The sequence below is a fragment of the Carica papaya genome, chromosome 4, assembly GCF_054855325.1.
Source record: "Carica papaya isolate Zhongbai chromosome 4, ASM5485532v1, whole genome shotgun sequence".
In the NCBI taxonomy this organism is placed as follows: domain Eukaryota; kingdom Viridiplantae; phylum Streptophyta; class Magnoliopsida; order Brassicales; family Caricaceae; genus Carica; species Carica papaya.
Window position 1 is genome coordinate 6,581,410 of NC_142312.1, and position 144,179 is coordinate 6,725,588.

The 144,179-nt window shown below is 34.0% G+C and overlaps 11 protein-coding genes and 1 long non-coding RNA gene across 28 annotated transcripts; 6 read left to right on the plus strand and 6 right to left on the minus strand.

Moving 5' to 3' along the window:
* The first annotated feature begins 2,883 nt into the window (after nt 1-2,883).
* Nucleotides 2,884-6,286, plus strand: LOC110817532 (scarecrow-like protein 22). Of its 2 annotated transcripts, none has more exons than XM_022046121.2 (2): nt 2,884-3,319; nt 3,480-6,286. In XM_022046121.2, exons 1-2 carry the CDS (start codon nt 3,286-3,288, stop codon nt 5,873-5,875), a joined length of 2,430 nt encoding a protein of 809 aa, XP_021901813.1. In that variant the 5' UTR covers nt 2,884-3,285; the 3' UTR covers nt 5,876-6,286. The 2 variants fall into 2 exon arrangements, with proteins under 2 accessions (XP_021901813.1, XP_021901814.1); XM_022046122.2 differs by having other exon boundaries at nt 3,494-6,286.
* A 14,023-nt stretch (nt 6,287-20,309) lies between these two features.
* LOC110817575 (uncharacterized) lies at nt 20,310-25,816 on the plus strand. 2 transcript variants are annotated; one of them, XM_022046177.2, is made up of 6 exons: nt 20,315-20,752; nt 21,654-22,656; nt 22,963-23,319; nt 23,478-24,577; nt 24,723-25,274; nt 25,386-25,816. In XM_022046177.2, exon 1 carries the CDS (start codon nt 20,552-20,554, stop codon nt 20,726-20,728), a length of 177 nt encoding a protein of 58 aa, XP_021901869.1. In that variant the 5' UTR covers nt 20,315-20,551; the 3' UTR covers nt 20,729-20,752; nt 21,654-22,656; nt 22,963-23,319; nt 23,478-24,577; nt 24,723-25,274; nt 25,386-25,816. The 2 variants fall into 2 exon arrangements, with proteins under 2 accessions (XP_088073746.1, XP_021901869.1); XM_088217620.1 differs by lacking the exon at nt 21,654-22,656 and having other exon boundaries at nt 20,310-20,752.
* Nucleotides 22,841-25,236, minus strand: LOC110817574 (uncharacterized). Its single transcript, XM_022046176.2, has one exon. It carries the CDS (start codon nt 25,234-25,236, stop codon nt 22,975-22,977), a length of 2,262 nt encoding a protein of 753 aa, XP_021901868.1. The 3' UTR covers nt 22,841-22,974.
* A 947-nt stretch (nt 25,817-26,763) lies between the features above and the next one.
* Nucleotides 26,764-37,803, plus strand: LOC110817519 (uncharacterized). Of its 3 annotated transcripts, none has more exons than XR_015818358.1 (15): nt 26,764-27,042; nt 27,267-27,441; nt 27,560-27,611; nt 27,694-27,733; nt 29,156-29,209; nt 29,384-29,481; nt 29,576-29,641; nt 29,754-29,896; nt 30,699-30,759; nt 30,876-30,937; nt 34,114-34,218; nt 34,994-35,069; nt 36,621-36,733; nt 37,302-37,399; nt 37,486-37,501. XR_015818358.1 is itself a non-coding variant. In XM_022046103.2 (15 exons), the coding sequence occupies exons 1-15, from the start codon at nt 26,955-26,957 to the stop codon at nt 37,589-37,591; spliced, it is 1,299 nt and encodes a 432-aa protein (XP_021901795.1). In that variant the 5' UTR covers nt 26,766-26,954; the 3' UTR covers nt 37,592-37,803. The 3 variants fall into 3 exon arrangements, 2 of the variants coding, with proteins under 2 accessions (XP_021901795.1, XP_021901796.1); XM_022046103.2 differs by having other exon boundaries at nt 26,766-27,042; nt 37,340-37,399; nt 37,486-37,803; XM_022046104.2 differs by having other exon boundaries at nt 26,767-27,042; nt 29,387-29,481; nt 37,340-37,399; nt 37,486-37,803.
* Nucleotides 37,804-38,764: 961 nt separating this feature from the next.
* LOC110817474 (leukocyte receptor cluster-like protein) lies at nt 38,765-40,009 on the plus strand. The gene is made up of 2 exons (XM_022046015.2): nt 38,765-38,984; nt 39,201-40,009. Exon 2 carries the CDS (start codon nt 39,223-39,225, stop codon nt 39,886-39,888), a length of 666 nt encoding a protein of 221 aa, XP_021901707.1. The 5' UTR covers nt 38,765-38,984; nt 39,201-39,222; the 3' UTR covers nt 39,889-40,009.
* A 3,009-nt stretch (nt 40,010-43,018) lies between these two features.
* LOC110817524 (23.6 kDa heat shock protein, mitochondrial-like) lies at nt 43,019-43,764 on the minus strand. Its single transcript, XM_022046111.2, has 2 exons — nt 43,614-43,764; nt 43,019-43,545 (listed from the first exon to the last, which is right to left on the minus strand). Exons 1-2 carry the CDS (start codon nt 43,762-43,764, stop codon nt 43,292-43,294), a joined length of 405 nt encoding a protein of 134 aa, XP_021901803.1. The 3' UTR covers nt 43,019-43,291.
* Nucleotides 43,765-44,133: 369 nt separating this feature from the next.
* LOC110817523 (vesicle-associated protein 1-2-like) lies at nt 44,134-50,834 on the minus strand. Of its 2 annotated transcripts, XM_022046110.2 has the most exons (9): nt 50,540-50,834; nt 50,341-50,411; nt 49,902-49,983; nt 49,660-49,775; nt 49,410-49,574; nt 49,256-49,303; nt 48,982-49,017; nt 45,907-45,984; nt 44,134-44,610 (listed from the first exon to the last, which is right to left on the minus strand). In XM_022046110.2, exons 1-9 carry the CDS (start codon nt 50,589-50,591, stop codon nt 44,503-44,505), a joined length of 756 nt encoding a protein of 251 aa, XP_021901802.1. In that variant the 5' UTR covers nt 50,592-50,834; the 3' UTR covers nt 44,134-44,502. The 2 variants fall into 2 exon arrangements, with proteins under 2 accessions (XP_021901802.1, XP_021901801.1); XM_022046109.2 differs by lacking the exon at nt 48,982-49,017 and having other exon boundaries at nt 50,540-50,823.
* A 4,591-nt stretch (nt 50,835-55,425) lies between these two features.
* HINT4 (histidine triad nucleotide-binding 4) lies at nt 55,426-79,277 on the minus strand. Of its 8 annotated transcripts, none has more exons than XM_088217626.1 (6): nt 79,119-79,277; nt 78,893-78,939; nt 68,327-68,403; nt 68,120-68,186; nt 60,299-60,351; nt 55,426-55,669 (listed from the first exon to the last, which is right to left on the minus strand). In XM_088217626.1, the coding sequence occupies exons 1-5, from the start codon at nt 79,191-79,193 to the stop codon at nt 60,318-60,320; spliced, it is 300 nt and encodes a 99-aa protein (XP_088073752.1). In that variant the 5' UTR covers nt 79,194-79,277; the 3' UTR covers nt 55,426-55,669; nt 60,299-60,317. The 8 variants fall into 8 exon arrangements, 7 of the variants coding, with proteins under 7 accessions (XP_088073752.1, XP_088073751.1, XP_088073749.1 ...); XM_088217625.1 differs by having other exon boundaries at nt 55,426-55,699; XR_015818359.1 differs by lacking the exon at nt 55,426-55,669 and adding an exon at nt 61,640-61,761 and having other exon boundaries at nt 58,662-60,351.
* On the minus strand, nt 56,259-58,028 carry LOC148266231 (Eukaryotic aspartyl protease family protein). Its single transcript, XM_088217622.1, has one exon. It carries the CDS (start codon nt 57,940-57,942, stop codon nt 56,482-56,484), a length of 1,461 nt encoding a protein of 486 aa, XP_088073748.1. The 5' UTR covers nt 57,943-58,028; the 3' UTR covers nt 56,259-56,481.
* Nucleotides 79,278-79,528: 251 nt separating the features above from the next.
* PRMT7 (protein arginine methyltransferase 7) lies at nt 79,529-87,121 on the plus strand. Of its 4 annotated transcripts, XM_022046190.2 has the most exons (14): nt 79,530-79,993; nt 80,475-80,709; nt 81,137-81,262; nt 82,263-82,427; nt 82,509-82,627; nt 82,709-82,779; nt 82,873-83,144; nt 84,091-84,327; nt 84,453-84,526; nt 85,435-85,528; nt 85,612-85,761; nt 85,894-85,968; nt 86,372-86,468; nt 86,591-87,121. In XM_022046190.2, the coding sequence occupies exons 1-14, from the start codon at nt 79,659-79,661 to the stop codon at nt 86,749-86,751; spliced, it is 2,211 nt and encodes a 736-aa protein (XP_021901882.1). In that variant the 5' UTR covers nt 79,530-79,658; the 3' UTR covers nt 86,752-87,121. The 4 variants fall into 4 exon arrangements, 2 of the variants coding, with proteins under 2 accessions (XP_088073747.1, XP_021901882.1); XR_002540216.2 differs by lacking the exon at nt 86,591-87,121 and having other exon boundaries at nt 79,529-79,993; nt 85,880-85,968; nt 86,372-86,446; XR_002540217.2 differs by lacking the exon at nt 86,591-87,121 and having other exon boundaries at nt 79,529-79,993; nt 85,880-85,968; nt 86,342-86,398.
* Nucleotides 87,122-88,631: 1,510 nt separating this feature from the next.
* On the minus strand, nt 88,632-115,469 carry OWL1 (DNAJ heat shock N-terminal domain-containing protein). Of its 2 annotated transcripts, XM_088217628.1 has the most exons (13): nt 115,184-115,467; nt 114,570-114,856; nt 114,094-114,291; nt 113,900-114,014; nt 112,497-112,583; nt 103,783-103,871; nt 98,930-99,014; nt 94,500-94,553; nt 92,137-92,217; nt 90,615-90,692; nt 89,846-90,085; nt 88,995-89,102; nt 88,632-88,906 (listed from the first exon to the last, which is right to left on the minus strand). In XM_088217628.1, exons 1-13 carry the CDS (start codon nt 115,325-115,327, stop codon nt 88,850-88,852), a joined length of 1,623 nt encoding a protein of 540 aa, XP_088073754.1. In that variant the 5' UTR covers nt 115,328-115,467; the 3' UTR covers nt 88,632-88,849. The 2 variants fall into 2 exon arrangements, with proteins under 2 accessions (XP_088073754.1, XP_088073755.1); XM_088217629.1 differs by lacking the exon at nt 94,500-94,553 and having other exon boundaries at nt 115,184-115,469.
* Nucleotides 115,470-129,667: 14,198 nt separating this feature from the next.
* Nucleotides 129,668-134,084, plus strand: LOC110817610 (uncharacterized). The gene is made up of 3 exons (XR_002540220.2): nt 129,668-133,526; nt 133,684-133,770; nt 133,854-134,084. It is a non-coding gene; the product is annotated as an uncharacterized LOC110817610 (long non-coding RNA).
* Nucleotides 134,085-144,179: the final 10,095 nt, after the last annotated feature.

Sequence of the window (144,179 nt, forward strand, 5' to 3'; positions counted from 1 at the left end):
TTCATCAAGTTTTTGCTTTTTGGCCCAACCTAACTTCTCTATTCATGACAAGTACAGAAATATCTTCTCCAATTATTAGTTTTTCAATATTTTTAGCTTTTTTTTTTTTTTTTTTTTTTTCAATTTGGAAAAATCAAATATATATACACACACACATGCATATTGGGGGGGGGGGGGGGGGGGGGTAATTGATAAAAGCCAAACCCTCTTCCATAATTTGAACACCCATCATGCTGTAAACATTATTGAGAAACTCTCGATGAAAAACAAAAAGAAAAAAGAAAAAGAAAAAGAAAATAATGATTTCAAATGATGGTACAATATTTAAGGTGTTAATTGAAGTTATTACAATTCTTACTCTTTTATTCTTGGTTTCCAATTAATACATTTTTGCACACTTATTATTATTATTTTTAATAAAAAAATAAAAACTCGAATTAGTTTGAGATTATTGGTTTTGTGGATCCCCCCATATATTCATTTCATCAATTACCAAAAGAAAGTCCAATCAAAAGGTTTTTAAATTTGTGTTAACATTATTGCCAACAATGAGGTGCCAGTTGACCTACTTTCACCACTACCATTTACATTTCACAATCTGCTTACTTAATTACTAATTTTTTTTATTTTTTATTTTTTACCATGATTCCCATTACTATAGATATGGGTAAAACTTTGTTAATTGATAAATTTAATTACACAATTTGTAAAAAAAAAAAAAAAATTAATAAAAGAATAACCATCAAATTTATATTCTTAATATGTAACAATAATAATCTTCATATTATTATTATTAAATTATTATAATTTAAAAATAATTGTTATTTATATATTCAATTAAAATTAAAAATTAAAAATTTATAATCACTTATATTGAATTACCATCAATACCTCATTAAACCATACTTAATATGCACTCACATCTATTATATTACTTTTGCCAAAATTAAGTATAAATATTCTTCTTAAATTCTTGATTTTTTTTTTTAGAAAAAAAAAATATTTCTCATAAAACGGGTGTTATTCACATATTATAATATGTGTGGACTTCTAACTTATTTGATCTAATGTGAACTCCAAATATATTTCTCAACTGATAAATTATAAGGGTACATTTGATGAATTAAATGAATAAAGTATTTATTTTTCAAACATTTTTTTTTTCCATAGAAGAGCCATAAAGGTAATCAGAATATTATACGATCTATTGAATTTATCTTTTCTTTTTTTTCTATATGCATCTTGTGTTGAACAAATTCTAAAAATTCTCAATTAATTAAATTATATATATATTAATTTATTTTACATATGAAATTATTATTATTTATTTTTTAACAAATATATTAATTCAAAAACTTTGTATGACACTCTAACTTTACAATTACTTCATATTATTTATACTTAAAAGAATTGTTAATTCTTATGTTGATTATCTAGTTAATTTAGCTCATGAATGTTTCATTGTCCCTTAACATCAACTTTCTTTATGACATTTGGACAAGTTACAAGAATAGTAGTCTTACTAAAGTTTGACACGTACATTTTTATTAAGAATGATAATTATTTACATAATCTATTTAGATTTATAGTTAAAATATAATCTTGCTGTAATGCACAGAACTTCAATTATTAATAGATTCATAAAATTTTAATATAAACAAATTGAATTTGTTTTATTTAAACATGTTTAGACACATTTTATTAGTCAAATATGTTAGATGGATTACATTTTTATTATGAATTGTTAACATATTTAATTCATCAAATGTACATACATAATCATATGTATAAACATGTGTGCACATGTATTATATACAAAATAAATAATGATATACACACTAAGTTAATTTTAGTTTTGGATTGATTTAATTCATTTGATATGTTATAGATAAATAGATTAATTAGATTTAAAAAAAATAATTTGTATGTGAGTTGAGAAATAATTTATTTTAAACTACACATTTTTTTTTTTGAGACAAACAACAAAATACAACTAATCATGAGTAAAAAAGTGAGAACCAAGAAGGAAAAAATCTTAAGAGTTACAAATTCTCATCCGCCCCTTTAGCTAGAGAATGAATCGACCAATTACAATTTCTAAAAAAACTAATAAAAGAAAACAATGGTTTAAGATGTAGAAGAGATTATTATGTTACTAAAAAACTAATATACATATTATATATTAAGTAAGATGTATTTTAGAGAGTGGGTGGCTCCATTTAGTATCCTTGTGGTTAAAAGAAATTGAAACACAGATTGTTTAAGTTGTGGGGTGTGATGGATGGATGGATGGTAAGTCAAAGCTTGGTATTGGTTGGTTTCGTTTGCTTGGTTATAAAAGCCTGCTGAATGGACCTCCACTCAGCCCTTCAAATCAACTCATTTATTTACCCCACTGTAAAAAAACCAACTTGAGCAAACACATGATTTTCTCCGTTTCACTCCTCCTCCTTTTATACTTTTTTGCAGACCACACTACCAATTATTTCACATATGGGGATGCCCCATTTCATTTCCAACTTCCGAGTTTCCATTTTTAAAATCCCATCGTATGTCCCTGTTAGAATACATAATTGGGTTATGTATTTATGTTCTTGTAATGTGATAATCGGTGGTGCAAATCTCTTCTTTCTTTGGGGGTGATGTGTAATTTTGGTTTGTTTGTTTCATTGGGTGCCCTGTGTAAAAAAGAATGAAGGGGCGCTCACTGAACTTGTAAATTAAGGTAATGAAAGACAGTACAGTATACCGCTATAGAGGGTGACAGTTACCCAGTAGACAGGGAGAAAGGGAGGGAGGGGGGGGGGGGGGGGTTAAAAATGGGTTGCAGGGAGAAAATAAATTATAAAACAAAAAGCTAAAAAAAATAGAGAATGGGAAAAAAAAAATAGAGAGAAAGAGATAGGGACACGAGAGAGAGAGAGAGAGAGAGAGAGAGAGAGAGAGAGAGAGCACTTTATTACCTTTTTTATGATGCACGCATCCATGGCAGAACAGAGAAGGGTACAGAATTCTGCTACGACACAAGGGTAGAAGAAGAACAAGAAGAAGAAGAACAAGGGAAAGAGAAAGATAAAGATAAAGAGAAGAGAAGAAAGTAAGTCCGGAGAGGTAAGATGGAGTTGGAATGGAGTTTTCTGGGCAGAGGATTAGAGTAGATAACATGGAAGAGCTTAAGAGAGGGAGAACAAGGGTGGTTGAAAGGAGCTAGTTTCCTTTTTCTGGTCTCTGTTGAAATGGGTCTCTCTTCTCTTTGAGCAAGAGAGAGACTGGGTCATTCATGGCATGCAAAGGGCGACGTTGGGTCTAAAATCATCAGGTAACGAAGAAGGAAACCCAACTCCGCCTCTTATTTTCCAAATCTGAGAAATACCCAGTTGTGCTTACACATCCCCGGCCTCTACACTGTGTCTGAATCTGATCTTTTCTTTTTAAGAAGGCAAATTTGCGTTCTCCCTCTCTCACTCTTCTTTTGGCAGGGATGCCCTTTCAGTTGCAGGGTACTAAGGGGGCACTTGAACTAGCTGGTTTGGCTTCGATTTGTGCCCAAGATAACTGGAAAGCAAAGCTCCACCACCATCAACAAGAAGTCAATAGCTTTTCAAGCAGCAACAACACCGAACCAACCTCTGTTCTTCATATGAGAAGAAGCCCGAGTCCACCCACATCGGCTTCCACTCTCTCCTCCTCCTTCAACGGTGCATCCGCCGCCGGAAATTCCGCTGACAACACCATCGCTACTCCTACAACGGCCGCCGCCTCCCACATCGACAAGAAAGAAGAATGGGCAAACGAGCTGCAACCCATCCCCAGCGGCCTAGAAATCGTCGCCGGGACTGAAAGATGCGGCCTCGGAATGGAAGACTGGGAGACCATGTGGCCGGAATCCGCCGCATCCCCGAGCCAAGAACATTCCCTTCTTAGATGGATCGCCGGAGATATCGACGACGGCTCTTTTGGGCTAAAACAGCTTCTGCAGAGTGGGAGTACTAATAATGGTAACAACAATACTTGTCTGGATTTTGACGGCAATGCTGGGTTGGGGATTGTTGATCAAGGCCCTGGGTTGGAGCCAATCAATAATCTGATTGCGAACGCCGGACCTAGTTTGGGTGCTTTTCCTGGTTCTGGCTTTAACGGGAATGGGAAGATTGGTTCAATTACAACTCCGCAGCCACCGCCAGCAGCAACAAGCGGAGCTTCTTCGGGTGTGGGTGTTAATGCCAATCACAAGGTTGGTAGTGCTACCGCCGCCGCAAACTTTAATATACAAAGCCCGGTTTTCAATTCTCCGGCGAACAATCTTGGTCTGCCAGTTTCTTTGCCTCCTTGTTTGATTTATCAGTCCCAGCAACAGCAGTTTGTTGAAGCTCCGGAGGAAAAGCCACAGATTCTCAACCCCCAGGTGTTGATGAGTCAACACCATCAGCAGACTCAAAATCCAAACTTTATCTTGCCATTCTCTTATGGGCAGCAAGAACAGCACCTCCTTCATCCCCAACTCAAGCGCCATAACTCTGGTGGGTTAGACAGCTCTTCTCATCAGATCCCCAAGCTCCCATTCTCTGATCCTGGGCACGAGTTGTTGTTAAGAAAGCAGCAGCAGCAGCATGTGGGTATGGGGATGGGTCTGGGGTTTTCTCCTCAAGGTATGCAGTTTTTTCCACAGCATGTTCATCAGCAGAAGCCATTGATGGTGGCAAAGCAGAAGATGTTGGGGCCTGGGGAGGAAATGACTCAAAATCAACACCACCACCAGTTGCAGCAGCAGCAACATGCTTTGCTCGACCAGCTCTATAAGGCAGCAGAGCTGGTAGGGACTGGGAATTTCTCACACGCGCAAGGGATATTGGCGCGGCTCAATCACCAGCTGTCTCCTGTAGGTAAGCCCCTCCAAAGGGCTGCTTTCTACTTCAAGGAGGCTCTGCAATTGCTCCTCCTCATGAACAACCCAGTCACCTCCCCTCCGCCCAGGAGCCCCACCCCATTTGATGTTATCTTCAAAATGGGTGCTTACAAAGTCTTCTCTGATGTATCTCCGCTTATTCAGTTTGTCAATTTTACTTGCAATCAGGCTCTCCTTGAAGCACTTGAAGATGCTGATCGAATTCACATTGTTGATTTTGATATTGGCTTTGGTGCTCAATGGGCTTCCTTTATGCAGGAGCTTCCAATAAGGAGTAGAGGCTCTCCCTTATTGAGAATCACTGCCTTTGCTTCTCCTTCAACGCACCATCCAGTTGAGCTTGCTCTTATGCGTGATAATCTAACTCAATTTGCTAACGAGATTGGTGTCAGCTTTGAGCTTGAAGTGATTAACATCGATTCTTTAGAACAAACGTCGTACTCTCTGCCCATTTTCCGGTCAAATGAGAGTGAAGCATTTGCTGTGAATTTTCCCATTTGGTCTTCTTCCAATCAACCCTCCGCATTACCTTCCCTCCTCCGCTTTGTGAAGCAGCTTTCACCAAAGATTTTGGTGTCTTTGGATCGAGGGTGTGATAGGAATGACCTCCCTTTCCCACAGCACATTATTCACGCCCTTCATTCGTATATAAGCCTATTTGAGTCATTGGATGCTTTGAATGTTACTTCTGATGCTGTGAACAAGATTGAGAGGTTCCTTCTCCAGCCCAGGATTGAAAATACTGTGCTGGGCCGTCTTCGTGCCCCTGAAAAAATGCCTGTTTGGAAGACCTTGTTTGCCTCGGCTGGCTTCACTCCAGTAACATTCAGTAACTTTGCCGAAACTCAGGCAGAATGTGTGGTGAAGAGAAGTCAAGTTAGGGGGTTTCATATAGAGAAGCGTCATGCCTCACTTGCGCTATGTTGGCAGCGAAGGGAGCTGATCTCAGCTTCAGCCTGGAGATGCTGAGAGCCCACAATTTGACAAGCAGGGAGGTTGGTTTTTGACAAGCAACTCACAACCAATTGAGAGAGGTTCGAAACTGCTCTGCTTTGATGTCATGTCAATAAATATTGTAGTGTGTTACTGTTGATGGCACCTCTTTTACTACTGAATCCTTGTGCATCTTCTCACTTGTGAGTCTCCGCTGCTTGTTTATCTAGTCTAGATGAGTAATATTGCCAGGAGAAGAACACATCTAACTGGAAAGTCTACTAGAGTCTTATTTGTTTTGGACATGGATATGGTTATTATGATATTTTGATGTTCTTTTTAATCGTGAGGGCATTTTCTTCTGGTTAAGCTCATGGTCTATTTGTTGTATACTTGACAACAAATGTGAAGTCAAAATAGAAATGGAACTCGCCAGCACTTTAATTCGTTTTGTGGGTTATTTGGATGGAATTCACATTGTATGCTGATCCTAGTGATATACGGATACTAACTCGTATAGCATTCTCATGTTAGATCTGGTTCCATGTGTTGGTGGCAGCTCCTTTTTTTTATCCAGCAACCAATGTGCAATTCATCAAGTTTGAAAGATCACCCAGTTAGCCTAGCTGTAGCCTCTAATTCTTCATGTAGGAGACTTGGGATTCCTTGCCTTGATAAATTCAAGTCTACTTAGCTTCTCAATTGTTACCATGAGTTTTTCGTTGTGCTAAGCATTGTTTGTATAAGAGGATGCTAAGAGATGAGAGTTTGCAAGAGAAGCAAGGAATCGAGGAAGAAAAGATATGTTCGAGTTGGATTGCCTTTATCAACTTGACTAGAATATACCATACTGGTTTGGTGTTCACATATTATAGGATAACAACAAACGACAATATCTTTTGCGAAACTGTTGTCTTATCAAACAAATGCTACGTCCTATGAATCTTTCTTCTTGACCCTTAACTACCTAGAAGATAGAATAGTTTAGCTCCTCAGTTTTATGATTGCTTGGTTGAATTAGCATCCGGAAGCTGACATCTGTTTAATAATTTTTGAAGGTGCCAACTTTTCTGTTCTCCCATAATACTCACATTTTACTTAAAAGCAAATATAATTAGAAAGTGTACGGGTGATATCCCCTTGATACCTGTTAATAATATACTCTACACTTTTTTTTTGCACCAAAGAAAAAAAAAAATGGAAAGTGAAATTTGGAGTCAACTTGGAGAGATTATGCATTAATGTTAGTTGAGATTGATAGCATAGATTTTTTGTACTTCTTCCCTCTATCTAGGTGCTCCATCGGAATGGTTCTTGCTAACAACTTGAGACCATCTTGATTGAGAACTTGAGTGGTATAACCTTGTTTCATTAAAATCACAATATTGACTTGACCACATGCTGTGATGAAGATTTTTCGATATGAAACTAGTCCTTGTTTGCTCAGTACTCATTGTGGACTTGCCCAAGTCTTATGCTCCTCTAGTAAAAGCTTTTAAATAGGATGTTACTTGATATGGTTCTGTTAAACTGGTTTCAGCATACCCACACTGTCATAGGGTTGGGTTAACTTTTCCTCATCTCGGATAACTGGTCAGTAGCTTATAGCTTTTTGCAGCTTCCAAACTCGGACAGATACATGCACACACGTGCTGAAATATCCATGTAATTCTGCTGTTTGGGTGAGCAATTTGCTCATTTGAGGGCTGTTTTTGGACTCATGGAGCAAAGGTGAGCTTCAATCCAGTGAATCAAACAGGGTTGGTGGCATTTTTGCATTTTCTTTCTTGTACTGTAAGTTCTGTTAATGTTCTTGTTGCATATCAGACAATGGCATGCAACCCAAAATGGGATTAAAAAAAATACATGAAGGTGCATGATGACTAATGAGGAGGCAGAATTTGGACGTTACATGGAAACTGAATTATTTTCTGCTTGTTTAGGAAATGATTTTTTTTTTTTTTTGGGTATTATTTTATTAATTTATATGATGAAAATGAAGTTTCTCTTGATGACTGGTTGAATGCAAATGAATCTAGAATCTGACCATTCCAATGCTACTCTGTATCATCTGCAAATGCTGTTTTGTGCTGGAGAATGTTATGCAGTGTGTTGTCAAATACAAAGTAAATCAATAGTGGATGATTCTTGGTTGCTAAATACCCTGAATGAAAATCAGAGACGGTTGTGAATTTTGCTCTGTTCTTGCAAACAGGGTTTACATATGGAATCAAACTGTACTTGTCGTAGTCATAATTTTAGTATATGTATATATATATATATATATGTATATGGGTATATACGTTTACCATACATGCATATCTTTATCTCAGCCTTTGTTAATATTAATTTTAACAGAAAATTTATCAACTTTTTTTTTATTAAAAGCTTTGGCAATGAGTTATATACTCTGCAAGTTTAATAATAATACTAATAATGAGTTAATTTTGGATAAGTCAGGGGAGAGGAAGCATTGCTTGCTCCAGAGAAATAATCAAAAACTTGCAAGCAACACTTAGCATGAAGATCAAGTGCACAGCTAAATCAACTTTTGATTTAATTAAACCCTTGATTAAGCTGACTTTAACTCATAATTAAGCAAAAATTATGAAGAAAAACTTGTCGTGTGCTGCAACCTTGGAAGACAACAAACGCCATAAGCCACCTAACAAACACATTACTCGATGTATATATATGAATTACTTTCCAAAGTCTCTTTAGCGATGAATCAATCATTAGACCTACAATAACATGGCTGTGTTGAAATTTGTCTCCACAAAATAATAATAATAATAATTAATTTTCTTTTCTCCTTTTGCATGCATTACACCAAACACGTAACGAGTCATTCTCTTCTCTCTTCTGTTTTTTTAATACACACATTACGTTGTATTTCTTTTAATTATTATTTTAATCCTTAGAGGTTTATAAAATTATCATGTAAAAACAAATGTTTGTATTATATAAGTACATTGAATTTGCCATTCTTTTATTTTATTTTTTTTGAATTCTTTGATTAGCTATTGGACATCTAGTAATCAACTCACATGGGTCATGTTTGATTGAGTTATATTTGTATTATTTAATTTAATTTAATTTGTATATTAATACATACATACTTGTGATTAGGTTATGTGAGAGCAAAGATAGTGTACATGTCAATGAATGAAATTATTTATATGTGAGAGACATATAAAGAAAACTCCTTCCCAAGTATAAAATTCACGAGAGAACATGCCTGATTACCAACAGCGACAAAGATTAAATATCACAGCTTGTGTGTTTATAAATATAATAATAATTTTTTTTTTTTTTTTTTTTATAAAAGAAAAAAAAAAAACACACAAAAGCGTCGGTTTCGTTGAACATAAAAATCCTTACAAACAACCTCGATTATTGGGAGAGGTTCAGTTCTTAATTGCTTAAAATATGTGTGTATTATTTTTGAGTTAAAAGGTAGATTATAAATCAATAATCCACCAACCACTTTTTTTTTATTATTTTTTTTAATTATTATTATAATCAATAAACAAATAACTCTCAGGCTGTTTAATTTACTCCCATGGATTTTCTAAAGATCACTACACCTGAAATAAATTATAGAATTTAGTGGCCTATTTAGGATTTGCTAAATAAATTTTAAAAGTAAATCAAATCTATTCATAATAATAATAATAATAATAATAATATTTTCAGTAATAATTAAAAGTAATTGAATGAAACACTATTAAAAACTTTGTTTTTTTTTTTAAAAAAAAAAAGAATACAAATGGAGATAGGATGCAATATAGTTGATTTCTTAAAAGATTTTCTTATTTGAACCAAATCAAGTTCTGTGTAACAGAGAAGAGAAGTTAATACCTCTCTATATCTTTCATCTTCTTATTTATACACTGTGTATTTAGTAATTTGTGTCTCAATATGAATAATTAGTGTAATGGAATTGAATTTCCTAAAATCTATAACCTCTGTTAAGAAGAACCATCTTATTTGAGTTTGAATCAATATATTATAATGACTTACCATCTCACCCGAGGATACTTTATACAACATGAAAGCTATTGTCTTTCCTAAAAAAAAAAAAAAAAAAAAATAAGAGAAAAAAAGAAAACCTCTATTACAATGTATTAGATGCAAAATCCTACAACTTTAATTCGTTTGATCCAAACATCACCATTATAAAAAGTAAATTGATAGAGAAGATATAATTACTAACAATAAGGATATAATTAGTTTTGATTTCTGGGAATTGATTAAGAAGTTCTTTAGAAAAACATTGCTTAAGTAGTCCAACATAAAATTAAGGTTGACCTCTTCTATTTATACATATATATATATATATATGCATAATTCTTTTACGTCTCAAAACGAAAAAAAAAAAAAAAAAGGTTTGACCTACATATATATATATATATATATATATATATATATATATATGCACAAACAAATTGTTTCAGGCTGGCAAAGGAGTTGACTCGTGCTAGAGAAATATTCATGCATCCCGCTACATAGTTGACAATTAAACATTTTCCCTACGTCCAATAATGAAGGTAGGACCGGTCCGTCCATGAAAACTGATGTTTAAGTCTAACAGATGATGCGAGTTATTCTCTTTTGTTTGAATGTATATTATATATATACATATATTACACGCTATACAAATATATATTTACGATATAAATATCATTATCTAATGAAACAACGTAAAAGGAAAAAAAAAAAGAAAAAAAAGACAAATCATTGAAAGAGAAATTTTCGAGCATTCAAAGATTTCCAGTCTCTTGTTAGAAAGAATTCCTGAAACCCAGTTCGTCACCTTGCAAGCTTTTGTAATTCCTTCATAACAATAGAATTATATATATATATATCATATTGAAATAATTTTCTATATACATTATGCATTAAGTGCCAAACTAATTGGATCAATTCTCAAAGTTTTGACCGTAATCTTCTAAAAATTTAATCGATATAAATTAATAACACATTTAATTGTTTAAATGAGAATCAAATATCCAATCCATTCGTGGCCTCTTCAAGTGGGTCCAAATTGATAGTAAAAACACAAGCAGAAAAAACAGATCGGACAATATATCCTTGATCAGATTAAGTAATGATTAATATAATTATATAGCTTCCAGAATCATAATCTAGTATTAGCAAAACTAATTAATATGTTTTTTTTTTTTTTATATATATAATAAACTCCATAATATACGAGAAAGAGTGAGAGATTTTGTGGGGGGAAAGGAGTTAAATTAGCAGTACAGGTCTTTTTGCGAGATCTAAATTATACATCTTTCTCGAGAAAGTATATCAATAAAAGTAGCTTTTTCATGCATACACAAGTGGTGAAAGCGCTTTTGTCATCGAGAAGCCTCCCCAGGAGTGAGGAATCGATATTTTAGCTTTAATTTATATTTGTATTTATATAGATCATATACATGTACATGCTCTCATCCAAATGTCAGTCAACCAGCTAGCTTTTCCCTCTCCCTTGATCAATCATGCTGGTTGGTGGGTCATCACCAAATTTAACATCACTTGCCAACTTATATCTTGAGTCATTATACAATGATGTATATATATATAAATTTGACTGGAAGCATACATATACCCCATATATAAAGTAAAAACATTGCCAAGAATATATTAGGAAAGATGGTGATTAACTTGCGCAAAATGGTGTAGCTAGTTGGAGAACATGTGTGTATATATATATATATATATATTACATATGTATGTTGTATTTTCTTCAAGTGACTCAAAATTAACAATTTAGTACGTTTTAAATAGATTTGCTTAAAAAAAATACACTACTACTTAAAATATTAGTTTATGCGATATTTAATCTACTAAAAATAAATTATCACAATTTAAGATAGACCAAGAGTCTAATTAATTAGTTAAAAGACAAATCCTATTTGACTACAAAATTAACGAATAAAATTATAGATACCAGATTTGTATTGTTGAAACATCTCTCTCCAACATGTCTTACTCTTGATGCATTTCTCATTAATCTTCAATTACAGATGCACTTTTCACCCAAATTTGGTATTCTCTTACAAGATTTCTCTCTAAATTAAAAAAAAAAAAAGAGATTCGTTTATCTTGAACAAAATTTGATTGCTAATTCTTAAACTTGTAATTATTTTATATATGCTCAAATATTTTATAATTAAAACATTGTAGTTTACCTTTATACCAATGATTTTTTTTTATTATGATTATTTTTCTTACATACTCTGTATGGTAGAATTTTTTTTTTTTTTTTTAATGTTGATGAAGATTTGTTTCTATTATTTTTTCATTTCTAATTGCTCTTCTTTACTCAACAACTTGTAAAATATTAGTTAATTCTACAATTATAATTTGTAAGAGATCTTTAAAATTTTTTAAGTAGTGAAATCTGTTACTCAAATTTTTTAGATAAATTTACAAGAATTTTTTCAACAATTTTATTATTTAAAAACTCTTCACCAAACAATCTGATTACGTTAACAATTGTCATGAGCTTGTTAACATACTATTTGATTCCTTTTGATTGATTCATTTTGTGAACATCAAATTCCCTCTTTAGGTTCAAAACATGCATCGACCTGATTTGATCATTACCTAAATACTTAATTTTAAGTGAATTTCATATATATTTTGGAATTTCACAAAACATGATACTAGTAAAAATTATTTCAGGAACGAAAAATACATACAAATTTTTATTTTGAACTTCTTGGATTTTTCTTTATATGGCTATTTAATTAAGTTGCAATTGGATGAGGTGACAGTAATAAAATTTTACCATCATCTTTAACCACACTCTACAAATCAAAGAATTGTGGATATGTTTGCATTTTCACAGCTGATAATTGATAATTTTTTTCTTTATGAAAATAGGAAGTGAAGGCAAAAGAAAAATATTTGAAAATATATTTAATGTAAGAAATTTATATATTTTTTTAAATATATTTTTGACGCATACTCATTATCAAGAAAGATTCTGATACCATTTATTGGAATTTTTTTTTGAAGTGAAGAAAACTTGAATTTTTATTAACTCAAAATTAATAATTCTTTAAATAAGTTTACAAGTAAAGTACCTCAATTTTTTTTTTTAAAATGATGAATTAACTACATGATATTTAATAATTTAAAAATAAATTATTACATGGAACAAATCTAATTGAAAATTTTTTTTCACCCGTTGTTATCATTATTTTCGATCAGACGAATATCAAAGGCTCAAATGAAAGAATAATAAAGTACGCTATATATCTATTGAAAAAAGAGAAAATAATTATAATATGTTGGTAAGAATATAAAGTTTTTGAATTCGATAAAGTAAATTCAGATCAAAATAATCAATAAAATGTGTAAGTTTGAAACAAATATATGGAATTAAGATCATAACTTCAAAAGACTTAAAAACACAACCTTTTGCTGATCTTTTTCATAGATTCGGCCACTATATATATACATATGCATATATCCAATATTCCCTTCACTATTTTTGTTTTTCATTGCCTTTTTTTTTTTTTTTCTTCTTCTTCTTTTTAATGACATGTTAGCAAGCGTAAAAAGAACGCAGTTTTTTTTATGCATAACCCAAAAAGCAAGCACTCAATATATGCAAGTTAAAAGATCAAATTAATAAAATGACGTAGATACATACATATATATATATATATATAATTAGCCAAGAAGAGTTGATGTCTGTCTCATTTTCTCATTTGGGTCCCATGGTTGAGGGACCAGTTTCTTTTCCTCTGCACCATAAAACTCAGTGGAGCTCTTACTCGGACAAACTTGATCCATGACCTCTAAATTAATTTTGTTATATATATATATATATATATATATCTTTTTATGGGTCTTGCTAGCAGTAGTCACTTTCCCGCCCCGATTTCATCACCACAGAAACATGTATATATATATTGAGACGTCCAAAACGACAACGTTTTTCAAATTAACGCATTACAATCAAGTCCGTCCAAACCGAAGAATGCTTAATTTTTTTTTCCAATATTCCGAAAATAATGTAGTCTCAAGTGAAGTAACTATGAATTAACTGAATGTTTAAAACTATAGGACCTTATAATAAGCAAGTTACAGTCATGTATATATATATATATATACATGTATATATAGTGAAACCTTCATATTACAGGCTATGATTTTTTTCAGTTGTTGCAGATAAGAAAGTTGAGAATTTTTATTTTTTTTTCGTTTAGGGGATAACAAGAGGCTACCTATCTCTTCTGTTATCGAGTGTTGCACAAAAGGATAACTTGTAAAAGTAGATGATGATCACAACTTTCGGCTGATGATGGACGTGCGTTTGTGGACGTATAATATATATACACACACATATATATATTCACTATTGTTATATGCATATCCTTTTCAACTAGAGAAAAAACTGACGAGGACACAAGTAACCAATCCAAGCCAATCATGAAATCACCTGGGACTAATCACCAACTTTATAATTTTGTGTTTATTTACATAGTTATAAATTATATATATGTATATATAAACAAGAAGATATCACTTCCCATGATGTTGAAATTGCTCTGTTTATTTTATTTTATTTTATTTCTCTCTTTTGCTCAATCTTTATGAATTCTTAATTGGATGCTTCATAATTGGATTTTTGTGTTAATTAAGCTCTAAAATTCGGATCATTTTAATATAATTGGACCAAGGCCTATTACATATTATATATTACCATAAATATATATTTTTTACATTCCTATTATCTTAATTTATTTCTATTTAAAGTAAAAATTAACGCGAATAAATAAAGATATGTATATATATATGTTAGTTAGTATTAATAAAGTATTACAAACTAATAGTTGATTTAGAGAAGAACAAGCCAAGATTTAAATGCCCTTACTGAAGAACACGTTTAGTACTAGTAGAGTGATTACAAGTGGGAGCATAACGAAATTGCCAAAGTTTGTTAATGAAATTCTAAGGTATCTGGATATGGACTGACAATATAGTTTTAAGATCTTAAAAAGGAAGATTGGAGAGCTTTATAAACAAAGGGCTAAATTTGTTTCTCTAACAAAGAGGAAGCTGCATCTTGGACAACAAAATATATAAATATTGCATTTTGATGTTTAAGGGTTACAAGAAAATTTTACCTATTACATTATTTGATTGATCTTCATAATTACTTTTATTATATTACATTACATTTACTTTTAAATAATTTTTTTATTTCATAAAGAAGTTCGAATAAGGATGATGAATAGAACACATTACTTGTTAATTTGTCTTTACCCACTCTATTAGATGGAGAAAGACCTTAGTAGAACTTTAATCACTTTGATCCCTAAGGTGGCGAGACTCACGCCTATCAAGGATTTTTGCTCCTATAAGCCTGCTCAATGTCTCTTATAAAATTATTACTAAAATTATTGCCAACAAGCTTAAGAGTATTATGTCTAGTATGATCAATAAGACTCAAGCAAGCTTTGTCGAAGGCCGTAGCATATCATATAATATCATTATGGCTTAGGAAGTCATTCGCTCGATGAGGTGTAAGAAAGGCAAGGTCAGTTAGATGATTATCAAAGTGGAGCTTGAAAAAACCTATGATAGACTCAGTTGAGATTTCATTGAGGATACCCTTCGGGACATTGGCTTCTCATATGCTCTTACTCAAGTTATCATGCATTGCATCTGTTCTGGCTCAATGCAGCTCTTGTGGAACGGAGAATCCATTAAGAGTTTGTTCCCTCGAGAGATATTCGCCAGTGCGATCTCTTTTCGTCTTCCACCTTTGTGTTGTGTATGGAGTGTCTATCCCAATATATTGATTAGTTGGTCAGCAGTGAGGCTTTGCGCATTGTCTCTCTGAGTAAGAGAGGCCCCAAGTTATTGCATCTTTTCTTTGCGGATGATTTTATTCTCTTTAGTGAGACTTCAAATAGTCAGGTGCAGGTTATCAAGACGGTGCTCGTAGAGTTCTGCGAGAGTTATGGGCATAAAATCAGCATGTCTAAAACCCGTATCTTCTTCTCTCATAACATCGCTGATAGTGACGCTCACCATATTAGCTTGACCTTTGGGTTTCAGGTTTCCAAGAATCTAGGTAATTACCTAAGCGTCCCTCTTTTTCACGACAGGGTAACCAAGGACACCTACAGGTATATTTTGGAGAATGTGCGGGAGAAGCTATTTGGTTGGAAAACTAATAGCTTGTGTAACGCCCAAAACGTGGGCATTTTTGTAATTTCCTCATTTATTATTTATTTACCCTAAAAAATAAATAAATAAAAAAAAGCAGTGTGGTGGCGCAGAGAACGGGAGAAGAAGAAGGAAGCAAAGTCGCGAGCGGGAAGAGATGGGTTTTCGTGATTTTTGGAGAATCTTCAGTGCGGGGATGCTGATCTAAACAGCTTCGCTCCACTATAAAGAGCGAAACTCGAAACAGAGAAAGGAGAAATCCCTGAGGCCAAAGGGGCGTAGAGAGAGGGAGGAGGCCGAGAAGAGAGAGAGAGCTCATCTTCTCCATGGATTCTTCGCAAGATACTCAGAAAAATCCCCTCAAATTGTTCTTCTCATTCTTTATTTTCCTTCTACTCGCAGAACCAATTACTGGCCTCTACTTATTGACATAAGCACAAATATCACCCATCTCTGTGTTTTCTTCAGCGCGACTCCAAGCAGCTCAGGCCATCTCTATCACAGAAGAAGCCCTCTCTCTTCTGTCCTTAATTTCCGAGCGGCAATCATATACATTGCAGCTTATCATCACCGAGACCCAACCTTCACCGCACAGTTGATCGGAGCCGAGTCACCAAAACACGAACCTCACCGGAGAGCCGCCGCACCTGAGAGCACTGCCGCCGGTAAGCTTCGGTTTTCCGTAATTTTTTGACCCCCCGAGGGCCCTAGGGTTGTTTTATCGCAAGGACCGATGCAAGTGTGGCCGAAAATGGCCAAATCGAGGCGAATCGCCGCCGCTTGCGGCGGCGCTGTCGCCGGAGCACGGCGGAGCCGCCGTGCCGGAATTGCGATATTGGCCAAAAAGGGGCCCTGGGCCTAATTTGGGATTTTTTGGAACACATGCAGGTACCAGTAGTGCGTTTCAGTTCCCCGGAAAAAATTCAGGAAAAATTAGGGACAGCCTGTAGGCACACTGTGAAGCCGTGTTCGGACTCCAAAACGAGTAAGGACCCCTCATCCTATTTTCTATTACGGTATTAAAGTTCAATAAATGATAAAACGGTATTTCATGAATCAACAGATGTGTGAAATAGTTTAAGGTCGCTAATGGAGCCCGAGTCTGGTGTGTTTGTCTGTTAGCTGTTGTTTGGCCTATTTTACGGCTTTAAATGCAGTATGAGGTCTGATGTTTTCATTTCATAGTTTCATGTGCATGTATTACTGTTTTATTGATTATAGGTTGAATGACTAAGAACCCGATGTTGTATGTTGTCTTGTTTGGCATAAATTACTAGTTTGCTTGTTTGTGTGTGAATTGATGATGCTGACTGAGGAAAAGGGGAATGAGAGGTTATGTAAATTGATAATTGTATACTGTGGTCAGCCTGACTAGATATCTTGGGAGATGGTGGACGGACCGGGTCCGTAGGGAACCCTACTGGGATTGTGGTCTCTTATACCGGACGAGGTATGGAGACCTTATGTGTTTTGGCGCCCATACCGGACGGGGTATAGGGACAACCCGTTTCACCCTCATACCGGACATGGTATTGAGGTTTATAGTTTTGGCGCCCATACTGGACGGGGTATGGGGACGACCCTGGAATCTGATTACAAATGTTAAGGGTTCACGGGTAGCGGGACCCCTATGGATCCCCATGGATACTAGTAGGCTGGTAAATGAGGAAAAATATGTTGTGTAATGATTGAATTGCAAAAGGTGTGATAAGTATTATGTTATACAGCTCATATGATTTCATGATAATTATAATGTTACTGCTTTCGTATATTGTTTTATGAATTTCACCGAGGTAAGTGGATAGTAAAGGTTTTTATGTTAATAAACGAGTTTATTGTAAATTATGCTCCATTGGTCTTTTTGTGTTTTCTACCCACCTTTACCTCCGTGACGGTGAGATAGTGTGATGTCTTTACTGGGCTGGTGTAGCTCATTCCTTATTTAATCATTTCAGATCAGGAAGACATTGTTCCCGAGCCCGTTCCGCAGGAAGACGGCGAAGGGGACGCCTGAAGACTCCGTAATTATATTTATAGCTTTTATTTTCGAGTCTCTCTTTTAGTTAGTTTGTTCTTTTATACTTTGAGCACGTTTTTGGTTTTAGTGTAAGGGATGTTAATCAAATTTTTATTCCGCTTCCGCATGTGACCTTTTTAATACACATAATTCATTTCAAGGCTACGGGGGCCGTTACAGCTTGTCCATGGCTGGTCGCCTAACTTTAGCCAAATGTCCTTATGGCTATCCTTGCCTACATTATGCAGACCGCTACCCTCCTCAGTTCATTCTGTGATCAGATCGATCGGCTCGTGCAGGATTTCATATGGGGCTCATCTAGTGGTGCGAGAAAATTGAGCCTTATCAGCTAAAATAATATGTGCCGGCTTACCACTCATGGGGGAGGTGGTATTCTGAGTCTCGAAACCCTCAATAAAGCTTTTCTCATGAAGTGAGTTTTAATATTATCACAAAACTATAACTCCTTTGGGTCAAAATCCTATGTCATAAGTATAAGTGAGATTTTTATTATAAGGCAATCAACAACTTAGGTTTCTGCTCTCATATATGGAGGAAGTTAAATGGTCCCTGGGAGGATCTGCAGTATGGGTTGGCTTGATACGTCGGTGATGGCATTGTAGTGAGATTTTGGGACGATAACTGACTGAGAGGATGTGCAGTATCGATGACACCCACGGGTCCCAAAAAGTTAAGGATCTGGTGATTCCGTATGGTCAATAGGATTGGAACCATTTGTAGAGCATGCTCCTGACTAGGGTACTCCTGTAGCTAGTTGCTGTCAGTGTCCCACATGATGGTATCGAGGCAGATGTACAGTATTGGGGACTCTCGCTGGATGATAAGTTTTCTGTTAAATCCGCTTACAATATGATTTCTGACATCTTTTCTCTTTTTACAGATAATAGGTGGAATTTAGCGTGGAAGTGGCTATGTGCACAATGTATTCACCATTTTCTTTGGCTGGTCTGCAAAAAGGATTGCTTACTAGCAAGAAACGGGTCCGTAGACACGTGACAGATGATCCAATTTATACTGTATATGGGCTAGGCATTGAGGACATGAACAATATTTTGAGGGAGTGTTATCAGGCGAAGGGCCTTTTAGCGAAAGATTATTCCACAAACCGTTGTCCACAAATTTTTCAGCACGTCATTCGATGATTGGGTTTGCGCTAACCTGCATAACAAGCATAGTTGATGCTTTTCTTTATAAGATTGGAAGATTGTGTTTGACATCACTTGCTGGTTACTTTGGAAACAACGAAATGCTTTCATATTCGATGGGAGTCCTCTTAGTTTGGAGGAATTGAGACATGAGGTGTTCAGAATGACTGAGTACACTTTTCAAGCCTTTAATTTCAGGTCTACCATCTCTGGCTGTCACATTCAGAAGCAGGAGAAGATCATCAGTTGGACACTGCCTCCCTAGAATTGGATCAAGATCAACACGGATGAGGCCCTTCGTGAAAGTAGTGGCATGGCCTGTGCTGGTACACTAGGTAGGGATAACAATGGTTAGTGGCTTGGGAGACAACTCAGGAATATTGGTGTTTGCTCCATCCTCCAGGCGGAACTGTGTGGGACCTTGGATGACCTCGATTTAGCTCAAAACCTGGGCTCGCACCATATTATCTTGGAGATGGATAATACTTTTATCATCTAGGTTCTTAATAAAGTTCTCAACAATGATGTGATCCCGGTTAACGTGAATTCTAATATCATCTTGGCTATTAAGATTTGACTCATAAAAGATTGGACTATTAAGATATAATATGTCTATCGGGAAGGAAATTGGTATGTGGATTATTTGGTAAATCAGGTTTTTGACTGGCCATTTGGACCACATTCCCTACAACAATTTCATTTGAAAATTTTGAACATCATTAAAAAGGATTTCGTCGAGGTCTCCTGACTTAAAATGTGTAACATCTAGACGTGCTTTTTTTTTTCGTTTTTTTCTGTGTTTGTTTCTCCATTTGTATATATAAAAAAAAGAAATACTCGTATATGAGTGAGAAAAAAATATTTATTACGAATATGATATAGATATGGAAAACAAGTACTAAAATATATGGATAGTGAACAGAGTGATTTTCTCAAAATATAGGTTATAAGATGGATATTGAGTGATAGTTCTATAAAATTATGTAATTAAATTTAAAATAATTTTGCCTATGAGACAAATATGAATAGAAGTTTTTTCTCTCTGAGCCCGGTTCGAGAGGATGCACCCCACTCCATAGACGAACCGTGGCAATCACCAGGCACGAAACTGAAAGTATGGATGTTTTTGAAAATTAAATTGAAAGAATGGGTTTTGTTGAAAAAACAAAATTTTTAAGCTTGGGCAACACGGCGATTCCTACATACAAAGAGGCTCAGTGGAGTACACCAAAGTCAAAACCTCTGTTCGTCGCTCCTATTAAATACGAAATTTTGATTAGTTTTCAATAGCATCAGATTTGATTTTGTTCCGACAAAAAAACAAACGCACCAATGGGTATACTCAGAAGCGGATTCTCATTCACGGTGGGCACAATCTTTGGCGTTTACCTTGCTCAGAACTACAACGTCCCCAACATCAGGAAGCTAGCGAACAGCGGTCTCGTGATAGCCAAGCACATCGAAGAAAACTATCGCAAGCCCAAGAAGAGGGACGATGATTTTGATTAGCTGCTGCGCTTATTTGATTTTCAGGTCCCGTTTATGTACTTTCCTCATGATTTGTTTGTTCGATTGGTGTACTTCACTTTGGAGATCTTAATGAGAAACTTTAGCAATTAGTTTTGGACATTTTTCCGACTCTTGATTTGTTTCTCTTGTATATGTATGTATGTGTTGTTTAAATTCGCGTTTGTTGTTTGGAAAACTACGCAGAAAAGAAATTTAATGGAAACATTGTTTATAGCTGTGATTCCGGAGGAGCATTCATATTGGTCTTAAGTAATGCCTTTCTCTACATCCTTATTGATGTCTTCAAAGGAAAACTCTAAATTGAAGCTACTATTTTCAGTACTAAGGCTGTTGAATCGATAATCGATAAAGCGCAATTACCTTCCCTGCCAAGTAGTTTTGATTTCATCTCGTGCTTCTTTCATTGAGCTCTGTTTTTAGATTTACGCGAATTTAAACAGTCGACTCGAAATCATAAGGTAGGTGTATCTGTAGGTATGTCATGTTCAATCTTGGTTAATACCTAGACTTTGGTGAAAAGAGCTAATCTGGGCTGAAAAGTTTCCTTTTTTAACCAAACATGATGAGAATAAAGCTGATAACCCCAACTCTGATTGGATTAGTACCGAATTTCTGATGCAACTGAAACTACTTAAATATAGGAGGGGAGTAATGCATGTAAGTTTGTCAATCCCGTTACTGATAAATGAATATTAGCATATTTTCATATAATTTTGGATGGATATACTTAACTGTGCACTAGCAAATTCGAGATTACAACTATAACATTGCAGATGAATCCTCTCTAGTTGCTAATGAAGTGATAGATGATGTTAAAAGATCTAAGGGAAATGCCCGAAACTTTATTATTTTTAACTACACTTACAAGTTTGCAATTTACTCTGACATTTCTGATGAATCTCAGGATTCCAGGCTTGGCACACATGGTTCTTGGCGTGTCCCTTTACCAATTTTACAAAAAGATCGGGAACTGTTTATTTGGACTTCGATTTTTCTTGTTTTCCTTCTCTATTTTGAGGATCTTCTATCCTCTACAAGTAATGTACTATTTTCTTCTCTCTTTACAATAATTTTTCTTTTGTATCCAAAAACAGAAGTGTGAAATTAAGCAGTTATTTGCTGGAAATCTATAAATTTGGAATCAAAAGAAGATTCTCTCCAATATCTGACACTAGGATGGATGACAGCAAATTTGGTTTATTTTATTTTCTAGAGGTAGACAAACCTGATTTATTTATTTTGTGATGCTCTATCTCACACTTGGTTAACTTGATCATAAGAATTACATGTTTCTAGTTTAGTGTTATAGTTCATTAGTTGTTTGGTGTGCTTAGCTTAAAGCCTTTGATTTCTGATGCTAGGAGTGTGATGGCACTCTTAGTTTATATATTTTCTAGTGCTCTGACCTCACACTTGGTTTTCTGGATCATAAAAATTGTGTTCCTAATGTTATATGAATTCATTATTAATTTGGTTTGCTTGGTTTAAAGGCTTTGAATTTCCTGATTGTCAATCTCGAAAAGCTCCTTGATTGCCTGAACCCTTGTTATGGAGCTCAGTTATAATGGCGCATCAACCAAGAAAAAAGAAAAGAAAATTCCGTGCTTACTGCTTAATATCATTAATGTTTCCTTCCTTGGATATCATCAGGAGCCATTACTTAATTACCATCTCTCATTATCAAGATATAAATGCGTTGGCACTCCCAGATTTGACGAGATTTCCCGAAAACTGTATGCTTTATTTGCAATATTACACACTTTTCCCTAAAAAATATTGTGTTTTAAAATTCAATTGAACTTCACTTTCTGACATAACTCCATGGAATAACATGTATACTGATTACTCACTTTTGAAGTGTGCCAAGTGATGGAGAATCTGCTATGAGTTTGGCTACTTAGTATCAGGTATAAGGCCTCTCTATCATGTCATTGCTTCTGTCTTATCATAGTTGTTTTGCCTGCCACCTCTTCATGTTTTTCATATATGTTTGGTTGAATTGATTTGGTGGCATATAACAGATTTTCCTGTTCTATGATATGTCTATTTATAGTTTCTGAATGAGACGTTATTCTTTATGCAATAATAGAATTAATTGAAAAACTACACTAGAAAAGCTGAAACTATTTTCTACAAGCTTCATGCTAGATTTGTTTTACAAAATTCTCTTGGTCGTGTACAACATAAACTGCTTCTCTTTTTCTCGGTTTCAGGGTTGTCAAAATTTACTCTACACTTAGGCACAAGTCACTTATACCAGATGAGAACATATCACTCTTTGATGGTAAACTATAGGACTGAGGGTTCTCCAGCTTATATGACAAACGCCACTGATCAATGCAGGCCATCTGATCAGGATCCAACTTGGGAAATGTCTTCTGCTCTAAAATTTTCAGAATCTTATCAGTTTCACCCAGATGGAAAGCTGCATGTCTTACACTTTCTTCCCTCTCTTCAATGGAGGTGGTCAAACACTTGTTGTATATAACTCTCTGTAGATTACTCAAACAAGCGCTGATAATATGAGACATCATGATAACAAGTCCTTCAAACAAGCTTTTACTCATCTGGTAATTTCTGCTTTCTTCATTTAGCAAAAGAGTTTTACTTATTCTATACATGGAGTTTGCAGCCAGTACCTTAATGGGCCATTTTGAAGCGCTTTCTTTCCAACATCCATTTACAGTTGGCCTATTGAATTCTAAAAGCCTATTCTTTGCATTGTCAGCAAGCTCTTCGAGTGTGTCCTTTGGACTTCTCCTTTGGAGGGCCAGTTTGTGGAGGTCAACATCAAGCCATTTGTGATAGAGATCGACTCCCAGCCACACAAAATCTGCAGTCCTTGTGATGTTTCTCAATTTTCTTCCAGTGTCCAAGTTCTTCTCAACAAGTCTGATATACGTGAGTCCTTCATTGACACCAAGTAGTAACTGCTTCTTCAAGTAGGGGTTGATGTCTGGAAGGGCAACTGCAATGCTTGTGAGCGTCACCACAGGGAGAGCCCAGCAATTTGGTGGTTCTTCAGAATCTAGGGAGGGAACCTCATCACTGTCAAATTCCTTAATTCCTTGGAATCCGTTTGAAAAAGCTGCTTTTTCCAGTAGTTTTATGAGATGTTTTGGCTGTTTCCTTTTCCCCATCCTTATTCGGTGATCTGTAGCATCTCGGTTGTTCTTCATCATCAACTCAACCAGTTGATCTTCACCTTCAAGATGCAAAACAAAACGACCGAGATCCAACTTTGTGCTAGTAGATGACTCTGAACCGGATTCATTGTTCATAATGCTGTTTTGGGGTATGAATTTCTTGAGCTGTTTGCAAAAGTCAAAGCATACCAAGATCTGGGCTATCATGCATATTGAAATGCACGTGATCAACTTGCTTACTATCACGATTCCAGACTGGATAGCAATACACAAGTCCAGAATTAGATTTTTGGTTTCATGGACAAGTTTCCTGCAATGACGATTTTGGATTCGTAAACCTAATGACTTCTCTTTCATTTCAACCAGGCTCTGGATCCAGTAGTGTTCTACTTTGAGTTTTACTTTGCGGATTTGTTTCCCTCTACTTGCACACCTGAAATTTATGGCTAGCAGCCATCGAAGTGCTGGAGCTATGGTACCCACTACTACTGCAATTGTCTGTATAATAAGAACTACTGTAGTTGACCACTTGTAATCAGATTCACCGATACAAAATTTGAATGAATCACGCACCAAGTAAGATCTAAGCATGGCTTCTGCTAAAGTTATGGCAGCCAGGAGGCTGAATGCACCTGAGGCAATGCATGTCACCGAACGTCCCATAACAAACTGAGGGCTGCTGGTATGAGCCATCATACAATATTCCATTAGGTTTTTTTTGAGTTTCTCAAGTGCTATGGTGTCTGTTTCGCTTAAGCTTTCTTTCTGGGCTATTTCATGTTTTTTCTTGTACTTCTTCTCTAGATAATGCTTTGTAGTTGGAACAGGTAAAGCGGAAAAACTGAGGATCAAAAGCATCACAAGCATGATAAACATGATAAAAGCGTGTTCTTTCCAGAAAATGTAAATGACTCCAGTTCCTAATTGAATGCCAACATTGACGACAACGGTAATAACAAGTATTCCCAGAGCTATAATGTTTGAGAAAAGTTCTGTATTCTCCATGATACCAAGAGAAGGCATGGAATTACCCATTATTGTGCAGATAAAAACAGAGCTGCTTAGTTTTGCCAGTTGATCCTGGCAGCGAGGCATGGAGGTATTCAGATCCACTGAGAGCTTGATTGCGACTCCAATTAAAGTCAGAGAAACGGAATTAAGAGAGAAGAACTTACAAGGAAACCAGAGCTTCCTATGGTGGAAGCAATGGATGACGTCTGCGCCCATTGCCGCTGCACAGGTCAGAGACGCTGCTGCTACGTAGATGCCAATCCATGGCATAGGCTCACTGAATTTCGTGTCATCAAGATTTCCATTGATGTTGCAGCCAATCCTACCCATCCCGTGACTCAATTCTTCCTGGAAGATACTTTGTAAAGGTGAAGGGTTTTGCTTGATTGTCTCCTAAAATTATCTATTTGATCACTTTTTGTTTCTGGTTGAACTCCAAACGCTGTCGTCATCATTGACTTTGAACTATCTTTCTTCAGGCTGTTGCCAAAGTACCGTTTTGACACGAGCTTGGATTGAAGTTAAATGGATGCGAACCACTTTTGGTATTTGTGGAAAGGATAAGATTGGTTTTTTAAGCTCGTAAGGAGCAGTTAATAGGGTTTTGTTGTCTAGTGACAGAGGTCAAGGCAAGGCATTATTGAAGTTTAGACCACATCGTGTCCGTGGTCCACCTTGATGTTTTGTGAGTTTATTTAGTTCAATAGTCCAAATAGTGGGGATGATAATTTTATTCAAAACCAATGGAGACGCAGCAAGGAATCTCCCAGTATTGGGGAACGTCATCATTGCAGACAATGAGGGGAAAAGGAGTTCTCATCCCATTCGGTCCCTCCTGATTATCTACTTTAAATATTTGGGGGGAGTTTGTTTATGTTATTATTTTAAAAAATAAAAATATATAATGGTATGATTTGAGTATAGAAACTAGGGGAGTGCAATCCAAGTTTTTCTGGAATCTTATTTGTAGTACAATGGTTGACCCAAAGATATCCTCATTCATGCCTTCAAAACCCCAAAAAAAAAAAAAAAAGGAAAAGAAAAATGATAATGGAATAAGACTCAAAACCCTTTCCAGCTTAATTAAATCCTTCCAAGTCCGAAGTTCATCCTTCGCTGTCCCGGCAATGACCTAAAACATATCATAAGCTACAAACCACAACTTACACAACGCAGCGACATAAGAAGTATTTGGTTACATGTCTCCTCCCACCTTCTTGCACAAGCAATACCAATTCACCAGTATCTTTCCCCTCATTTTAAGCTTTAGTAATAGTAAATATGCATTTTCTGCTTGCAGTTGATCATGATTCTTAATTAAGAACACTGATTTTAGCATGCTCAATAACTCTTCATATTATTAAGATTTCGTGTGATCTCCACATATAACTCCTCCTTCTTCTAACCCTCACATAAAACTTCTTTAACGTATATATTTTTAGAACTAGTTATAACATAAATATTCGAGAATTTAGCTCCCAGTTTTCATCCTTCCATCCAACCGTGTAAACAAAAACCAATATTTTCCAGTCTCTAGTTTTTCATTTTACTCATTCCTGAAACTTGTTTAATACCCATTTGCGTGAAACCTGTTTATAACATTCAAAAAATATTAAATAATAGGAAGAAATTTATGACTGACTATTTCTAAATATTTTTTTTTTAACTTTGTACTAAATGGAAAAAATTGTGTTTTGAAATTATTTTTTAATGTCAGTCCATTAATTTTTATCATTTTGAGAAAAATCAATTTTGAACTTATTTTATGAGAATTTAAAGACCTTTTTTTTTTAAAAAAAAAATGAAAATTGAATTATAATGTAAACCATAATTTATAATCCTAATTGCGTACTCCCCACTAATTTTTATGACGAGGAATCTCCGCCTTGCTAAAAGTAAACCTAATTTCCAAATTAAGTTTCAGAAACAAATTCCTTAATCAAAAAGAAAAGTTTCAGGAACAGAGGTCATTCTCTCTCGCAGCCATTGACATATGGTGTCTAGTTTCCGTGAACTGGACTAGCAAGTGAAGCTGGGAGAAAGGAGGGATGGGAACGAGAACCAATTTTTATAAGAATTCCTCGCTTTGTTACAGAAAAGATGTCAGTCTCTCATCTGTGCTTCAAAACCTGAGAGGTACCTTTTCTATTTCTCGCAGCCTTTTGCAGTTTTCACCTGTTTGGCGTCTGATAAAATTTAGTAAACAAAAAGCGAAATCAACGGATATGATTCTTTTTTTCTCACAGAAAAAAACTTATTTCAGACAAGTATTAGTTTTCCTTTCTTCGGTTTATCGGTAGCCAAACGGAGAATTGCAGTTTTCTTGTTGTCTTTGAAGCGTTTCTATACTTTCTTTATAGCGTACAACATTGCCACTGGAAATGCTCCTCCAGCCGAGCAACAACCACCTCCTGCTGCCGAGCATCAGCCCAGCCCAAAACGACGCCGCGTGTCCAAACCACCGGCAAACGGCAGCCATGTAATGGAAGAGGATGATGGGCCTATGTCCCATCAAGATTATATCAACAAAAGAAGGCAACTAGTCCAGTTTATTTAATTTTAGTTATTGCAAATGCTACTTTGATTTGATCAATACGTTTTACTTACAATTTGATCTTAATATCTAGTGGTTTAATATGCTTTCTATGAGCAGAAAAGAATTGAGTTCGTCTCAGGCGTATGAGGAATTACCTGTTGATGTTTTGGTAAACTACAATTTGTTATTTATGTCCAAATTTAGATTCCAATATGCCGTCATCTCAGATAGTTGATTTCTATTTGTTGCAGGAAGCCCCCACTGCGGGTATAAAGTTAGTAGGTTATGAAAGTAAGTTCCACTTTGACTTCATCTATGTTTGTGTTATATCCTTCACTTTTTGACATGTAGTTCCACATAATTGAGTGCAGTTTGGATTATTCGTTTCAGCACGTTAAGATATTGATAATTAACTCTGTTTAGGACAACCTTGAATTTGACAATGATGCAGAACAGGATAAGCCGGATTCTCAACATCATAAGTTGCAGGTTTTTCTCAATAATATAGGAAAGAAAACTTGGACAGCAGGCATATAGATTTTCCGAGATTCATCAGGATTAACTTCAGCTTAGATTTTTTCATTATTATCTGCTTTATTTCCTAATTCTACCATTACAAATTTGCTGTTCTGCATTTTCCTTTTAGTATTAGAAGTATATTACAGCAGGTCTTTAGTTTCCTTATAGGATATTAGTATTAGGTCTCTAGTTTCCTTGTTACATTAGGAATTGGTGGTTTCTACTTTTAGGAAGAGTAAGTATTCTCCAGAAAGCAGTCTGTTCTAATCAGAGCATTAATAATCTTCTAGAGATTTTTCTTTATTTTTCCTAGAAAGTTTCTTGGTCTTGAAACAAAGTATGGCAAGTAGCTCAGTTCTGTGTTAGATTATATTTTTTGGGCTAAATAAAGTGAAAAATTGTTCCTCAAAAAATAAAATAAAATAAAACAAAGCAAGTGAATATGATAATTTTGGACTCTTGGTGCAAAAATGTTGTTGAAGCCAAAATTTTATTCTGTTCGGATGTAAGTTTTCTTTGTTTCTCTCAGTTCTTTCTATAATGTTAATAGCTCTTCCCTTTTATGTGTGCTTCATGTGCTTGTGTAGCTCAGAATACAATTATTAATTATGTCTGCACTATGAGATGGCTTGAAGGGTTTGAACTAGTTATTTTTATCATTAAAGTCTATGGGTGTGTCCTGTAAACTTGGAGATCTTTATTTCTATTTCTTCACGCAGTTTCAGGAGTAAGGAGCATTTGTTGCATTGGAAAGGTTCTATTTTGCAGGTCTATTGGTCCTTTTGTTGGAGAGAAATGCGAGAATTTTTAAAGTCTAATTTTCTTAATTATTTTAGAGAGAAGATATTTGTTGCCTCTCTTTGGGCAAAGATAACAGCTTCTTTAGGACATTATGCTGTTTATCCTACAAAAGGATTTGGATGTGATTTTGTGCTGACACAATCTGCATTCCTTATTTTTTTCTGTTTTTGTTCTCTTTTTCTTTTTGGAGGATAGGTTATCCTCCTTTGCCTGTAACTTCTCTATCTTCTTCTAATTAAAGTCTTCTTTTATTTTTTTGAGATAAATTAAAGTCTTCTTTTGTAAAACAAAAAAAAAGAAAACTCTGTTACTATAAGCTTTCACAAATATATGTTTGCTTTTTCAGTAAATTTTTGCTCACTGTAATATTTCATGATCACAATTAAATCTCAGGTGATCGAAGCGCTTCTTCAGAAAGTAAAGAAGAGGAGGATTCTCTAGATTATGGTGTGTTTTCGAATCTGTTTTGTCATAATAATAATAACAATTATTTTTTAAAGTCAGCTTTTGGTCTTTTGTTTGGAAGATTAATAACCATTTAATTGGTAAGTTGAGGAGTATTAGTTGCAGATGTGGCCAGCTTCTAGACTGATTTGCTTAATTTGCATCTTTTTGGTTCAGCAGAGCAAGTTAAGAGTAGGGATGAGCAACGTTTCCCTGTTCCAGGAGAACCTGTTTGTGTAATTTGTGGTAAATATGGAGAATATATTTGCAATGAGGTTGTACATGGGAGCTACATATTCAAAGTTTGATCATTTTATACCTACTTTCCATTTGCCTAATACCTTGCATATGATGCATGTTCTTTGATAGACTGATGATGATATCTGCAGCCTGGACTGCAAAGCTGAGCTTTTGAAAAGTCTTGAACCCACCAAGGTGCTTTTGCAGTTTGTATAGCATGGACAACATCCTTTTTTTTACCCCCTTTTTTTAGAGTTGTTCTCTATGTTTTATGGCTTTCTTATCCTTTCATGTTGTGAGTTTCCAGCCCCCCTTGGGAAAGCTTCATTCAGATACCGCTTCCTCTGGACTCAAGCGCGCCTTACCAATGTCTGAACTTGATGAGGACACTTGTAATTATAACAGCCATTATTTGTCCTTGGAAGGATCTAGTCTTTGTAGTTATAAATGGTACATTTCTTATCAAGTATCTTCTCTGTTGATTGTTATATGCACATGGACTATTCCTTTACGAGCTCATATTCGGATAGCCATAGAAATTTTTTCTTTTTCCCTTCAATTGTGCAAAAATGAGAAGAAAGAATAAAAACTAGGTGAGGGGAGATTAAAGTAATGGCTGGACATTATCTTCAATCTTAAGCTACCCTTTTTTGATCTTTTTTAATGAATCTTGTTCGCCAAGGTACCGGTCCCCAAGGTAGAACGACCCTTACACTTTTTCGTGACTGTCCTTATTTCGTTAAAAAATTTAATGGACCCATGCACAATAGTTTTTTCTTTTTGGGAGATGACAGAGGGCCAAAGAGACTTATTCTTAGATCAGGCAGCTTAAATGAGTGAAGTGTTTTTGATATTTATGCTCATGAAGCATCTGATAGTAAAAAATTTCCCCTCCTTTTGTTTTAAACTGTAAGCTAAGTATTTTTTATCTTCTAAATAATTTTAGTCACTTGATGTAGCACATTTTTTCTCTGTGTCCACTTTTTGGGATCTATTCGAAGCCTTTGGTAAAGATGACTGATTGGTGTCTCAAATGGCTGGTGTTGGGTTTGCGTGGAAATTGTGGAGTATGAGTGATTCATTTGATCTGAAAAGGAGAACTTTTGATCCAACCTTAAGTATTACCTAAATGGAATCCCAGTGCATCATCATACCTCTGTATTGTATTTGTTCTTTTTCTGTGTAAAACTTTCACCTCTCTATTCCATCTTTTCCATTTCATTTTTTCCTGATTATGGTCCTGGCATTGTAGTTGGAAATGTAATAGGCCTGGCCACCTTGCTGAAGACTGTCTTGTAATGACATCTAATCAGGTTCAATATTATTCTTCACCATTTCTTTTAATTACTCTTACTTTCCATTTCTAGACTCCATGATTGGAATTGATTGTAAGACCTGTAGTTGATCATTGGGATACCCATCTATCTAGGTGATTGTGGAGCAGAATCAGGGCAGTTCTATATCCAGTGATCTTCGTGGACTGTACAGAAGGTTAGGGATATAAATTTTAAATCTTATTTTCATTTGTAGTCGCATTTATTCTGCAACTATCATTAAAAAGGGTCTTTACAAAGGATAAGAGGAAATAATTTATGAATAAGTTTTGTTTCATTGTTTCCACATTGGAAATTGTGATCCTGTACTGCATGATTTTAATTACTCTGCTGTCTCATTGTTAACTTTGAAGGTACAGAAGTTGACTTCCTCCCTCCCCTTCTTTTCTTTGAGGTTGTAGTTTGTTTTAATCATTTTTAAGAATTTACCAAACATAAATACTATTTCAAAGTTCTTTCAAAAAAAAAATCCTATTTCAAAGTAGCGGCAATTAAATGAGAGCATGTAATAGAGGGACGAGGGTAATTTAGGGAATTGATTTTTGGGACCCAAAGTTCAAATTTCTTGATTTAATGTTCTGGTTTGACCAGAAAGTAGAGAAAAAACTTTCTCTTGATATATCTGTTTTCTATTGATAAATCTGAGTTTCAAGAGGCTGCATAGTTACAGTGACAGATCTGAGATATTGTTAGGGCGCGGGTTAAGATGAAATCCTAAATGAAGAGAGCTGATTGGTTGACAGATTTTGTACCCTTATGGCCTGTGATTGAATAGTAGTTACTCTTTAAGGGTCACAGAGAACTATTTAATCTAATAGAGTAGTTTCAGGGAATTGTTTAGACACTTTATTGATTCCAAGGGATGCATATACATATGTAGACGCACATATATATAGGCTAGCCTCAGCAACTAGCCTTCCTAAAAACTACAATCTGATAAGCTTCGTAATATGTTAAGATTAGTCCAAGGTAAACCTGCCTAATTCTTGATACTCATAAGATAATGTTGAAACTCGCAGAAGAAAGAATGGTTTTTCTTAATATTTCTTATATGGATCTTTACATGCATGCACACATACTAGAATTATACATTGTAAATAGCTACTTATGGTTAAAAAATTAAGAGAGAAATAACAAAGGGATTTAATATCTTAAATGAGAAGGATATCTATAATACAAAAGGAAAGTAGATTATTATATAATTTGGCAGTAGGGACGATCTTCAATCCTTCCCCGCAACAAATGCATGGCTTATAGGTCAATTTTTGGAGTTATCAGTTTTTTCCTACATCAAAGATATCTAGAGTTTGTCAAAATCCTTTTTATGGTTAGAACAAGGAATGATACTTTTATTTCTATTTCTTTCTGACAAGATTAAGTGGCTAAGGAACTGAGTGCAAAAACCTTTTATTGACTTGGCTACTGGAAGACCACTCAAAGCCTGTAGCTCACCTTCACTGTATAAGCATCCAAATTAGATTAATCAATTTGAGAATGAAACCCAAAAGCCTTCTCGATTTGGGATGGCAGGAAGATGACCTTGGGATTCATTGGGATTCGATTCTGGTTTTGACCTCATGAAGCACTTGTTAGCCATGTATCTATTTGTCTTCATGGAATTGTCTGCAGTGAGTATTATGCCCCAAGCAGGATCTGAGGCTAAAAGACCCATTTCTTCCTACATCACGTACTGCCACAAGGTAGATAAATTTGATCCATGAACACATCAACATAACCATACAAAATTTTCCTAATTTATCCCCTGATTTTATTATACTGCTTCGCAAAAATGAATAAAATATTGGTGGCTTAAGGGTCACTTTGTGCTGATTATTTCTTTTACAAGTAGAAGATGCATAATATGTCCTTGTGCTCTTGAAAATTTTATATTTACCCTATTGTTTACCAAATTCTCACCTATAGCTGTAAAATTAAGCTGCTAACACAAGAACTTGGTGCTCTGCCTTTGAAATATCTTTGCTGATTCTTTTAAATAATATATTTTCTGAAAATATGGCTTTACAATGAAAATGGCTTTGGGGATTCATGAATGAAAATGGTAGTCTCTTGTGGAGGGTGATAAGATCAAAATTTGGGACTGTAGATAGGGGGTGGTATATCAGGATCTCATCTAGACCCCATGGGAAGGGGATGTGGAAAAAAATATGCATGTCCAAAAATAAATTCCAGGATTGTATCAGCTGGAGGGTTCACATTAGGAATAGGATTAACTTCTGGCATGATACCTGGTTGGGGGGGGGGGGGTGGGGTTTCACTCAGAGAACAGTCCCTCCAGACCTATGCGATTATGAGGTACAAGAATATTTCAATTCATGAGTCTTATAGTGGCTTTGGGGGGCGGGGGAAAGGTGGAGTAGGGGAGGAGAGTGGGATGTAGAAATTATGAGAAATTTCAATGACGAGGTAAGTTAAAGATTATGAGACTCTCCTCCATATCTTTACTATAGCTGTAGTCAACGAGAGTAAAAATCAACCAATTTAGAAACTCAATACTAGAAGGCCTTTTCCGGTCAGATCTTTCTACAAATATTTTTTTAGAAGTGATGCTACAGGCATCAGTTTTCCTTGTCAACAAATCTAGAAGGTTAATACTCCACATAGAGTTGCTTTTTTTGCATGGGAGGTAGGTTGAGGGTGTATTCTTACTCTTTAACAAGTTGATCAGGAGGTGGAAAATATTGGTGAAGGAGTTTTTTATGCTGAAGGATGGTGGAGTCATGTAATCACATCCCTCTGTGATGTTCGTTTATGTATAAATTATGGACCCTTGCTTATGGACTTTTGGGCATCAATCGGGTGATGGCTGGTTTATGAAGAAAAGAATTTTGGGCACGGAAGGGTGTTAACGGAGTGAAGAAACATTTTAGTTTCGCTCCCTTATTATTCTTTGGTGGTGTGAAAAGAGAGAAATAGTAGAGCGTTTGGATAGAAGATGAATTTGATTGGGTAAAAGATAAATGGTTCTAGACCATGAGTATTTGTTTTTCTTTTTTAAAATACTAGACCTTGAGTTTTTTTATTATGGGTTATCCTCTTTATTCATTGAGAGATTTTGGAGACCTTATTAACCTATTGATCGACGTGTAAATACTTTTGTCTATGGATTTGCACTCCCTTGGTACTTATGAGTGAATCTTACCATACTATTTTTATTTAAAAAATAATATCTTTTCTGAATTTAACATAAATTGGCATTGTTGATAAGATGAAGAACTGGGAAGGTTAATTGGTATTATCTTTTTAGTTTCACATCAGATGGGCTTCTAATTTAGAGATTTTAGCACTCTTATTTGCATCTCTGTGCATCTGCAGGTGCCATCAGATGGGAAAAAACCTATCAGGTGCAACTTGCAATACATGCCGCAGCTCAATAAGTTTGGCCACATGCCTTGATTGTAATGTTGTACTTTGTGACGAGTAAGCAGTAGGAATTTTATATCTTTTTGGCTTATTAAATTTGATTATCTTCTTTTACGAATATCAATCCATTGTTACCATTCTTTTGCGGAGAAAGTTGTCATCATCTCTTTTGACTCTTGGAAATGACTAAAGACATAATATTCATACAAAAATTACCATTGTTCGCAACTCTTTATTTGTTTCAAGAAATAAACCACTTTTCCCTGAATTTGTTTCTCAGTTTGCTGAAATTAGATTTAAATACCAGTGGAACTTCCACAGACAAAAAACAAAGAAACGGCAGATGAAACTAGTTTTCATGGGAAAATGTCGATTATTGGATAATGAGATCTTGAGGTCCTGGTAGTTATTTTCCTTTTTGTCTACCATGATCATCTTTCATTTTGAGTAGTTCACTGGTGGAAGTTTTTGGTAGATACTGTATCCTTGTTGTGTTATTCGGATTTTTTAGAATATCTTGAAGTAAACTCACAAGAATACAAAGGACATGTTTGAAATACACCTAAGCTTCCTAGTTTTTCTTTCCCCTGATTTTATGGCATTTTAAACCGCATATTGAGAATAAATAGGATTTTCATTTTGAAGGCTAGGATGGGTCTTATGATGTCTGCTACCAAGAATGGGCAAGTTATTTTGTTACTACCGCTAGGGAATATATTGGTCATATGACTAATTTGTTTGTTTGTTTGTTTGTTTTTCTATTAACTATGAAAAGTAGATCTCTTGAATGTTTACCAATGAGCTTCTCCTCTTGGATATCCTAAAATTGCAGTGCAGGTCATTTGAATGAGCATATTAGGGTGCAACCATTACATCAGCAATATTACTCACACAAACTCAAACGGCTGGTAAGACTTGACTCTACTTTTTAAAATCAGGGACCATCTGGCGTATTTTTTATTAGATTATTAACTTAGGGTTATGTTATGAGTCCTCAACAGGATTATTCTGGTATGAGAGTGAAAGTGGTACCTTTAGCTCAAGTTTATAAAAGATCTTCTCATGCATAACATCAGACTCAAGTGTTTTATTTTTATCTAGAACTCAGTGTTAGTGTATAAGAATAACTGTCTCGAAGTAGTTATTTATGTTTGAAAAGTCAGTTTCTTGCCTTTTTGAAACTTACTGTTGTATGTTGAATAACTTCAGAAAATTGCTGTTCATAAGGGGTAGTTTAGTCCTTAAGATTAACAGTTGATTCATACTCTATAAGTTTGTAAAAGGCTGTTGTCATTTGAATACAGTGGATGAAGAAAATTTTCATCAAAATGTCTTAAGTACTCAACTTAAGGTGAACTTTGGGTTCTCTCTTAATGAGAGCTCTTGCATTTTATCATCTTAGGTCCTGTAGGAAGAAAAACAGTAAAAGATCTGGTTCTTCCTTGTCTGATTTCACTCTACAATGGCCTATAACTCAATCCAAGGCTTTGGTACATTCCAGGTTATTTATAGGTATAGTGTTTCTTATTTAGTTAGAAGTCTCGTGTAGTTGTTTTCCTCTTTACTGTTATAGAATAATAGGATATCTAGAAACTCTGTAAGTAGCTGGGTGCTACTCTGTTATTAACAATTATTTATGAATAAAATTATACAGATTATCTCATGCTTAGTGCTTGAGTGCCTAAAAACAATCATATGTTGGGTTGTGACTACAGTTGTGAGAACCCTGTGACTATGGTTCCATTTTCAATCTGTGATTGTGAATTACCAACTTCTGAGATTGCGTATTTGGCATTCTTCTCTTTTTCCTATCATTTCTAATATAATTCTGCTCTGCCACATATTTTTCTTTGAATTTCGGGAAGAAAGTCCTACTATGTTTTTTTTATGTGCATCTTGATTCAGTTTGATTGGTTCATATAAATGGCGTCAAATCAACATCTTACTGCACATTTCAGAAGTGCATTATCGATTACTAATGGGATGAAAACTTAATTTGATTATCTTATAACATGAAAATTAGTTCTTCCTAACATTTCAAAGATTGTGCTTATTCCTAGCATGGTAATTCATACTATTAAGTCTTTGAATTAATTAAAGTGGTTATTATCTGTGTATGATAGGTTTTGGGATTTGGTACCAATCACTACTGGAGTCATTGACCTTCTCATCTGGCATTTATATCCAGATTTGATATTTTTGTCCCCATTTGTTTGTCTAAGAGTAACGATATATCAAACAAGGGTTATAGTGCATGATGGACATACACCAAGATTGATTTTTGGTGGTCCTATTTTGGCTCTCTCAGTGAGCAGAGCAAGCTGTGTTATTTAGTTTAAATAACCATATATACGGCCTAGAAGAATTTCTTTATATTTTCTTTTTGTGCATTTGTGATCTCAGATGTGAATCTTTTTATTCACCCCCCATACTCAATATGTCAATTCTTTGGTATTTAGGTGAAATGCTGTAAATCAACTTGCAAGGTCACAGACATGAAGGATCTTTTGGTTTGCCAACACTGTTTCAATAAAGCTTTTGACAAGTTTTATGATATGTATACTGCAACATGGTATGTAATCTACATTCTTAAATCCTTTTTTAAATTTTTAATTCAACTTTATATTCTATTTCCTATGTCAGTCCATCAAGGATTTGTTGTAATGTTGTTTATTTAATGTATTTTTTATATATATATTTTTGGGACAGAATCTATGGCTTCTTTTTTTATGAAAAATCGTTATATAATATGTGAAATGAATGTGGACTACGAAATGTTGTAATCCTGTTTAATCCTGCTTTTTGAAGCTTGGTCAGAGAATGAAAGGGAAAGTAGTTTATTCAATTTTTAATACATTTCATCATTCTCACGTTCAAAAAGAGTTATCTGATTATTTGGAAGCATGATATACCCTTGGTGCTTCTACATTACACGTTATACAAGGCATTTATTAGGTATATGGCGAGACACCCAATAAGGTTTTACTTATTCCTTCCAAAAAAAAAAAAAACCTTATGGAGGTGTCTGGCCACGGAATTTACCGGATACTTCATTGAATTGTAGAGAATGTGATCTAAGGAGGTTTTTCTTTTGTTACTTTCAATTTAAGATATATAATGTGCTTGAAAACCTTTTGCAGTTTCAAACTAAACTTGAATTTTATCTGACTAACTTAAGGAAAGGAGCTGGAAGTAAAATCATCTGGGGATCAATTTGCTGTGAAGACCATTTTACTTGGTAAGTGCAGTAACATACCATCACTCTTGTAATACCTGTTTACCCGATCGATCAACCACTTTTGCTTATGACTGTCATTGCTCCAGGCACAGGATGAATTGTTTGAATGGGGATGCAGAAGACAGTGCGTATATTATTCCTAGAAATAACAAGAGAGACAAGAACCTTCAGCTCAGCGACTTTATTTTTTGACGGTTCCTAAATTGGATCTCGTAGGTCAATACTACCTTATTGACATTCATTTTAAGTTCTGATACTACCTTAGCACAATTGTCGATAAGATGTCTTTGCCCCCAACATTTAAAGTTGTGTGTAGGTAGATTGTGCTATTTCCAGACTCAGTATCTTGCACTAGTCGATTTTAAAATTATTTATTAAGGTGAGAGAGTCCAAATTCATATAAACCCCATACCAAAATCATGTGCATTAGATTTATGATAGTTATTTTACTACATAATAATCCACCACCACCACTGTAATTCCAACTTCACCACTTAGTAGTGCATGATTGCTGGTCCTAGAGGTGCTGAAACGTTACGTACATTAATGAGTTTAAGAGAAGTACACCATAAAATTAGTTATTAAGGTGGGATAGCCCAAATTTGTATGGAACCCACACTAAAGCCGGGTGCCTTTGGTGTAAGATCCCAATTACTTTATTACCAACGGTCATATTAGGCAACTAAATGCAGATCTAGATGTTGCCTGGTTAATTTTTACAATAAAAGCGATCATGTCTTAATAAAACCATGAAAGATTGAAGATTTCATACGAAAATTATGGATAAATTCGATTCTGCATTTATTTAAAAGTTATTAACTTTCAAAAATAATTTGTGTAATTGGACCTATGAGGTCTAATAAAATTATGAAAGTCTAAAGATTTCCTAGGAAAAATTTGGTAGGCATTAATAGTTGTTTAAAATTTTATAATTGTTGTCAGTATTGTTATAAATAAAAATATTTGTGGGTTAAAATTTTTAGGTTATATTTTTTAGTACCAAATTGTATATTTTTCTTTTAAATTAATAATAGTTAATTTTTTATAGATATTTTTTTTTTTGCAATCTACATAAAGCATATTGTGGAAATTATGCCAATTAAAATATAGAATTTTTCTAATAAAATAGCATTACGTAATGGTGGATTCTAATAGGGTTTAGTTTTTTTTATCAGTTTAATGTTTTTATTATTTTTTAAGACAGAGATTAATTTATTGACTAAAAAAGGACAATTTACCATTTACTTTAAATTTTGATATTATTATAACTTATTGAGTAATAGAAAATATTATTTGAATTTTCTTATCACATTAAAAAAAATAATATCACTTTATAAAAATATGTATATGCATATATATAAAACCTCCACCCCAGAGAAATAATAATTGAAAACCAAACCGGAAACTAGACAATCTGCCGTGCCGGTCGGCGTTGATTTCTCCATATTATCCTTTTCTTCTTTTCCTTCAAATCCATTTAGTTTTCCCGTACTTCGTTTCTTTCGAGTTAGAGCGCTGAGCCGCGATCGATTTGCAGGTTGAGCTTCGCGACTATCATCATCATCCATAAGTTACTTTAAACAAAGTAAGCTTCTTTTCTTATTAGGTTCGTTCAGATATTCTTCTGTATTTTTCTTGACTTCTTGGTAGGTTTATTTCTTCTTTTAACCAAATAGGGTTACTATCGACCCGAAACCCTAATTCTCACTTTCTCGCCTTATCTTTTTACTATCGACATTCTGCATTCTTCAATTAGATCGGTTCCTAGGTTTCCACTAAACGATAGAATAATAATTTTCAGGTGAATTGTAAATTCGATTGCTATGGGTGGCCATGGAGGACTCAACATTCTTCCGCAAAAGCGGTGGAACGTATACAACTACGAAAACAGAGAGAAAGTTCGGCGAGATGAGGAAGAAGCCGCAAAAGAAGAGCAGTTAAAGCGTGAGCAAGCCAGGAAGCGGGATGCTGAGTTTCGTCTAGAGCGTCTTCGGGCTGCCCGTGGCTTGGCTCCATTAACCCAACATCCGGATGCTGATAAGCAGTCGGCCGAATCGGAGATTAAGACAGGTCATATTAATCTTTTTGAAGGGAGTAAGATTTTTGACCCAATTAAAAGAGTAGAGAATGGAAGACAGGGCGAAAGAGATGAAAATAAGAGGAAAAAGATGAAGAAGGATGAGCAAAAAAATTGCCCTAGGGTTATAAACCCAGAGGACGAGAAGTATAGATTGGGATATGGAATTGCGGGAAAGGGAGTTAAGTTGCCATGGTACCTTGAAAAGCGCAGAGATGATATTGATAATGGGAGTGGAGATGATGGGTTGATGACAAGTGCGAAGGAGGATGGTAAGGAGAAGAAGAGTGGGAAGAAAACACTGGCAGAACTGAGGGAAGAACGGTTGAAAAGGGAGAAGAGGGAGAAGGAAAGACAAAGAGCATTGATAGCTGAGAAGAGCCGAAGAGATGGTGGTTTTTCTAGGAGGTGAATTTCAGTCAATTAACAATTCGATCTGCTTTTATGATGTATATTTCCTTCATATAGATTTGTTAATACAGTTATAATGCGTTTGAACCTTTTATATATTTCAAGGGAAAATTAAGAGTAAAGCATCTGATCTTCAAATTTTTTCTTTCTATTAGGGAGTATTGTAGTGGGTGCAATGAAACAGATAGGCGATGAATTTAACTTGAACAAATTTTTGAATGAGTTTGAAGCACTGATAAAAGGGAGTTTCCAATAAAATGGCTGATCATTTATTCATTCGTTAGAACCTTACTTTGACCAACTTTCCTAGACCCATTTATCTTTGAATCCTTTCCGGTATCATTTTGGTCGAAACTTAACCATTACCATTGTGTTCTTCTGGAAGTGCATGATTCAGAGTCTTGTCATGTTAAATTGATTCAGATACGGGAGACAGTGGCATATATTCAACTAGTTGTGGTGAACAAGTTTGCATTGGGTTTTTGGTGGTCCTTGTCTCATATAGTTACATATTTGTTGGATTTGATGACATTAATTGTTTTCCGGCTCCGTTGGCTAAGTGGTGTTCTCCCGACTGCAAATACTTTTCTGATGGGAGTTTTGAGAGGCACATTTAGTATTATTCTTGCTGCTGAGGTATTTAGAATCGGTGATGATTAGTGGCGACTTGATTATCGTGCGTGAATCTATTTAGCTTCTGGATCTCCTGAATGAATGAAATCATCACCAATTGTTGAAGTGGTTGAAATATTGAAAAATTATTTGATCTCCCGAGTGAATGAAAATTTTTTGTTCGTTAAGTTTTTTTTTTTTTTTTTTTTCCTTATTTTGTGTTGAGGGAAGGATTTCTTTTTCTCTCAACTAATTTTTTTCTAATAAAAAAAATATATAAAGCTGATCATGGGAGAACATATAATGTTGCTAGTTGAGTTTATAGTATTATGATGGAATCTCAAGATCTTTTGCAGCTTGGAGCAGGTAGAAATCTCCCACCCTTTGGGCGTGGCCGATCTTGGTATTACATTTTACTTTTTGATGTAATTACTTTTAATTCCAAAATTTATGTTTTGTTTTCTTGTTAAGGTAGCAAATATGGAAGGGTTTTTCTCCAGAGCTTTGTCCTCTAATCCATTTATTTAGGTTTAAATTAAACATTTCCAATTGAACTGTCATGTGTGTAACAAACAAACCCTCTTCAAAAATAAAATACTTGTCACTTCTATTTTTCACATTTTACCTTCCAATTGAATTGTTTGGTGTATACACACACACACACACAATTAGATGGGTTTTTCTTTTTCCTCATAACCAACAGGGCTGCTAAATCCACAGACATAACTTTCGCATTTTCGATTATGAATTTGAATGAGTGACCAAGTCAGTTGATTAATTTAAAAACATTTTCTTTTTCTTACCAAAATAAATAGTACAAAATGTTTGAATCAGTATATGTATATATATATATATATATATATGTGTGTGTGTGTTGGCGGCTCTTTTTTATTTATTAACATTTGATGGTAAGTTTGTTACATAAATTAATATTGTATGAATTTGCTCAAGAATTTTAACCACTTATATTCTATTCTTATCTTAATAATTTATTGACTAAAATAATAAATTGATCTCTACATTATTTTAAAATATCTAAATTAGCTTATTGTATAATTATTTTTTTATTTTAATATTGTAATTTTTTTAAAAAAAATTATTTCAGTCCCTACATGTTCTTTACTTAGAACAGTTCTTCATTTTGTAATAATTAATAAAAGACATATCAGACACACTACGATATTAGATATACGTAACATATATATACTACGTGTTAAATATAAATTTATATGACATTTCTATTAATATTATTAATAAAAATTAATGATCAGATGCTAAAATAACAAATTTTAAAAATATATATATGTGAAAAAATTTAAATATTTTAAAAATAATACAAGTAGTAACTTATTTATTAATCAATACATAATGCGGTGGGCATTAGATGAGAACATGAAGGCCACATTCAGAAGAAATGGGAGAACATCACATGGCTGCTGCCTGTAAACAGTATTTAAATTTACTGGTGATGTGGGAGAGAGTTGATCAATTCTTTTTATGTTTTTTTTTTTTTTTAATTTTCAGTTTTTAAATTGTATTAGCCCCATGAAAAACACTGACTAATCACATTGTTTAATGTTTTGAGGGATTATTGAAACAAGTAGATGGTGGATGTATACACATATATATATATATATGTGTGTGTGTGTGTGTACATGCTGGCTGGGGTTTCATAAGAGAAGTGTTTGCAAATAAATGGATGATCAAACATTAAGGAGAAAACTGATTTTGATGGGGAAGCAGAGTCTCATGTATTTTGAGGATTTGACCCTTCCTTCGGTACGTTTGCTTCTTCTTTTCACTCCATTTTCAAATTAAACACAAGTTGTTACCCTTCCTACTTATTTTACACTGTTAATATCATTTTACTTTTATAACTTAATTTAACTTTTGACTTATTATTACGTATGCATGAAACTGTAAATATGTTCCTTCTTAAGAATATATGTTCTTCATTTTTTGAAGTTTTATCGTTATGGCAGGTTCAAATAATTGTAGTAAACATAAACATAAGATGCGCTCAATGTCATCACAGAGCCTCTCAAATTATATCCAAAATGAAAGGTAACAATTTTTTATTCTTTTCAACTTTCATTGGTTTCTATACAATGGTGGCTGAAATCCATAAGTGTTTTAAACACTAGATTTTGTTTGCAAAAAATTAAATCCTTCCTACAGAATCTAATGGTAAAGAGCATAGAAATTGTTAACTGAAGTTGATTTTTTTTTTTTATGAGATGTTAAATGTATTGAGTCAATAAATATAGCAAGAATTAAATTTTAACAAGATGTATATAAACCCTATTTCACAGGATTAACAGAGTATATTGTGGATGTCCCCAACAAACAAGTGATTGCAAAGGGTGACTTTGGATTCAGAGGGACGAATAGCAATTGCCATGATTTTCAGCAAGCACCCGCCGAAAGCAATTCTCATTCATGGAGATTCTTCCCCTCGTCTTTCTTACCCAAATGCTTCTCCAAGCAAATTGATTGATTGATTTAATTATTTTCTCGAATTAAAAAACACCATTTATTTACCAAAGCAACCATGAAAAACCCAGGAAAACAATAACAGAGAAGGTCAAATCCACAACTGCAGAGCAGTATACACGCTAGCTTTTGTATGTTCACTCAACCACATCTTTCCTTTCTTCCTTGTTAAGTTTAGGTACTACCACTTTTAACACCCCATTCTTCATCTCCGCTTTCATCTGGTCGATCTTGTAGGTATTGGGAGGGAGGTCCAGCCTGCTTGAGTATCTTCTTGCATTCTCTTCCTCATCCTCCTCTTATTCCTCTTTCTTGCTTTCCCCTCTGATGATCAGCGTGTTCTGCTCCACTGATACTCTGACATCGTCTTTCCCCAATCCCGGCATGTCGATTCGCATGTATAAGGCGTCATCCTCCTCTCTCACGTCCCATCCTCGCCTACTCGGCGCTCCCATTGCCACTCCTCCAGGGAAGAATGAGGTATCCATGAACTGATCGACCAGGTTCAGGACCTGACTCGGGCTCCTCGTCAGTGAAAATGGATCGAACACATCTATTACCATTTTACCCACAAGTTTATGACAAGTTAAGTGAATAAACTGACAAAACGGTCTTACGAACCTGGAAATATGCTGGGACGGCGATCAGGACGACGGTCGACGGCGACTGACAAATCATCACCGCCAGAGGGTGAGCGGAGAGGCTTGATGAGAGGGGAGAAGAGAGCAGAGAAGACGGTGGGTCTCTTGATCAGTGTCGTTGCCGACGTCATTGATTTATGTGGGTTTCAGGTGATTTGAGGTAGGGGTTGTATGGATGTTTGACGGTGGAGAAACGAGGTGACGCGTCGGAGTGTAAGGGAACAAGCGTTGTGTTAGAAATAAGGGCAATTTGTATGAAGATAAAAATAAAGAGTGGAGGAAGAGAATGGAGTATGCGCTCTTACTTGATATATAATTAATTAATTCATAAGTTGTTGATTTTATTTAATACAAAATTAGTATTAATTATTAATTATTAATTATACAGAATGTCGAATTTGCTTTTCCATAAATTTTCTCTTATGATTAAATAAGAAAACTGTCGTATTAACTTCCAACAGGATTGGAGCTTGTGAAAATTTCTACAAACTCAAAACAAATTCTCAGTAAAAATTAAAAATTAACAACCTGAAAGTTACATTTCCAAAGATTTATGTGAATTATTAATAAATTCCTGCTATCATCACTCTCAAGAATTAAAACAGATATCTCTTTTTTTTTCCTTTTGAAGAAAAAAATGGGGGTTTTAAAATTACTCTCATGTTGCAGAAAGAATGCATGTTAGCAAAAGCATTAGCTAGCAGCTACACAACTGTTACCCACACAATCAAGTTTTGCTAATTCCATACGCTAACGTCTAAGAGCTCAGCTCCTTCATTCTTTTTTTCCCTTCCACCATCATTCTCTAATTAAGGACGAAGAGGAAAGTAGATCCAAAATGTGCCAACAGACCTTTCAATGCCCCAAGTTTATGACTTCACCAGGTAACCCAAGAAGACGCCGACCAGGCCAATAAGGATGACAAACATCAATGACAAACCGCCATTACCTTTTTTCCCTCCGCACTTCAATAGTTCCTACAAATTGCAATTTTGTTACATAAACAGTTCCTGGCCCAACATTATTAGAATGCAATAAAAAAAGGCATATGAATTTTCACGAATAATACAGCAATTAACCAAATATTGTTCAAAATCTCACTGCTCAGCTCATTCTCCCTCCTCTAATTCAGATAAACAGAAGAAAAAAAAAAAAAAAAAAGTTAATTCTACAGCCACTTCACTGATGGACCTGAGCCTAGCACAACTCATTTACACCCACAAAACTAATTTCAACAAAAGGAAACAAACAGCTTGAATCTCTAAGTAAAGGGAACAGGGAATAATCACTCTGAAGAACTCAAAGGGCATAGCCCTTCATCGGATACCCAGAGAATAAATTAAGGTCCTGAAAAGGCAATTACACAAAGCATCCCCTCTGAAATTGTTCCTTTAAGTAAAGTATAGCGCTACAGGCTTAACATATTCCCTACAGAGCTCAGAAGCAATCAACCTAACTATCACCCTATATTTCTTGTTATTTCTTCTTTATTTGCTTAAATCTTCAACATGACATTGGCAAGTCACGGTCATGATACCAAAGGAGGTTAAAACCTCATAACATGCATTCAGCACTCACTTGACCAAATTATCCCCTTAAAAGGGGGGACAAACAAAAAATTGAAGAAAAAAGTTTCCGAGCTGTCCAAGATTTTGAGATAATAGAAATCAAGTTTTATATGAGATCTATGTTTTCCAAGACATCTAGCATCCTTTATAATATAATATAGACCAAAATCATCAAAGCCAATCTTTTTGCAGGGCTTGCAAATAAATAGTAATAAAGATAAACTACAGGTACATCTCTAGATTTTGGGTTCAATCATAATTTTGTTTATGAGTTCTTAAATGGTCAACTAGTCCTTAATTGATAAATATTTGTTTCCTTTCAGTCCAGCTTTTAAACAAGTATCAAGGTTGCTTAACTTTACCAGCAGATGACTACTAAATCATACATCTCTTATTGATAAATCACTAAGATCACTGATAATAAATATAAGCAGTTCTTCTCTTTTGTGTTCCAAATTGACCAATAGATTTTTAAGGCAAATTAGAGAAAACAGCTAGTGTATTTTTGAAAAATCACATCCCTGCAAACTTCGCACTCTGCAGATCTCTTTTATTTTTATTATTTTTGAAACAGCACATAAACAGAACTAAGTTAATTGTTTTAGAAACTTATGGACTGGATAATGATTATACCAAAACTCCGAGATGTGCATGTAATTAACTTGGCGATAATTTGGAAAGGTAAGTAAAAATCTGATTTCTTACCAGTTCCTGACGAAGGTTGTTATTTTGTCGAAGCACATTATTTTTTTCCTCAGTCAACTTCATAATCAGAAGTCTTGCCTGCAAACCAAGTATTACAAAGGAGTATTGTTTACTACCGTTTCATAAGCTCTATTACAACAGATTATAGAATGCATAACCAAGTATGACCGAGCAGCAGGCACCACATGACACAGATACTAACTAAAAGGTTCACATAAACGAAATAGCCAATCATGAGTGTGAAAAAAATGCGAAAATACAGAAAACAGGAAACCAGCTGCTGGATTAGTTCATCACAAATACTGAACACCACCATTAGAGGATATAATCTTAAAATGTTCTTCATAGACTGCAATGAAGCTATTGAGTAAATTAATGACACTGGCTTAGAAACAGATGCTACTTGTTATCTTGAATCCTTGATTGTTGTTCTGCAGCACTATCCCCTGAGGAAGCAGATCTCAACACAAAAAGCTCCACAATAACTTACCGAAACTGGAAGAGATATATAAAAGAACTCTGGCACATAAGGTTTGTGTTTAAGCAAGTATTTGTCCATTTTCCACACTATATTTGCTACAGTTAATTGTAAAAGAAATAACATTCCAGACTTCCTAATAATTAGAATGCAGTCAGCGCCTCCATAAATTTCCATTTCTCAGTGAGGAAGAACAGTTTGAATTTTATAAATGGTATACTAGGAGCAGATAGTAACTAGCTTGTACATAAAATCAAAATATTAGCTCGAGTTCTATACAAATAGAGACATTCCATAAAGGAGAAATCTCAGAAACTTATCCATAGATGGTATCACAAATCTTTCCTATTTGATGGAGATCATAAATACTTATTTTATTAATAAATGTCACAAATGCGCTGAACAAGAAGTCACATTTTCCCAGTATTTCTGTCAACAATGATAGAAGTTATACCCCAGAAAATTAAACCATACAGAAAGGATATCCTATCTTCATCAGAACTCAGAAAAAATGTCTTGGAACGGCACATCCATAGCATGGAACTTACCTTTTCTTCTGTGAGGATTAGACTTAAAACAGCACAAATATATTCAATAAACAATTATATTTAATATCCCTCCATAAAGTAGGAGTATCCTCGTCATGCAGCAATAATCAAAACCCTTTTGTCATACAAGAAAGACATGCAGCATGAATGATCCATAAAAATATAAACAAAGGCTATACATGTGAAATACCAATTCGCAGCAGCAAGTGATGCACACTCCTCATTGAGCATGTTCAAACCTAATATCTATGTGTTCATACATATAACCATGTCTGGGCGGGCTAAGATTTGATTCGATAACTTGAAGCCTATCATTGCATAAACAAACAGGAACAAGTTCTAAAATGCTCATGTCTATTTCATAGTTCGAGGAGCAGCAATGAGGTTTCCACTATTTCCGAAGAACAAATGTGATGAAATTTGCATCATTTTACAAAGTGAGATCCTAAAAATAGTTCTGCTCGAAATCACACCCCCTTTTATTATCTGTATTGTCTATGTTAACTTATAGAAGTACATAAAAGTTTTTAGACATCATTTCCACTACTACATTGAAACAGGTTGGGGCAACTCCAACATAATGCAAATGAAACAAAATCTAGATTGCAAATTTGAAAACATAAAAGGAGAACCACTACTTTGAGTATGATGATCTTGACTGAACCAGATCTTATTATAATTAACTCTGGAAAATTTCAGAAAAAAAGATTTTGACGTGGCAAAAATTATAGATAACTAGCCAAAAGAAAAGGTCCAAACATAGATATGCACACAAGAAGGATTCTTAAACATCACGGCTAAGAGTTTATTGCGTCACATGACCAAAATATTTAACAAAATTCTCATAAATAATTATTCACTACAAGGTACTTATAGTTTATTAACTTAATCCTAATTTAGCTATAATTAACGAATAGTAACAGAAAACTTATTGTTTAACAAATTTAAACTATAGATAAAATAATAATACTACTAAGGACCTGTATTTTTATTTTACCTATAAGCTCCATGGAATAAGTGCTTGGTAGAAAGTGCTCATAAGTTAAACAGTTGATAAAAAAGACCGATAATAATTGGGTTATTTATAACAGGAGTATTTTGGTCAAAATTATAAAAGGCAGAATTGGCTTTTTCGCATGGCATATTAGCCAAGGAGAAAAAATAAGTTTCCATAGCTTGGTTGTTTTAACTTTTAAGTCAATAATGCAACACAAACACTCGTTTAGCTTCTTTTTGGTCAAACTAGTTTAAAAGCTGGTTTGACTGGAAAATAAGCTGAACCAGACACCCACTTACTCTTTCATGAATTTGACAAAAAATAGCCCCTATTATAAATTACCAAACTTTTATTTGTGTGTTTCTTTTAGTCATGTTATCAAAATTTCAATTTATAAGTACTTTTTTTCACAAAAAACTCATTATTTATATAGAGGTTATAAGTTAAAGTTACACTAACCAACATGTTTTCACTTACTTTTAAAAAAATTATGTACTTCAGCCACTTATAAGCTAAAAGAAAATAAACCGAACCAGAAGGACCCGTACTAGATTAAGCAAGCAATATACTTCCTAATCTTTCCAGAAATCTATTTCATATTCATTCTATATCAGGTTTCTTCAGATGCCATCACCAAATGATCATTTTTCATTATTAGAAAAGACAGAATGAAAAGAGAGAAAAATAGCTCCAACTTTACTCGAGATTCAACTAGACATCATAACTAGCAAGGAACTTTTGCTTAAGAAGATCCCCTAGTTGACCAGAGCCTTCGACTGATAAAAATGGAAATATATCTAGTTTGCATGCAAAAGGTTTCGGAAACTTTTTATGCTTAAAAAACAACATACCAGGTTTCTCATTCCTGTGTGCACTTCAGCTAATGGAAAAGTACAACTCTTTCTAGCAACAAAAGAGAGACGAAGCATATATTGCATCAAGCAACATATTCATAAGTTGGGTAACACAAAATATAACACAAACAATATAAGTCTTATTAAACGTATAGTTTATCTACAGAATTATACAAACAGATGAATTTCAAATTTCACCTCTGCAGACTTCTCTTGAGATCCAAGCCGCTCAAGCTTTGTGCTTAAAAAACAACACACCAGGTTTCTCATTCCTTTGTACACTTCAGCTAATGGAAAAATATTACTCTTTCTTGCAACAAAAGATAGAGGAAGCATATATTGTACCAAGCAACATATTCATAAGTTGGGTAACACAACATATAACACAAACCAAAAGCTAAGCAAATATAAGTCTTATTGAATGTATAGTTTATCTACAGAATTACACAAACAGATGAATTTCAAATTTCACCTCTGCAGACTTCTCTTGAGATCCAAGCCGCTCAAGCGTCTTTGTAGCCTGTGTTCACCAACACAAGGATGCAACTCAATATCTTAAGGCAGGCCTATAAGAAATAATATAAAGAAATGAGTAAGAACAATAATATAATGCCTCAAGTACTCACACTAGTAAACTCAGCAGCATTCATGTTTCCATTGTCTGACAAGGAACCCCTCGGTGAAGATCCTTCATCCGAACCTTCTGGAACAGGAGAAGGTGGTTGAGGAGGAGAAACATAAACCACTTTCAATTTGCATTCCTCAACAACGTGCCCTGCCTCTTTGTTGAACTAAGAAATAAAACAATTATAATCTTTACATTAGTCTTTAAAAGGAAAAGGGAAAAGACCACAAGAGATTAGATAAACTGGTTACCATTTCAGCGTTTATATCCTTTGCGCTTGCACCATCATTTGTTTTTACACTCTGAAGAAGAAACTTATCCTTGCATTGCATGTCAGGAGGAGCATCCTTTTGTGCTTGCATTGTAACTAAGTGAATATCAAAGATTCATAGATGACTACATTATTGAGGAATTAGAACTATACATATGATTTGAGTATTGCGTAGTTATATGTAAATATGTGAACTATACAGCAAAATGATGAGATGAGCACCTATAATGTCACAGGTGGAGCGAGGCAAAACAATCCCAGTATTGGGACGAACGCAATACTTCTTTGGATTTGTTGTTTTCACCTGAATGCAATCAACTAAAGATTTTAAAAAAAATCCCAAATAAACAGAATTTAAATATGCAAAATACATTTTACCCTTCAATGGTTACTGGGGAAATGATGATATTCGAATCTACATTTTGAATTTGATATTCGAATCTTATATTGATATCATTTGATTAAAGAACGACTAAATTGTTCACGTCCGTTATGCGCCATGCGGCCCTATGAAACAGAATCACTTAAATGTTTTCTGGATTCCTATATTATTTATACTAATTTATTTTCTCAGAAACCAAACAGAGGAATAATTGAAGATTTGAAAAATAAAACAGGATTGAAAGTTACAAATGTTGAAAAGAAAAATTGATAATGGTACCTTGAAAGCTACATAATTATCCGTTTTATTTGACAATTGAAGCGAACAAGAGATCTGCTTCTTCAGCTCAACTAATCACAAACCAAAAAAACAGAAAATCAAATACCGAAAACAAACAAAACGGATCATTTTTATCGCAAACAACCGAGAACAGGGAACCAAAAAAAAGAAAAAAACAGATCCAAAATGAGAAGCTCACAAGGAAACTTGAGCTCTAGGGGCTCGATGTTGAGAAGCTCTCCCGTGCTCATCTCCACCAACGATGCCTCTAGGATACGAAGGTGTATATGAGGAAAGAAAAGTTTTTTTGTAAAAAACAAAAAAAATAAAAAAAATAAAAGGATTTGTGTCTTCAAAATGGGTGAGAAATGATAAGGTAGATCCGGAAATACATGGGAGCTGGAGAAGAATCTGGTTTCGTTGTTTTTCAAATGTGTTGTTGTGTTGGGGAAACAAAAGAAAATGGGTGGAGGGATCGAGAGAGAGAGGGAAGGTTCGATGAATTAAAAGGAAAAAATAAATTAAATTAAGTAAAAAATTATTATTTTTGGGTAATTTTCTGTTAAATTATTTTCTAGTAAATAATTATCACTTCGCTCGTAGCAAAACTACATTATTATTTTAGTATTTTTAAAATAAAAATGGCTTTAAAAATATGTTATTTTGAGTTGCACAAAAAGACATAAAAGATCCCGTTACCGAAAAGATAAAAGGGAAAGCGTTGAAAGATACCAAACACGTGCTGAATTAATTAATAGATATTTAATTTAATTTAATTTCCACGTCGGATTATAATAATTAATAATTCAGTAATATTTAAGCAGGAATAATGGAGTGTATGTCGATCCCAGATTGACACTCATTACTTCACTTCTGATAACTTCATACAAAATTTCGTCTACTAACTTTATTGCTACAAATATATATATTAAGCTGTTAATATAAATATAATAAATAATATATCAGTTCATACATATTCAACAAAATAATTTTTTTAAAAAAAAAATTGAAGGTTACCACAATAGTCAATGGGCATGATCTTTTCATATTTTAATTTGATAAAAATATTATATTCAAAATTAATAATTTTATTTATAAATTAAAAAATAAAGTTTATTTAATAAATTAAAAAAATATAAAGATAAGTGCATGCACATTCACATATAACTAATAACATAAAGTAACTACTCCTTTATATGTTTGGTGAAAATTTTTATAATATTAATTTGAACAAATCAAGAAAGTTATTATGAGAATCTTGAAGGTATCTCAAATTTGGTGGTATTTTATATTCAAAATATTACTAATTAACAAGTAAGGTTTGAACGTAATAGGCATGTTAAAATCTCTTTTTCTATAGATCTATTTACATTTTCGTTAAAATCACTATTTTATGTCTTATCCTTTAACTCATATCATTTACTATCGTCTTAACTCATCAAATTCCACAACTTTTCTTGATTTTTTAGTTCATGATACCTAAATCAATAAGTATATTGTAATAATAGCTCACTTTATCTTCCGTGAAGCATTTACTACCAGTAAACCTCTATTTATTAATAAAATTTTATAAAGACAAACATACAAAAACTGAAAAATGAGTTCTAATTATCCAAGGATAAATTGGTAATAATCACACACTCTTCTTGAAGTTTCGTGTTTAAAAATTTTAATTGAGTGATTAGGACACATTTATTATAAAAAAAAAATTAGAAGTGGTAAGACTTGGAAGTAAAATCATGAAGGTACATACATACACACACACTCACACACAAGCCACTAATCACTTAAGTTAAAATCTTAGGGGAAAAGTTGAAATCAATTATTGATTTATACAAATTTCATTCCAAAAATCATAGGACAATTGTTCTTAATTATATGTACATTAAGTATCTTATAAGCAAAGCTTCCCCAGTTACTCCAACATCGTTTTTTTTTTCTCATCTCCTTCTGAAACTGCTCGGAAGAACAATTTCTTCCGGTTACTTCAATATCAAATTTTCTTTACCTCTGCATATTCTACAAACTTAAATTCCCCACAATTCTAAATTCTAAAATATTAATTCACATAATATGAATAAAATATAATTGATTCATTTTAAATATTTGTCAGAATATTATAAAACGTTTTCAAGTCTTAACATGAAACATTTCTTTTGCTTTCTGTATATCAAAATCCCTTACTCTTAAACCAATAACAATTATATCTTACAAATTTTGTGAAATTAGAAAGAAAAAAAAAAAAAGAGTACCATGAAAATTTGATAAAACATTTAATGTACTAGTTAAAAATTAATGTAAAAATTATAATTTATTTTATTTATTAATTTAAATTTAAATAAAATTTATCTTTAATTATATTTAAAATTTATTTATTTTTTAAATATCATGTTATTATTAAAAATTTATTTTTTTAAGAAATTTGATTAATGCTTAATTTTTTAAATTATGAGAAATTATTTTAAAAAATTTTAAATTTGATATAAAATCTATTTAAAAGTACTTTTGGATTGAACAAACTGAAAAAAAAAAAAAATTTCTTCAACTAGAAAATTCTAACAGTATCATTAAAAATAAATAGTTCATGAAAAGTCTCTAACTCGTAGATCATCATAAGTTCCTTTCGAGAGAAGTTATTCTTGTTTTCTAGATACCAGAATATCTGGAGATAGAGGAATAAGAAAATGTAGCAATGGGTGGATAGAAAGACGTTTGATATTATACATTATACATAATTTATTCATATCAATTTCAATTTCAATTTCAATTCCAATTCCAATTCCAATTCAATTCAATAAACACTCAGAAACATTTATATCAATAAGCTGTAAAATGATAGGTATTGAAAAATAATATTAAGACACAGGTTCTTAGAATTTTCTCTTGATACAAAATTGAAGGGAAAATGAGGAGATAAACTATATATCATCATTATATAATTTTGAAGAAATTATGCAGGAAGTAACGAAGATAATTGCACCTGAGGAGAGCTTGGAGTACGAGAAGAAGACAGACACATTTGAGAAGAGAGTTAAATCTGGCCCGTATGACTGTGTTCGCTGCAAAACAACCTTGAGTAGACATGATTGATTTCCGGGCTAAACTCAAAGATAATGAATCCAAAGGAGAAGAATTAAGGAGAGGAAGACAAGGAAAGGTGGTAAAATTTTTGGTTTCAGAATTAAACTTACAGAGAATTCAACTTGTGGGATAAAATCAACACGGAGACAACCACGACCCAGTTGAGAATTGAGTTCTTGGGAGCTAAAGAGCTATATATGAGATAAGTAGTAGAAATTAAGAGCAAAATGAAGGGGGAGAATGAGGGAAAAAAAAAATGTGGAAGAAATGTTGCAGGACAGACATAATGTAAGAGAAAGATTGAAGCCAAATTGGTTATTAGAGAACAGAAGAAATGCTTCATGTTTTGTTTTTCTTACCATTTCTTAGAATCTCTAAGGAAGAAGCAGTGCAGGAGACCAAAGCAAATCCATATAAAATGGAGGGAATCAGAGCTTTCTGTGCTGGGGGGGAAGATGGTGATCGATGAGTAAATAGTTTGATAATCAGAAAGCTGTTTTTTTGTATGGGTCGGGCCTCAAGCCCACAGATTGAACAGAGGTGATATAAGGGCTGTTTTTACTTTTCTGGAAAGCCTCTGATTTCCTGATATGCTTTTGGAATCATATGGATTTTATGATAAATTATTAAATTAATTTTTAAAATATTTCACTTACAATTTTGTTTTTAATATGTTCTTACAATTTGATTTCTAACCATTTGTTTCAGTCATTCACTATTCTTGATTTAAAAAAAGCAAAACTGATTAGACATGTTTAGATTACTCTGAGCTGTTTTCGAAGTAGTTGACCATGTTCTAACTATATATATATATATATATATATATATATAGTTAGAACATGGTTAAATATATATATATATATATATATATATTTTTTGTGTAGTTAATATAGTTTTTGGGCATACCAAATTACATAAATTATTTTGCTAGATGAATGATGAGTTAAAAGAATACAGCACTGAATCTTATTCCCCATAAATGGAGAGGGGTAAATGCAACGCAGTTTCTCTTGAGAATTTTTAAAAGTATATACCTTATTTATTTATATATTTAATCAAACGACTCTCCCTAACGTGGGTACGCACAGTGGGTAATATATATATATATATATATATATGTATACATAACTTCAGTAGAACAAGCCTTCAAACACTATTATGTATCTAATAATTTTTTAGTGTGATTGCATGGCAATTGATCCTAAAAACTTGCAGGGAATTGAATCTAGTAACTAAAATATAACAATCCATAATATTTCCATATGTATTAATATAGTTGAATTAACAAAGTCAAATGTATTATATCTATGCAAATCTTTCATAGTTTAACAATTGAGTACATGTATATATATATATATATATATGTATAGGTAGATAGATAATACATATCAATATTAGCTTTAATCTGATTGCATTAATCTATTGGTGGTATTCTCCAATCCCAATACTTCCTAGCGATCATGTTTCAAGTTCTAATAATTTTTTAGAGTGATTGCATTGAATTGATCCTAAAAACTTGCAGGGCATTGAATCTAGTAACTAAAATATACAAATCCATGATATTTCGTATGTATTCATATAGTGGAATTAAAAAAGTCAAATATCACAAATCTATATATTATTATATCCATGCAAATCTTTCATGGTTCAGTAATCGATTATATATATATATATATATAGGTATTAATAATATTAGCATCAATCTGATTGCATTTATCTATTGGCTGTATTCTCCAATCCCAATACTCCAAATGACCATATTTCAAAAGGTGCTATTATATTATATACATTTTACATCTATATATATATATATAATACGAATATAATATAATAAAGAAGAAATATTAACCGCGTAGATTAGTCTTTTGAATTTTTTTTTTTTTTTTTTTGGGGATGTTCGTGTCAAATTTTTCTATCACATCCGTTCTTAAAAAGGATAAAGATTTCTGAACGCTTCGTCAAAAAAGATAAGAATTTCTGAATGAAGAAATAAAAAGAAGTTCAAAAATAAAATAAAAAACAATTGATTGTTTCCTGGAGAAGTACAAAAGTGAAGTGGAAAGGAGAGTCAGACATAATGGTGTGTGAAAACTGGAAGACAGCTGGTTTGCATTCATGGAGTTTGACAAGTGGCGTCAGCCTCAGAGTTGGGTCTGCACACGAGACACTTATCTCCATAGCCTCTTGTTCTCATTGAAACACACTTGAAAATCAAACCAAAATTGTTTTGTTCTTGCCTTGTCTACTCCTTGAGGTTGATAAAAATGGAATTTTAATACTGTTCATCAAATAATAAAAAAAAAAAAGGACAGAGAATATACAACGTGGTTAATTATTATAGGGCGCGATGGTTAGAAAGAAATATTCAGAAGTCCGATGTTTACCCAACTTCAGTTTCACTTTATTCGTTGCTTTTAACTCTCACCAAACCTTTTTTGTTTTTATGTTAACATACAATTGGGAAATTCACTGAATATATATTTTCGAGATTAATTTACAATTTATTTTAGGTAATTGAGTGAAATAAATTTTAAGAAAATCCAAGTAAGAGAGAGTTCATTGTGAGGACCCAGTAGCAGATAAAAGAACACAGATGGTCCTACTTTTTACTTCAAATCAGAAGGCTTCATCTCATCTAATCTCGTACACACCAGCTACGACCAACCCAAATCTTGGATTGATTTCCGAATCTCTCTTTTTACCCTCTTTCTTCACACATACATATATATATATTTAAACATCTGAAGTACTACCCACATTTTGCTCACAAAAAAACCACCAGAAATGAATTACTCCAGGGCCATCAATTTTTTTAAAAGAAGAAAAAAAAAAATTACTTTCTCCCAAATATTTGTCGTCGCTTTATAAATTACAAATCCTCGTCACAGCACATGTACATTTAATATCGGAGGAGGTCAGCTATGCATACTTCGCAATTTAATTAACGGTCTCCTTTATTTTCACATCCTTCAAATAAATAAATAAACAAACAAATAAATAAAAATACCTACAAACACGGCACGGTTTGACTTCGACCGCAAAGTCAACCCCCAGTGCACGTTAGCCTTGGTTAAGGCTTTCCCACAAAGATGCGCACTTCCTCTTTGCAAACCCAACCCGCCTCTTCCTCAACTCGTAAACCACCTCAAATCCCTGCTGCTGGTAATTCCCAAGTGTAGCCACGGGCCCGCCACGAAGCTCCTCCTCATCCCCACCGTTCATCAACATCAAGCACCCAACCTTCCTCTTCCCATCCGCGAACTCGTAGAAATAATTCCTGCTGGGCAGGACCACACTGGATGCATTCCCAACAAAATGCAATACAACACTTGGCACCCTTACAGCCTTGTTATAGTAATAGCACGGACCCAGTCCGGTTTTTTCCTCTATTGGACGGGCCCTCTCATGGAGTCTTCCCACTCGCCGGTCGAACTCAGCCACCACCGATTCGTATAGACTCGCCGGCAGCATGGTGAACGTGGTCCCCGAATCGACCACCATCCCGCCGCCTCCATGCCTATCGACCCGTTTAAGAATTTCCGGCGCGGAAATTTTTTTTTCTCCGACGGAGATTCCCTCGAGCCCAACAGAGTAGAAATAGGGGTGTTTGGGGTTATCCAGCATCTGGGTATAGATAAACTTAACTCTTTCACCCCCAATCCACTTCTCCTTCTCGTCGACGTACCGACCCAGAATGAGTGGACTCGGGTGAGTCACTTTTTCCGTATCGAACGAATGGGAGACCAAGCAGTAGGAGAATGAATTACCTAATTGTGGGGAGAAAGACGCGAGCTGCGCAGGAAGGGAGAGGACGCCGCGGCCGAACCCAGCTACCCCAATCGGCTCGCCAAGAGTGGTGTGTGCGCACCCGAAAGTGAAATTACGGATGGTGAGAGAATGGGAAGAGACGGGTAAGCTCAATGAGTCCCGGTAGAGGCGGGCAACCAAGCTGCCGTCCGCATAGGCGTAGTAGAAACTCGGACAGGAGAAAGAGCCGCACTCGGACATTTCAATGGATTCGAGAGGGCAGCGGGCGATGGCACAGAGGTCGGAAGAAGAAGGGATGGAGGAGTGGGCGGCGGCGCATGCAGGGGAGCTGCAGGGCACAGGGGAGGCCAAGGAGGAGAGTTTTGCGGGTGGAGTTGGTGAACGTGGTTTGGACTCGCAGAGAATGCAAGTAAAAGGTTGGCAGGGGAACCAGACAAGATCGCTGCCGGTGTCAAGGTAGAGGGAGATAGTGGATGAGCCGAGGGTGAAGGATAGAGTGTAGTCGCTGCCGGAGGAAAGAGGGAGGGAGAGTTGGGTGTGGTGGTAGCGGCGGAAGCGGTTGGTGGAACGAGCAGAGGTGGACTTGAGGAGGTGGTGGGTGGCGTTGAATTGGGCGGTGGAGAGGGAATGGGTAAGAGGGAGGAGTATGGTTGACGAGGTGGAGAGATGGAAGTGAGTATGTAAGAGTAATAAGTAAAGGAAGAAGAGAGAAGTAGCCATGAGCTTAGAATTCATGAACAGAGAACTGTGCATGCAATAGAACAGAGTGTCTGAGTTTATACAGAGAGAGAGAGGGGGAGAGGGTCTGGCTGTGGTGGGTTAGAGGTGATTGGCTTTGTGTGTGTACATATAATATGTATATATAAACAATAAAGGTTAGGCAAATAGGAGATATGTTATTATAATGACATTATGATGTAATTAAGAGTGGGTGGATTAGGAGATTTAAAAGGGGAGTTGACTCCTTGAAGTTAAAGATGGTGAAATAGGAAGACTATTCTTGAGAAGGCAATAAAGATTCTTGCTTCTGCAAAATGCTTCAATGCTCAATTCAATGAGCATAATTACTTTCTACAACAACTACAGTTTAAACTGTGCATAAACATTTACTTTATAATATGCTCAATTCAAATATTATGCAGGAAACAAAATAATTATTCAGCGGAATACTAGAAATATGTTTGCCTGGTGCTGATTGGTTCAAAAATCGAAACATGTTTTCATTGTAAAGCAATAAAAAAAAATGAAGGAGAGAGAACTGGTGATTGTCCTAAGTTGAAAGTTTGGAATAAAATGTAATGGGACCCAAGTAGATTTCCCTGAGGAGATACCCTACACTAGAAAGGACAGCAGAAGTTAGTGTACCTTGCTTTGCTTCTCTTCCTCTATCCACCTACTGTTGTCCCTGTCTCCCTTCACTTCATCATGCTATGATATGTCCGCTCCTCTTCTTCAGTTCTTTGTATCTTCCGAAATGGGCACACAAACTTCTCAAAATTTTTTTTTTCTCAAGTTCCAAACAAAAGTGTAGAATTTTTTTTTTTTTTTACACAAAAATGAATTCATGTAAATTTGGTTCAATCTAAAGATTAAATGGTTGTCAAAAATCATATTCTTTCAATTTCAACCATGAGCTTTCGAAAATAAAATAGAACCAACGTTGTCGGATGCCATTACAAATAAACGTGTCTTAAGGCGAAACCCATCAATGTCCATCCAAACAATGTTATTTGTTAAAATAGAAAGGCAATCCACAATCAATTCTCCCCACATCATTCAATTTCAAGATTAATGTAGTTATCAAAGTGGTTGATTCTGGAATTTACATCGAGTGGCATAATGGGCCGCCGTAGAACGTTCTTTTGTGGGCCCTTTAAGAATGCCACTGCAATATGTCGTCTTTTATTTTATTTATTCATTCATCACAGATTCCCCACGAGCCCACACTGCCTAACCAAGGAGAACCAGAGGGCCCTTCCCTACCAACCATCACACTACCCAACAAAACATGCATCAGTTTTGGATTAAAGTGTTGAGATATGTGCATCTTTATTTAATTTAATTTAACGATGCATACTATTATATATATTTATTTATTTACCCAAAAAATTAATGTATTACATGTCCAATGATTACTTTGTGCACTCTTCTAATAGACTAATGTTAAACAATATAGTCAGTTGCCGAAACATCATCTACTTTAGGCTTTTTAATTAATAGCTAGGCGGTGGTCTATGAAGACTTATATTTACAAAGCATACCATACATAATACTGTATACAGAGAAGAATATCTTTGTATTTTTGTTTACAGAGACAAAAATTTATTTTTGTTTTTTTAAAAATAAAGACATTTAAGCAAAATTTTCACTAAAAAAGCAAAAAATTCTTCCCTTGTAGGCTCTTAATGCCAAGATTACGCATCTCATAAAGCCTAAGCCTAAGCCTAATTGAAAAGGATGGGCTAATAGCAGTAAAAATTAACTCAGTGACTGTACTAAAAACAAAGTAAAGATGAACCATGCTATTAAGTAAAGAGTTGTTCAAGTGATAATCAGGAAGTAGTCTTGCTTCTCAAAGTAGCAAGGGTTCTAAATGTTTGATGGTTGGACGGAAGAAAACCCTACGCTGTCTAGGTTCGTCTTCTACTCAAGTCCTTTTCATGTGTGGTAAGAGACAGCTATTACGTAGGAAACTTCACCAAATATTGCCAACAAATACACACAAAAGATATTTCTCTTCACCAACAACCCATCTCCCTTTTCCCCTCATGCTTATCCTAGCAATAAAAGCTCGATGCTTCTCTCCATTTCGTTTGGTTTTGGGTCAACGAAACGACCCTACTTAAACTCTAATTATATAGGAGATTATAATATTTAATGTAGCTTTGATACTACTCAATTCGGTCTAGTGAGTGTGTTTTACCTAATACACACGTCCTTAATACACAAGGTCTTGTCCCGTTTTGCTTCGTGGACCTAAGCTACAGGGTGGGATTAATTTCCGACCCTTGGCGATCAATGTTTGAAGACAAAAGAAGATGGGATGTATTAAAATATCTTAAAAGAGGGTCAATAAGTCAGATAACCAAGTTTTCAAAGTCTAACATACCGAAAGCCATGGGGCGGTCTTAGACTTCAGGATGACCACAAAAGCAAGGCAATCTATTGAAAAAAAAAAAAAGAAATTAATTAATTAAATGGTTGATGATCACTCGGTGGACAAATCAATCTGAATTATTGTTAAATTCCGATAACACGCCATGACGTTTTGATGATATGCACAAAGCACTGTACCTTGATATGTTTACCTCTAAATATTTTGTACAAATAACGAATTGTTCTGCCATCTTTATTTTCTTTAAGATGTGTTTCCCTTTAAATCCAACAGTAACGCCTTTGATGATATGTAATCATAATGTACTATTGTTGAGTATAAGCCTTTAACTCCTTTAGTTCGATGTTAAAATGAGATTATCTTTCAAGATGATAGGGTCTTTTTTAATAGACATAAAGGGATATCTCCAAATTTCACTAAAAACCTAAATTTCCTCAATTAGCAATTTGAATGTGCATTTGTCTCATTAATTAAGTGCATTCAAAGTTTTAATATCAGAGTGTTACCAACAAAAATGAAATCTTAATATTAAAGACAGAACATACATTTTCTTACTGGCTGAACTAACTAATTTTATAGATTAAAGGACTTCTTTTCTTAATATAGCAGCAGCTTTACTAAAACCTTTCCTAGGCATAATCTCGAGAGGTTAAAAAAAAAAAAAAACCCTCTCCCATGAGCTTTCTCCCTCCATCTTCCAACGGATCAATATCTACTCTCAAGTTTTTGCTTTTTTTATTGAATTTAAGGTGATTCGAACATTCTCACAAATTCAATAAACATTTCTTTAGGAAACTTCGGAATGAAGGTCTTCAATGGAAAAAGCAAGAGAAAAGTTCTCAGGTAAATGGCCTAGCATCATGGACGCAATGCATGTGGTTGTTCATATATAATTATAAGACATGTTTAGGCTATTACCCTGATCTAGCACAGGTCTTTTAGCTGATTATCCTTCACTCTCCCTTCTAGCAGTTAAAAGTACCCATGTCAGTTGCCAACTTGAGAATCTAACACCCTACCATGAACAGAACCAATGAACAACAGAAATCATTCCCCCTCCAAACCCCGCCCCCCCTCACACAAAAAAAAAAAAAGATAAAGGCCCTGCAAGCTGTATCTAATCTCACTACACAAGATGCATGTGACCAGGTCTGAGCCTGATGCCAAACTCACTGGCGCCTGTGACCAGTGTGCAGGAGATGATACAAAATCGACAAAAAAATATTTCTACTCTGCCATCACAGATAATCGCAGCAACAACAATCCTAAAAGATATAATTTAAAGAAAACAAAAAGGCAGTTTAAAGATTAAATCCTCAGGCATCAACCATCTACCTGTCACAAGAATCCTCACGCGTGTTTGTTCATGGAGTGACGTCTTAACTTTTCCATCTCTAACCTTCCCTTTCTTTGTCCATACCTAACTCTTCAATATATGCAGTTATCCATTCTTCAACCTGCTAGCACTCACTTTACTCAATTTAGCTAGTAAAATTTTATCCTGGAGATATCTGCTTCATGACATATTCATCCCATTTAAAACAAAGTGAATAAAAAATCATGGATACTTCACCAATACTTTCCTTGGTTGGGATGTCACAAGCAAGATACATGCCACTAACTTAACTACTAAGAATTATTTACAGCCAACCAAGAATGATATTCATTTTAACTGAGCAAGCTGCTGTATAAATTTCCATCTCAAATTTTTAAGGAACTAGTTGGAAACAAAATCAATGCTAAAGGGACCTAAATTATTTTCAGTATTGCTTCAAGTAAAGCAGGATAGGAGTCCTATACAGTGCTTAAAACCCTGTTTTGATGAGAAAGAAGTTGGTAGAGATTGGGGTGGGACCAATTCTCTCGAGTCTTATCTTTGTTTGGTAGAGAGAAGGAGATGATGGGTTTGGGGAGCACAAACATCGATTTCCTAATAAATGTGAGTGTTCTTTCTTTCTTGTTTTATCAATCACAAATCATCAATGTTCTCAGTGAAAAGAGAGATGACTGCATAAACCCTAACCATGCAGCAGATACTAGTCTAGACAACCATATTAATATCATTTGAATCTAGCCTTATACCTGAATGCATTTAGCCATCAGCAAGTTATGGCCTAAATTATAGCCTAAAAGATAATGGAATGTGATTCTACAGGTAAGTTCACTTTAAAAACAATGTCCCACTTTCGAGTATTCTGTACCGCAAGCCATTTGGTCCAATTCAAATCTCAGGAACGAGAAATTAGTTTTTTAGACTATATGGTAATTGAACAATAAAGGGATGAGAATTGAATTAAACCAAACAAGCTAAGAATAAAAAACCTTCAGCAGGCAAAAGAAAATTCCAAATACTGATTGTCATCTGAAGACAACAAGATAACGCACCTTGCAAGACTAACCCAGTGAATCTCCATTCTTACTCAGCTAAATATGAAAGAGCAAGTGGAAAATGATTAAATAAAAACCAGTTCTATGGGAAACAAATCCAACTTTCATTTTTTTCTCATTTTAAGTTTTTTTCCTGATCATATTCCTAAATATGGGTATGCAGAGGTTGCAGAATGCCACAAGACATTCTTCTAAAAAACTCTAAAATCCAATCTCCTAAGAACATGGAAATGGTTTGCAATTGTTTAGGTTGGTTGGTCAATGGTAAATAATTAAGTTGAATCGATTATTGCAAAAGCTTAAATTTTTGCGAACAATCGGTTATTATCTATTATTTATTACGATACCAGAGCCAGAACTCTAGTCTTCAAATCCCGGTTGTCACCAAATTTCTGTTAAAAAAAGATCACCCTCATCATCTTTGCCATCTCTCCTCTTTCTGCAGTGTGTTCAAGCTTAAGGTATAAATGAAGAGGCAGAGAGAAGTGAAAATTGTAGAAGACAAAGGGGACAAAGGAGGAAATGGTTATCAAGGAGTATATGATCAAACTCCACAAAAGCATTTGCACAGATGTACCTTCAAGAAGAGTGCTCCTAAGGCTAGAAAGCCATCAACAAATATTTTGAGGGTCGATGTGAAGCTAAACAAAAACATGTGGAGCAAGAGGATCTGAAATGTTCCAAGGAGGATCAGCATTCGCATTGCTTGCATTAGAAATGACTATAAAGATGCAAAAATTACTCAATCGTCAAAGTTGCGGAGATTCCATAAGAATAAATGAAAGGTTCTACGTTAAAATCTAACATAGTATCATAATTAAGGGATGTAATCACATATCGACCACGTATAAAGATTTGCAATGGTTTATATATATGTTTGAAAATTCATTTTGGGTTAGAATCTATAAATAAAACCATAGCTAATATTCCAGCCCAAGAAACTTTATGAGACCACTATCATGGGCATTACCATGTTATCCTAGATATCGTGAATCCCATGCATTGGTTTCACAACATAACTACAGATTGGAATGTATAAAACATTTCAATTCTAAAAAAAAAAAGAGATTAAAAAACCTTCTCCCTGAAGGATAACAATTTTTTCAGCGAAAAGACAGGATAATAATTTCCTCCTGTACCATTGTCTAACTTTTCTCCCATGGAAAAAAACTATATCATGATACAACAAGAAAGTGACCATTAATAATTTTTTCACTCTCTCTTTTAAATTTCTCTTTCTCCACTCTTGGTGCCAACATACTCCCATAATGTTTTTTTTTTTAATTTATAATACGTTGAAGTTTGTTAGTATGTTTTAACCATAAAACTTAGTAGATAGGCTCTCTCACCATGAAAAAATTCAAATATAATTGACAACATAGGAAATTCCAAGAGTGTAAGCACAGAACTAAAATATCTGAGCTAATTGAGGAAAATGACTCCTTATTTAGGATAAAAATAACCAACAAAAAATAGTTATGTCTATTAACCAGAGTTTATTACAACAAGGCAAAACAAACTGGCATAAGCACACCTATAAATGAAGTGGCGACAAAGGCTTTATTTTCTCCAACAGCCTATCAGCATCAATAAATCCACCTAGCGGCCCCAAAGATACATACTTCATATGCTTCCACCTGTTTAAGTTCTTCAATTAAAATTACTTGAACACTTTAGGAGACTAGTGAAGAAAACATATTTGAGACTTGAGAAGCACCTAGGTATAAAAGGTAGAGCCAAACAATGAAGGTGGAGATGGTTAACACTGTTCAATGGAGGCTGATGGAAACCAAACCTGTGGAAGGTGCAGAAAATTAACTAATCAATCAAACTTGTTGTGGACAAAAGTCATCAAGAGAATAAAAGATAAAAGCAAACACAGCTTCGGGCCATCTGTGATCTCTTGCTTACTTTGTTCCCTAGTGTTGAGGCTGAGGAAGTTAATTCACCTTGTTTTGTTCGACTTAATTATAATTAGAATGTTTTTTCTGAAAAGATTATTATTATAGGGAGAAAATAAGATGATGCAAGAGAGGAGGATAAGTAATCCTCCAACAGCAACCCAAAAAAGAGCAAAGAGAACAGAAAACCAATTGAATATGCCAATACCTCAGAGGAATAGCTAAAGAAACCCCTCTTAATCCAAAGAGATGCCAAAAAACCAATATGTTCCACAACATAAAAGATTGGAAGCAACTTTTGAAGACTTTGGTATCACTCCAACCACAATAACCCACAAGCTTGCAAAAATCGCCTCTCTCTATAGCAATTTCCGTTCCTTATTACTGTAGAAGCCTTGCATAGACGACAAAATAAAGACTTCAAGAGAAGGGGGGCCAAATCAGCAAACCAACACCCTCTAAAGATATCAAAGAGCATAGACCAAAGTAAACCACATCATGTCACAATGGAGAAAGGGGTGACTAGGAGACTCGGATATTTGATGATGCAAACACAACTATTTGTAGATAATACGTAATTATGTCCATAAGCGTGAAGTATATCTTTAGTGTTAAAATGTTGAGCATTGCATTACAAATGAACACCTTAACCCTAGTAAAATCTGTTCTCTCACACCAAAAAAGAACAAATAGTTAAGACTGTGCTTCAGAGATTGGGGTGGTTAATAAAATTATTAAAGGACCGCCAGATGTAGATCCCAGAGAAATCCAAAGTCCACAGTCAAGAATTGGAAAAGCACTAAAATGTTGAGCATAAAATCAGCTCATAAGCCACCCTTCATCAAGATCTCTAAAAAAGAAAAGCCCCAAAAATTTTGGCCATCCAAATGGTGCATGAAAATGCAAATAGGGGTATGACAAAGTGAAAGGCTATATAGGTGAAGGAAACAGCTAGACAAACATGAGTAGTCCAACCAACTATCTTCTCAAAACAAGATGCAAGTGTCATTCCCCAGCTTCATTCAAAAAAGAAGAGAAAGTGTAAGGCAATTAGGTTAATTTGCCTAATTGAGACTTGAGGATAAAAACCTAGACATCATACTTAGGTTTCTTAGATATCACGCCTGCCACCAATAGCTGTAATGTGAAATGCCTGATGATCTGTGGGTTTGGATTTGCAATTTTGAGGATTGCTCGGAAACAAGGGTTAATTTTTTTAAATGTTGTGTGGTCTGCTTGGAAGTAAGGTGTTTTTTCAATTGAGTGTAGGAAATTTTGCCTACTATACTAATTAATATATATGAAATTAGGAAATTTGTGGATAAAATCTAGGTATCACATCTAGTATTTCGATATTACACTTAAAAATTCTTCAGCAACACACTAAAGGACTTAATTTGAGAATGAGGGAGAATAAATATGCATTAGGAATTTTGAGGTTGGTAAAAGGATTTTTCAACCTCTGATTTGCCTACATCAATAGGACAAGTCATAATGTTCAACCTAAGCCATTAACAGAGGTACAAATATTCTCCCCTCCCCTTCCCTACCTAGTTTCTGAATTAAAAAGTCTCATTGCCCAATTGCAAAAGCTGATTACTAATAGAACACACCAAGGAAAATAGGAACAACCAGATGAATAAAACTCAACCAGTTAATGAGCTAATTACTTGCTGAACCCTTTTATGCATGCACGGGGTGTTGCCCAGCTTATATATCCCTCAAAGTTTGTGTGCACAGGGTATTAGAATCTAGTTTCTGTTGCATGTACTTCTGGAGAGTATTATAAGGCCGGAGCTATCATGCCTTGGAGGCATGATGCCTCAAATGATTTTCACTATCAGATAAAAGGAAAAACAATCACAACTTGTTATTGGTAATAGGGAGAAATAAAAGATCTGCTAAGTGGGTGGACAAGTGTGCTGGAGACAATAGGTCAGTATGTGTTTTACATGATGTGTTAAGCGTGGACCTCTGTATTAGGGAGAATAAGCCTAGATAAGGACGAGGGAGTAGTTGATTCTGAAAATAACTTCCAGATAACTACTCTTTCTCTTGTAAAATGAAATATTTTCTTCTGACAGGTTATTAGGCAAGAAGAAATTTATGAAAAAAATATTAAGTACCTCTTACTAAAGAGATCATTAGATTCTCTATTAATGAGCCCATATTATTAATAGAAATCAGATATCACTGGGTTCTCTCTTAATATGCCCATACTATTAACAAAATCTCATAACAAGATCTGTAAATCAGGATTGTAACAATTTGTTATCAGAGCCAATTATTATGGAGGACTTGCATTTCATGTTTGAAAAATTTCTGCAGACTTATACAGAAAGATAGACGACAAGATGAATTAAAGTTAGAATTTTTTGTGGGAAGATTGGAAGAATCATCAGCCAAAACTGCCCCAAAGAAGTCCGGCAAAGAAAGCAGCCAAGCAGACCACCATCAGTGGCGCCACACAAAAGCTACTGAATCCACAGCATGCAATCTATGTGAAGAAGAAAACTTCCAGTGCAAGCAGACCCCTCTATAAGCACCGTGCAGCACCGCACATGTGCCTCTGCAAGCTCAACGTGAACTGGCAGCAGCCTGGAACCACCACCATGCTGAGCGACCCTTTCTGCCTCTTTACACCAAACTGAACTTTCCCGTTTTGATGGTTCTGACAATGAAGAAAATTCTGAAATTCCAGCAGTGATAGAACCAAAAACTATAGCAGAGACGGGAATTTTGCACTTGAGGACAAGCTCCATTTTTCAGGAGTGGAGTAATGTGATGGATAATATTATGGTTTATTGGGAAGAATAAATGATATGTTAAGTGGGTGGACAAGTGTATTGGGGAGAATAGGTCAGTATACATTATGCATAATATGATGTGTTAAGTGTGGACACATGTATTTGGGAGGACAAGTCTAGATAAAGACAAGGAAGTGGTTAATTTTGGAAATAACTTCCCAGATAACTACTCTTTCTCTTGTGTATTTACATACTTTCTTCTTTGATAGATTATTAGGCAATAAAATTTTCTTGAGAAAAAGTGTTGAGTACTTCTTACTCAAGAGATTGTTAGATTCTCTCTTAACGAGCTCATACTATTAAGAAAAATCAGATATCGTTATCTTTTAATAAGCTCATACTATTAATAAAATCCCATAACGAGATCTGTAAATCGGGACTGTAACACAACCACATGTACGTTTAGAGATTATCATAATAAGGGTGGTACAATCATGCTCCAAAGGCATGATACTCAGTTGATTTTCACCTTCAAATAAAAAGTAAAACAATTTCAACCATTAAAATTAAAGTTCAATGTATTTTTTATTTAAAACTTTCATGCTTAAATTTGTGAGGCGGCACCATTTCTCAGGAGCATGGTAGCATTTCTCTCATTGGAACTTCACAAATTGTGATACGGCTTTTCAGAATAATTTTATCCCAAAGATCAAAAGAGGAGAATATTTCAAAGGTGTCGAAATTGTTGGAAGCTGTCACTCAAATTGAGAAAGCAATACCTGTACTGAGTGGACTGAGGTGCATCTCCGTGTAAAAGTGCTTGACCCACATTTAGCATGTGACTCACTGGTTAAAAAAATAAGAGAAAATAATCCTAATCAGTATATTAAAAACATACGCAATTTAAATGTAATTATAAGGAAAGAAAATAAAAAACTTTGCTGTTGCAACCATAAACAACTTGGGGTGCTTGATATTCAACTTACCCAGAGAGTGATCTTCATCTTTTCTCTGTAGATTTTTCACAGTAGGAATGTGCTCCTTAGGAATCACCAAGTAATGCCTTCCAGTATAACATCACTTTGTTAAAGGAATATGAAAGTAGAACATACCAAAATTGATATAATTAATTTAAGACTATCAAACATCACCAAAAATTGCAACCGTAGAAGTGGTAGGGTTTACAAGAAGCATAACAGAAATGATTTATTATGCAGATTCTACAGCAAAGATGCACAGTTAGGAGTATACAAGATGAGGGCTAAATTAAAAGATAATCTGCTTACCAAGAAAACAATTACAAACGTAGATATTACAAGAAAATATCGTATAAGCATGACATTAAGAATTTTTTAAGACTTAGGATTTGATGGGTTCTTGAAAAGCAAAGTAACTAAGCATCATAAATGGATCCTTTACCCTTCGTTTGGATCATGGTGAATGGTAAAATTTTAATGTATGGTATTTTATGGGCGTGAGAAAACTGTGTTTGTTTCAATTTCCAACAGTAACAAATGATATTTGACTGGTAAATTTTGGGAAGAATTTTTAAATCACCGAATTAGTGGTATTTGACCGGCATGCTATTTGTTTCCCATTATACCTCCATCTAATTTAATTAATTCTATATTTATCCTAACAATTAAATTAATGTGATAATATAAATAATTATTATTTATTTTGTTAAATATAAAATTTTAATTTGATTATGTATAATCATTATTTATTTAAATACAAATATAATTATATTAATAAATAATTTTTTTTTCTTTACATACTTTTTTTATACCATTTACTATTACATATAATATGTAGGGGTAAATTAGGAATTTGATTGAAAATACAATCATATCATCCTATCATTCAAAGAAAAATATACCATTAACATACATTAATATACCATCATTCAAACGTAAAAAATTTTTTTCATTCCAATCCTGTGTTATTGTCATTCAATTACTGTCATTACTATACATTAATTAACAATCACTGAAATTTATCTAAACAAACCCTCAAGCATTACACCTCAGGTAAGGTCTGATTGCAACGCGTAATCACAATTGCATCAATTAATCATAAAGCATTTTTTTCTGTAAATTCTCTCCCAAAAAAAAATTATCGACTCTAATTTAATAATAATTAATTATGACTAAAAACTCTAAATAAAATGCATCACATCCTCATGGTTATAAAAGTTCAGCATTCAGTTTTGAAGTACCTTAAGAACATAAACCATAATCTTAAAACACTTTAAAAGAAATTCACAAATTTGCAGGATTTGTAATCCTCATAAAAAGCCAAAATAACAAAGATAGACAACTGGAAAGGACTACAAACATACTAAGGTGAACTCAACAAATTGACAAGTGTGTCTCTTCTTCTCCGGCCTCCCTCTTTTTTTCCTCTCTTTCTTTCTTCCTCTCAGCTTCCCTCACGCGACAAACCGAGGCCGAATCACCCCACGCCGGAAAGGTAAAGCTTTTTTTGTGTTTTTGGTGACTGTTGAGCGACGGAGGAGTGTGGTCGGGTGTCGGGCTGGCTGCGAGAGCTAGGGCCCGGCTACGTACCTGCATGGGAACCGAGGAGCTTTCTTTGGGAGTGGAAACCAGCCCACCAATGGAAGCCGAGGGGCCTTCCTCGGGAATGGAGACCGGATTCACCCTTTTGGGATTCCAATTCACTGTTCGGAAAACTGAAAAGTTTTCCTCGAGTACGGGACTCCGATCTGCTGAATAAGAAACCGAAAGGTCTTCCCCGAGTACGGATCCCGATGTTTTCGGGATTTTCTGTCGGGTTGTCATTGAAACCTGTAAATTCGATTAAATTAGTTTTGTTTAGCACTTAAATTATATTAATAAATTTGTGTCGTGCGCGTACAAGGAATTAAGACATTCAGGCAGATCCGGAAAGACTGTTGTGTAGGAGTGTAAGTATTCTTAATTAAGTGAAAAGTTAAAAAAATAAATAAAATAATATAAGAAAATAAAAAATAGAAAGGAAAAGAAATTATTATGGTTGTGAAGCGATCAACTAAATAAAATTTCAAAAAAAATAGAATGAAAGTAAAACAAATAAGAAATAAAAAATGCGAGAATGCGAGTAATTAGGGTATGGACCCTGAATGCGCTTTTTGTTTAATCTGAATCGAGGAGGGGAATGTGTGGTTGAAGTTCAACGGGCATGGTGAACCTGCACATGGATAGAGTTTGAAACCTATTCCAGACGTGAACAGGTGTTTGTGAGTATGGGTCACCTACCAAACGTATTTGCTGTGGCCATTGTGAGATTTTGTGTGTTTGTGTTATCCATGCGATGGAAAGAATCTATTTCCCCTCTCCTCGATGACGACATAAACGACATCGCGCGATAAAAACTTAGAAATGACATTTCGAGTGTATATGTGATCTTTCGTGTGTATGTGGTTACGCGGTCATGTTTTGAAGTTATGATTGACATTTAAAAGTATATATATGTTCTTTCGAGAGTATGTGGATATACATTTAAGAATTGTATATGATATTCGAGAGAATTCAGAAATCCGATCAGAAACATGTGAAATAATGAAAATAATAAATGAATTTTGCATTGAAACATCATTATTGTACTTGTATCATATTGTGTGTTTTGTATTAAATCTTATTTGGTTTGAGAGAACGAAAATACTTATTAAGTTGGTGAAACTTGATAAATTTCACCCTGATATTTTTTAAAAGAAAAAGAAGAGTCAAAACAGTTGGCAAACGAGTAAAACCTGTAAAAAATATTTCTGTTTTTGTATATTTTGTGTATATTCACGAAATTTTTGTTTTATTTTACTAAACTCTAAATTTTGACTTCATGTTCTGTATATATAATTACTGTATATAACACATGGGATACTATAGGTTGTATGATAAATTTTGATATGTGTATATGTATATTTTGTGGATCCATTATATGAAAATGACATGAGCAGGAATTACGCCTCATATCAAGTGTGAGGTGTTACAACAATAGTAGGGTAGCAACCTCCTTCTTGGCAATCAAGAAACTTTTTATCTCTTCATGCCCTTGCTTTGTTTCATCATGATTCGATTAAGTGTTGAGTTCAACTCAGCATAACTCGCCTTGTTTAATGTACCAAGTTGTCTCCAAAAGGAGTGTAAAGCACAAATTTGATGAATCGGTCCTCAAAAGTAGCAAAAGCATTTGAGAACTATTGTAGGCCAAATAAGGATTAATATATTATTAAGAATTTGGAGAAAAACCTATATATCACATCTAGTGTTCTTATACATCACACCCAAGGGTTGATTGACTCATACAATCAATTATGAGAAGTTTTCAAAGATACTATTGAATACTTGAATGAATAATAAGTGAAATTACATAATTATTTATAATAATTTTATCTTAATTAAAATTAAATTAGGAAATTTTTTTTCATGGTTCAACTAGGAAATAGTACATTAGTAAAATTAAGAATATTAATTCTAACACAACTGGAAAATAATACTAATAAAAATATACTCCTAACTCTAATAAGACTCTTAAATGATTAAACTAGGAAGTCGCTCCATCAAGTTGAAATCATAGAAGTGGCACGCATGATAGGGTTGAGCCTCTTGAGATCAGCTTTTGTGATCTAGGTGTAATCAATTTTAGAATGTCATTTCCATTTTACTAGAACTTATGATGAGTACTATTCATTGTAGCTACCTCTTGATAATCAATAATATTTTCAATCTCTTCCTTGATATTTGCAATGTCTAGGAAAAGAATAGGAACTCCTTAATGAGAAACTGGATGGTCATCTCCTGGATATGAAGTAAGATCCTCAACATTGATGACCTTATACCCATATCTTCTGGAAATTCGATAATACAAGCATTTGAGCTAATCTTCTTGAGAATTTTCTAAGAGCCAAAGTTTTTGAAATGAGGTTTATTATAGACATCCTTAGGGGACCTTCGAAGTTTGAGGCGTACCATAACTATATCTCCCTCGTTAAAGTCAGCAATTCTTCTTCTTAAATCAGGAAAAGCTTTACAACTTTCATTCCTTAAAGCGATTTGTCACCTAACCTCTGCATGTATGCCATGTATATGTTTGGCAAAGTCTTGTGCCTCAATGCTCGGACGAGTATCCAGTGGTAAGGGAACCAAATCAATAGATGTCTTTGGTGGTAAGCCCATAACACATTCAAAAGAACTTATTCATGTGCTTCGATTTACTAAACTATTGTAAGCAAATTCAGCAATGGGAAGAACAAGATCCTAACTGGTAACATGATTGTTTAATCTCAACATGTTTGCTTGGATTGATACAGTATGCTGGTAAGTTAGGCAATTGAGATCCTAGAACTAAGTCAATCACATGTTGAATACTACAAACTGGAGGAAGTTCATTTAGCAAGTCTAATAGAGCAATATCAAAAAAGTCAAACAATAACCTAGTCACTTCTGGTGGTGTTGTTTATGTTGAACAAGCAACTGGTTCTTTTACTTCTCGACTTACTATAGCATAAACAACTTTTGATTCTTTGCGTCCCATTCAAGTTGCTTTCTCGACAAAAATAGAGTTGTTTCTTTTGATTAGCTGTCACAGACTTTGCAGTCTTCTTGGCTTTCCAAGAGAACGTCTCTTTTTCTCATAAAAAATGAATGTGTTTTCTCTTCTATTATGGTGTGCATTGAAATCATTAACTAAGGACGACCAAAGAGAATATGAGTTACTTACATAAAAACATTATTACATAAGATGACATCTTTATACTTACCACATCGAGAAAAGACAAGACATCGTTGAGTTACTGGAATTGTTGTGTCATCAATCGATGCAATTTTGTATAGTTGTGGATGTGGTTTTGTGGGAAGCTTGAGACACTCTATGGTTACACTATATTTATGTAACTCCCCCCATCGATGACAAGCTTTTTGACTTTTGGTCCACAAATGATAAGAGCTTGGGATATAGTATTACAAGCCAATCTTCTTCCCTCAACTTTAGGTGTTGCAAGGATACGTCTTGCCACAGAGACATGGGAAGCATCCAATCTAGAGTTGTCATCAACCAAGTAAATATCGACAAGGGAAATATCATAATCCCAATCTATTGTATTATCTTCTTCTCCCTCTTCCTCCATTCTAATAATGCAAATTAATTTTCTGAGGGGATTGATAATCCATATGGTCTAGCTTCCCACACCTGAAGCATACTATTGATTTACCTCTTGTATTGGAAACTAAGTTTCCTAAGTTGAAGTTCATGTGCAAACCATGCTCGCCTGTCATAATTTGTTCCAGAGTTCCTCTTGGTGGGTTTCAAGTTTTTTTGAAGTTGTATATTTGAAGTAATCTTCTATATCCAAGGCAGCTTGATAAGTTTGGGATGTGGTTGTAGGAGGTTGTCGGATGAGTTCTCTTTTAATCTTGACTCTTAATCTTGCCTTTAATCAAGAAGCAGCTTGACTATTATCTTTGACTAGTTGACTCTGGATCTTTAATTCTTCAAACTTGTGTGTATTCAATTACTAACAAGTTGCCTTGAATTAAAGTATAAGCTTGGTCACGAAGTTTGTCAAAATAGTTTGAAGGCATATATTTTTCATGAAGAGTGACTTTCATTTCATCTCACACTTCAATTGTTAGTTGTCTCCATCTAGTTATATTTTCATCAATAGTGTATCACTACATTATTTTTTGGAAGTCCAACCAACTTTATCTTGACAAATTGAACATTTCATGCATCTAACATATCATACCAATTGAACTATTCTTCCATTGCATTAAGTCAATCAAGAAAGAAATAAAGATCCCAAAGATAATATCATGACTGATATCATGATTTTCACAGAACTGAGGGACTTTTGTGAAATCTATAAACACAACTTTCTTGGTTATTATCCCAAAGATTGCTGGAGCTCGTAATATAAAAGATTTCAGACCAATTAGGCTGGTGGGTAGTATTTATAAACTGATCTCTAAAGTTCTGACTAAAAAGAATGTCCAAAGTTTTGGGTGAGGTTATTGGAGAGAACCAAAATGCATTTGTGGAAGGAAGATAAATCCTTGATGCTGTTATAGTGGCTAATGAGGTAGTTGATGATATGATGGGGCAGAAAAAAGAATGCATCATTTGTAAAATTGATATGGAGAAGACTTATGATCATATTTGTTGAGATTTTGTTATTTATATGCTTGAGATGATGGATTTTGGGTGTAAATGGAGGAAATGGATAAAGAATTGTATATCTACGACCTCTTTGGTTGTGATGATGAATTGTGGTCCTTCGTCTTTCTTCAGGGCGTCACGGGCCTTCACCAAGGGAACCTACTGCCACCCCTTCTTTTTCTTACTGTAATGGAAGCTTTTATCAGGCAGATAGAGAGAGCTGGAGAGCTTGATCTGGTGAGAGACATACTGGTGGGGGTTGGCGATTCTAGGGTGAAGATTTCTCATTTATTTTTTGCCAACGATGCACTCATCTTTTGTGAACCGGAATTATCCTCTTTGCTTAATTTGAGATGTATTTTAATTTGTTTTTAAATGGTGTCCGGGCTGAGAATCAATATGAGAAAGACGAAAATGGTTAAGATGGGGGATAGGAGGGATGAGTTGGAGATGGCTAAGGTGCTGGGCTGTAAAATCACTTCGCTGCCCATCAAATATCTTCAGATTCCCCTTGCGGCAAAATTTAAAAATGATAGAACTTGGGACCCGATTGTGGAGTTGGTTGCAAGGAGGCTTGCGGGTTGGAAGAGGAGTTTTTTTATCTAAAGGGGAGAGGCTTACCTTAATCAAGAGTACGTTAGCTAACCTCCCAACCTACTATCTTTCTATATTAACTATTTCGGTTAACATTGCTTCAAAGCTTGAAAGAATCCAATGCAAATTCCCTTGGGGTGATGATGATGGTTATAGAAAATATCATTGGATAAGATGGGAGGAGGTGAAGAAACCTATGGATAGGGGCAAGCTTGGACTTAAATCCATTCATTTTGGGTTTTAATGTTGCACTTTATGGGAAATGGCTATGGAGGTATTGTAATGAGAATGACAAACTTTGGAGGAATATAGTGGAGGTGAGATGAGGGGACTACTAGCGCGATGGCGGGAGAAGAGAGAAATACAAACCGCATGGGATGAGTTTATGGAAGAAAATTAGTGGGGAAGGCAATAGTTTTCGGGATTGCATAGGACGGAAGGTGGGGAATGAAGAAAGAGTGAGGTTCTGGCAGGATGGATGGGCAGGGAATTTCAAAATGAAAAACAGATTCCCTAATATCTACAATATTGCTAGTGAGAGGAATATTACAGTGGATAAAGCATATGAGAATGCTGATGGGGGAAGGGGGTGGAGTGTACAGGTTAGAAGGAACTTGCAGGACTGAGAAATTAATGAATATTGTAATTTACTCAACGTGCTGACAGAAATTAACATGGATAATCAGAAGGATATGAGGATATGGAAGTTGGATGAGAAGAATGGATTTTCGGTGAAGTCCTATTACAATTTTATAACCAAAGAGGACAATGGAAATAATATAACGGCCCCATTTAGACAAATCTGAAAAATTGCAGCCCCCCTAAGATGGCTTTTTTTGCTTGGGAAACCTCAAGAGGAAGTATTTTGACTATTGACATGTTAAAGAAGCGAAGCAACATCCTTATTAATCGATGTTTCTTATGCAAGACTGATGAGGAGACATGTGACCACATCTTATTATTTTGCCCGGTAACTCATAACTTGCGGATGTCGGTGTTCAGGTTGATGGGAATGAGATGAATTATGGCGGGTAATGTAAGTAATAATTATAGGCTTGGGCAAGTATTTGTAAAAAGAAAAAATATTTATTTTTTATTCTACTTATCATTTTTTGGATTGTGTGGAAGGAAATGAATGCTAGAGTTTTTGAGAGAATAGAAACGGACTTTATAAACATCAAGGATAGATGGTTTCATATTTTTAGATCCACTTTACTGGGTCATGACATATTAAATTGGAAAGACTTGGCGTGCGTCATTGACGACCTATTTAATATGTAACTACTATGTAATTGGGTGGTACTCCCTTATTACCTTTTGTGAATGATAACACTTTCATCTTTTATTTCAAAAAAAAGAAAGAAAGAAATCAAGATCCCTTCTTCCATCAAAATCAGGGGCTTCAACCTTTATCTTCCTTGTCATATCTCTAGGATTATCCTCAACGTGTCTTTCAGTAGGATGAACTGCTTGAGCAACATGCAGATTTTGAATTAGTGGACCTACTTACGTTGTGCGTGTCTCAGTTCTTTTAGAATTACTTCGATAAAGTTCTGAATTACTTCCAATCTGGTATTAATGGCTGTCTTAAGTGTCTCAAGTTTGGCATTTAATTCAGCATTAGTCACTATTCTTAAAGTTGAAGTTCTCTTAGAAAAGTCTGATTGAGGCAAGAAATGATTTCACATGTTAAAAAAAGAACAGAGGCACAAAATTTACTCGTGGCTAGCCATGCATGGGCTTCACACACCGACTTTTAGTCACGGGACTGCAGCAACCATTTGGCAAGTGGCTCAACTAGAGGTGCTGATCTCATATTGGAGGCTGATGTAAAACATGATAGTGTAGAAGTGTAGATCCGCGAGAGCAAGTGGCTACAGGGGCTTGCACTAGTGAGTGTAGCGGTTTACAATGGAGTTTCATGGCGGGCCTTCAGAGGTAGGCTAGTCAAGCCCTTGTGGAGCAGGTGATGGTGGCGGTGTCAACCACCTCCGGCAAGTGGCTGATGAACGGTGGTGGCAGTTGTTTTAGGGTTTTCTGATTTTTTTTTTCATATGGGTTTGAGACTGTCTAGATGTAGGATTTTAAGAATCCGGTTGTATTATACTTTTAATCCTGCTACCAAATTGATGTACAACATATTAGAGTTAATTTGCCAACTAGGAGTTTGGAAAAAGATCTAGATATCACAAGTAAGATTCTTAAACATCACATCCAATAGTTGATTTTGTCACACAATCAATTATGAGAAATTCTCAAAAATATTATTGAATACTTGAATGAATAATAAGTGAGATTACATAATTATTTATAATAATCTTTTCCTAACTAGAACTAAATTAGAAAATAAAATAATAAAATAAAGAATATCAATCTTAATACAACTAGAAAAAAGTACTAATAAGAATAAACTCCTAACTCTAATAAGACCCTTAATAATAAACTAAAAACTAATCCAACAGTAAATAAATTCCTATTATGGATATGTGCCATCAGGAACCCATCTAGAAATTGTTGAACCAGTTTGGGGTGAAATAAATTGTTCAAACCAATCAAATTTTATTTGAGTTAGTCCTACTAGCCAGTTGCACACATATAATATCCTGCTCCAAATTATGATGACTAAAAAGGGCTGGATGTCGGCAAGACTAGTCGAACAACAGTGGTTGTAGATAGATATTGATGCTCTTGATTGCACTCTCGATGGCACAAAGAAATAATTTAGAAAAAAAAACCCAAGAAATCATGCTATAGTAACAAAATAAAAGGTGCAAATAATAAAAAGTTGAATAGCTTTAGCCCAAAACAATCAATGCCTATGATTAGAAGCTCTAATAAGAAACGTAAAAGAACTACAACAATAAATAACATCCTAATACTACTAAAGTTCTAATCCTGCACCTAGAATTATAAAAAATACTAGAGTTGAAAGAAAAATAACTCCTAATCTATTCTGAAAACCTACTAAACTTTCTATGTATCAAAAGTACACATGCAATACACAACTATAAAAACTAGTTCTGTGGATGGATCCATCATTATAAAGGGTTAAGGAACGAGGGAGCGGGTATTAAACCCATGCTGTGGCCAATAACCATTACACAAATTTAATTCTGATAATGACTTAAGAGATTAGATCAATATTTTGACTGACTTTTAAACCTTTTGTACATGGATGGCATTCCGTCGGTGCCTTACCAATGCATTCTCTCTTTTTCTCTCAATACAGTTGGGCAATCAAGAGTTAATTCCTTCCCAAAAACAATCATAAATGCAGTTAAAACAGACAAAAGTAAAGAACATCCCACTGTGAAAAATGAATTTCAAAACAGACGATAAAAGAAAAAATTTTCCATAAGTAGAAGGAACTTAATCGTACCCCTTTCATTTTTAAGCTGCTTTTTTCTACCAGATTTTATTGTTCCTTTACCGTTGTTCTAAACGTGAATTGTGTTGAATATGCAAATACCTAAACAGATATATAAACTATATGCAGAAGACCATATAGTCATCCTTCAGTAGTAACAGTATCGATAACACACAATTTGAAGATATTGATATAACACGCCAAATGAACTTAAAAGTAATGCATACCAATAGTTGAGAATGGATAACTGACGGCATCTAGTTTAATGAAGGCAACATTCTTCAACCATACAACTCACCGTCATTAAATTAGAACAATTCTTATTGTATTAACTCAAATTAGACTCAGTTTCTCAAACAAATTTGTCGAGAAATCGGAAACCAAAATATATCCATTCAACTGAAATTAAAGAAAAACAAAAGAGAGAGGTGAGTAAAACCTCAAAGCAGCTGGTTTAATGTCTTGAAATGCGACGACCTTCTCATCCTGCAAGGGCCCAAGCAAAGTTGATCAGAGAGAAAATAGTCCGTGAAAACGCCGCTTTGATTGCCGAGGAAATTGAAGATAGTACTCTAATTAACAGAGATTAGTTAGTTCAATGATTTGCATTGGCTCTTAGGAATCAAACAGATAATGGAGAGAGGGGAATAGAAAAGGAATAATACAGAGTGGAGAAGAGTTGCAGAGGTGGAATTGCGGACAATATCACAGAAGATGCAGGGTATGGTGGCTCCCCCCATGTTGACCTAAATGGATGATAAAACCCGTCGATTATAACATTTTTTATTATGGCGAAGATAATTTCTCGTTAACATAATTCCTTACAATTAGTACTCTTATTTATATGAGAAATTTTAAATTTTAAATTGTATATTTTTAATTTATTTAATATTATCATTTATTTATATAAAATAGCGTGTATTCAAATTAAATGTTGTCATCGTTAATAAATATAATGATAATATTTTCATTAAAAAATATTTAATAATTATTAAAATAAATTCTTACAATTAATTATTTTTTAATTTACTTGATTCTTATTTATTTAAAGAATATATGTTATATATATGATAATATTCAATTGTCGTATGAAAATGATTGGAAAAAAAATTTTAAGGAAAAAATTCCCAGGACATCTCCTATGAAAATTCCCGGGCTTTGAAACGGCGAACGTTCCCAGTGCCGTCTATTCACTCTCATAATTCATGAATCGCCTGCACTTGATTCCAAAATCCCTAATCTACCCTCTGTCATTTCGCTTTTCGGGTCGTTTCGTCTTGACTCTCAGTCCCTTCCAGCCCACTCGAGCTATGTCCGGCGGCTCGGTTCAGCGACTTTTCCAGCTGAAGCACAACCCGCTCACTGGTAACTCGGAATGGATTGTCATCGAGGAAAATGAAGAGTTTCCTGATAATTTCTCCGACGGTCTTCTCGCTAGTACGTCTTATCTTGACATGCTTAATGATTCTCGCCGTAACAGAGCTTTCCGTTTGGCCATCGAGAAGACTGTAACTAAACCTTGCCACGTCCTTGATATCGGGTATTCTATTTTCATCTTAATTTATAATTATATAACTTTAAATTCTTGTTATAAGCTTTTTGTTATGGGTATTCTTCGGTATATGATAATAACAAATTATGTTTCATGTATTTTCTATTAAACTGAAAATCATTATTGGGGAGGGGTAGGCTCACTGAGTCTTAATCAAGAAAGGACAGTAAATGAATGGGAAAAGTACTACAAACTCTTTTGTTTCTTATGGGGGATGTTCCGAGCTCCTTTTTGCAATTGTTGACAATTACAAAAAGCCACTTGGACATTCAAGATGCTCTCTCTCTCTCTTTCCCTCTCGTAGATGTGTGTGTGTGTGTGTAATACACTTGTATGGTTGTGTATATGTACATGCTGTTTCTCTTTTTTGGGTATGATAATTGAGCTCTTTTCCCTTCCTCTCTCGTTAAATATATGGGCGTTTCTTTTTCCACATTCCGCTATTTACCATTGTAAAATCATCATACAGTGCTGGAACTGGACTATTGTCAATGATGGCTGCAAGGGCAATGGGCTTGAGCAATGCCACAGCATGTCCTAATAACAAGGGAGTGGTAACAGCCTGCGAATCTTATCTTCCAATGGTAAAGTTGATGCGGAAAGTTCTGCATCTCAATGGTATGGGAAAACATGTCAATGTCATCAACAAACGTTCTGATGAACTAAAAGTTGGTGTTGACATTGCTTCACGAGCAGATGTTCTTGTGAGTCTCATAATTTCTTTTGGTGACCTTTCATGAATGTTACCTTCAAACCTTAGATATCTTTTTAGCATTAGAAAACAATTTTTTTCAGGTTGAGAAAAATGTTTTTAGTGCTCGTAGTTATATGATGTAATCTATGTTGGCTTGTATTTGAAACCTTGGGATTATTCAAAATTGAGAAAAGCTTGAATTTGAAGAAGGGGAGCACTTCAGGTGACTACTGGCTCCCATAAGGGTTAGTCTTACATGTCAAGTGGCAAATGTATATTTTAAAACAGTGATAACTACCACAGATGATTCTAATACTTTTTACTAATGCTTTTTACTAAACTATGTGAAATATTTCCATTATAGGCATATCTACTGATAATGGTGTCCTCTCCCCCTCTTTTGCCTCTGCTAATTAAGCTTTTCAAATTATGCTCAGGTCAGCGAGATATTAGATTCAGAGTTATTAGGTGAAGGGCTAATACCTACTCTACAACATGCTCATGACATGTTATTGGTGGAAAATCCACAAACAGTGCCATATCGAGCTGTTACCTATGGCCAGGTGTTTGGCTCAACCTTGTACTATTCTCATTTCTGGAATTTTTCAGAGTTTAATTGTTCCTGTGTTTCTTCATTTGCGATAAGAAATGTTTCCATTGTCAAATTTTTCCATTCAGCTTAGACGTATGCATATTATTCAAATTTCCCAAGAATGTCTTTGGTAATTGAGCTTTGTAGTTTGTCTCCTCGGATTGTGACAAAAAGTGCAAATAGTTATAAAAAATGCTACAACGTTATTGGTTTAAAATGAAGCATAGGTTTGTTCTCTTCTGTTTCATCTTATCTAGTAGGTCTGTTCTTAGTGCATTTCATCGAACAATGTCTCAAGAGTAGATTTACCAGCACTTGGTTACATTTTATGTAAATGTAATTGACTACTTATTGTATTCTTTTTATACTTCTAGACTATAAACAATTGCTTTTTTTTTTGGTATCGGCCTTTTTCTGTTTCCCTTCTTAAGTGAGTTGAGAGCATATTCTTGGCCAGGTGTTTGGCTCGACCTTGTACTATTCTCCTTTCTGGAAGTTTTTAAGGATTTTAATTGTTCTTGTGCTTTGTCATTTGTGATAAGAAATGTTTCCATTGGCAAATTTGTCTATTCAGCTTAGACTTATGTATATAATTCAAATCTCCCGAGAATGTGTTTGGTAATTGAGCTTTATAGTTTGTCTTCTCACATTGTGAGAAAAAGTGCAAATAGTTATAAAAAATGCTACAACATTATTGGTTTAAAATGAAGTATAGGTTTTGGTGTTTTTTATTTTGTCTTATCATAGGTCTATCCTTACTGCATTTTCATATAACAATGTCCCAAGAGGAGATTTACCAGCACTTGGTTATATTTTATGTAAATGTAATTGACTTTTTTATAACAATGCCTCAATAGTAGATTTACCAGCACTTGGTTAATTTTATGTAAATGTAATTGACTCTTTTATACTTCTAGGACTGACATAAGTGCTTTTTTTTCCCTTCGATTTTTTCTGTTTCCCCTCTTAAGCTAGTTGAGAGCACATTCTTGAGCAAGCTGAATGATCTGCATAATAATGAAGAAAAAGCACTGGATGGCATTCATCTTGTTCCTACTGGCTTCAATACTATTCCAAGTGTTAAATCACAACAGTATACCATGCATTGTGATGCAATTAGGGAAGAGATCAAACTGGTAATGGCTTCAATATTTATTCCTTATACCTCTTGGAAAGTACAAATAGTATAAGTTCTACTCAATTTAGGACTCATTCAGCTTTCAGAACCCTTCGAGATATTTGAATTTGACTTTTGGAAACGGCCAGACAGTTACGGAGAAACTGGGCTACACATAAAGGCAATTAACAAGGGTACAGTTCATGCTATTGTTTCATGGTAATCATTTTACGTTCTCTGTGTCATGATTTATTTCTAGCAATAATTCTAACAAGTTCTATGTATCTGTATGTTGTTCAGGTGGGTAATTCAACTCGATCATGAAGGAACAATTTTTTATTCCACTGCCCCAAGTTGGATAAGGTCAGAAGGTAACACAAGTGAATCACAAATCATCATTCCTTTGTCACTGCAGTGTTGTCTTCATTTCGTATAACAAATGAAGTTGCTTCATTCTTCTTTAGGTGCTGGGGACTGGTGTGACCACTGGAAACAGTGTGTTTGGTTTTTACCAGGGGAAGGGTTGTCTGTAACTGAGCATGAAGAGGTTCTTTTGCATGCTGTTCATACTGATACTAGTATGTCATATGAACTCAAAGCCCAAGTTGAGAGACCTGGGGTGATGCAATACAACGTAAATGATTGGAATCTACAGCTCATGTTACCACCAGAAAGAATTGCAATTTATGGAGACAGTAAATGGAGGCTTTGCATGTTGACTGCTATAAGAAATGCTGTAATCTCTCTCTCTCTCTCAAGCTAAACTGCCAAATTTGCTAAACATGTGCTTTGTTTTTATGTCTTTGTTATTTGGATTTTGATGTCTTTGTTATTTGGATTTCTATGTATGGTTGACTTTAGTTTCCACTGTCAACTTCTACTTGCATAAGTGATACCCAGCATGCTAACTGATTACTATTTATGTTAGTCACTATCTGCAACAGATAATATTATTTGGTTTTCTGCATTTAAGTTGAGATAATAGAACAAATCTTATTATGAAGATGTCCTTTTCTAGATAGCAAAAAAGAGAAAAAGAAAAAAGAGGTTCTCATATATCTCCATTATTATCCATCATAGGATTGGAGGGCTGATCAGCTCACGATTCTTTCCATTCTTTCTTTCTTTTTCGTAATTCTCTTTATGTTGGAGCATTTTTCTAGGAAAGGGTTCCAGGAGGATAAATTATCCTCTATCATTGTAATTTCTCATTCTTAGTCTTAGTAATATTTCTCTTTCTACCAAGAAAAATTTTGGGTTATTGGAAAGAGAGGAACAGAAGAGCTTTCAGAATGTTTCTTTTAATAACATCAGAGATGTTTGGTTCTAGACCCTTCTGTTATTTGTTCAAAGGGCACCCTGTTAATAGTGATTGGAACTTGGGTGATTTGCTTGATATTTCAATGGGACTGTACTATTTTGTAAATGAGTGACACATCCTTGGTGCCTGTTTGTATAATCTTTTCTTTTCTTAAAAAAAAGTCTTGTGCATGTGATGTTGAAATTTTTATTTCTCCTTATTATATTTGTTACTTATATTATTAATTCTTTTAGGTGTATATGCTGTTGTTTATTTATTTATCTTTTTTTTATGTTTAAGATCCTCTTATATCTTTTGCCTCTCCCCTCCCTTTTTTTGTATGTGTTGGCTTCAAGTTTTAATAGAGTTGTACTCTTTGCAGTTGCAGTCAAGATCTCATCCATTATGTCTTGTCGTGGATGACAGTGTTTTCCTGACCTTAGTTGCTGCACATCTTTCAAAATCATCACATGTATTATCATTGTTTCCGGGGCTGCAAGAGAAGGGTGCCAGATATTTGGAAGCTGTAGCTTATGCTAACAATTTCTCAATGGATCGCTTAGAAGTTTCTCGAAAGGGGAAAGCATATTTGACAGGGAACAGTACTTATCAAAGGAAGGTAATCTCTCTGTATTCAATTAGTATACTCATAGCCACTTCTATATATATCTACCCACATATTATGAACTTGCAAGGATCATGAATAAAATCTTCTCAATTTGTTATGGTGGCTTATATCTGCAGGTTGACCTGCTGCTTGGTGAACCTTACTATTTTGGAAAGGAGGGTGCGTTGCCATGGCAAAATCTACGATTCTGGTAGTATATATTAATTAGAGCCTTGTAATTTAGTTACTGTATTAGAGCTGTATTTTTCCTGTCTTTCTTTTCCTAAAATGAAGCCTTTGTTTCTAGCTATTGATCCTTGTTCTGGCACCAATTTGAACCGGTTGAACATGCTAGTTTGCCTGGTCTTCTGTCCTGTGCAATAAGGTGCATACATCCTTTAGTCTATTTAATGTTAGAATACCAGTCCTTGGAGATATATAGATCATGATATGGTGTATTAATATGTTCTCATATTTAGATTTTACTTTACTTCTGGTCTTATTTGGTTCCATTCTCATTTAAGTCTTACTTTGTTTTAACTTTAATTTTGATAGGTAACCTTATAATCATTTTTATCTTTGGAATACCTTCACTTGGACTGAATTTTTTGGGTGGATTTCCAATTCATTCTTCTTTAAGTAGGAATTGGAGATCTACCCTAAAACTTCAAGATGGTAGTCAAGCTGGTTCAAACATTAAAGCTATGGTATAGTTTTACTAATCAAGATTGTAATAATATTTTCTTGAGATATTCCAATAATAAGGTTGGAGTTGAATGAAATACACTGCTAGTGTAGTTAAAGGAATTTGACAAAGAGTGGACATTCTTCCTATAATGTTATTAGAGTGTTCCAAAGAGAATGAGACTATTTAAACTCATTTGATAACAAAAATGTTTTCATCAGTTATTTATAGTTACCAAGTTCAGATCTCCACTTCTTCCATTTTGGTTCCAACTTTGTCCCTGGCACAAGAAAGCATTTCCATCTTCAAAGCTTCTGTAGTCTTATCTATTATTGGGAGAAGAAAAAGTTTGAGTTATCTCTATGTTTGCTTCATACTCAAGTGATTTCTTTAATCTAATTTACTCCTTCCCACTTGTTTTTATTTGAATTTAGGAAAGAAAGGACTATGCTTGATTCTATCCTTGCAAAAGATGCAGTGATAGTGCCTTATAAAGGAATACTTAAGGCGTGTGCCATGTATCTTCCGGTAAATTGCTATACTTTTCAACACCCTCTAACCGAGAGTGTTGTATTTGAGATTTGTTTGACTCTGGTTGGCATTTTCGACAGAATCTTTGGATTAGTCGTCACAGTTTGAGGAAGATTGAAGGTTTTGACCATTCAATTGTCAATATGACCTTAGGCTCGTGCGGTGATTTACCAACTCCTAAAGAGGGTCCTTGTCTGCCCTTTTTCGTCTGGCAGTGTGGAGAGATTAAGGTAACTGATGTGCTTAAATTTATGGTTTCAAAGAGACAAAGGAATCTGGAAGTAGGAAAAAGTAAAATAGTTCCAATTTCATCTAGAATATCAGTTGATCGGTACTTTTATTATCAAGATATTTTTTTTCAGGCACTGAGTGAAATGTTTACAATCATGGAGTTTGATTTCTCAAAGCCAGCAAGTCCTTGTTCTGGAAAAGCGCAGGTATTGCAAGCTGTTCCTTCCCAGCATTCAGCTACACCATATGGTGTACTTTTGATAACTCTAGTTTGCATATTAATTGTTGGCTTGCACGACATGCATGTTCAATTTATGTGATAGTTCCCGCCCTTAACCTGCAGTTATTAATCTAGTATCGAAACACAAGAACTGGCAGTTGCATGTTCGATCATATTCTAAGTGCCAAACATGAATAATTTGTTTTGATGATAAGATGCTGTTGACTCAAGTGAAAGGTTGATCCCATGAATTATTATTTGATGTTTAATTCGTGGATGCATGGGACCATAGAAATAGGTGGTTTTTACTTGAAAGTTGAGATTATTTTTATGTGTGTGAATGTGAGTAATTGAACCAGATTCGATAACAAGAGGAGTGATTGCTCCAGGTTGAATTCATTGAAGATGGGATATGTCATGGATTTGTATTATGGATCGATTGGGTGATGGATACAGAGAATTCCATTGTGATATCAACAGGTCCAGGTATAATCTAAATGCCAGGAAAGTGATACACTGGAACCTATATTTTTTAATTATATAGCAATACATTGACTATTTTCTTCTTTCCAATTTGTTTATGATTTGTTTGAAACATACTGTCTCAGATGAGAGATACTGGAAGCAAGGAGTCAAGCTTCTTTCAAAGCCTGTTGCAGTTCAAGTGAATGAATCAGGAGGTGCAGGTGGATGTGGATCTGCAGTAGTGGAAGCATCTTTTGACCCATCATCAAATGGCGACCTAATTATCAAGCACATTTTCTCATAATGATTGTTGTCTTTTTGGCTCACTGGCATATATACACGTATTGAGGAACACATCTATGTCTCTAGAAGGTGAAAATTTGTAACCTGGGAAGTACGAATATTCTGAGTTGACGCTATGCAACTGATGGAGGAATTTTTGCGCCGCTTATGGTTGCAACATTATGGTTGATAGATGTAAACTCCGGTATATCATCATCGTATATCGATTCCCCCAACAAGTTCATAATTTGATGCCCTAAATCAGGAAGAGTTATTGTTACAATAAGGAGGATGGTTGCTGGATAGATGAAGTGTATTTATTTGTATGTTTGGTACAAGTAAATTCCATAAAGCTTATGAAGTTATTTATAAACATAGTATTTGCACTTAAAGATCCTTGTGTTAGTAAACAGGAACTTAAATTGTTTTTGCTGGTTTTCCGGGAGAGAAAGGCTCTGAAGTTATATACACTTAAGATCCTTGTCTTCCCTTGGATTTTTTTTGTTTTTTTAATTGGGAAATTAAAATTATATTTAGTTTCTGGACAAATATTTTTATAAAAATACGCTGGTACTTGTTTCAAATACATTTTATTCTCATTTAATTATTTATTACTTATATTCATTATATAAAATTTTGTTTTAATTTTATACTGTGCATAATTGAATAATTTCTATTAATATTTAAATTTTCTAATGATGGATTTCAATTTTCACTTGTTAAGAGAATCACAAAAATAATTAACTTGGAGTTATGGAATTAATTTGGAAGTAAAATATTATTTTCATACAAATTCTTACCTCATTTGTATCATATTCCTCTTTTATTTCATGGAATTAACATTTTATTAATTCATTTGAATCAAACTTAAATTCATGTGTTAATGAAGTAATAAAATGTAAATAAAAAATTTGAAAACAATAATTTTATTTATTTCAAATCTTATGTCATTTTTGTTTCTATTTATTAAATACTATTTTATTTTTAGTTTACATGTTTCTATATATAAAATTTGCATAAATCTAAAAGTGAAAGTTCCAAAGAATTTTTGTATGCTAAAAATAAATATTTTTGTTCACTTAAAAGATTAAAAGTGAGAATTCTAATAGTTACTAAAATGATAAATTAAACTTTTCAAATAATAATTTGTAAGTGTTAATTTCTAATAATTTGTAAGAGTGTCTGGGCAACCTCTTTCCAAGAGATTGGGAGACAAGAAAACTTATTAAACAGATATCAAAAGATTGTTTTAAAAGAAAACACAGATAAAAATGTTTTATTATGCAAATTAAAATAAGTGTTTACAATAAAATCTCTGTCAATTGATTTATGTTTTAAGACAAGATGTTTCTTTTGAAGATAAAATGGAACAGGACTCAGAATTCTCAATTATCAATATCTATTTAAAACATTATACTATCAGAATCAGATATTATTAACCTCTAAAAAATACAGTTGAATGTGTAAATTTAATTAAAATATGAAAACTTTGATTTATTACATACTAAAATCAACATAAAAGAACTATACATAATTATTGTCCAAAAAAAGGTAATTTGAAACTGGCAATTTTTACTAGGACTGTGATGTCGATAATGAGGTATTAAAAGCAATAGATCTTACTCAAATGTCATAATACTCTCGTTGCACACCTGATGAGTAGAGATTGAATCTTTACTTTCACTCTATCTCAGAAAACAAAAACATGGAACAGTAATAACAAATAAGAGATCTTTAAAAGGAGAACTTTATAACTCTAATTCCACAGTATTTAAAATGGGTGTGAGATCAAAACTCAAATACATGCAAAGCTGTTGACTTCCAAGTATAAACAAGTATTGTGGAAAACCAAATAAAAGGGCAAATGAAATCTATATATATATATATATAAAAGAAGAGAAATAAACAACTGGCTTCCATTTATAAATCATATAAAAGCTAGATCATAGAGAAAGAAGAATGATTTGATTAGATTAGATTACAGTGAAAATTTTGTAAGTTTCTTGGTTGACTTGACGCCCTTATTAGATGGCAGGGAGTTAGGTACCTCAAAAAGGCATGTATAACATGCAAAATTGCAAGAGGTAACCAAAATGTCCGGTCTTTTAACATTATAAGATTCAGACTCTGTCTTCTTCTCGAGGTATCATTAATTCATCATAATCATCCACCAAAACCTGTAATTTCAACCAAAAATTTCAATTACTAAAAAAGATCTATCAAGATTTACTATTATATGGAGAAAAAAGATGAGAATAACAGTACCTTAAACCTCTGGCCACCATAAGTATATTCCACATACAACTGATTGGGTTCTCCGGGACAAGGATCAAAGAACCCCATAATCCCTGACTTCTTCATACCCTCATGAAGCTGCCATAACAAATTGAAGAACAAAAGATCTTTTAAATAAATGATTTTTAAGAAAAACAAACTACACAAAATCAACACAATTAAAACAAAAATAGCAAAAGCACTTTAATTTCATATATCTGGCTACAACATCTAATTAATCACCCGATCAAACATTTGCCACTGTGTGATCAGTATTGAAGCCAAAGCAAGGAATTCTTCCTAGCAGTTGTTTTTTAATATCAACCCCATTGATTTAGTAGAAAGCATTTTCTCAGCAAGGATCTTTTCAAAGTTTTGGAAAGAAAAGAAAAATGAAAAGTTCATTGCTGAAAAAATGCTGGCTACAAAGTCAATGAACTTTTCATTTAATTATAATGATTTCATCTCTATAGGCATTGTGATTGATGTAAATCAAGGTTAACAATGGATCATTAACACGTGACTCGTCGTTTTTATCACTTTCAACTCAATTTTCTAACAGCTTCTCATCTTTCATATTTTTGGACTCTTTACCTCAGTTTGGCCTCCATAAACACCTTGGGTGAGTTATCCATAACTCATGGAAATTTTGATAGATGTAGTACACAACATGAACAAAATAATTAAGGCATTGTTAAAGTAATACAAGACCAGGTCTTTAACAGCACTCTATAGAAGTCCGATATGATAGTTATGCAAGAAAAGTCAAAATGTCTCCCAAGAAAAGTCATTTTCTGAAACTGACCGTTTACCGAAAGAAACGGGATTTGAAGTAATCGTACCTTAAGCTGTCCAGAATCATTTATCAGGAAATTAAGAGGTAATGTAACATCAATTAGTTGTGAAGCCAATTCCTCAGTCATTTCTCCTGATTCATCCGCTTTCTTCAAAGCTTTAGGATTCCCATACAGAGACTTAGTAATGACCAGCCCTCCAGTTTCCATTTGCCTTCTTTTTTTTCTATCTGCCACATTTCGTAGTAATTGCTGAGCTTTCTCTGCTGCTGCCCTTGCCTCTTGGACCTATGGATGAAATAGGTTAAAACTTTAAGGCAGTGCTAAACAAAGAAGCATGCCTGGTCATTGTTGACTACCAATGTAGAAAACCGTAAAATTCAAGTACTAATAGGCATTTAAAAGTTAAATCTTTTAAAAATCCTCTCCCATATTACCATTCCATTCCGTGCCCAGCACCAGCTCAGGCAGCAGTAAAAGAAACAGCAATTTGTCGTCAAACATAGCAGTGCATAATGTTCATGCATGAAGAAACATGCATCCCACACAAGACTTCATATCTAATCTAAGACAGAAGCACCTAAATGCAGGTTTTCATGGTAAATTGTGGAATCTTCTAAATGTATATGCATGTAAAAAATCGAATATCCTAAATGTATATGCATGTCAAAAACTGAATATTGAATCTTCAGTGATATTGTATGTAGAACATAGCCCACTACAAGAAAATCAATTTACAATTATTCACACAGTAGAGGTTTACTTTTTGGGAATGGTTACTCAGAATGGAACCAAACATGCCATTGATAATTCATACCTGAGCATGAGTTTTTTCTCTGTTCTCTAAAGCCTTCTGCTTTTCCCTTTTAAGGTAATAGGGCTTGACAACAAATTTCTGCAAGGATGCACAACTTAAAAATAGTAAGGGAATAGTGCTTTGCCAAAACAGACTAAAAACTTAAGAGGGGGCATTTATAGTCAAGCTAGCACAACTTTATCACACTGAATTTACATTTTTATATTGAGAAAAAATTACACAAACATTTTATCACTGTGCAGCTCATCAACGCCAGTCATAGTTTCCTACTGCAATAAAAAGCCCCTAAGAGTTTGGGATACAACAACATGGAGCCAGATCCAATGCACCTTCATCATTCAAGCTCAATTCAGTAGAAACACAGTATATTTAAGCTCTCCCAGAATTTTAATCAAGTTACTAACTTTTAGACATATTCCTTGATGGGCATCTGCAAGGTTTTGAAATTTCGTGTCTAGATTCGGTGTCAATTTTGCACTTATTCAAGCTTGACCTCAAGTTAATAGCCTTGATTGAGCTCAATAGCAAAATAGGCATATATATATGCCTACATAAAAATGGAGTTTGAAAATTAACAGAAAAAAAAATCTATGTATTAAGTACCTATAAATGATCTATCATGAAGAAATGCATAATTAAAAGTATAAAAATATATAGAAAAATAATAAAATTATTTAACTCAAGCTCATTTAAAACAAGTCTGACTCTAAACTTGAATTTGACCTCACATTTGTTAATAAAAAGCCAAGGCGTGCTTATCTTGAGTCTTGATTTATTCATTGACTTTCCTTTTTTTCTCAAAAAATGAAAAGTGGAAATTCAACTGGAAAGAAAAAAGCAATGAATTAATCAAGACTTAATTGATTCTTTTATAGACATATATACGGCCAATTCTTTGTCACAATATATGACAAGATATTGCCATCAAATAAAAGCAAACTCCAACTAGATTAGCCCATCTAATTCCAAGAGGAGCTAAGCAGCAAAAGGATCAATATAACAATGAAAATCGATATTGTCTGAGATCTGAATGACCAATAGAATCAGCAGGAAATACCCTGCTAAATATGTTATCAATATTAGAATGTTCAAGGCTTAGGGGCAGAGAAGCCAGGATTATTTCTCAGAAGGTTTTAATTCAGGAGTGCTTAATGAGAGATTTTCTTTGAAATTAAGATGTTCTTCCACTATACTTCTCTATAGAAAAATGCTTCCTGTTTCACAAAGCGCAAGAGAAGGAGACTTTCTAACGTAATAAAAAACTTTAGGAAAGAATTTTATGAAAGAAAGTAAAACATGTATGCTTGCTTGAAGAGTCTCATTCACAAGAAACCAAAGTATGCCAAAACTGTACTACATTCTGACAACTTATGTGAGTTAACTTAGGCTCTAATTAGAAAAGAATTTTGGTAACATCAATTTCATGACTCTTAACTTATTCACATCTGAATGAAGGCAAAGAAGAATAACAAATTTGCCATATTCAACAAGTTGTTAAAATATGAATGACATAAAAGGTAACCTTTAATAAGAAGTAAATCGATGTTGGAATCACGAATGCTCCTGTTGCAAAAAGGGGATTCAAATGCCTGGAAAGCAATATCTGCACAAAATAATTTACCAACAAATTAAAACCAATATATGCTACCACAGAGATAGAACAGGTGGCTACTAGTTATCTTCAAGCTAATAAGTTAAGCTTTATGGTATGGCTAGCTTCAAGGTCTGGTTATTGGTCTCAAATTAGAGAAAATTATTAAATTAAGAATGATGTTTTGTGATAATAAAAGTACTAGAATCTATTCCAATTATGAAACCAATAACACGATTTTCTAGTAATTAAAATTTTTATATTTTACTTGAAAGTCATAAATTCAAAACTTACTGAGAATGTAGAACTCGTCACTTATACATGTGTTATGGGTTATGGAAATATTCAGAGCATAACCAGCATCTAATGCTGAATTGAACAAAAAACAAGGACAGCTCTACCTCCATCAACAAAAAAAAAGAGTCCCACACACGTGGTACCCTCTTGGTACAATGTTAATAATACTTTACTAACTTTTATTTCAAAAAAAAAGGAGGATAATTGGTCCTCTTAGTTGTATTTTTTTTCCGTTCCAATATACCTTTTTTCTGTTTCTTTGTTGTTTATTAATAGCTGGAATATTCTTGTTTATTTGATTAAACTAAAGGGAAAATGAGATATGGGATCCTTTGGATTCGTCTTCTTTGTAGAGTAGGTGCGTGTATATGTATGTACGTTATAGAGTGTGTGTGCTGTCTTTGATTAGTCAAGGCACACATGTTGGAGATAGTGTGTTATGGTGGTGCAATATAATTGTATAATTTTGTCGTTTGTTTGATATTAATATCATTGTTTGACAATATATAATATCATTATTTAACAAAATCTTGTCGGTGTTGAATTACTATAATGACCTTATAGAAAAGTTATTCTTTTAGGCAATGACCTGTATAGAGTTGGGATTTGAGAAAACTTATTCTTGTTTTTTGTTTCCCCGTAAGGTAGAAAAAATGGATCTTGCGGAACATGTAGCTATTTTAATAGGATACTTTGTCATGCTTGTTGTGATTTGTGTTCATAAAAGGAGAAAGCTTGTGCTTACTCCTGAATTACGACTAGAGAGAAAAAGTTCGAGATAAACTGATGAAAAGTTTGATCTCAAGTGAGTTTTGTTGCACATCATCAGGATGAGAGCTCCAACCTTTATAAATTTACGTCGTTTGCTAGTTATAAATGGTTGACTTAGACACACTGTTTGTGCAACTATTGAGGAACAAGTTACCAAGAAACTTTACTTATTATGACGCAATGAGAGAAATCAAGTCCTATCTTAGCATTTTCGACAATCCGGAGAGACAAATCTCCATATATTGGATTAACTTTCTTACTTGTTAAAAAAGTTTAAACCTGCTTTTTAAGATGATCAAAGAAAAAGCCAGGGATGTTTGGATGCATCCTAAAATGTGCGGCTTTTAATGAAAAAAAAATACTGCACTGAACTATTTCTTTTCAAGGTTTTAAGTGAAAACGAAAAGCTCATTTGACTAAGATTATGGACCTAAAATACCCCCCCATTAGCTAAAAGATTAAATTCCACAAACTTTTTGGCTAAAAAATACAAATAATTTATCTTTTTTTCTGATTTTACTAATTTTTCAGCTTAAGATCTAATTTTTCCTAAGTCCTGTAACTTAGTAAAATACAAGCCAGGAAAAAGAAAAGAATTGTCCAAACACTTTCCAAAAACCCCTATGAACTTGAAAACACTTGGAGCCTGAAAGGCTATGAGGTTAAAACATTAAAATGATAAGCCCATCCAAACACGCTCATTCTTTTGGAAGCAATGTAGAGGTCATAAGAATCTCATTGATGCCACATGCATTTTATGGAATATGACGTCCAACTAAAAATTAATCTTTGGCTGGATGGATTATGCTGTACTAGGGATGTCATCTTTTGCTAAGATTTATTTTATGGATGAGAAATGATACTATCAACTAAATGTCTCATGCTCATATATGATTCATCATGATGAAATTCTTTAATGCACAAATTTATCATTTTATCCACTCATTACTTCCAGAAAATTTTGTTTCGTAGACTTCCGGTAAGGATAGGTTCAAAAACCTAGACAACAGTCACTCTTGAATAAATATATAAGTTTTCAATTTCCATACAAGAATTTAAGAAATATTTCCAAACATCTAGAAGAGATAAAGCACCACCAAAATTGTCAAGAAAAACACTTAAATTAAATATTTCCCATCTCCCTAAGCTGAAAATGGTAACAACTTAAAAAAAATCAAAATGAAGAGAACAAAAACGGCATTTAGAGAATTTTAGATTAAGCTTACAGGAACAATCAACTTTTGGCTACCACGATGAAATTCAAATTTCCAAAAAATACCCTGCCAAGATGAAGAAACACAGATAAGATTTTCTTACAGCTATTCTCAAAGAAAAAAAAAAGATTTTCTGACAGCTAAATTAACTGTTATCTATCATCAATTATATATCAGAACAATATGCTGCATCAATATCATGATAAACCTATCACATTTCGAAACAATGGAAATCCAACAGAAATAACCAAGAAAGAAAAGTAGAATATTTAGTTTACCACGGATGTGTAGCTTTATTTTCTTATATGGAACCAAAATGAAACACCAATACATCAGATATGATAACCTCCTTAACAACAGAAACTTGACCTTAGTGGAGAGGGGAATCGGTCCATCTTCAAGAGAGGAAGAGGTTGTAGAGGATGGGCAGGTCAGAAACTATGGTGCGGCAGACAAGTAGGCTGGTTTGATCTTCCTGCAGTTGGGGATGCAAGTGGTATCTTAATCTTATGAGATACCCAGAAATTAGAAACTATCAAGCGTGTTACAAAGTCTGTTTCTTGTGAATTTCGGGGTAAGGACGATTGCTTTTCTTGGATATATACCAGTTTCTATGGTAGACTCAAAGATACAGCACAACTGCTGGTACAGGATTATTTGAGAATGACTGATCATTGGTAGAGATTTTGATATGGTGACTTGTTGACTAAGAAAAGTGTAGTAATGAAGCATCTTTCTCTTGCTTCATGAAGTTCAGGTATGATCTCCAGCCTAAACCTTATTGATCGCTTTGTCGAGTGGAAGATTGACTTGGTCTAACCTTATAAAGAATGTGGTTTGCCCTTGAATTAACAGCTCCCTAATTTCTTCTACTTATAGGGTCATGCTCCAAACCTGCTTAGAGTATTCATCCTCAGGTTTAATCAAACAATCCTTTCTCTTAATCTGAATGGGTTAGATGGGGGCCAATCCTTTCTATTCTGGAAATAAATGGTTCAAAATGGAAGGGTTCTTGGATCCATATGTCCTGGTGGGCGGAATTAATTCCAATGGTTCTGTAAGCTAGAGGAGTACTAAGAAGTCGGCTCACATGAAGAAACAATTCAAAGCTGAGAGTATCGGTCATTGGGGTAAGAAGACTCCCTTGAGAAAAAAAGACTTTTAAAGTTGATGAATAACATAAGAAAGAGCCAATTCTAGGTCAATGGATATCAGGAGGGAAGCAAGACAGTTAACCAAGGTGGAGTTCGCTAATAGCACGTTGATGGATGAAGTAGGGTGGCAACAAAAATCTGGAGTGCTTCCTTTAAGGAAGGGAATGCAAAAACCAAATTCTTCCATATGGTGCCCAATCACCATCATTGAAATAACATATCCATAATAATAGTTGAAGAGGAGGAATTCAAAGTGGAGAATGGTTTGAAGAGGCTATCAAGGGCTTTTGTTTTAAACCATATTTAGAGGAGCTTTTGAGGCCAAATATAAAAGCCCAGGAATTAGATAGGGTTGGTGCTTAGAAGGTTAATTGGTTAGAGAGAGACTTTAAAGAAAAAGAGGTTCTTGGAGCATTGATAAGTCGTTATAGGACACAGCACCACAATTGAATGGCTTCACTATGTATTTTTTGCCCCCAAAAAAGAAAACTTTAGATGTAGTTCGGGACAATGTCATGAAACTTTTTGAGGATTTTCATGGGGCCACATTTTTTTTTTTTGAAATAAAAGTGTTTCATGGGGGCACATTTTGTGGCTTCCTAAAACGCTACCCTTCTAGATTTGATTTTTGAGATAGAAGTGTGGATGTCAAGGACCCCTGGCCTATTATCTTGGCAGACAATGTTTAAAACTTGATCGCCAAAGATCTTGCTAACCGTTTGAGCCCCAAGCCTATCAGTCAAGTTCCATGAGAATGCATCCGTGAAAATCATCAAGTCCTTCATGCTACCTTGATTGTTAATAAGGTTGTGGATTAAAGCATGTGAGGAAGGTCTTCTTAATATAGAAATTGAGAAAGCCTATGGTTAAGTCTCAAGGTCTTTCCTAAACTATTTATGGAATGGCATGAGCTTCCATGACAAATGGTGTAGGCTGGCAAGTTTACGCATTACCACAACCTCGTTGGTAATCCTTGTTAATGGAGGCCCTTATTACTTCTTTTACTCCTCTAAAAAAGACCTCAAACATGGAGATTCTCTTTCCCCTTTCTTGTTTATCCTTGTTATGGAGGCCTTTTACAAAATGCTCCTTAAGGCTAGCTTGCAATCTCATTCAAGGGTTGGGAGCAATAGTGATGCCATAAGAAAGGATATTATCCACTCATATCTGTTGATTATACTTTATTGTTTGGCTTACCTAATGAAGAGATTATGATTAATATTAGATGCATCTTGACTTTCTTTAAGGCTATTTCAAGTCTTCTTATCAATCTAGACAAGTCTAAGATGGTCATTGGGTCATGCAACGAAAAGCGGTTGGGATCCTCAAAAGTAAAGTTTTTTCTCTTCCCTAAAGTATCTTGTATTGCCTCTTGGCACGAAGTTCATCATCAACAAAATGGAGAAATTGTTGTCTTGCTAGAAGATGTATTGACTGTCTAAAGGTGGTAGGCTCACCTTTATTAAAAATACCCTCCTTAACCTTCTGAAGTATTTTCTATCCCTTCTCCCCATTCCCTCAAAGATCACGAGAAAGTTAGTTTGGAGAGATTCTGAATTTCACAGATCCTACACCTGGTGGCTTGAGATTCTATCAAGTGCCACATTATGGAAGAGGGTCTAGGCATCAGATCTTTGACTGGGTCGTGCAAGGTAAAGTAGTTGGGATCCTAGGATGCAAGGTTTTTTCCCTTCTCTCAAGTATCTTTGATGCCTCTTGGTGCAAAGTTCATCATCAACAAAATGGAAAAAATGTTGTCTAGCTAGAAGAGACGTTACATGTCTAAAGGCAATAGGGTCACCTTTATTAGAAGTACCTTCTCTGATCTTCTGATCTATTTTCTATCCCTTCTTCCCATTCCCTCAAAGATCACAAGAAGGTTAGTTCAGAGAGATTCTGCATTGGTAGATGCTATACCTGGTAGCTTGAGATTCTATCAAGTGTCACATTATGGAAGAGGGTCTACGCATCAGAACTTTGATTGCTATGAAAAAGTCTCATTTGAATAACTGGATGTGGAGGTTTATTAGTTGCAACAGTGGGTTATGGAAGGGAGTGGTTATTGCTAAATATGGTTTAGGATGAAAGGAAAGTTACGAATGGACAAGCTTATAGTACTGGTTTTGGATGTGGATTAGCAGAAACTGAAGTCTTGTGTTGGATTTAATAAACTTTAGGATTTACTATAGTCAAGCTGTGAATATTTTGCCAAATTATTCATGCTTCTTAGTATCAATTCCTAGTATCTCTCTGTGTTGCCTAAAGACAAGGATGCCTCAGTTGGGACAACATGGTTTAGGTCTAGCTATCCCACTTGGAATATCCAAGTGACTCACAACTTGAACAATTTAGAGATTGAGGACTTGGCTTCTTGTTGTTATCTTTAGCTCCTTACTAGTTTGATCCTTACGTGGCTAATAGCCTTTTGTGGTCTCTCCAAAAATAGGGAGTTTTCTGTGGTCCTTCTATCACAATCTACTTTAATGATAGGATGTTGTCTTCAAATTTTCTTAGAAACTGATTTTTAACCAAAAAAAAAAGACTTCATCCATTGGGAAGTAGCTTAGGACAAGATTCTTATTTTTGACAACCTCATACAAAGAGGTAGAATCATAGTCAATGATTGCTCTCTATGTTTGTGCAAGCTAAACCTCCCTTGGGTGGTTATTGGGTTGATAGCCATGAGATTTTGGGCCTGGGAATGGAATGACATTCAAGCTAGCAATGAGAGAAAGAAGCCCATCCCTTTAACTCCTATCGCCATTATTTGGGTTTTTTGGGAGGAAAAGAAAATAGAGATGGCTGAAAATATCATATAACTGAGAGATGGCTATCCATGAGCCCCTGTGAGTTACTGTACTCCCGGGAATAGAGTCCCAACCATTCCTATGCAACCATAATTTTAATCATCTTCTTTTGTTTGTATTAAAGATCATTAGTTCCAAACCTTGAGTTTTATATTTATGTTCACTATCTTCTACGTGAGAAGGATGCAAGGAACCATACAAAAAAAAACATATAAATATTGTTCTTTTAAGTTGGAAAGATTTAATTCTTTTGTATAGGGTGGCACCCAGCGGTGTCCTATTCATACACCCTGTAATGTCCTATTCATAATATTATTGTCATCCTTTTTCTTTCGAAAGGGAGTCAACTAGACCTTTGGCCAGCTTCAGACACCCAAACAAGTAAATATTCAGTCAAATTTTCCTTTTATAGCGGAAAGATCATGCAACGAAGAGTATAATTTTGTAATAAATTGATTTTTGTTGGAAAAAGTCCAACTACCTGAATTCCTATTGTATATAACATTCGTACAGTGCTAAAATTGGACAATTTCCTGCCACCACCAACTTCAACCTCGACGGCAGTGCTGCAGCAATAATATTTTTGGTCATGACAGAAAAACAAGTTGTAAGAAAGCATATTTCGGAAGTAATATATTTAAAATAAAAACAGTAGTTATCAGGTTCTAAATATTATATAATCTGCATTAACATTTTTTTGTAACACTCTTTATCTAAACTAATCAAATAACACGATAAAGCATCTGGATTGTAAGTGAAATTGTGGATAATAAGAACAAAATATTCATTTGTAGATTGAAGAAACTCACTGAAGTTGAAATTCTTTTTTCAGAATAAACACATTTACAGTAGTTCGTTTAACACTCTCTAGAGATAGAAATATTGCCCATTATCAGAATAAGAGAGTACTAAAACTTAAGCATTTACCACTTTTCCTATGTATATAAACATTTTAAGCCTGAAATTACCTAAACTAAATCATTCAAGTTCCTGAACATAAAATTCAGAAACGATTGGAACTATTTCTAAGAGCCTATGTTGCTCGGACTTTTTAATTTTAGAGCCAGACACATGTCAGACATGACACAAGATTGGTGTGACATGCTAATACAGTTGTAAATCTTTTATATACGAGCGATATCCCCGTTTCGATACCCACTTAATATAATTATTACACTTTTTATTTCAAAAAAAGATCGGTGTGACCATGGGAACTATGTTTGATACTTGATCTACATGTAAGACACTTGATGATCTAGAACTAAAAGTTAAGATACATAATAATATGAAGAAGACACTTGATGATCTAGAACTAAAAGTTATCATATGTGATAACATGAAGACAAAGTCTACGATTCTTAATGTAACACCCCAATTCTTATTATTATTATTAGTATTATTTTATTTTAATTTTTTTTGTAATTTTTATATGAATATAATGATTTATTATGTAATAATATATAGTTTTAATTTAGTTTAATTTAATTAAATAGAAATAAAAATAATAAAAATGGGTAAAATTATTTTAGGGATTTAATTGAAAACAATTTTGGAAAAAATGGATGAAAATTTGAGTTCTGGGGGTGTTTTTGAAAAGAAAATTGAAAATCGATGTTCAAAACGCAATTTAAAAAAATTACACCACGTCAGCAGCTCGGTCAGCAGCCCCGGCCAACCAGGACACGCCGCATGGCAGAGACACTGACGCGGGAGGCCACGCGGAAGGGAGCCACGTGGGCAATCCGCGTGTGCACGATCGAATGGCTGAGATCCGTTCCTGCGCGCACGGACGGCCCAGATCAAAAGCGCATACGGACGGCTCAGATTGCACGTGTACGAACGGCTCAGATTGAATCGCGCACAGACAGCCCAGATTGCATCGTGATGAACGGCCCAGATTCATTTCCTATTTAATCGCGATCGGACAGTTCAGATTAAATCGCGATGGACGGCTCAGTTTAAAAGCGGAAGGTTATAAATAATCTCATCCACACCCAAACCCAAACCCTAACCCTAGCCGCCAGAGTCCTCGCTGGAGAAGACAGCCCAGCCGCCGGGGAGCCGACCGCCACCACCCGCTGCCACACCGGAGCACTTTCAGACCGCCAAACGAGATAAAAAAATTTTCCTTGGCTCAGAATTCGATGCCGAACCCGCCTATGGCCAAATCGGAGCAAAAATACCGCCCAATTGGCCGGAAAATGCCGCCGAACCCCAGCGGCGCCGCCGCGGATTTTCTTGATTTTTGCCTCCGATGAGGCCCTTCCCGATTCCCGTTCGATGTAATTTTTTCACCATTGTGACCACCGTTCCTTTCTATACAGGTTGACCGGAGCAAAACACCAAATCACGAATCGAGCCGAAGGAGCCGCCGCACTGGAGAGCCCCGCCGCCAGTAAGCTTCGGTTTTCGGTGTTTTTTCGGCCCACCGAGGGCCCTAAGAGTGTTTTCTCACAGGAACTAATGCAAATTTGGCCGAATTCGGCCGAAAACGGCCAGAAACAGCCAACCCAAGGCGGAATGCCGCCGTGAGCAGCGGTGCCGTCGCCGGAGCACGGCGAAGCCGCCGTGGTAGAATTCCGAAATTGGCCGTAGGCGCAGTGAAAATCCAGCTTTCGGCTTCGAATCAGGTAAGAACCCCTCACCTTATTTCCTATCAAGGGATTAAAGTTTAATAAATGATAAAAATGTATTTTATGAATTAATAGATATACATAATTCTTACGGTTGCTAATGGAGTCCCGAACCGGACATATTTCTCTGTCAGTTCCTGTTTGATTTATTTTACAGTGTAAATGCAGTATAGTATCTTATTCATTTATTTTATGGTTTTGAATGCATGAATCACTGTTTACTTCATTATGGCTTGATTTTGTGAATCCGATGATATGTTTGTCTTGTTGGATGCTCGTTACTTTTTTAGGTATTCATGATTATGTGAGAAACAGAAAACTAAGAAAAAAAAATAGAAAAGGTATGCGAATTGATAAAAGGATAAGTTGACAGTCTCACTAGATATCCTGAGAGATGATGGACAGACCGGGTCCATAGGGAACCCTACCGGGAACGTTGTCTCATATTGGAGGGGGTATGAAGACTTTAAATGTTTTGGCGCTCATACCGGACGGGGTATGAGGACGGCCCGCTTCATTCTCATACCGGACGGGGTATTGAGATTTATTGTTTGGCGTCCATACTGAACGGGGTATAGGGACGGCCCTGGAAATTAAGTTTGTCAAGAGAATGGTTCACGTGTAGCGGGGACCCCTATGGATCCCCATGGATACTAGTAAACTGATTAAAAAGGGGCAACTGTTGTTTGATGATTGAAATATAAAAGTATGACGTATACTATGTTACAGATTATGAATGAACTTATGATATCTATGATGTTATTGTTTCCATTGGTCGTTTTTATAAATCCCACTGAGGTAAGTGGACAGTAAATGGTTTGATTATTGATAAATAAATTTCCTTGAAACTTGTGCTCTATTGGTTGTTTTTGGTTTTCTACCAACCTTTACTTCTGTGACAGTGATATAGTGTGATGTCTTTACTGGGTTAGTGTAGCTCATTTCTTACTTAACCATTTCATATCAGGAATGCTTGGTTCCCGAGCCCGATCTACAAGAAGACGGCGAGTAGTTATCTAGATGTTTATTAGTTTCTTTTTTTGGGTTTTTCATTTCCAGTATTTTTCTTTAGATGACTTATTTTCGGTATTATTAGTACGTTTAAGTTATTGTGTAAGGGATATTAACCAAAACCTTTTATTTCGCTTCCGCACTTATATTTTTTATATACATTTCCTTTTTAAATTTCTGGGGTGATTATACTTAGAATAGAAGATGACACAGACAAATAAATGGAACACATTTCTTCGATGTCTAAATTTTTTGAACATTTTTATATAATAAATACTTAATCAGTTGCGCATTACTAATAGGTCTCATTGTTTTTCATTCACTACAAATATGAGTACACTATCTTTTTGTGCTAAATAATGTATGTATTTTGTATATGATAGCTTCCTAAAAGCTTATATTAGTTTTATTATTTATGTCCCATCCATGGACTCTTGTCACCAAACCCCCGTATCTTTGTCTATAAAAACTATCAAGTCAAACATTTAGATCCATATCCATACCAGACACTTGCACCCGAGTCCTAGAAATATAGATAAGAGCAAGATGCTCAGCCATTTCAACAAAAGGCCTTTAAGCGATTGCCTGGATATTGTTTCCAAGAAAAGACAGTCTCAATATTTGTTAAGATGCATCCAACAAGATGCTTTATATTGCTGATCTTAAGGATATTCTATCATTTATATACTGTGACTACCCAAGCAAAGTGAATCCTATGAAGTTATTATGGCAACGAAAATATAAAACACACAAAAGTACTTTGCATTTGTGATCTTTGATGATATTTTGTCATTTCTACACAGTGAGACAAATCCTAACCTCATAAACTTATAGCCACTGAAAAAAAAAATCTTTTTAAAAATATCAAGAGGTAACCATCTGCATTCAAATACGTAAACATATTTCTCAGTCCGTTAGGGAATATGCAGTAAGACAGACCTAATAATGATCGTTATTATACTTTTATCCATCTTCAAAATACAAGTCACCAAGCTCTGTTTTTTTCATGAGGCTGGGTTATTAGCATGGTCATAGTTGATTCATTGAACCACGTGGTATCTTCTATGCTTGTTGACTAGAGCCATAAATTCATATGACCAATATCACGCAAAAGTTATTTTTTTGAGACTTTGCATGTACAATGGGATATTTAACTAGTAAATATGATTAGTACTATTTTTATCTCAAAAGAAAATATTACTAGCACTATCTTTGGATTGAGGGAAGTTAAATAATGGAAAAAGAAAAGAAAGAGAGAGATGCTTATATCCTATCTTTCTCCTTGTTTGGATAAAAAATAAAAATTAATAGAAGAACCGAAGGGATGGTGCAGATATATTGTTTTCCTTAAAAATTCAAATTTTTTCACTCATTCAAATTGCTTTCTTTTATTCTTAACTGCCTAACTTGTAATTCCATTAAGAAAAGGGTATTGTTTGACTATTCTCTTATATTTAATCGTTTCTTTTTCTTGTAAAATTAAACCAAACAAAAATCTACAGAAATCTTTTCCTTTCATTTTTTTAAAATTTAATTATCCAAACAAGGAAAACATTTTTCTTGTTCCATCCTGTAGAAACTGCTCTTTCTCTTTATTTATCACTCCATTCCTTTACTAACTTTTACCAAAAACTGATGTAAACTCATATACTTCCCATATATATTCATACAGAAAAATACATAAACAAACCTTCCAAATCTCCCTGCAATACGGCCATGAGACTTAGAGGAAAAGCGACGGACATAATGAGCTGATGCCCCAAAGGAACTTGTGCCAATCTGCAATTGGTAAAAAAGAATAAAGGACATAGATCGAGTGGGGTGGGGAGGAGCAAATGCTAAATGTATCTTCAGAAAACATTAAAAAGGCTGGGATATTCTGAAGAGAAAACTTTGAAGTGTAATAACAGAATAAAGAAGAAAGGGTAGGTAGCAAAATAGACATGACATAATTACTGGCCCTACCTTGTTCAATTATCATGAATTAATACTGATCTTCATAGTGATAAATTGACAATAAATCCAACAAATAGCAATCAAATAGAAATGCAATCGTTTTTAGAGTAAAAAGAAGTATAAACAATACATAGAGAAGATGCCACCCATTTCCAAACGGATAAACAGACAACAATACATATAGAAAAATTACAAATCACACGAAATCTCAATGGAGTTGTCCAAGTCTTCTACAGAATAAACAGACTAACCCTTTGAACAAAAAATAAAGGGCCTACAACCATACATCTCTAACTCTGTCAAAAGATATAAAAACACCCTCAATATTCTTTTTGTTCCTTACTCTCCAGAGGACTAATACAATAAAGTTTCTTTTGAAACTAAAAAAAAATTGATGTATTTCCTTAATTCGTAAGTATCAAGCAGATGTCAACCCATGCACAAAAATATTTATATGTCAACCAGGATATCAATAAGTTCCCAAAATCATCTATAGAATAAAGATGACCAATAACCAAAAACAAAAAACTCAAGGTTTTGAACCACTATCTCTAACCCTATCAAAATCATCTTAGATCCCTTCAAAAGCTCTCCAGTTTCTACCTTTCTACATCACCCAAAATATAGCAAGGAGACTGAAACTCACATGTTTCTTACCACCAGTTGTACTCTTCCAGGCCCAATCTCATCCCTTACCATACCAACCATCACGTAACTAATCCCCAGTAACCCGCACGTCATGATTCATAACTTATGCACAAACGGCCACCAAAGCAAGATGCGATTACAAGATTGCACCCCCCTCTTGCATAGAAAACAATCTTTCACCATAATAATTTCCCTTTCCATTAACCTGTCAATAGAAAGAATACACCCATGTAAAGAATATACCCATGTCCCGCCTCCCACAAAAGAAAGCAACTCTAAGTGAAGCAATTACCTTCCAAATTTGCCAGACGGGAAAACTAGTCGCCGTGGAGTCATTCTTAACTAAATAATCAACGAAGTACTTAACCGAGAAGGTCTTTGTGGCACTGAGACTCCAGATTAGTTTGTCATTACTCCTCATATTGAGGCAAAGGATAATGTACTTAGGAGAGACTCATACTCATTGACTTCCCAATAATTTAAGTTTCTCATCGCCTCCACATGTCACTCCCTTTCCCCACAAATATCTCCAAATGACTCGTTGACTGATATCTTTGTACTGCGCAATAGCAAAAATTTCAGGAAAATTGATCATTAAGCGTTCCCCCTCTAAGCAAAGGATCCTTCCAAAAATTGATTTTGTCCCCACTGCCTACCTCTACCCGATACATTTTTGAAATTTATCCCTACCTATGCATAATTTTGTCCACATCTTTTTTCCATGCGGTCTTGACAATACTCCATAAAACCATTCAGTATCCACGATACCAAAATTTGCCTCCATAGTTCTCAACCATAGAATACTGTTTTTTTTCATAAACCTCAAAGCCACGCACACTCTAGGAGCAAATTCATCTTCACAAAAGATCTCAACCCCAAACAACCCTGAGACATTGGTTTTTTTTATCTCATCCTATGCCACCAAGTGGTACTCTTTTCTATCCTCATAATCGTTCCAAAGGAATCTGCATTGAATTAATGACAATCTCTTAACAGCACGCACTGGAATTGTCAAAAGGGACATGAAATAAATGGGTAGGTTAGCCAGCATACTTCTTAATAAGTGTGAGTCTCCACCCTTTGGACAAGAGGTTTCTCTTTCATTCCGCCAACCTCCTCTCGAACTCCACCACAACAGGATCTCACGTCCTCACGTTTTTATAATTGGCCCTTGACAACCCCAAGTAGTTAATCAACAGCTCCACACTTTTACATCCCATTACTCTTGCAAACCTAGCAGCACCACTACCACCACTCAATTTCACAAATTCAAACTTGTTAAATTGATATTGAGACCGGAAACTGCTTGAAAACTCAATAAAAAGTATAAAATTGAGCAAGCCCCTTCATCGAGTTCTCACAAAACAATAAGTGTCATCAGTAAAAAATAAGTAGACTACCTCCTCCGTGTGTTCACCCTCTCCCCCTTTGAAACCTCTAAACAACTGCAGCTCTCTAACTCTTAATAATATTTTATTTAATACTTCCATGACAACACTAAAAAGTAGGTACAGATAATAGGTCACCTTGTCTAAGACCTTTGGAGATCTTGGAAAAATAAGATGGACTTCCATTCACCATTACCACAAAAGACATTGTAGTAATACAGGAGTTAATCCACTTGCACCATTTATCCTCGAAGTCCATTCTCCTTAGTGTATAATCAAGAAAGTTCCAATTTACATGATTATATATTTTTCCAAATCCAACTTACAAAAGACTCCTCTCTATTCTGGAATAACAGATCTCCACAACACCATTACCCAAAGCACCGCATTCAAAATTTGTCTTCCTTCTACAAATGCATGTTGACACTTGCAAACCATTTTTTCCATTACCTTGGTCATCCTTCTGCCTAATACCTTCATGACAAGTTTATAAATGCTCCCAATTAAACTGATGGATCTAAAGTCTTTGATATTAGTTTCCCCCTCAACCTCAGCAACGAGTACCAAAAAAGAAGAATTTAAGAATTTTTTTTTTAAATATAAGGGAAGTAATATTATTCACAAAAGTACCAAGGGGGTACTGCTCATGTACAAAGCATAGTTAAAAGTTGATTAAATGGTCCAGGACCCATTCAAAATCATCCCAATCTTTGATGTTTTCACCTAACGAAATAGAATCAAAAGTATAGGTTCATATATCTTTAATGTTTTTATGTTAGTCTCAATGCCCTCAAAAGTTCTCGCATTTCTTTCCTTCCATACAACCCAAAAAATAGTTAGTGCAATAAGGAACAAATGTTTTTTCTTTTTACAATAACTTGTCCAATCCCACAACTCTTTACTCACATTTTCAGCTATTACCCAACTTAAACCCAATAAACACAAGACAGAATTCCAAATACTATAGGTCGTCGGGCACCACAGAAGTAGATAATTGCATGTCTCCTCAAACGATTTGCAAAGGTAGCATCTGTTAACCATGGTATTACCACTTCTTTTCAGCATATCAATAATAAAAATGCATTCCTTAGCGGCTTCCTACGTAAAAAAAATAATCCTAGGAAGGACCCCAGTTTTCCAAATATGTTTAAAGGGTGGTAAAATGATTAATGCAATTTCTTAAAGAGCTCAAGAATATCATCTTTCATTACATGCCATAATTTTTTCATAAAACTCATGTTGAAGCCATCGGGACCAGGAGTTTTATCTTTTCTACAGTGCATGAATCACTCAAAGATCTCATCTTCAATGAACTCTCTTTCAAGTGAAACACTACTCGTTTCATCCAAAGATCTGAAAATGATACGAGCCCAGCCTCCACCAAACTCCTCACAGTATAATCTACAAAAAAAAAACTCTAACCCCTTGCCTCAATCGCTCATTACCCTTCACTATCCGGTCATCAATCTCTATTTTCTCCACAAAGTTGGTCCTTCTATGATGATTTATCATAGTATGAAAGAATCTTGTAATTCTATCCCCCTCCTATATCCACCTAACTCTCAATTTTGGTCTCCATGATATCTTCTCCATTTGTAATATGTTTACCAATTCAAACTTTTAAGATTCCTTATGAACCAACTCTTCAGCAAACAAAACATCCTTGTCCTCTACCCTATCAATTGTCTTGATATCATGAAATAAAGATTGGGTGTACATACCTTCACTCCTCCCCTTCTCCTTGCTCCACTTTTTTATTTTAATTTTCACTGCCTTCATTTTTTGAGCAACTCTAAAGCTAGCTTTACCATTCACCATTGTCCCTCTCCATTCTTCATTGATTTTTATCACATAAATCATTAACGTTTCACCATTTATCGCCAACGCTGAATGAGAAAGGGTCCCATTTGATCCCATCAAAGACAGGCAAATAGGAAAGTAATCGGATATGGTTCGTTGCAAAATCTTTTAGCATAGATCCATTGATTGTAGTTGGCAAGAAACCGACATAAAAAACCTATCAATTCTTGAACATGTTGGGTTGAGTCTCTGCTTAAACCAGGTCCATGTACCTCCCATGAGAGGTAAATCCATTAAATCAAGTTTGTCAAGATCTCCCTGAATTCTTCAACACAACCCCTTGAAAAATGCTCACTAGACCTTTCATGTATGTTAAAAACTACATTGAGATCTTCTCCACAACTTATGAAAAGTCCTATTCATAGTCCTCCAAGTCCTTCCACAGTAACCCTCTCTCTCTCTCTCTCTCTCTCTCTCTCTCTCTCTCTCTCTCTCTCTCTCTATCTTTACCTCTACTGTAGACACTAGTGAACACTCATTTTTTTCCATTTCTACAATCTTCAAATAGGTAAGAGATAGAATATTCTCCCAACAATACCTCCTCACATTAAAAGGACTAATCATTCCATAACACTAGAATCCCTTTATATGCGCCTCCAGCTGGTAGGACTTTTCAACCTATCTTCTTGGTTTTCCAAAGGCTTAAAATAATCCAATCACAAATGGATTCTATTTTAAATTGCTAAAGACATATCACATCATGTTTCCATCTATCCATGCGGCCCCTTACCATCTGTCTCTTCTTATGCTCGTTTATACCCCTAATATTCCAAGAAATGCTACAACCAAACATAATTTAAGCATTTCCCAACATTCCCTCTCCGTTCTTATCTCCTTTCTTCAGATTGTCATAGTTAATGCTAGACTATAGCCTTCTTAACTCTCTAGAGCCCTCCACCCTCTGTTTATGTTTTGTTTATGCTTCTAGCCTCTCTCCTCTCACCTTTTCCTTCCTTCTTTTCTCTATTTTCTTAAAAAGCTACATAGCCTGCTCCTTTAAACCATCAAAACAAACCCCTATCATGCTATTGATCCACTGAATATCTAAAGTACCCATCTTGAGTTTTTTTCTTCAATCAGGTTCTCGATCCTCTCCCCCTGCTCTTCCTCCACCATGAGCTCCCTCCTCTGCACTACTCCTACGTCTTTCCTCGTGGGAGTAACTACTACCGCCACATCCTCCACTGGAACCACCACTAGGGATTGGGTGGAATCCTCCTCTGCAACCTCAATTGTATTGTAGCTCTCCATAAAAATGATGGTTTCTCTCCCCTTCTCGCTGCCCGGAACTTCCTCCTCTCAATCACTACTGGTCTCTCCCACTCCTATGTCATTCTCTCCACCATCGGAATCCAAAACCATATTCTCCTCGTCATCAAACAACTGAACTCTTGCTCTCCCCCACTTCCAATTGCAGGTTTATGCATCTTTCTCCCGGTTATGGGTCTTTTATCCATTTTAGCCCACAACCCTTTTTTAACACTTTTCCCAAGCTTGGCCCGCTCGGTCCATTTTCTTTTCTTAGCCCGTGAGAAACATTTAACCATCAAGTCATCATTCCTTTTTAAACTAAGTCCGCTTGGTCAAGGCCCAATTCGTTTCACAATGTCCCCAAAACAATGATTGTTTTCAGCATTTTGGGCTTCACCAAGACAACACTCCTCCTCCGCTTTTTAAAAATCAAAATTTTGAATTTTGATATCTACCCAACCCATCTTGGATGGGTCTTGTATTTCCTAATTGACTCCCCTGCCCCGAGCTCCCCTTCACAGTTTCGACGAAGCTCTTCTCTCTCTTCGCTTCTAGGCTCACCCTCAGCTTCGTTCGGCAATTGGAACAACACAAGAAGACTGGGGAAATTTCTCGACCTTCTTCCAAGATTTTCATTAGTTTTGCACAACAGGTTCGTATCCTGTGCTTTTCCGATGCTTGACACTTTTTCCCTGTCGTTTCAAACAGCACTACCATCATTCTCTACGATCCGCCAGCCAGCGTTCCTTCATATATAAAATTCACCTTACTGCCTCCCCCTTCTCCTCTGTAAAGACTAAGAACCTCCCCTCCTATTCCTGCCCATGGCCACTCATAGGTTGTGTCTCCTTCCTTTTGTGTTCCGACCCAGAACTTCCTTCCTTCAACCTAGTAGAATTCATGTAAGGCTCCTAGTAACCAATCCACTTCATCTTCCCAAAATGAAATTGAAACCATAAACCCCCTCCAGTTCTCACTCACCCTTATTCCTTTTTACCTTTTTTCCCTCCCAAACAATATCAAAACTTTTATTCTCAGGGCCCAGAAACTTTTTATCCTAAGGAACCCTTCCGACTGCCCCCTAGTGAGGCGACGTTGGCTGTGCAAGTCTGCTCAGGCTACGTTTGGTTGCCTTCTCTTGGCCGGTTGAGCGTCCAGCCATAACTATCTCTCTCCATCCACAATGCAAACGTGCAACTCTTTCTCTCTCGTTTTCTCTCGTAGATCATCTGTAATAAGATTAATATGGTAAGTAAAGGGATAAGAGTAGTTAGTTTCTTCATTCTCTTATCAGCCCAAATTCCTTCCAAAGCCCAAGCACACCAGAAACTGAACTAGCCATCACCAGGTTCAATTAAGAAAGTCCAACAATGTGCACCAAGGCCCCTTGAGATAAAAGGCACCAGTAGCAAATATTCAAAGGTCTCAGCTACCAGCTTGTAAAGTCTTTATTTATGGATGAAACACAAGTAGAAGGAGGTCTATCATCCTAGTACTAACCTCACCTAGTCGAATTAAATTGTGGAGTTCTAATGCAATCTGGTGCATTAATATTTGTGTGGTTGCAATCAACATCTACAATTGTGAAACTACTCAATGCAGTACAAAAAGTTGAAATAAGAGTATAGTAGTCTCTCATGTCAACTATTTCAGATAAAAGCTATTACTTCTACCGATCCTTTCAAATGAATACTAACATTGTTTATTGGGACAAGCAAATTCCAAGATTTCTATGATCATTGCCACATCCCCTTCTTGGACTACATTTAAGTTCCATCTAACCTCCTCCTCTATGCCAAAAGAGAAAGGTGTATGTGGAAAATGGAGACCATAGCTAGTGGGATGTGCAAGTGAAGAGAAATTTGAATGATTGGGAGACTGATGATTTTCAGCAACTATATCGGCTATTATCTGAACTAAAAGTGGGTGGCCGGGATGATTATAAACAGTGGACGTTGGAGAAATATGGGATTTTTTCTGTGAAATCCCTATATTGTCACCTTCAGAGTGGAAAGGTGAAAGCTGAATCTGTGTTTCCGTTTAAGCAAGTATGGGAGACTAACACACATCCAAGATTGGCTTTTTTTGTATGGGAAGCATGTAGAGGAAATGTTTTAACTATAGATATGCCCATGAAGAGGGGGAGATGCATGGTGAATAGATGTTATATGTGCAAATGTTCTGCTGAATCTTGTAAGCATCTATTGTTGTGGTGTCCGCCGGTTTATGATCTATGGACCTCTATTTATGGAATGTTGGGAATCAAATGGATTATAGCAGGGTCGGTTAAGAATGAATTGTGGGCTTGGTCTAGATTGTGTGAGAAGAAAAAATATTTAATGTTGATTCCATTATCTCTAATGTGAGTTGTGTGGAAAGAGAGAAATTCAAGAGCTTTTAAGGGGATAGAAAATTATTTTAACAGCATCAAGAATAGATGGTTTCATTTTTTTTTTGTTCTTTATTCTTGGGATATGATATTCAGAATCTTGAGGATTTGGGGATGGTTTTAAATTATTTGATTGAACTGTAACTGTTGTATATTAGGCAGTTCCCCCTTGGTACCTATGGAATGATATCTCTTTTTATTTCAAAAAAAAATTATGAAAAACCCAAGACCTTCCCTCAAAAATTTTTGCTCTTCATGATAAAAAACAATCCTTTCTCAACAGTAAGTAAGCCACCTACAACTCTATGTGAATCAAATAGGTATTCCAGATCCATGATAGACCATATAACTCACCACCATGAAATTCCATATTCAATTCCAAAAAAAATCCATATTCAATTCAAAATTCCTCAGTTCTCACTAATCATATTCTTATGCCTTGTCGTCTTCTCTGCTCTACATGATGAAAACTGTATTTAAAAGCCACTTCCGGCTCCTTACGAATCTCGTAGATATGACAAACCAGTGGAGTCATTTGTGCTATTTGATCAAATTATTCACAATATCCATATCCATTTCCTTTTCCTTTTTTTTTCTCGTTTGTGGGTGGGGCAATAGGGGAAGGTTAGGATATCTTTTCAATGCATAGTTATATCTGCAAGAGAATAGAAATAAAGATCAAATAATTTTTGTCGATTTTTTGTCAAGCAACAGAAATATTTTTCATAGATAAATTAACAGAAAACATAATTTTATGAATTGATTAGAAGAAAAAAGATAATACAAGTCACATAAGATCGGAGGGTCACTTAGCATTTATATCGTCTGAACATTGAGCCGTGTAATCTCCACAAAAAACTTTAGCCCTTCACAAAATTACGTTTAGATTAAAATGGAAACAGAGAGATTTACCTTCAGATCTCCAGCAGCAGTTGTATTCTCATCTTTTCTCCGCCATCCAACTGAAATAGATGATTCTCGACCTAGCAACAACTGTATCTGAAACAAAAATGAAGGTGATAATATCAATACAAAATTATGATAGCTATAAAAAAGCCATCACATAGATACGTAATACTTTCCACCATTAGAAGGAACTGTCCATCTCAGGAGAATATTTAATGTTGTAATTTTTGTGCTTGACTAGTTAATTTCCCATTAAAACATTAATTTCCTGGGAAAATATCAAAAAGGTGCCTTTCAAATTGTAGAAATATCATTCTACTCCTCTTTTTTGCCAGGAATAGAAAAGCATGTCTAAGAAAAAAAAATACAGATGTATTTTGTATATATTGCTTAAATGATTTATCCTCATATTTTATATAGATACTGGATTGTGCCATTATATTTCTAAAAAAACAAAAATATCCAAAATGCAACATTTACTAGAAACTTTAGATATCAATTCCAAATCATGCATCATTTTAGGTTTGTTTTCTGATTATTCACTTAAATTTTAACAGAAAATGATTTTTTTTCTTTCTTCTGCAAAAAAGAGGACCAAAGTGATGTTTCAACTATTTTAAGGAGGCATTTTTTATATTTTCACTCAGATTTACTCATTTCATGACAACTAGGTAACTCCACGTTATTCAGTCATTTTGCACCTAGAATTTGGAATGAAGATGAAATCAAGACCACACACTAAACACATCACCCTTTAGGTTCACCATCTCTACATAACTGCAAAAAGGGTCCTTGACTTTTAACTCTTTTTTCAATTTGGTTTCTTACCTTGTAACTGTTGTAATCAAGTCCGTGACCTTTCACTTTTCTTCTAAAGCAGTCCTTTAGTTAATTTATCTATTAAAACAAATAAATTTTTAGAAATATCATCATGTAACAGCTATGTCATCAAAAATTAATAACATAGTTGCCACGTGGAATAATTTAAATGAAGTCTAAGTAAAAATTAAACAGAATGTATTTATCCATTCCAGATTAAGAGGCAGAGAGAGCAGAGCTTAAAGAACTTGTCTCCAATGTGTCCAATTTGAATTTTTTGAAAAATAAAGTTTTAAATGGAGCATATTAATTCATGTAACAACCATGTCATCAATTTCTAGTAATATGGCTGTCACATGGTAATGATGTATCTAAAAATTTGTTTATTGTCATAGATAAGTTAACTAAATGACTAAGTTGGAAGAAAAATAAAAGGTCAAGGACTTAATTGCAACAACTGAAAGGTTATGAACTAAACTAAAAAAGGATTTGAAGGTCAAGGACCATTTTTTCCTAAGATATAATAGTAATGTCTGAAAATATGAAGCGGAGAAGACCAAATAAAACCCCTAAACCAAGAGGTAACATACATTTCCACTAGCAGTCTCAGATAGCTGTCGAGTCCAGGAATTCGAAAGATTAATTGAACCATCATTGAAAGACTTTGCAATGGTCATTGTAGCAGTTGAATGGGATGACAGATGACTGGAAAAGGGAAATGAAAAGTGAGTGAAGTTGGTAAGTTTTTTGAGTAAACAATTTGAAAACAAATAAAATGCCTCACCGTGTTGTTTGTACCCCAATAAGTGCCCGTAAACCAGCAGAAGCTATAATTTCTACGGATGACACTGAAGATATCTGATGCCTAAGCACCATTGTAGCAGCACTACCACCAGAATGCTCAGCAACTTCCAAATTTCCACCAACTGCAACAGCAGTGCTTTTTGATAATTGAGATTGAACTTCACTCGTCATAGCCATTCTGAAATGTATGCATATAGTAGTGAGTAACATGATAAAACAGGCACTAAGGTTAAGCAAAACTCTGGACAACATAAAAACCTAAATGCTATTCTTCAAAAACCAATGGGTTGTCATGTGAACCACTAAAATACATCAAAATCCAAAAACAGGAAGGCAGTCAGCCAGATATAAGTGCAGGATTAACTAAAAACAACAGAAAGAAAAAGAAAATGCAAAAGTCACATGGCAATTCAAAAATATCAATCAAATAATAAGTATAGGAAAAGGGGGCAATACCCTCTCATGATGCCATCACCATCAATGAACTGCGGCAAAGACAAATGGGCCAATATTGTACCAGATGGTCGAAAATGTGCATTGATTTTCTCTTCCTCCTTCCTCCTCCTCAACCTCTCGAGTTCCTCCTTTATCTCATCCAACTTACTGAGCTTTGATCCCAGCTCCAAACCTGAATGCAGCCCTTCCATGCCATATATATCATATATTGCCCTTTTCTTATCATCAGATAATATTTCATACGCTTCACAAATCTTCTGAAAGTTTTGCGTGGCAATTTCCTTCATCTAAAATCAAGTTCCCAATTAGGAAAAAAAAAAAAAACCATTAATTAATCTCTTAAAACATATCAAAATCCAACTCAGCGACATCAACTTCAGCCATGAAAATGGAATACCAAATCAATTAAGACTGTTAACATCAAAAACAAAAGGCAATCCAAAGTTACAAACCCAATGCAATGCCAAAACCGCTGACGTCAAATTGACATAACAATGTAAACATACCATAAAACAGTACTCCGAATAAACTTTTGAACAGTACTGACAAAAAAGTTTCGCGCGATACATGCAAAAGGATTAACATATGACTGAGAATAATTGAATTAAACGTACATGAGGATCTTGGTATTTGTCAGGGTGGTAGACTTGAGCGTATTGGCGATAGGCTTTCCTAATTTCTTCATCGGAAGCATCCGGTGGGAGGTGGAGCAGTGCATAAAGTTGTCTATCGGGGGCTTCCTGGTCAGGTTCTTTCATGGCGTTCTCACATAAATTGATACGGAAATCGGAGTTTTCTCATGCAGAGATTGAATTTTATTTGTCTGTTTATCGTTTGCAACCAGGACAGCAGAACTTGGGTTTTAAGGGTTTTTGGTAGTGTTGTTGACTTGACTGTTCATAATTCCGCTCAGCCAGGGTTCGTTTTTTTTTTTTTTTTTTTTTTTTTTTCCTACTCCAGGGAAAAAGGAAAACTCGTTTAACCGTGCTGTAATTTCACTTGTCTTTACTATTTTTACTAAGTTACTGCAGAGTCCACTGTTAGGCCTACTCATCCGGGCCCGTAACCCAACTAAACTAAGTACTTCAGTCCAAGAAGATTCAGACTCGCATAAATATTTTTAAATTTTTCAGGGTTATATTATATTTTTAATTATAATTTAATCCTCAATGTATTTTACATCTGTACTTAATTCTAGGGTTACCTAATTTTTTGATAAAAAATTTGTGTTAAGAGTTATTATTAACAAGGTGAAATATATCTATATATACGTACATTGGTAGTTCCTTTCTCGTAAAATACATACATATATACATAGTTGTAATATTCATAATTGATGTTTTTGATTCTTAGAATATTATATTTAATATATATTCACTTGATGGAAAGTTTTTTTTATAATAACTTTGACATTTTATTTTCTTTTAGATATATTTATGTGAGGTGGTTTTTTTATTAGATATTATAATTACAAATTAGAACACTTCTTAAATTTTCATTTACAGTTATAACAAGTTAATTAAGTGATAATTAAATAAACATTATTCAAATAATATGAGATGCAATCATATTTTATTAAAAGTATGAAACAAGATAACAATAACACAATAGCCAAAAATTACAATTTTACCCTTTTATATTCAACAATAATACTATTAGAGTAACCATTGTTAACAAACTACAGTCAGAGATTAACTATAGTCAGTTTGAGTAGTTAGTAATTAGATGTTAATTATTTTGTAATTAATTGTTTAACTGTAATTAGTTAGCCAATTAATCTCATTTAATTTTTGTATGTATAAATACCAAGGTATCATAATAAAACTATAACTTTGATTTATTATTTTCAACTTTCTTTACACTCTCACATTTGTCTCTATGCTTTACTAGCATCTCTTCAGCTTCTTCTTGTTGAGCCTCACCGCTCATCTAAATCTGCTACAAAGCTTTAATTGCTTCCAATTTAGTTTCTTAATATGGTATCAGAGCAATCTTGATACTTGATTGTTTTATGATTTTTTTTTTTTTTTTGCTGATTTAAATCTGGTTCAGAGAAATAAACAATGAAAAAATTGTTTTCTTTTGAAAGATCCATAGAATCAACATCTTACGTTGCAAATTCTGAAGAAAGCTTAGCCAACCCCTCCTATCTTCACCCAAATAAAAACATGTCATTGCAGCTCACATCCGCGCTGTTAACAAGAAAAAAATTTTATTCGTGGTTAAGATCGATGAAGATGGCCTTAATCTCAAAAAACAAGCTCAAGTTGTGATGACACTATCCGAGGCCTGGGAGAGATGCAACACAATCGTCCTCTCTTGGATCTTGCGGTCGTTATCTCCATCGATCGCTCAAAGCATAATCTGGATCAATTATGCCAAAAACTTATGAACAGATTTATATGACTATTTTACATAAAGCGATTTGGTAAGAGTATCTAACTTACAAGAAGAGATATATTTACTAAAACAGGATAATGATTTTGTAACTGAATACTATACGAAACTGAAAATATTATGGGACGAACTACTAAACATGCGTCCATTACCTGCATGCAATTGTCAATGTATGAGTAGAAAGTATCAAGATGAAGACAAGATTATTAAATTCCTTAAAAGGTTGAATGATTCATTTTCTGTAGTTAAATCGCATATTCTAATTTTAGAATCATTGCTGCATATAAATAAGGGGTTTGCAATGGTTCTTCAGCATGAACGGAGTCTTGATAAAATTATTGATTTCCGGCAAATGGAACCTAATGTTCTATATGCTAGTAGCAATAAAAATATGTCTATTGTATCTAGTCAAGGAATCTTAAAAAACCTACTACTAATAGAAATAGAAAAAAAGTTACTTGTACACATTGTGGTTTGAATGGCCGCACAATAGATAAATGTTATAAAAAAACATGGGTATCCACTAAGTTATAAAGCTAGGCCAAAAATTCTACTAATGTGAACCAATCAAGTATGTATGCGACTGAAATAGAACCAAAAGACTAGTTCTCAAATGTGACTGATTCTTATGGGAGAATTAATTTTCAATGCAATGTTTATGATTCATTATCCCTTCCATTTACCAAAGATTAGTGCAAGAAGTTGCTAGCTTTGATTCAACTAGATAACCATTCAATGAAACCAACATATGAAGTAGCTAGTGGGATCACCAAATCACCATAGATAAATAACATCTCAGTAAATTTTGAACCCACAACAGAATCAAGTAATATCTATTCTTATACTTATAATTTATTTACAAATAAATTAGATATTTTAAATCATAATCCAAATACTTAGATAATAGATTCAGGGGCTACATACCATATAATAAATTCTATTGATTTGTTTGCTTCTTACATACTAGTTAAAGGATGTATCTTAGACTACCCAATTCACAAACAACGAAAGTAACCCACATAGGAGATGTGTATATATATATATATATGCTAATTTCATTCTTCATAATGTCCTCTATGTATCTCATTTTACTTTTAACCTCATATCTGCTAGTAGCTTATTAAAACATTTATGTTATTACTTAATTTTCGATGTTGAATATTGTTTCATTCTGGATGTTCAGAACTGGAGGATAATTGTTCAGCCAAGCAGCAATATGAATTGTATCATCTCATGATACCAAAAAACAAAACTCAATATGCTGTTAATTTTGTTGTAAAATCAAACTTTTCAAACTCATTAGTTCCTTGTAAAAACATTAATAATCAATCTTTTGACACTTCCATCTTGAACATCTTTCTTTCCCAAAACAGTTATTACTTCAATAAATAGATAGTTCTATCTAGTCTTCTCACTCATTTATTTGTTATACCTGCCAATATACTAAATAAAAACTATTTTCCTTTCCAGTCAGTACTTCACTGTCAAAATAGTATTTAGACGTTATACACATTGATATTTAGGGTCCTATATCTTCTTTTTTCATATATGGTCACCATTATTTTCTTACAATTGTTGATGATAAGAATAGGTACTTATGAATTTTTTTCCATGAAGACCAAAGGAGAAATACGTAGTATTATAATCAATTTCTTCAATTTTGTTGAGGCTCAATTTAATAAGAAGATTAAATGTGCCAGATTAGATAATGGTAAGGAGTTTACTATGCTAGCTTTCTATGCAAATAAAGGGGTTATACATGAGACAATATGCTCATATACACAACAAAATAGTGTGGTGGAATGCAAACATCAACACATTATGAATGTGGCCTAAGCCTTGAAGTTTCAAGCAATTCTATCAAATAAATTCTGGGCAGACAGTGTGTTTCATGCTGTTTACTTTATCAATAAAGTACCTTCTCTTGTTATCAACAACAAAACTCTTTTTGAGATCATATAAGGTAAAATTGTAAAATTTACTCATTTAAAAAATTTTGGTTGTAAATGTTATGTTTCTACTACTCCTATTGTTTCAAAATTTAATCCTAGAGCTACAAAATGTGTATTCATAGGATATCATTCTATTGCTAAAGGATATAGTCTCTATGATTTGAACTCTCACAAAGTATATGTTTTCAAGAATATTATTTTTACAGAGAACATCTTTCCTTTCTTAGTATCGTCCACTCACAAACCAGAAAATTTTGTATACCCATATATTAATGATTTTATGAGAGAAGAATGCAATGATCTTACACAATCTTCAAATCATCAAAATGATGTTGATGATGCTGACAATAGTGAGTCAACAAATTCTGATAATTCATCTACTACTAATTTTATACAGCATATAAATTCTAATCCTGCATTTGAAGATGATCACACTCGTATAAATACCCATATTGACCAAAATAATAGTTCACAATTCCACCAATGTCAGTATAATATACTGATCCAACCACTATTGCACAAAATACATCATTACCCAAACGTTCCAATAGGGTTGTTAAGTAACCGGCTCATTTACGTGACTACCGTATATATGGTTTAAAGTCTCGTAACAGTTTTAAAGCATCTACACCTCATTCCATACTCAATGTCTTATCATATAACCACATTACTCCAAACCACAAATCTTTCATCTTAGCCATCTTAACTGATAAAGAACTAATATCTTATAATGAAGCCATTAAACATCATTAAGGCAATGCTTAATGAACTAAAAGCATTAAAAAAAAATCAAATATGAGAATTAAGTATTATGCCTCCTAACAAGAGGCTCATGGGATGTAAACAAGTGTATAAGATTAAAAGAAAAACAGATGATTCAATAGAACATTACAAAGCTAGATTAGTTACCAAGAGTTATACACAACAATCTGGTATTGATTACCTTGATACTTTTTCTCTAATTGCAAAATTAACCATGATTAGATCTTTACTTGTTATTGCAGCTTCTAAAGGCTAGTTTTTACATTAGATATACATAAATAATGCATTCTTGCATGATGATTTATTTGACGAAGTCTATATGACTCTTCCCATAGATTTCATGTTTCTCAATCTAACCAAGTATGCAGGTTGAAGAAAATTTTATATGGATTAAAGCATTTAAAAGCCCATGATATAATCAATCTCATTCATATTCATCTCATTTCCTAAAATCTTGTCAGAATTATTTCATTGCACTTTTGATTTATATTGATGATGTTATTATTATTAGTAATGACATGTATCAAGTGCAGGTAATTAAGAATTTTTTACATCAAACATTTAGGATAAAGGATTTGGGTAAATTAAAAATTTTTTTGGGATTAGAAATAGCTCGTTCACAATAAGAAATTAATGTTTGACAAAGGTAATACACACTCGATCTCTTACAAAAAATGGTTTTTTAGGCTGTAAACTTGTTTTTACTCCAATGTTATCTTCTGTTAGGCTAACTCAACAAGATGGCACACCTTCTATAAATTCAACATGATACAAAAAACTAATCGGTAAGCTAATATATCTTACCAATACTATACCAGATATTTGTTATGATGTATAGCAACTTTCTCAATTCCTAGAATCACCAACACAACAACATCTTCAAGCTGCACACCGGGTCTTGAGATATCTTAAAGGCACACCAGGCTAAAGAGTCTTTTATCATTCTCAAAATTCTTTAATTTTAAAAGTATTTAGTGATTCTGATTGGACTATTATCCAGACTCACGTAAATCAATAATTGATTTTTTGTGTATTTTTAAGTGATACTTTTATATCATGGAAGTTAAAAAAATAACAAACAATTTCACGATCTTCATTGGAAGCAGAATATTGGGCGCTTGCAGCAGTTTCATGCGAAATTCAACGGTTACAGTACCTATTAAATGATTTGTAGATTTTATCATCAACTATTGCACCTTATTGTAATAACCTCTCCGCAATCACAACTGTAGAAAATTCTATCTTCCACGAATGCACCAAGCACATTGAAATTGATTGTCACATCGTTCGACAAAAAGTGTCTGATGGATTCATCCACCTTCTTCCTGTACCATCAACCTGCCAACTTGCAGATTGCTTCACAAAGACATTACCACATTCTGCATTTCAACAACCCATCAGTAAGTTGGGTATACAAAACTTGTATATTACACCTTGAGGGAAGCTATTAGAGTAGTCATTACTAACAAACTATAGTTAGAGATTAACTATAGTTTATTAAGTAGTTAGTTGTTATTAATTATTTTGTAATTAACTATTTAGATGTAATTAGTTAGTTAATTAATCTTATTGATTTTTTGTATGCATAAATACCAAGATATCATAATAAAACTATAACCTTCATTTCTTATTTTCAGCTTTCTTTCTATTCTCACATCTCTCTCTCTCTCTCTCTGCTCTACTAGGCATCTCGTTCAGCTTCTTCTTCTTGAGCCTCATTGATCATCTAAATCTGCTACAAAGCTTTATAATTACTTCCGGTTCAGTTTCTCAATAAATACATATATATTTTTGCCAATTTTATTTAAATATCAATTTAAAATGAAGTATTTTAAGTGGTATTACATAATTATTGGTGTACAAAAATTAAACACTTTATTAGGTGAATGTTGAGGAAAATTTCTAAGCATTTTGTAACAAGGAAAAACTATACCTATAATCTACAATTTGGTATACTTAAAACTAACTCATTTAATGTCTTGATTTTGAACATATAACGAATTGAAGTGGGTCCATCAACTCAAATTGACTATTTTGAAAAAAAATCACAAAGTAGTTCGAATGCAAAATAATCAAATAAAATATAGTTAGATAATATATATATGTTAGGATTTTTTAGTTGAAAAAAAATTAAATTTTTATTGATTTCACTGATTTTAAAATTAATAACTTAAAATATTTTTAAATAAAATTACATCAAAATTAATTTTTTTTTAAAAATAATTAAATTTAAATTAATAAATAAAATAAATTATAATTTTTACCTTTATCTTAACAATATAATATATATATATATTATGGCAAGATGGGACTTAGTTAGGTTTAATTTGAGACTTGCATGGTACCAATTAGATTAGATTCTGCTTAAAATTTCCTTAATTCGTGGACAAATCTGGTTTCTAATTTGCAAAATTCATTGGAAGTCACGAGTATACGTACAACATCAATTATTGATGCATCATCTAAAACATTTTTATTTTTAAAAGTAAATTATTTTGGGAAATATTAACTGTTTACAAGGCAAATTAAAGATGTTTAATTTATAAATTAGTTGCCAAAAAAAAAAATCTCCATCATCATGGTAGCATGGATTTGTTCAAGTTTTTTTTGTGTTTAATTTTTTGTAACTTGCAAATTAATTGGATAGAAGATGAAACAAAGATGGAATGTGACAACCAAGAAAACAGTTTCTTTATTTTTTATTTTTTTTGTACCTTTTATCTATGTATATAATTTCAATAAAGACAACTAATTTTAGTTCATCCCAAATGAAATTTACTAATCATAATTTAATTAGTACGTCTTTTATTTCAAAAAATTATAAATTTAAATTAAATTATAATCTGGTTTAATTTTAATTTTATTACATGTTAATAGATTTACGAATTTTAATAAAAAAAATGAAATTTAGTTTTTTAGTAATTACGTTATGATTATTTTTTTTTATTGTTGATAAATATTAATAATAAACCACTTTATATTAAATTACAGTCATTTAACATAATATGTTAATATTTTTATCTCTTTATGAAAAATAATAAATTTAAGAAGATTATTATTAAGAGATTATAATATAATTAATTTATATGTATCATCTAAATATATAAATTTTTATTTACAAAATTAAAATAGGTAAAAATTAGAAACTAAGTAAATCAATCCAAAGAATTAAATAATAATAATAATAATAAATACTAAAACGGATGGCTTAATGTATAGGGCTAAAAAAATCAAAGTAAAAAAGGAATTTAGTTGTAGCAAAGTAATTTGTAGAGTTTAAACTATGATTAGTAGAATCAATATGGAATGAAATTATGATTAAATTAATCTGTTTGATCAATTAAAGAATTTTAGAATTAAACTAATAATATGAGAGAAATATAGAGTTTACTTTTAACTTGAGGAGTTGTCTTATAATAACACTATATTTTTACATTTTTTTGATAAACGGGATAATATATTGAGTTGTAACATCATCATTGAGACAAGATGGTAGATAAGGTCAAAAGTGGAGAACAAAATAATTATTATAAAAAATATATATATATATATATATAATTGTGGGCCTTGTAAAATTAAATGTTTTTAAGATAAACGTGAAATTAAAGCCGAATTTCATATATTAACTATATATTATGTCACATAAATAAAATGTTATCAACATTTAAGATACAAATTAAATTTTCACTCTAACTAAATCAAGATTAGCACATATTAAATTATATTTTATTTTTTAAAAAAAATATGTATGTATTGAAATTTGGGCCAGTATAGAATAAGTTAATAGTTGAGGGGCTTATTTGCAGCAAGAAAACAAAATTTATTTTCTCCGCTTAACAACAAAGATATTTTTGGTTTATTTCATTAATACCAACAAAAAAAAAAAGGAAAAGAAAAAAAATCAGAAAAAAACTAAAGAAAGAAGCTTCGTGGAAATTTCTGGTGGACCCCACACGCCCACCCATTTGAAGAGAGAGGCGAGCAGAAGCAAAGCGCCAAGAGCTTCTCAATCATCTCGAAATATAATAATAATTTATATTTTTTTTTATTTTTATTATATTAATATTTAAAAAGTCTCTTATGTTATAATAATTTTCAATCATAATTATTTGATTATCTCTATAGCTAAAAATAAATTATTTAATAATTATTTTTTTAGAAATTAATAATAATTTGAAGAATGAAAAAAAATAAATTATCAGTTAAAATCTTTCAAATATCTTAATGTTTTATCATATTATTATTTTTTTAATATTAGTGTATACAACGATATTTATAGAACAAAGAATAATAATATTAACTTTTTACAATTATTTCTACTAAATATATAATTTTTTATTAAAAATATTTTTATTTAAAAATATTTTAATAAAAATTTTACCACTCACACCATAAACGCAATTTGCTTAAAACAATCAAGTTACTGTTGGTGGAGGAAAATCTATTTGATTATAAAGTAAAATTTTAACTTTAAAAAAAAATACTTAACTGACAAAAATAGAGAAGTTTGTATGAATTATTTCTTCAACTTGTATTACCAATGAATGATGTACATAACATACAATTATATACAAGAGTAAACTTTTTTCTTTTACGAGGTCAAGAATCAATGATCTACTTATAGTTGAATCGACTTTATACTAATTGAGAAAAGATTAATCAAGAAAATCAACTACACATATTACGATACATTATAATGACATAGGACTTGTACTCAAATGAATAAATACCTTTTAGCAATAAAACGTATTTTGTAATGTTCAATGGTGCCATAGAACATGTACTTGATTTTTTTAAACCATTTACATTTAATTTTTAGTTGGTAAAGGAACAAGATTACATGTGTATTTTTGCTACAATGCTTTTAATTTTGCATTTGTGGCTTGTTGTCAACACGAGTTAATGATAGCTTTAGTATAGGATTTAGGCTTTGCATGATCTATAGTATTAGTTAGAAAGGTCGAGTGCGCAGAAGAAGTACGAGAATATGTAAGACAATGAAAGAGAAAATACCTAGTATTTGATTTACGATTTGAGCCCGAGGTAGAGTGATTGTCTTAAGATGACATTATATAGTCTCTATGTTATATTGAAGGCTACTTTAAATTAGTGGAATGTTGCAAATGAGGAATAGGAGGTGTATCCGTATCTAAAGCAACTATAGTGAATGCATTTGGCTCGGGTTAGAATGAGGGTGTTGGGAATTCGCTTAGAGTTAAGAGGGCTTCAAGTGCGGAAAGTACATGTGTTATAGGTTCAATCTCAAAAAGCTTGGATGGTTGTTCAATAGGTAAAGTATTTGTGGTGAATGATTGTTTAGGAGGCATGTTGTTTGTGATGTCAAAGAAAATATTAGTAGCATAAAGTCTCAATTAGGTGGAGTGTAAATGTTAGAATATGGAAAAATATTTTGAAAAGATCTTACATCTCGACTTACAAAGAATTTCTTAGTCACCATATGTAAAGTTCATAACTTTTTTTACTAATGGAGTACTTAAAAAAATGTGGATTCCTTGGCTCAAGGGCCAAATTCTTGAGTAGGATGAACTATAATTGCATAAATAGATAATAAAAAACTTTTAAGCTACCAAATGATTGTATAATAACTCAAAAAGAGGATTTGTTTGAAGGTAAAGACGATGACAATCGATTAATAAGGTATATAGTGGTTAAAACACATTCTCCCTAAAAATCAAATGGTAAGTGGAGTTGAAAAATCAATGCACATGTTATTTCAAGAATGTAGCGACATTGTTCTTTTAACTACTTCATTTTGTTGTAGATTGTAAACGCAAATGCATTGGTATTCAATCTTGTGAAATTGAAAAAAAAAAATCTTTTATGGATAAGAATTTAGAATCATTGTATACTCTTATAGCTTTAACATAGGCATGAAATTATGTGTAAGCAAAAGTAATAAAAGATTTAAGGAGATTATGTGTTTCAGACTTGTTTTTTCATTTAAAAAAATATTAATATTATCTTATAAAATCATCCACAATATTAAGAAGAAATCGTGTCCCTGAATATTAGAAACTTTTTGTTGACCTAAATGTCATAATGTAATAAACTAAATTAAGCATGAGCTGATATTAAACTTAAAGAAAATGGCATTTTGATTTATTTAGCCATGGGATGGATGGTACAATTATCATTATGAGGCATTTTATCGAAAAAAAAATAGTGAAAACATCAGTTTAAGACGTGATAATGAAGGATGTCCAATCCTTGATTAGATGCATATGACCTTTGTAACAAAAGCATGTAATTGAGACCACTGCATTATTTACCTAAGCCAATCATCTTTCTTATAGCCGAATCATACAAGACATAAAAAGCTGGAAAGATGACAACACAATAATTTATATCAATGATGAGTTTGTTAATGTATATAAAATTTAACTTAAAATATGAGCTCATAAAATATTATCTAATATTATGTATGGGTTGAATAATATAGTGCCTCTTGAAGTGATTAATGGTGAAGACTTAGTGGATAAATCAACCATAGGTATTGATGAAGGTTTAAATTGGGCAAAACGTGTATGATAAAAGATGATGTAGTTAGTAGCTCCACTATCTAAAATCTAAGGTTTAGTGGATGCAGAATTTATTAAAGCATTATAAGGCATAAACAGAGTTGCACTATTTGTGTAGGCATTGTTATTACCATAAACATTATCTTGATTCATCATGGATATGCTACGAGCAAGCTATTGAAGTTGCTTTGTAGAAAGACCATGTAGTGACTTAGAGGAGTTATAGTCATTATGGTTAGTTTCTAGTATACTATTTGCGGACTTTATTGGATTAGACAAATGATCGGGAGTACATTATGAATATGTTGCATTAGTTGCTGAGAAAAAAGTTGCATTTATTTCCTCAAAGACCACATTGTTATTGCAGTTGATTATGTTGAGTACTTTGAGTTCTTATGTTGCAGTTGATCATGTTGAGTACTTTGAGTTCCTATGTTGTTAAGAATTCATGCCCCATTTTTATATTTATACATATCTTAATATTACATATCTTGTCATAAACTGCAATAAAATTTTAAAGTGTGATAACTATCAATTGTATGACATGCACTATTGCAATGATCATAGTGCTTATATTTGTTAGAGGAGTTAATTGTTCGCCCATGTATTGCAGTAACAATTGAAAAATTCTTTATCAACTCTAACATCACTTATTGTTGTGTTTCTTCTTTACTATTAAGAAAATATACTTTGCGTATATTGGGTATAGACGACATCATGAGGATATTGGTGTGTACAATGTTATAAGTGTCATTAAGGCCATGAGAAATTACATTAATCGATTTTTTTTTTCCTCTCTTATCATGATGTATTTTCATTTGATTGCAAGACAAAAGTATTTATATGTTTTTAATTCATCCCAGAGGCTTTTAATTTTTATGAAGTATAATGAAACTCCTACGGTATCTTCCAAAAAGGATGCAAAAAGACTTCTAAAGTTGATATATTGTTAATGTTTTTTTTTTTTGTGTAAAAACTGATATTTGAAATCCTCTAGTGCTTGCTAAGCAGTTTTTACATGAACTACTCTTTTGGTTATGTTAAGTTCAACGAAGTAGTTTAGCCATGATAAAATCATTTTATGCATTAATTTCCTAGAGCAAACTTTATTTATTGTTTATCTTCTAAAAGCGACTAAATTGAGCTACTAATGAATCCAAGTTATTCTTGGCTATTGGAACATGAATCATAACTTTACTCTACGATAGATAATTGACTGCATTCAGTTTTACTCGAACGAGCATGTGGTCAGGTTGGTTTGAATGATAAATAAGGTATGAGTTTGATGTGTCCATACTAAGATCAACTTTTGTTTAAATGTTTGGAAAAAGATTATTATGGTTTTCATTTAACATGGTGTTTGCAAAGATGATGTGAAAGTAATAAATCGAACCGACAAGAAGAAAGAAGTCGAGATGAAGTGCTTCTTCAACTTTTATTACCGAATAATGATATAGAAAACACACAATCATATAAAATAATGAATTTTTCGCTTTTCTAAGACTAAGAATCCATGAAATTAATTGCTCATATTGTAATGTATTACAACGGTAGGTCTATAAGGTAAAAATCTAAGATATAAAAATTATACCAGAAATTTAGAGATAATTGCTTTTGGTCCTCGTATTATAGTGAAATCTGAAAAGGGCCCCCGGTGGTTAGATTTTATTATACTACTTGCTTATAAAAGTAGCTAGCATTGAACGGCAACCTAAACACGTGGCCTATTTGAAAAAGGACTGAATGCTTATAATCCACCACGCCATTCTCTCCTCCCAAACCCATTCTATTTCTATCCTCATTTGCTTTCTGCAACTCCAAACACCCCAACTAAATCCAATTTTCCTCTGCAACTTTAATGAGCGACAATGGTTTTGCACATGGTTGCTCTTTGCAAGCTCAAACTGTTGTCCACTTCCCATGGCAGTATAAACCCGGTTCTCGGCAGTTTTCTCTGCCCCTTTTTGGTGAAGTTATCCTTCAGTTTCGACATTGTTCGTCGAACTTATATTGATTTGTTGTACGCGTTGAGATTCTTCTTTTTCCAGTTAGGGCAAATAGCTTTTGATGCAGAGCCACCGATTGCCCACACCAGTAGATGGCAACGAGCGATTCGGTTAATCTGCCAGAGGATCACGCGCGTTCGGAGGTCGCCACCTACTCAATCGGAGGAGGACAGCTTTCATACACTCACCATGCTCTCTCTTTAACCTTCTCCGATGAGAAAATTTCACTTCGTCTCTTCTCTTTTCCCCTTAATTCTTTCCTTCTTGGCGAGAATTTTTCATTCAATTTAGAGCTACCTCCCATCTAAGTCTTTCTTTCTTATCAAATTGATTGATTTGCACTGTAGAATGCAGAAATTGATGAGAGTAGAAAGTTAAAGTTGGCGTAGTTCCAAATAGTGATTTGGATTTGGGATCTCCACGTACAGTTTCCTGCATCCACCACTGAATCATTGTACGATTATGTAATTACCAATATATATATATATATATGGATATATGTATGTATAGACATTTAAAATATTGCGTATTATCTCTTCCAAATGCAGTGTATTTGGATATTGATTCTTTTGCGAGCTTCTTTAGCTTTTTGTTCATATCATTTTCCAGTGTTTCTTTCTGGGGAAGTTGGAGACTGGTGAGGGTGGTATCGTGCTTTCTGTCTACACGCATATATATATATATATATGTGTATGTACCAACAAAATCTGTCTACCTTACAATTAATTACATACCCATAAAAAATCACATGCAGAGGAAAAGGTCATTCTTTGGCTGATAATTTATATAGAACCACTTTTTTTTTTTTTTTTTTTTCTTTTTTTATAAAAATACGTTTTCGTTTATGAATTTATTAATTAATTATTCGATATAATTATTGTATTGTTTATCTGTCAAATCTCAAATTTTTTAACATAAAATCAACAAAAATGTTAATATAGAAAAAGTAGTACTTCTCTACCTTGTGTTACGCATAGGTTATAATTTTTAAAATTTTAATTAAACAATATATAAACGGTAGATAATTAAAAATTAAAATTTATTTTTATATTTAAATAAATTATTATTATATATTATTAAAATTAATTTTATATTTAAAAATTTTATCTCATATGATTATGGATATTATCACACGGAACTCATGACATTATTACTAATTATATGATTTGCATGTGTAATCATTTTTTATTTTTTATTTTATTATTATTATTTACTCTTCACTGACTCCGTCCTACACTTCTTTCAATTACACACACAATAACAACATATCCTCAGAGTCTAACTTCACGCCTTTCAAAGGCTTACCAGTGCTGACAGTGACCACCTCATTGTCCTCAAGCTTGAAGTTTGGAAGCAAGAATTCATGATCTTCCCAAGTGCAATCATCTGTTTTGGTTCCTTTTTCGATGAACCAGCACCTGTTCCACTTCCTTCCCTTCCTCACCTGTACCACTACCCCCCTTAAATCCATCTCGGGTAGCTTTTCAAACTGAGTTTGCTTTCCCCTGACATATTTCCTTCGGTTTAGAGACATGAAATACCGGGTGGATGCGAGAAGTAACTGGTAACTTCAACTTGTAAACCACACCTCCTCTACTTTCTACATGATTTCAAACAGTCCATAAAAACGAGTAGACATTTTATAAGCTTGATCCTTACAAACAAACCCTTGCTTGAAAGGTCGTAGCTTTACCAACATTAGATCATGTTCTTGGAAGTGTCTTTTACTTGGATGCGAGTCAGCATACTGCTTAGTGTGATGTTGAGTCTTAAGCAAGCGCTGACGAATTTTACCACTCATCTTACAATGTTCAAGTAATCCTCTACAGCTTGAGAGAGTGCCTGAATATTCACTATCTCTGGCAAGTATGGAGGAGCATAAACCTAGACAGCTTGCAAAAGAGTCATTTTCAAACTAGAGTAGTAAAGAGTATTTTTCTACCACTTTGCTAGAGCAAGCCACTTTGCCCAAGCCTTCCGACTTCTGATGAGCCATACATCTGAGATACATCTCAAGACACTGACCAAGCCGTTCAGTCTGCCCATCAGTCTGTAGGTGATATAAATAACTGAAGTACAATGTTGCCCTAGCCAACTTCATAAACTCCTTCTAAAAGAGTAAAGAAACTGGCAAACACATTGTCCTTATTAGATACTAACACCTTCAGTAACCCGTGCAACCTGCGGATAGTCTCCATATAATCTTAGCAACCAGTTGAGCAATGAAGGGATGCTTCAAGGCAATAAAATGATCCTATTTAATAAGACACTCAACAAATGCTAAGATTGTGTCCTTCGCCTCTAATTTTGATAACCGCTCAATAAAATCCAATGAAAAATATATTCAAGCCTGACTAAGGACTAAGGGTTATAGCAGCCGTGGTAAGAAAACTCTCTCAATTGTGCACCCCAGCAAACGTTACAATACTGTATCCATTAGATTACTTATTGTTTGGCTTATTGCCAAAAGAAGCATTGTTTAAGACGTTCATTAGTTGCCTTAACTCCTGAATGCCCTCTAACAACAGAATTGACATTAGTACATGATTTTTCCCTTAAATCCGTGTTTGAACCTATCAGAATCCAGTCCTTGAATCTTCAAATTCCATTTTTCGAACTAAAAGGAAGTCGGCTTTTAGATTTATGACTAATTCATATGATAAATTATTCAAGAAGATATCACTCTTATAACTGTCTAACACCCCTGGTAACCAGGATGGTGTGGTCGTGGTCACTACTGCCTATATTTCAGCTGCTGCTTCATCCTCCAGCCTTCTTGGTAAAACATGCGCCACTCTGTTTTTAGACCACTTCTTAGATTGGATCGTATAATCAGTTTCAACAGCTTAAATCAACCCCTTTTGTTGTATCATAGAGGTAACATGTTGTCGAAACAATATTGAGACTCCTCTGATCTTTTTCAATTACAAACTGTGTCCATTCGAAGTAGTCTCACCATTTTGCCACTCCATGTAATATTACCATAAGCTTCTATTCATACCAGACTTGGTTTGGTTATGAATTCATAGGGCTTTGCTGATAAAGGCAATTGACCTCTCCTTCTGCATTAATAATGCCATCATGCCCTTACCACATGCATTTTTTCCACTATAAAGGGCTGGGAAAAATCAGGAAGCCTCAGCACTAGGTGATGGTCATGGCTTCCTTAAATTGTTGGAATGCTTCAGTCGCTTCTTTAGTCCAGTTGAATGCATTCTTTTTGAGCATTTCTTCAAGGGGTTTGCTAATCATCCCTTAATTTTAAATAGACTTGCGCTACTATCCAGTTAAGCCCAAAAAACCCCTTAAGGCCTTCACCGACTTTTGCTGTGGCCAAGTAATCGAGTCACAACCTTTTTTGGGTCTGTTTTACCCACTTAGAATGAGTTGAGGTGCCCCAAATACTCAACCTCGCATTGCAAAAAGTAGCACTTAATTTCCTTGCCAAATAGCTTATGCTTCCGCAGTAGTGTCATTACTTTATCCAACTGCTCAAAATACTCTTGTTCGTTCATGCTATAAATTAAAGTTGTAATCAAATAATACTTTATACGAATTTCTGAATGTATTCTTGGAAAACATGGTTCATCAAAGCTTGACCTAATTTGTTGGTTAACCCAAAGGCATCACCTTGAACTCGTAATGCTAGTGATGGATTCTAAAGACAGTCTTATGTATGTCTTCCTCCTTTACCCTGATTTGAGGATACATTGCCCTTATATCAATCTTGGAGAACACAAATGTTGGGAGATAAACTCTTACCTCCGTACTTTTAGCTTCTGCAGCACATCTTTTCTCCTTCAGCATGTATCCATATTCCTCTCCTTCTTATCTCCATATTCTGTATATATATGTGTATATAATGCCCTCAATAAAATAGACAAAAATAACAGCTCAGTTTCTCAAAACACAACATGGTATCAGAGCCAGAAACAATGGCATCTGCATCAAACCAAAACACAGTCTCTACATCATATCACTCTGTCTCCATTAAACTCACCAGCAAAAATTATCTCGCCTGGAAAACACAGTTTCTACCCCTCCTGAACTACCAAAAACTGATGGGATATGTCGACCCACCTCACCGGCTCCACCAAAAACAAAAATAAACTCAAAAAAAACAGATGAAATCATTCCCAACCTAGAATATGAAACCTGGTTTTAGACAGACCAGATGCTGCTGTGTTGGCTACTCTCCTCTCTATCTGAAGAGGTTTTTCCCTATATCATTGGCATGACCTCCTCCCATGATGTCTGAAATGCATTAGCCAGTACCTCTGGCTCCATATCACAAAACCGACAATTGCAACTCAACATTGAATTGCAAGAACTCAAGAAGCATGATCTTACAGTCTCCCGGTATCTTCAAAAGGCAAAATCCCTTACAGATGAATTAGCTTCTGTGGGTCGAACAATCATCCCTCGAGTTCCTCTTGATTTATCTTGGAATTTATCTATATAATCCTCAAGTACTCGTTCTTAGACCCTGCTCCTCAGTACTCCATATTTTTTCTACCATTACATGACAATCAATTCCATCAGCAATTTGTTGTTGTTGCTTAATCAATTTCTTCACTTCGTTCCCCTTGCCCCATTCAAGAGATCACCATGTTCTCATATTTGAATTTGATCATGGACTTGACAAAGTCAAATATTGCATAGCTATACTGTTTCATTCATTCAACCACTAAGATCATACCATATCGTCCTAGTTCAATTATCCCAAGTTATAGCAGAATTGGTAGTTCTGCATAACCCATTTTAACCCCAAATACTCTCATTGGCTAGTGATCTTTGGCCCATCAGCCACCAATACCGTGAGTAGTTTATCACATACCATTTTATTTTTGATTAATTTGGCTACATTCACATAAAGGAAAGAATGCGAGCTGCCACTATCAAGTAGGATGATAATATTCTGCATTCCAATAATCCTCTAATTTTGAGGGTTCCTCCTATCACAACCCCTTCTATAGCTTGAAGAATCATCTTCTCAATTTCTTCCTATTTCACCTCATCTTCCTCATTGACTTCTTCCATTTCTTCTACTGCCATCACTGTCTTGGCGCTGCATTGATGACTTGGGTAATATTGGTCACCAAACCTAAAGCATAAGGTTGAGGCTCTCTTCACCTCCATTTCATTCTGAGTATTCCTATAGAAAGAGGTAGCGTTGGACCAATTATTCTCCAAATTCCATTTATGGGATGAATAGCATTGACTCTTTCCTGCAAATTGTTGGTTCTTTGCCATCTCAACGTTGAGGTTGGCGCTGCTCTTTCCTGCTTGGTTCAGAAAAAGGTTATTTTTCTTTAGGATATGCCCTTGACGGATATTGCTTGGGTACAATCAAGTATTATATAGCATTAAATTTTGTATGGTGCATATTTACTTTCCATCCATTATTTTTACATTTGAACTTTTTTTTATCTGATATGTAGCATTTTTCCTTTTTTAGATCTTGACAGATCATGATACAGAGAACTCCCATGGTTTTGGTTTCATCAGTTATGATTCTTTTGAGGCTCCTGACTCTGCCATAGAGGTATTTCTCATGCTTATTTTCACATCCACTGCTAATGCTGAGTTTTATGAGCAGTTTCTCTAACTTTGAGTTTTAATTGGTAGGAGATTGAGGTCTGTGTAGAATTTTAGTCGTCTTCATCCTTTGATAATCACTGGAGATTACATGATATCCAAGTGTTTGGACAATCTCATATCCGTATATGAGCATTATTATATATTATAGTAGCCGCTAGTGCTTCTGCAGGTGATATTTTATGTTGTTTTCTATGATTTTTTAAACTCTTTTTCAGTTTAATATGAAATGAGTATAAGCATTCGTTTGAAATTTTCTGTTCTCACACTCTACCAAAAATGTTGTGTGTAAATATATATATATATATAAATATAGTGTTAGATATGTACTAATTTCTTCTCGTCTCTCAATTTAATTATTTCCCTTTTAATTCTTTATTATTTTTTATTTTATTTTTATGTTAAATGAATATAATTATAACAAATTTTGGTGAGAATTATTAAACTTTTGGGCCATCAAAAAATACTGACTGGGAACTTTGGGTTTTAAGTGGGCTGATTTAATTATAATTTGGGCCCATTAATAATTATACTACAAAAACTCTCTCTCTCTCTATATATATATATATATAAATATATGCATATATATTGGTTTATCTTATAACTCATTTGAGTTGTTTTTAAAAAAAAAAAAAACAAAAGTTTGAAAACTCTGGTTTTGTTCTCCAATAGTAAATAATGCAAGTAGGTTTTTTTTTATGCATTTTTTATTTGATAATAATTTATATTAAAAACTTATAGTAATTAACTTCGTGGCGTATTTACCAAATTGACGGATATCTTATTAAAATCTAAAAATTATCAACGAAAACAAGATTAATCAAGTAGTGATTATAACAAGAAATTATAAAAGTTCCATCACGTAAAGTCCAATAAATTTACCTATTTATAATGTCTCGTATCAAAAGATAATTGTGTATGTATATGTGCGTACGTATTATTGAAAATAATATACCTTATCGCTACTAAGCCAACTCACTGTGTGGGTTGTCAAGTTCTTAGCATAAGATAAACAATTAAAACATATAATTATGCATATAAAAATAAATATATGATTATGTCAATGCCCATAAAACACCATTACGTACAAAAGCATCAATTTTTTAACAAATATATTTACTAAGCCCCTTAAGGAAAGGGAAATGATGTATTAATTAATTTTAAGACCAAGTTAGTGCATACTTAATTTAATGATTAAACAATGTATGGAAATAATTTAATAAAGCCAACAAAAAAAAAAACAATTGATTATCAAAAACAATTTGTTGAATCATATTGGTCGGTGGGATCTTCCTAATTGAAAACCCAATTGGCTTAATTTTAATTAGCCATTTTATAAGCAATTAATTGATTATACCAAAATTATAATGTTCGAGTAATTTTGAAAGCTATCATATTTATAATGTTTCTTTAATTATTATAGGATAAGGAAAAGGTATTGGCAGTTCATTCGTATATACACATATATATTTAATTATTAATAGGATGTTAATACCTAATTAATTGAGGTTTAGATAAGAAATTAGGTTGGTGATGAGAGTACAAAGTGAAGTACATACAGATAATGAGCCTTCCCACGTTGGCAAACTTTTGTGATGTATCCACATGAAATTAACAATTTGTTAGTCACACCCAATTTAGTACATTATTAATATAACTAATACTATAATTTAATTACTATTAATTTAAATATGATATTTATAAATACGTTTATTAAGTATCACTAACATTGTCAATGAATTTATTTACATAGTAGCTAGTTCGATAATATTTAAAAAAAACCATCGTTCGTCATCAAACAAATTTAATTGCACATTCATTCTGTGTTAATTTTAAATATTATTATGGTGTTAATAATAATTAAAAGATTTAAGATATGATATGATATTAAATATTTTATACAATTTTTTTAAATTAAAAACTACCGACTTAGACAATCACTGTTTTTCTTTTGTTTTTTCTAAAAGTTATTCATCAAGTTTAATATTAAAATGGAACAATTTGTGCAGATTTAATAATAAAATTATGTATAAAATTAATAAATGTTTGGTTGAAATACAGTAATTAAATTAAATTTAAAGATAAAATAATTTTTTAAAATAAATAACAATTAATTTTTTGTTATTAATATAGTTACAATAGGTTAAATATATATATATATATATATATAAATAAAAGCTAATATATAAGATTTTGACTTTGTATTGATAAGGTCAATATCGAGGACGCTGAAAAGCTACTAAATTATGCAGCCTTCGGTAGTAGTTGAGTTGCCCTAAAACTCCCCATCCTCCTCACTTTTTATTCCTTACTATTATATTAAAACCTAATCTAAAATTCCATCACCCATTTACCTCCAATTTTCAATTTGCATAGACAAAATAATCAAAAAAAATTATTTTTAACTTAAATAAATGTTGTGTAATATTTAAATAATCAAATGGGTATTTCAATCAATTATTAATTTGTATATAATAAAAATATATATTTTTTTTCTTAAATTAAATTTTAAAAAAAGTTCATCTATCCGAATAATACTTTTGCTCAAACTGTAAAATTCCGATGAAATTCGGAATATTATACCTTCACACCCAATTTTTATTAGTTTAATAAATTTAAATAATTATAATATAAAGTTAATAAAGTTGTTACCTAATTTTTTTCTTTTCAGCGGACGGACTTTGAAAAGTCAAAAAAAGGTTTGAGAGTCCAACTTTCAAGCACTCCGTTTTCCCCACTTGCTTTTTCACGCGTTCTGCTCTACTCGCCTTTAGATTCCTTCTTATCATCATTTCTTTTTTTTTTTTTCTTTTAATTTGTTTATTAATTTCTTTGAATTTATTTATTTTCCGTCACCCAGCAGACTTCTTCTAATTTTAGTTTCAAATTTTTATTAAAAAAATCATGCGTTTTATTAATTATGTTATTTATTATAAAATTAATGAAAGGAATAACTTTTTAATCCAAAGTTTTCGATATTTTATATGATTTAAAAACAAATCAATCCACTTATTTTAACGTGCTCATCATGTAAAATATAAACCTATTATCTATACAAATAATTACATTTTATTATTAAAAAATAAAAATTTGTGCTTGATAATTTATAAATTTTCAATTTACAATATAAAAATTCTTACATTTAAGCAACGTGTCTTCTTGTTATTGGAAACACGTGTTGAAAAACTATTGATGCATATATGTACGTATACACAATTCAAATCAATATGACACGACTTTATACGTATATACGGAGACTTTATTTATTTAGAAAGGCTCCTTTTTTTTTTTTTTTACTCTTTTTTCTAATTTTGTTTTACACGATAATTATCTTTTTGTGTTTGATTTTTTAAAGTATAAATGTTCTTTTTTTATATATATTTAAAAAAGAGAAGCACTACGTTTTGACACGTGCATATTACTTGCATATCCAAAATATTTTTTTATAAAAACAAAAGAAGAAAACGACGTCGGACAATTGCCGGCGATAACTCCCCAAACACCCAAATTATATAAAATTAGTTCAAATGCATGAACTAATATAATAAATATTAGATTACCTCCTACGGTGACTGATAATTAAAAACCAGTATATCTAATTAGTCATATATATATATATATATTTACAGGATAATTCAATAGTTGTGATTTTTATTTGACTCACTAAATCAAATCCCTGTAGAAATATGGGAGTGGGTCATGATTATACATCCTAATAATTGACTACCTTTGTTGTGAGAGTGGGATGAGTCATTTTTATTGATTATATTTTTAAATAAACTAATTAAAGATTAAATGGAAGTGAAGTACTTTTATGTCTAATTATTATTTTTAATCTTAAAAATTTGCAAGAGGTTTTGAACAAAGTTGACAAAGAATATCTCTCAAATTGTTTGAAAACAAGAGATAAATTTGCATAGCCAATCAAATTTTTACCAAACATTATAAATCATATATCTAATTCTATACATTTGCTACTAGTAATTAAACAACCATTAATATTTATGACATTTTATAAATTATTAATGTTTTCTGTAAATACCCAAAATTTTATTGAAATGGAATATTTAATTAACGAAATAATAGCGGAAACAATTGAGAATTTATGATTTACATTACTCACACAGTAAATTAAGATACCCAATAGAATTACGAAAATGTTCTTTTAAAAATATTAAAATAACATAAATAGAAATGTAACTAAAAATCCTATAGGGTCGACTTCCGCTTTGTGACTCCGGTGGGACAAGAGAGATAATCTTTAGTGGCTAACTTTTTTTATGTTCAAGATTCGGATATTGATCTTCCTGATATAAAATAGTTAAATAAAGAGAATGAGCTACACTATCCCGTAAAAATACCAATATTTAACAATCGAAACGGAAAATCAAATGTGGGTAAAAATCACAAAAAAACTAATGAACCATTTTTTTTTCTTAATAACTTCATTTAATGTAAAAATACAAGTTTCATATCCATCTTTTAAGTTTTCAAATTCGACTAGTGAAGACAATAACCAAAATAACAATTATTTACACATTCTCGTGAATAATACTAGTTAAACCATACATTTTTACCTATTTACCGGTATCTCTGGGGGTCCATAGGGGTTCTCCTACACGTAAACGTAATATTCAACCTATTAATTCACTGGTCGTCCCCATACCTTGTCTAGTAATTGGCACCAACGTACCACCACCTCAATAACTCGTCCGGTAGAATGGTGAAAATATATCACAAAACAACCAATGAATCATTTTTCTTTCTTGATAACTTCATTTAATGTAAAAATACAAGTTTCATATCCATCTTTTAAGTTTTCAAATTCGACTAGTGAAGACAATAACCAAAATAACAATTATTTACACATTCTCATGAATAATACTAGTTAAACCATACATTTTTACCTATTTACCGGTATCTCTGGGGGTCCATAGGGGTTCTCCTACACGTAAACATAATATTCAACCTATTAATTCACTGGTCGTCCCCATACCTCGTCTAGTAATTAGCACCAACGTACCACCACCTCAATAACCCGTCCGGTAGAATGGTGAAAATATATCACAAAACAACCAATGAATCATTTTTCTTTCTTGATAACTTCATTTAATGTAAAAATACAAGTTTCATATCCATCTTTTAAGTTTTCAAATTCGACTAGTGAAGACAATAACCAAAATAACAATTATTTACACATTCTCGTGAATAATACTAGTTAAACAATACATTTTTACCTATTTACCGGTATCTCTGGGGGTCCATAGGGGTTCTCCTACACGTAAACGTAATATTCAACCTATTAATTCACTGGTCGTCCCCATACCTCGTCTAGTAATTGGCACCAACATACCACCACCTCAATAACCCGTCCGGTAGAATGGTGAAAATATATCACAAAACAACCAATGAATCATTTTTCTTTCTTGATAACTTCATTTAATGTAAAAATACAAGTTTCATATCCATCTTTTAAGTTTTCAAATTCGACTAGTGAAGACAATAACCAAAATAACAATTATTTACACATTCTCGTGAATAATACTAGTTAAACAATACATTTTTACCTATTTACCGGTATCTCTGGGGGTCCATAGGGGTTCTCCTACACGTAAACATAATATTCAATCTATTAATTCACTTGTCGTCCCCATACCTCGTCTAGTAATTGGCACCAACATACCACCACCTCAATAACTTGTCCGGTGGAAGGGTAAAAATATACTTTCAAACCTCTTCCGATATGGGACTTCTCAAACCCGTTCGACTGAGATAATGTCCACGGTAGGGTTGTCCTAAGCACCAGATCCGTACACCATTTTTCATGATACTCATTACGCCTTTTACATACATGTTTACATCATCAACCAGTCATCAATCATACACAGTCATCTCATTCTATATTTACATAACAATAAAATGATAATTAAACATACAATACAAATTAATACTTTAATAATTAAGAAAAATGTGATCAGACCATCTATTTCAAACTAATCAACAGATAGAGATAAATAGTTAAGTAATCAATAAATGAGAAGGCAAATAAACTTATGAATTAAAGTGCATGCGATAAGCAACAATAACAGTTTACCAATAATGAACAATATTTATAAAATAAGCAATTCGTACTAACTAATTACTGGCTCTACTGGTGACCTGTATTTAATTAATTAGGGATTTCTGATATTCACAAATTATACCGTTATTATTTATTAAACTTTAATTGATCGTAACAGGAGAAAAGGGAGAGAGATTCTTACTACAGATCAGTGTTTGAAACATTACCTTTTTCACTGCACTTCCTAGCGGTTCCTAAATTTATTGGGCTTTTTCTGCGAAAACTAAAAATACACATCACGTATTCTGAAGTACCCCAAAAAGGCCAAAAATAAGGATTTTTAAATTTTTTGGCCGCTTTAGGGTTCTGGCATGGCGATGTCGTCGTGCTCTGGCGCTGACTTTGCCGCCCATAGTGGTGTCTCTTCTTAGTCTGGCTGGTTTAGACCGAAAACTTACAAAATTTGAGATTAGAGGGCCTCTGTTGGCCCAAAAAAAAATAGAGAAATTGAAGCTTACCGGCAGGGTGATTTGGGGATTTAACCTAGGCTGTACGATCGAATTAAATCTGGTTGTTCGATCGATGCTGAAGAGAAAATGGATCTAGGTCGTCCATGTGTGCGGGAGGAGATCTAGGCTGTTGGATCAAAATTTTCCATGTCTAGTGATATTAGACCTACACTCAATTTTCTACCTGATATTTCTACGATACAAGTTTTGTATATTACATTCTCTAATAGTGTTCCATTCCCAAGTGTAAACACAAACAACACAGAATCAAGACTTTCAGGTAATACATTTAAAAAGAATGTGAGAGAAAATAATATAAAGCACCATTATCAATTAAAATATATGCAAGGTGATTACAAATGGTGTACGTACCATGTATCACATTCGGCTGGCTGCAGCATCCTGCAGGGTGAAGGCATAGGCTCTGCCGTAGATTGGAGGTCTAGTCTAATTCTAATTCTGTAGATACTCTCTGGGCACTTCTACATAGGCTGCAAGTATTGTTAAAGCGATAGTAGGATCTGTCTCCATGGTCCTTGCCATAGTGCTGACAAGTCCTGCTGCGTTCTATTGTCGGGGCTTGAGGAGGGTCGCGGGCATAGGTCTCTTATTTTGCTGAATCGGTGCAGTAGGTACTAGTCTACAATATAGAACTGGGTGTCTGGAATTGCCCACTGCTTAAGAAAAGATGCGAAGGTTCCTTTCTATTAGTTATGTTTTGGCTAAAACTGCTGAGTATGTACTAAGCTCCAAAACATATAGTTACTGTCTAATCTCAGGATGGAGGCCTCACTCAAACTTCTTTACCTTTCTACCTTTGTCCATCATACTCGCAGGAGAGTGTCGGCCCAACTCTAGGAATTTTTGAGCATACTCAGACACTGTCATATCAACATGGACCAAATGTGCAAACTCCATCTCCTTCAAATGTCGAAGGAATTCTAGGAGGTACTTTATATTGAAAACTGTCAGAAACTGTTCTCAGATGACCGAACTAGGTAGGGTGGTCTCCTTCAGTTGCCACTAATGACCTGCCTCACCCAAGATCATGTAAGTAGCAAGTATGACATTCTATTTGAGAACTATCCCAAGAGTTGTAAAGGTCTTCTCTATCTCTGTCAGCCACTTCTCAGCTTTTTCAAAAGTGGATACCCCTGTAAAAGTAGATGAATTAAGTCTTTTATACCTCTTAATGTAGTTTGGGTCCATTACGGGTGGAGCTTGGTCTTGTTGAAGAGGAAATGGATTATGCTAGGGAATGACCAGATGACCCTGTGGCAGCACTTAATTATATGGTTGGGGCACCATATTGTATTTTGGCAGTACCGTATGATACGATAGAGGAGCAGGATTATACCAAGGTGGCACTAGATTCTTTCGTTATAGAGGTGACTTATACTGTGGCAGTGGTGGAGGGTCAGACAGCTCCCTCTTCTCTTTTTTGGCCCGCTGGGTAGAGATGAGTCTCTCCAGCATCTCAAAGAGGCTATCGACATCCTCTCGAAGCGACCTATCCCGAGCTGCTCCGTTCAGTGGGAGTCTTCCTCTCCTCATGTCCTTGTATTTCACAACGAATAGTTGAGAGTTGGGTTGTATTGAATGATTTTAACCTTTTGAGCAAGAAATAGTTTCGAGGAACGTGGCTTTGATACCAACTGTAAAGGTCTAAAATTTTATTAAATTATAATACTGAATTAATGAAATAATAGCATAAGAAATTGAGATATAGGATTTACATTCCTTGCACAGTAAATTAGGATACTCAATAGGGATACGGGAATGTCCCTTAAAGGAGATTAAAATAACAGAAATAGAAATATAACTAAAAATCTTATAGGGTCAAACTTTGCAGGGTGACTCTACTGGGACAAGGAAGGCAACATTTAGTCGCTAACTTTCTTCATTTTTAAGATCTGAATTTTGATATTAATGATCTGAAGTGGTTAAATAAGGAGAATGAACTACACTACTCTAGTAAGAATGTCAACACTTAACAATCGATATGAAAAACCAAATGTGGATAAAAATTACAGGACAACCAATGAAGTTATTTTTCTTTTTTGGTAAATTTATTTAATGTAAAAGCACAAGTTTCATATCCACCTATTAGGTTTTCAAATTCGACTAGTGAAGGCAATAATTAAAATAGTAATTATTTACACATTTTATGGAACAATACTAGTCAAGCCTCTTTGAGATGAGTCTCTCCAGCATCTCAAAGAGGCTATCGACATCCTCTCGAAGCGACCTATCCCGAGCTGCTCCGTTCAGTGGGAGTCTTCCTCTCCTCATGTCCTTGTATTTCACAACGAATAGTTGAGAGTTGGGTTGTATTGAATGATTTTAACCTTTTGAGCAAGAAATAGTTTCGAGGAACGTGGCTTTGATACCAACTGTAAAGGTCTAAAATTTTATTAAATTATAATACTGAATTAATGAAATAATAGCATAAGAAATTGAGATATAGGATTTACATTCCTTGCACAGTAAATTAGGATACTCAATAGGGATACGGGAATGTCCCTTAAAGGAGATTAAAATAACAGAAATAGAAATATAACTAAAAATCTTATAGGGTCAAACTTTGCAGGGTGACTCTACTGGGACAAGGAAGGCAACATTTAGTCGCTAACTTTCTTCATTTTTAAGATCTGAATTTTGATATTAATGATCTGAAGTGGTTAAATAAGGAGAATGAACTACACTACTCTAGTAAGAATGTCAACACTTAACAATCGATATGAAAAACCAAATGTGGATAAAAATTACAGGACAACCAATGAAGTTATTTTTCTTTTTTGGTAAATTTATTTAATGTAAAAGCACAAGTTTCATATCCACCTATTAGGTTTTCAAATTCGACTAGTGAAGGCAATAATTAAAATAGTAATTATTTACACATTTTATGGAACAATACTAGTCAAGCCTCTTTGAGATGAGTCTCTCCAGCATCTCAAAGAGGCTATCGACATCCTCTCGAAGCGACCTATCCCGAGCTGCTCCGTTCAGTGGGAGTCTTCCTCTCCTCATGTCCTTGTATTTCACAACGAATAGTTGAGAGTTGGGTTGTATTGAATGATTTTAACCTTTTGAGCAAGAAATAGTTTCGAGGAACGTGGCTTTGATACCAACTGTAAAGGTCTAAAATTTTATTAAATTATAATACTGAATTAATGAAATAATAGCATAAGAAATTGAGATATAGGATTTACATTCCTTGCACAGTAAATTAGGATACTCAATAGGGATACGGGAATGTCCCTTAAAGGAGATTAAAATAACAGAAATAGAAATATAACTAAAAATCTTATAGGGTCAAACTTTGCAGGGTGACTCCACTGGGACAAGGAAGGCAACATTTAGTCGCTAACTTTCTTCATTTTTAAGATCTGAATTTTGATATTAATGATCTGAAGTGGTTAAATAAGGAGAATGAACTACACTACTCTAGTAAGAATGTCAACACTTAACAATCGATATGGAAAATCAAATGTAGATAAAAATTACAAAACAACCAATGAAGCTATTTTTCTTTTTTGGTAAATTTATTTAATGTAAAAGCGCAAATTTCATATCCACCTATTAGGTTTTTAAATTCGACTAGTGAAGGCAATAATTAAAATAGTAATTATTTACACATTTTATGAAACAATACTAGTCAAACCTTACCTTTTTACTTGCTTATCGATATTTCTAAGGGTCCATAGAGACTTTCCCTATACATGGACTCAATATCTAATATATTAATTCATCAGTCGTCCTCATATTCCATCCGGTAATGGGTGC

What these genes read in the sequence shown, in the direction of transcription:
- LOC110817532 (XM_022046121.2), top strand. Translation starts at nt 3,286, where the DNA reads ATGCAAAGGGCGACGTTGGGTCTAAAATCATCAG. An exon ending in GTTGGGTCTAAAATCATCAG is followed by an intron (nt 3,320 to 3,479) that starts GTAACGAAGAAG and finishes TTCTTTTGGCAG; the next exon opens with GGATGCCCTTTCAGTTGCAG.
- LOC110817575 (XM_088217620.1), top strand. Translation starts at nt 20,552, where the DNA reads ATGGGTATACTCAGAAGCGGATTCTCATTCACGGTGGGCACAATCTTT.
- LOC110817574 (XM_022046176.2), bottom strand. Translation starts at nt 25,236, where the DNA reads ATGGGTAGGATTGGCTGCAACATCAATGGAAATCTTGATGACACGAAA.
- LOC110817519 (XM_022046103.2), top strand. Translation starts at nt 26,955, where the DNA reads ATGGGAACGAGAACCAATTTTTATAAGAATTCCTCGCTTTGTTACAGA. An exon ending in AGTCTTTGTAGTTATAAATG is followed by an intron (nt 29,897 to 30,698) that starts GTACATTTCTTA and finishes CTGGCATTGTAG; the next exon opens with TTGGAAATGTAATAGGCCTG. An exon ending in CACACAAACTCAAACGGCTG is followed by an intron (nt 35,070 to 36,620) that starts GTAAGACTTGAC and finishes TTTGGTATTTAG; the next exon opens with GTGAAATGCTGTAAATCAAC.
- LOC110817474 (XM_022046015.2), top strand. Translation starts at nt 39,223, where the DNA reads ATGGGTGGCCATGGAGGACTCAACATTCTTCCGCAAAAGCGGTGGAAC.
- LOC110817524 (XM_022046111.2), bottom strand. Translation starts at nt 43,764, where the DNA reads ATGACGTCGGCAACGACACTGATCAAGAGACCCACCGTCTTCTCTGCT. An exon ending in CCGTCCCAGCATATTTCCAG is followed by an intron (nt 43,546 to 43,613) that starts GTTCGTAAGACC and finishes AAATGGTAATAG; the next exon opens with ATGTGTTCGATCCATTTTCA.
- LOC110817523 (XM_022046110.2), bottom strand. Translation starts at nt 50,591, where the DNA reads ATGAGCACGGGAGAGCTTCTCAACATCGAGCCCCTAGAGCTCAAGTTT. An exon ending in CCTAGAGCTCAAGTTTCCTT is followed by an intron (nt 50,412 to 50,539) that starts GTGAGCTTCTCA and finishes GTTTGTGATTAG; the next exon opens with TTGAGCTGAAGAAGCAGATC. An exon ending in CTCCACCTGTGACATTATAG is followed by an intron (nt 49,776 to 49,901) that starts GTGCTCATCTCA and finishes ATATTCACTTAG; the next exon opens with TTACAATGCAAGCACAAAAG.
- LOC148266231 (XM_088217622.1), bottom strand. Translation starts at nt 57,942, where the DNA reads ATGCACAGTTCTCTGTTCATGAATTCTAAGCTCATGGCTACTTCTCTC.
- HINT4 (XM_022046170.2), bottom strand. Translation starts at nt 79,193, where the DNA reads ATGGGGGGAGCCACCATACCCTGCATCTTCTGTGATATTGTCCGCAAT. An exon ending in CTGCAACTCTTCTCCACTCT is followed by an intron (nt 78,940 to 79,118) that starts GTATTATTCCTT and finishes GGGCCCTTGCAG; the next exon opens with GATGAGAAGGTCGTCGCATT. An exon ending in AGATGAAGATCACTCTCTGG is followed by an intron (nt 68,187 to 68,326) that starts GTAAGTTGAATA and finishes TTTTTTAACCAG; the next exon opens with TGAGTCACATGCTAAATGTG.
- PRMT7 (XM_022046190.2), top strand. Translation starts at nt 79,659, where the DNA reads ATGAATCGCCTGCACTTGATTCCAAAATCCCTAATCTACCCTCTGTCA. An exon ending in GGCAGTGTGGAGAGATTAAG is followed by an intron (nt 85,762 to 85,893) that starts GTAACTGATGTG and finishes ATTTTTTTTCAG; the next exon opens with GCACTGAGTGAAATGTTTAC. An exon ending in CTTGTTCTGGAAAAGCGCAG is followed by an intron (nt 85,969 to 86,371) that starts GTATTGCAAGCT and finishes TGATTGCTCCAG; the next exon opens with GTTGAATTCATTGAAGATGG.
- OWL1 (XM_088217628.1), bottom strand. Translation starts at nt 115,327, where the DNA reads ATGAAAGAACCTGACCAGGAAGCCCCCGATAGACAACTTTATGCACTG. An exon ending in TATATACAATAGGAATTCAG is followed by an intron (nt 94,554 to 98,929) that starts GTAGTTGGACTT and finishes TCATCTTGGCAG; the next exon opens with GGTATTTTTTGGAAATTTGA. An exon ending in ATGGTGGCCAGAGGTTTAAG is followed by an intron (nt 88,907 to 88,994) that starts GTACTGTTATTC and finishes TTGAAATTACAG; the next exon opens with GTTTTGGTGGATGATTATGA.